Source organism: Acanthochromis polyacanthus, chromosome 9 (assembly GCF_021347895.1).
Source record: "Acanthochromis polyacanthus isolate Apoly-LR-REF ecotype Palm Island chromosome 9, KAUST_Apoly_ChrSc, whole genome shotgun sequence".
In the NCBI taxonomy this organism is placed as follows: domain Eukaryota; kingdom Metazoa; phylum Chordata; class Actinopteri; family Pomacentridae; genus Acanthochromis; species Acanthochromis polyacanthus.
The window spans coordinates 32,428,426-32,572,604 of NC_067121.1; the positions used below are offsets into that span (position 1 = coordinate 32,428,426).

The 144,179-nt window shown below is 39.9% G+C and overlaps 1 protein-coding gene across 1 annotated transcript; it reads left to right on the plus strand.

Moving 5' to 3' along the window:
- Positions 1-28,308: 28,308 nt before the first annotated feature.
- Positions 28,309-90,749, plus strand: tnk2b (tyrosine kinase, non-receptor, 2b). The gene is given in 18 exon segments (XM_051953251.1): positions 28,309-29,738; positions 65,372-65,549; positions 67,320-67,390; positions 71,411-71,683; positions 72,575-72,727; positions 73,125-73,288; positions 74,382-74,501; positions 74,907-75,033; positions 75,191-75,337; positions 75,607-75,701; positions 76,577-76,771; positions 77,018-77,109; positions 77,969-78,396; positions 78,533-79,040; positions 79,043-79,725; positions 80,961-81,056; positions 83,351-83,481; positions 86,063-90,749. Coding segments are annotated over 18 exon segments (3,549 nt in total). The 5' UTR covers positions 28,309-29,657; the 3' UTR covers positions 86,070-90,749.
- Positions 90,750-144,179: the final 53,430 nt, after the last annotated feature.

A 144,179-nucleotide genomic window follows, 5' to 3' on the forward strand; every position in this document is an offset into this window, starting at 1 on the left:
AAAATTTCACAGTGAAACTTCTGATGTCCACATTTTCAACATTTTTGGGAAAGTTTTGAACATTTTTTGGTGGAAAAAAGAAATGTTAAAAATTGTTTCTTAAGAACATTGACCAAAAAAAATCAACCAAAATCCAACGAAATATTAGTAGAATTTTTGTTCAACTGTTGAAAAGCTTTGACTGGTAAAGAACGGGCAACAGTTACTGTATATGCAGCCTCTCCCTTCTCAAACTCTCCTTCAGTGGAGTCATAGGTGTCTTGGTGGCCTCCCTTATTAGTCACTCAGTTTTTGAGGACCGGCTCCAGGCATATTAGTGCCATAATAATGCTGAGCTTTCTTTTCAATTACAGTAAAAATCTAAATATTATTGTCAGAAGTAACAGGATGCCACCACCATGCCTCAGGTTTTGATGGTGCGTTTGTGATGATGTCCAGTGACATAGTGTCAAATCTGATGACCATAAAGCTAAATTGTTGGTCTCATTAGATTAAATATGCTAAATCCTGTAACGACAAAGTTATTACTAACATAAATATTACAAGAATTATTATTATTTTTGTTTCAATAATCTGTAATAAATGTGCTCCCGTCAGTCAGTCTGTGAATTCTCTCTGAGAATGAGCTGACAAACACAACCGAGAAGAAAAAGCTGCTGTGACCGTCTTTGACCAGGTGATGGAGCCAAACTAAAAGATATAGTTCAAATTGTGCAAATATTGTCATTTCAGTCCTTCAAAAAGTGTAATCATTCAATAAGTGAATGATTGAATCGAAATCAGTGTTCACCTGCTATTTGGAGGCTCCCAAATATTTTCCACGCATATACTTCTAAAAAGGTCTATTGAGGGAATCAGAAAAGGTGATTATTTCTGTTAAATTTCCCCCGGGATTGATAAAGTATCTATCTATCTATCTATCTATCTATCTATCTATCTATCTATCTATCTATCTATCTATCTATCTATCTATCTATCTATCTATCTAGCTATCTATCTAGCTATCTATCTAGCTATCTAGCTATCTTCACTAGCTATTTTCTCCTTTTTAATTGCATGACTGTGTAAACATATCTATCCCTCATATGCTATCCCTCTTGATTCCATTGTATTGTAAAATAAATCCAGCTGTTCTATGCAAGAATGTAATATGGGTGTAATGTGTCTGAATACATTTTACAACCTGGAGCACTAAAGTCACTCTGCAGGGCCTGCAGTCAAGTGTGGTCATAATTGCAAAAGACAAAATTGTGGGATGTTCCTTTAAGAGTGGGCAGACAGCATGAATGTGTACCAGAGATAGGAGGAAAACTAAGAGCGCTCACTTCGTTCCTGGAATACAGTGCAGTGGTTGAAACACTAATCACTGTTTTAGATCAGAGGAACTGTACAACAAAACAAAGCAAAACACATATATACTGGATAACTGTTGGCATCATTCTCACTTAGTTTCGGTGGACTTTTCATTAACATAATATGTCAAAAAGCTGCTTTAGTTTTATTTAAAACCAAAGCAAAACTTTAAGGTCACACACTGTAAAAGAGCAAAATTTCTGTCTTTCTACTAGATATTATGTGCCATTTAACAAAATAGGGAAAATTTGTAAAACAAACAAAAAATCTATTAAATAATGTAAAATATCTGCAAAATAATGTCATTTTTAAATACAGTAAAAAAAAAAAGATGTAATTTTACAATCAAATGTAAAAGAAGAAACAATATTATTTGAAGCTTTGGCCTGCTTTTTTCTTCTGTTTCGTCTTTTTTTGTGAAACATTTTTTTCTTTGCTTTTACTAGTTTTCATCTGCTGTACAACAAAACAGGGAATATCTGTTAAGTAAAAGTTTAAAAATTCTGTATTATTTTACAATTTTTAGCATGCATTGCTTCAAATCACAGCAAATAATCACATTTTTGCTGAATTAAATACACAAAAAACAGCATAATTTTATAATTGAGTGCTGTAAAGACACGGATTAGCATTTCTGAAAATATTTTGAATAGGACTTTTACTTTTTATAATTAATGTGTAAATTAATCATGTCTGTGATTTTAATAGTTATTATCTGTTAAATAGCACAACAGAGTAAATATAATTTGTAACATAACTGTACATTTTTCCATTTTTTTTGACTGCTGATTTAGATGTTTATGTTTAAAAATCCTCAGCATGTAAAACAATCATATACAATCATAGATTTTGGAGTAAATAATAATAATTATTGTTGATTTACAGTTTAATAGAACCAAAATTTTAGCACAGTTTGAATCTGAAAATAGAACTTTTTTGGGAACATCTAACTCACTCATTTAATGCAGAATATTATGAATGTGTTTTGTCTGTATAAACCCTAAAGATAAATTAAGCTGCTCTATTTACAGAACAACCTGGATGACTGGGGGTGTTTTTGTTTTTCTAGCGGAGTGATGCATCTCCAACCTCATAGAGGATCTGTGTGTCGTACAGAGACAGCAGAGACGTGACGGCAGCAGCTCCAGGACTCAAACCCCGGCTGTGTTTTCTGCTGGAAAACGCTGAACACGGACTCGGAGCGAACTTTCAAACCATCACTGATGCCCGGACTGGTTGACTTTTAGCCGGTTTGTGTTGTGCTGTGCGCAGGGAACACAACAGCCGAGCAGGAGGTGACAACCGGACACTGGAGCTACACTGACAGGTAAGTAGGTTTTAGTCCTAACTTGTGTTTTAAAGTTGTACTTTTGCAGTTTAATGCTCATACCTGGCATGCTAAGCAGGTGTAGCAGCCACCTGTGTGAGTGGAGCTAGCAGGTAGAGGAGGCTGCATGGCGGGAAGCGGGCAGCAGGTGAAAGCTGCTGCTGTCACTGAGTCTATTGTGAAACTTTGTTACACAACAGGATGGAGTCGGTTTAACTTTCCTCAGATGGAGCAGGGAACAGGTGAGACAGAGCAGGTGTCTCAGAGTCAGGTGACCGGAAGCAGCGAACGCACGGAGAGTCCAATTAATCAATTAGCTCATCATATAGATGGCCTGATGGTGTGTCGCAGTTAGAAATCCTGTTAACTGCTGGAGTCAGAAAGTCTGCTGATAAATTGTAAATTCCAAGTTTAATGTGTAACTCAGGCCACAAAATGTGACTTTCTGTAGAGGTACACTGTAAAGAAAAAAAATAAACAATTTGCAGTTACTTTACTTTTCACAGTTGTGTTATAGGTGTTATAGGTGAAAAGCATACATTTGCACGTTAATGGTAAAAAAAAAAACAATAAAAACAACAGCAATAAAACTATAAATAATGTCCTCATCATAATCTGTATTTTTTTCAAATGATACTTATTTATTTTTTTACAATGTTAACAATGACACAGTTTTTTATTTTTATTTTTTTTACTGTATTTAAATCAGCAATAATAACATTCTTTTACATATATTTACCATTATTCAAAGGAAAAATGGTAAACTACTTTCTTACTGTTTCTTACCAGAAAAATCTATTAATTTACTCATTAAACAGGAAATCCAACGAACAAAAACTGATATATATATAATGTCCACATCAGATTCTGTATATTAATAAAAAAAATTCAATGTTTGCCTGTGAAACATCATTACACTGTTATTATTCATGATGTTTTATTTAGGACAAATATAATTATTGAACAGAAAAATCAAACAAAAAAAGGCCAAAACTGTGAATAATGGCAAGTTTAATATTTTTACAAATAGTAATTTGCTATTTTACAGTAAGTGACATTACAGTTACAGTTATGCTGTATTTAAATCTGTAGCTATTAAATATGTTGCCAGCTACTTTTTGGTTTGAGTTTTTTTTTTTAAGACAAATCGTCAAAATTCTCTGGTTCCAGCTTTTTAAATTTCAAGATTTTGAGGTTGCTCTGTACCTTTATGACAATAAACTGGAAATGTTTGGATTGTGGACAGAATGTATATATATGTGTGTGTGTATATTTTCTTCTATAATTTCAGGCAAACAAGAAAATAATCAAATACAAGGCCTCCAATAAGCAAAGACATAAGGCAGCACTTGCAGCTGATAATAAGGCAGAAAGAGAACAAATATGACTGAAATACACTGTAGATAATTTGCACAATTAGTCCAGAATGATTCTCATCACGAGGAAACTTTGAGTATTTAGTAAATTAAATTAGTCTAATAAGATCAGGAAGCATCTTCTGACCTCTCAGTCAGAGCCTCTCTGTAGTTGTGCGTTTGACGTTGACAAAACACAGTCAGAGTTACAGAAAATAAGAGAGATATGATCAGCCAGGATGAATAAAACACCTGCGAGCGAATCAAATATGCAGCTCATCACAACACAAGCTGTTCCTGTTCCCACTTGCTGTATTTTATCTCCTTCTCGTCGCTTTTCTCCCACACACCTGACAGACTCCGGTGTCAAACAGGAGGCCTGAGGGCAGCAGAGCCGAGCTTCCACCTCCTACTCTGTAAATTTACCCTCAGCTGGCCCAGAATCATCCTCACAGAGAAATATGAGACGTTTTCTATCAGTGTTGTGTCTTGTCGCTGCCAACACTCTTTATCCTTCTCTGCTCCTCACACACACACTGGCAGATCGCTGTAATAGCCGTAATGGATATGTGAGTAATGTTTATAGTTTTACGCTCGATATTATGTAAGCCATTTGAACTGATTTTTCTTTTTAGTGCCACAATTAATTTTACTGCTCGCCAGTGTTTGACAGTAAAATCACATTGACCCAGTGTTTTCCAGCAGACCAAAGTCCAGGTCAGTATCGTACAGTGAAAGGCTGATAATTCATCGCTGAATAAAACACTGCCTGGTTTGTTTAACTATTGATTTTTGATTTTTATGTTTAAGAATCACCTTCTGTCTGACTCAGAGTTATCAGACTGCGTAGTGTTTTGATTGTTTTTGGCTTTCAGTTCACCAGAGTCAATTATTTGGGACAGTTTAAGCTGTAAAAATCCCGGAAATAGAAATTTAATTCACCGTTGTACCTTTTACAACTAACTCGCCCATTTAATGCAGGATGTTTTGAATGTATTTTACCACTCTGTAATTGTATTTTATCGCGACACACTTCTGGATAAGTCGCACAAATTGAACCACCTTCAGCAACGACAGCCTCTGGCAGAAGCAGTTTGAGGTCACAGCAGTTTCCCACCTGTTTCTCTGCTTTTGTGAGCAAAAATCTGTTGCACACTTTGCAGAATAAACAGATCAGTTGCACGACAGTAGATGATGCTAGAGGATTTATTGGATGTTTTTAAGTAAACTGTGTTATCATTATAAATTCTGGTCGAAACTTACTTTGCTCTGTTTTTTTTGTACTTAATTTTATATAATTTCTCTTTTATTTTCTGTTTTACTCAGTCAGTTTTGATTATTCTTTCAATCTGTGTGCATTTTATTCACTTGATCTGTTTAGTTTAGTCCACATTTGCCTGTGATAAACTAACCTCTGCATATGGTAAAATGCTGTATGAATAACTTTCACGATGCAGCTGCAGAGTAACACTTATGATTTCAGTCCCACTGTTTCCTGATCAGTTCAGTGGTTTCATGCTAAGGCTGTTGATGTTTCCTCTGTTCAACCACAGGGCCTGCATGGTTTCACAGCGTAATCTGAGTGAAAAGACCTGCATAATTTGGTTAGAAGTGAAAGCTGATTTGTTTTTCAGAGGAAACTCCCAACTGCTTTGAAGCTGATCTTGTTCTGCGAATCAGTGAAAAGACGAACTTCGCTCAATAGTCGTTCCATTATCACGACATGATTTATGCAACATGATTTTACAGCAACAGTTTGACTGAATACTGGAGTCTTGTCACAAGCAGCACTTTATGCAGCTGTAGAAGACATAAGTGATTACATAAATGCACACACTGTTGCATGTATTTGATCACCAAGTGCTTTTAAACTTGCATTAAATCATTTTTTAGCTTCAAATGGGTTCAAACACTATGTAGGCCCAGTCTTTCCTCAACTGTTTTTGCCGCTGAACTAATCCGGTGGATCTATGATGGTGTGTTTGCTGAATGAATGCATCCTGATTTTTGTTTCAGTACTGGAGAGTCTGATTCTTTGTGGCTCGTGCAGATACCCTGACCTCTCTAGAGCTGTGACAGTCATTAAATTTCAATTATTTATCTGCATTGATAGCCTTTATCTGTTCATTTTATGCCTCTGTCAGTTTGAGATAAGTGATATTAGCTGCTTTGACTTTCATTTTCTTGCTGTAGATCTGATAAATCACGTCCTCTCGGTTATTGGGCTTTTCTTTATCACTTATCTTATAGCCAGATGTGCCCACAAATAAATCCACCATGTTATTGTCAATAGATTCAAATACAGTCACATGGATATTAGAAGTTGAGCACATCTAGATTAACAGCTGTTGCCATTAAATCGTTGAAATAGAGCAAACTGTGCAGGAGGACGTGGAGACAGTGATGGACAGTTTGTTTCCTCGAGCTGTTTTTACGCAGGTTTGACACACGGTTCTTATGGAGCCACAGGAGTGCCACATCAAAATGTAAATAAATAAATAAATAAATGTGGAAATATAAAGAGAAATAAGTAAATAAATAAATGTGGAAATATAAAGAGAAATAAGTAAATAAATAAATAAATAAATAAATGTGGAAATATAAAGAGAAATAAGTAAATAAATAAATAAATAAATGTGTAAATATAAAGAGAAATAAATAAATAAATAAATAAATGTGGAAATATAAAGAGAAATAAATAAAAAGGACAATTTTGTCTTTGCTTTTACCTTTTCTTTTTTCCTTTTATTTATTTATTTCTCTTTATATTTCCACATTTATTTATTTACTTATTTATTTCTCTTTATATTTACACATTTATTTATTTATTTTATTTATTTATTTCGTTATTTATATTTTGATGTGGCACTCCTGTGACTCCATAGGTTCTAACTAATATGCAGCTCAGATAACTGAATATGTTGCAATTGTTAAAGGCGTGGACCCTCACACCACAGACGTGTATTTGGCAACAATTACTTCCACTTTTCACATGCTTCAGCTGGTCAGTGGCCCAGTATTATCAAACTGGGTTTACAGTGGAGGCCATTACATCCTCAAACTCAACCTTAGTGATCCATGTTATTAGTGGGAGTTTTTACATGAATGTACAGCTGAACAGCATCCGTGTTGGACTGCAGAGAGCTCAGAGAAATAAACAAACAGCTCATATTGAAATCTTGTCCTCTAATAATAAAGGTTTTGTAATGTGCTCCTCTGTCTTCTTTAAAAACATCGAACATCCAACTTTAAATGACAAAAGCATACAAACCCTCCGCACAACGATAGCCTACATTTTTTCACAATTAGGTTAATTTTCTCTTATCGTATGTCGCTTATCGTATCGCGCTGTAATCTGTGTTTTTCTATTGCTGTAATAAAGTCAGAATCCAGCTCTAATCTTATTACTTCCAGGATGTTCCATTAGTTACTAAACTAGGAGGAGGAGGCTGACAGTCATAAGACATAAATGCAATTAAACGCATTTGCTGACTCAAAGTCTGTCCCGCTCTCCTCAATAAGGACTGATGTGGAGAGGACATGGCTGTGCGGATGATACTGATTCTAGAGCAGTCAGTTCAAACATTTCATTATTCAGACCTAAATGCCAAACATCTACTGGTTCCAGCCCCTTTAAAAGCGACGATTTTGTAAGTTTTATAGTCTATTTATAGTCACTATTTATGATAGTGAAACGTTTTGAATGGTTGGTTTAATTAAAAGCATTATCTCATTCTCCAGGAGATATTTAGGAACATTTTAAATATTTTCCAACACTTTAGAGATGATTAATTGAGCTGAGAAAATAATTGGCAGTCAAAATAATTTGAATGATAACTATAATAATAATAATAATAATAATAACAATGATAACACCTGATATGATGGAATAAGAATAATAATAATCATAGTAATATTAATATAACAAAAAATAATTAAATGTGTCCCTGAAATTTTTATTTTTTAGTTTTTTTTACCTGCTTGTTTTGTTTTTATCCTTTAATGTCTTTAATGGAGCACTGATGGAAAAAAATGATTTTGTTTAAAGGAAAAGTGCATCACAAACCAAACTTATTATTATTATTATTATTATTATTAGATTTATACGTTGTTTATCTGGGGGCTCACACAGTTCTACAGGTTCAGATGAGACAGAGGTTCATATGTACTGAATTATTTAACATTTTGTCATTTACTATCGATAGTTTTGGTTTACTTTTCTCAGGTTTAAACTGACAGCAGTTTTATTTTATAGCTGCGCTTGACTCAAAAGAGTTTTTATTAAACGATAGGCCTTATTATAGAATAAATTGCACTGTATTTTGTTAACATTTAATCAGCCACCACTCCCATATTTATAACCTTTAATGCCAAGCGGCACCTTCTTAATAACACCAAACAGTGTGATGATCCCTAAAGACGGATCTTCAATAATTTCAGAATCACACTCTCCCTCTCGACTTGTTTAAACACGGACTTGTGATGATGTTCGTGTTAAAACTTACTCCTCTGAGACGGTGTTATTACAGGTGAGCAGACATGTAAGATGGATTAAGGAGGAAACTGTCAATTGTGGCTTAAAGCCCAGCGAGCAGTTAGCAGCACAGGAACAGAGCCAGATTCATTCGACGCCAACAGGATGTCACAGTTAGCAGGGCTGTTGTGCCACCTTCCTGAGTGAGTACAGAAAAAAAAATCCATGAAAACACTTGATGACTCAGAGCAATTCAAGCAGTAGTTTATACTGCAAAGTTTGAGTTGGTAATAAAGACGGACAGATAGCAGAGACGGAGTGTCGGATGTGTCATCTCAGGTCAGCTCCATCGTTCAGCAGATTCACCGACTGACAACACAGACAGGTTAGGATATGAAGCTGTTTGAGTCATTTTGAAGACCATATGGACCTTTATCAGGGATTTTTCCTGCACAGGGGTATTTTATGCACAACCAAAGGCGTTTTTCAACCACTAAAGCCAAATTAGGGGTGCAAAAGTGATAAGAATTAAAGAATAAAAATAGCAGTTCAATTTTTTAACCAGTTTTGTCAATTTTTCCTTTGCCAAGAATAATCCTGTTTGATAGTACTTGTATATTTTTCTTTGTTTATTGTGATTAAATCCTATTAGACATAGAAAATGGGTTACCTGTGTAGCAAAAGTCTGTTATAGCTTAGTCTCATGCACCAGAAGTATATGTGACCCACTGTAATGCAGCAGTGTGTTTGATAATCACAGGCACTGTAGTTGATTTGAAATCTATCTCTCATATGGCATCCTGATGCTGTAAAAACTTATGAAAGTACCAGATGTGTATTTGTCTGCTGCTGAAAACAGTCCTCTACCGATGCACTGCTTTCTCCTCGATGAGTAATGTTTGATTTTTAATTTTTTTAAAATGAAAGTTGTTACATTTGTACTCGCTGATCCTTAAACTGAAGAAGACATTTCTGCTATTAAAGTCAGAAATATAAACTACAAGAGTTATTTATTCTCATGAAAATGTAGGACGTGAATGCTCCATTTCCCTTGGACAGAATAGCTGTTTTTTGTTTTACCGTCATTTTAATAGAACATTATTTATGACACTTTAGGAACTGTAAACTTTGGTTCTTGTCCGCAAGTGTTCCAAATTTATAAAACTATAAAGACTTATCAAAAGGGGAGTTGAAAGTAAGACACGATTATTGTGGCTATAAGAATTCAAGGCAGCAATATTATTACAATGGTTATTGAAGATTTGGAGAAAGAAATCCTATCAGTCAAATTTATCTTTAGCTTTGTTTATTGAGTGTTTTGTCACTTTTTTGGCAAATGAATTGCACTCAAAACACAAGCATATGGAGGTGCACAAAGAGTCTGTACACTATGCATTTGTGACTGCATTTTAAAAAATAAAATTACATGCAGGCAGGCTTGGTTTTGTGATGTGGGAAGAGAGTCATTGTTAGGATGTGCTGCCACTGCTGCCACTGTGGCCGTTTAATATAGTAGTGAATCAGAAATACTTTATTGAGCCCCCAGAAAAATAAAGTAGTGATGGAGTTATATTTGTGTTTTTGCAATTATTAACAGATTTAGTGACCGACCCTCTAATTTATCAAACTCACCATCAAACGTGAAGTGTGTAATGTGTTGAGGACTGAATTCGGCGCAGAAAGATGAGCAACAACCAAAAACATTCAGCTATCGACACTCTGTCTTGTGCACGTACGTTAATGTGAGTCTGTAGATGTTGCATTGTGATTTATTCGCCTCTCACCGGGTTCTAAATACCTACCAAAGGTGTGTGTGTGTTTATTTGTGTGACATAGCAATAGAGAGCGCTGGATTTCCTGTACCGTCTCCTGGAGCAATGAGAGGATAGTGTTTCTCTCTTTCACTCTTCGGAGTCTCCTCTTCCTCGCTGGCTGCCAGAGAAAGTGTTGCTCTCCTGTGTTGTATTGAATGACCCCCCGACTGCAGCTTTGCTTTGTTCGGTGAGGAGTTTATAGCTTCGTCTGGCCTCTTTCCACTCATCTCTTCTTACCATCGTAGCCTCAGGGTGAAAGTCTTATCATCTGACGAGTTCTGGCACTAAACTTACAGTCAGACATATACCACAAAATAATATTTATTTATGTTTATGTTAAGCTGTCGTCACAAGTATGTCGCATGGTGTTGTTGTTTCTTACCACAGGATTTTTACTGGATAAACATTTAATAAGTTGAGGTGCTGGTAAACCAAATGAATGTCACCGAAAACAGTTTTTTTTTGGTGAGCGGTGCCATGTTGACTTCATCAGTGGGGGGAGGCAGCATGAAAGAAAGGCTTTTCTGTTGACGGCACAGTGCATGAATCAGCAGTGACTCTGCAATGGAAAAGACAGGAGAGGCCGCTTTTCTGTTCAGTCTGATGAGTCCTGTTAATTAAAAGCTTATTTACAATGACAAAACGCTGCGAGACACGACAGGGAGCTGTATTCACTAATGATGTTTTAGTAATGCTGTGACATTTACAAATCCTCTGTGTGGTCACTATTATGAGCACGCTTCTGCTTTACTTTTAATTTCCGCCCTTTAATGCAGAGTAGCTCACAGGACCAAATTAAAGAAGACATTTGTGCTATTAAAATCAGAGGAAACTTGATTAAGTTTAAATAGACACCTGTCAAAAGCAAGGCAAGGCAAGGCAAATTTATTTATATAGCACATTTCAACAACGAGGCGATTCAAAGTGCTTTACAAAGACATTAAGAACAGAGGATGATGATTATTAAAAGAAAAACAAAAGAAAACATTTATGAAATCATTTAAAAAAAAGGCAGAACAGTAAAGAGATCAAAAACAAGTCAGAAAACAAGGGCTGTTTAAAATAACTGTCATAAAATAAGAGTTAACTGCTAAAAGTAACTGTCATAAAATAAGGTTTAAAATAATTTAAAACACTTTAATCAAAAGCAGCTGAGAACAGGTACATCTTAAGAATGGATTTAAATGTGCTGAGAGTTTCAGCTGATCTACAGTTTTCTGGGAGTTTGTTCCATATATATGGGGCATAGAAGCTGAATGCAGCTTCTCCGTGCTTGGTTTTTACTCTAGGAACTACTAGAAGATCTGGTGAACAAACAAGTCAGATGCCTGCAAAAAGTTAAATAGACCATTTCCTCGTGATTGTACGAAAACATTATTAAATGTTTGGTTTTCACTCCTCTTGTCCACAAGTATTCACATTTGTAGTCAAGATTGTTAAAGGCTGATGGGTAAAAGGGTAGTTGACAGTAGGGCTGTCATCATATCATGATTGTTAGAATAGAACAGAATATCATTTATTAGTCCTACAAAGGGAAATTTGCAATGTCACAGCAGTAAAGCGACAGTAAGAAAAATCAAGAGTTCACATCTATAAAGTAAAGATGTAAGATATATGCAATATAAATAAGAAAGACTTAAGAACACAAGGATGCTAACAACTTATATTGTGGCCAAAATAATTCTTGAGAATGATACTAATGTGATGTCAGTCAAATTAATCTTTAAATTTGTTCATTCTGTGTTTAATTTATTCATTTTTTGAATGACACCCAAAATACAAATGTACTAAGGTGCACACAATGACTTGTTCCTACGATGGTGTTTTTCAGCTGATAGTTCCTAGATTTTTAAAAATATGATCATATGCATATTTATTTAAATGGTATCTGCATTTTAGTATTATGTTTTTAATGTCATGGTCGTCATTAGTGCTGGAAAAATATATATTACTAACAAAATGGCAGTTGCTTTAAAGTTGCAATATGATTTTTGAAAGCTAGATTTGTATGATATGGACCTTAATTTGGGCATGTAAACAATATGTAGACACCAGCACTACTACAACTACTACTACCACCACTACTTTGGAGCCAAAGCTCCTTTCTGTATTGCACTAACTGATGGTCTTATTGCACATCTATTTATGTTGTAGGGTTTATATTAGTAGTGTCTTTTTATACTTATATTGTCTTTTATGGAAGTGTCTTATATTGTCTTTATGGCTGAAACCGGAACCAGGGTCCAATTTCGTATTGTTGCATGTGCAAATGTGGAATGATATGACAATAAAGAACCTTTGACCTTTGACCTTTGAGCATCCACACAACAGATGGTCCTGCAGTAAGAGGTTAGAGCTTGTTTTAATCTGTAATCCAAAGTTTATCCTAGCAGTACAGCAAAAACTTTACTTTATGTAGAACCAAATTTGCATCATGTAACGCTTGCAAATAACCTCCAGTGGATCTGCTCAGTGCCAACGTTAATGGAGCCTACTTTCTTAAAAACACAACATAAAAACAAAAGCTACTGTAATAAATGTTCACTCAGATTTCCAATCAAGTTTCTTTTAAATTTTGACCTTGGTTGCTACAAGTTAAAAAGTTAAGAGCACGAAAACCTGTCCTCCTGATGGGGCAAACTAATATCTCAAACAAAATTCATGACAATCCGGTAGTAGTCGAACCACGTCACTTAAAACCACAAATGTTAATCTGCTGGTGTTGCAAGTGGAAAAGTCAGAGGATCATAATAGTCATAAGGATTTTTCTTCTGAAGAACATAAACATCTGTTCAAGTTTTAATGCCAGTCTGTTAGTTGTTGCTTCGATTGTTGAGGTGAGTCTGATGACACTAATATCAGTCAGCTTACATTCACACGTGACTGTTTGTTCATCATTAATCTGATCGCTGAAATCTAATTAAACTGTATTTCTTCAGTAAAGAGGAAACCAGAAGCACCGTTTATTTGCTGATGCTCTGGTCGATCCTCTCACCCTCTTGTACATTAGTAGCGTTTTAAGTGGCCTCTGTGCTCGACTGTGTGTGTGTGTGTGTGTGTGTGTGTGTTTGTGTGCGCTCAGTTTATTTTTGGCCTTTCTCACACTGTCTTAGGGACTGGGTGGTGTTTGTGTGTCTTTACGTGCCTCGGTGGGGGCTGCAGCCTTAAACCACCTCCTCCCTGTTGCATAACAGAAAAATGTAAAATCCGCTCGGATCGTGCGATGTTACTCTTTGACACGTTACAGATTTTTCTACATAAAAAAATGTGTCTCATTGTTTCAACCACCAATGGTTGAACGGTGCATGTCGATAAATAATTGACATCCCAGCGGCTATTTGTCACTTAAAAGCTGCCAGGCTGTTGAGTGTGTGTATTTGTTTACAGTTGACGCCTATGAATGTGATTAGTGTGCGTTACTGTCCTGTAGCAGTGTCCACAGTTCCATACGTAGTCTGTTTTCTCACAGACAAAGGAGGCATTTTGCGGCGCGCATGCAGGGGGAAAGAATAGCCTGGTGTTTCTCCTTGTTGTGGGCTTCTCTTCTGACACTGAAGGCTCCAGTCAGCTACTTTACTAGGTGGTGGGTGGAATGTGTCCTCATCTGTCCGTGTGAATCGCATTTTATTCATTCATGCTGCCCTCTCCTGCAAAGGGCCCCTCAGGCATTCCTGCCCCAGCCCCCAGACCTGGCTTGGAATAATGTCAAGTCAATTCACATCTCGCTTTGGAAGTGGTTTCCGGTTGTAGCTCTGCTGTAGGTTATTGATTCAACTACGCAGAAAGTTATGTGCTTGTCATGTGCTTTCTGTTTGATCCTGAGCTGTGCTTCGGCTTGATCGTGTCGTGGATTTATTAAAAAATATGATTCATCCGACCATAGTATTTTCACTTTCACAGTTTTGCAATAGCATTATTATGATGGAGTTACTCATCCCTGCGGTTTATTCAGTTCAGGTGTTGCCAGCGTTCTGTTTGGTCATGTGTGAGTGGGTGGATGGATGTTACTCAGAGCTCATCTCCTGCTTCACCTCAACAGAAAGTTCATTTATCTTGAAATAGGAAGGCAGATAAGGAAAAACTTGCTAACCCTAAGCTATGCTATATGATTTAAATGAAAGTATTTATCTGAATAATAATGCAGCTCAAAAAATTTAATCACAGGAATATTTTTTGAATGCGAAATATTTCAAGTCTTTTTTTGTTTTAATTTTCATGTGTAAGGTGCATAGCTCATGAAAAAGTTCAGAAGTTAAGACTTTTCTGTGCTGTAAATGTTTGTGATTGATGTTAAGGATTATTCTAATAAATTGAAATTCAGGATTGCAGATTTGTATGAGTTGTAAACATCGAAATTTAAACAAAAAAGGCATGAAGCATTTCACTTTACATATAATTAATATGGAATTTCTGAAAGTTTACATTTTTGAATTAAATTACTGAGAAAAAAGAACTATTCTGTGATTTTTTTGAGTTACATCTGTATGTCCCACAGATCTAAAGTGAAGGCCGTTTTCTTAAAAAGCCCTTAAGTTTTTCACTTTCATTTACTGGATCATATATCTGTTTTTTTGGTGCATTTTAAAATCCATACCTAAATGAATTATTCTCTCCCTCAGAAAGCTGCTTTTTGCCAGCTTGAAACACTTTGTTTTAAGTCCAGCTTTTTCTCTGCATCACCATATAACAAATCGCTTGCCTAGCTGCTGGTTTGGCACACTCTCAAACAAAGATTGTGCAGCTTCGTTGCAGTCTTGCATTATTTCCGTTGTATGTAGAACTACTTCTACTGCTCGACCTACATTTCTGTAGGAGTGGATTTGGTCTTTCCCAAGAGCAATTTTAAAAAGACAGGAACTAAAACAGACTGTTTAAGATGGAGGATATGAAGAAGTGCAGTAGCAACATGCAGTATGACAAAAATAATGTTATTTTTGAACGTGAAATCATATAAGTATATACTACAAGACCCTGAAGATACACTTATGAACCTGTAAATGTGCATTATATGGGCTTTAAATAGTGAATAAACACACTGTCACTTTGAAAGAGCTTGTTCTGTGTTTCAAAATGAGCTATCACACTATTCAGGTGGTGGTTAACCTGTGTTTAACCTTGTTTTTTTTCAGTTTTTACACCAATAGGAACTGCTGCCCTGTTTCCGAAGACCAAATTGTGCTTATTATCATGCTGTGTGCTCATCGAGTGCACAGACTAGTGTGAGTCTGCAGGGGACCCTCCAGGGCAGTAAAGGCCTTCTCTGTTGAAATCCTGTGAACCCCTCCAGGGTCCTGGCTCTGATTCATTCTTTCATCACTATATTAGGTTTCTCTGAGGTCTCACAAAGATCCATCCACTCAGATCAGGACAGACAGGGCTAGTAAAAGTGTTTATCTGCCTCGTGTTGTGGAAAATACAGCAGATGTGCAGTTCGTGTTGACGAGGCAAGCTTTCAGTGTTCAGACTCCCTGTAATGCTTCAAAAACCGACCATATTTTGTTTGTTTTATTGATTTTTTTTCAGGCAATATCAGCAACAAACTCCTGGGTTTGTGTTCATCAATGGACGGAGATGAAATCATGTGAGCTAACCTCACAGTGCCATGGACTCGTAGCTCGGCGAAATCTCACCTCAGTGGACTGGGGGCCTCGTCTGTGTGTGGCTGACCGTCTGTCATCGACCTGAGAGGAGCATCTACGGTGTCGGAGCAGACGCTGGGAAGAAAAGCAGGGTTCTGTGGCTCAAATATTGCAGGTAAGATGCTTTCGTGCTCATATATTCAGATGTTTTTCAGAGCTCAGTGCAGCTGGGTGTGAGCGTGTGCTGTTTTCGTCAAAGTGTGCACTAGTTGGTTGTACGACTGAAGGTTTATTTGGCATACTTTCTGAGCGTGTGTGTGTGTGTGTGTGTGTGTGTGTGTGTGTGTGTGTGTGTGTGTGTGTGTGTGAACTATGCAGACATGAGATCATGCCAAGCAGTGACGGTGCTTTGGTCCAGCTCACTGTAGGTCTGAAAGGGAACTATTCACCTTTGAAATGCAACAAATGAAACTCCGGACATGACGTCAGCTCGCCTCACACTGTTGTTTTTTCTTGTGAGTCAAAGACAGAGAAAGCTCATTTCTGAAAGCCTTGTGTGTGTTTTATTTACACACGCTCAGTTAAAACCCGAAGATGAATGTGGTTGACCATTTCCCGTTTTATCCGGCTTGTGTTTGCGTATCCAAAAGGGGATCTGTCGTGTCCCCAGATTTGTTTATCCTCTATTTTTGGGTCACCGAATAACAATTCTTCATAGATGAGGTAGAGCAGGAGAAAGTGAGAGTCACGCTGGTGGTTTTAATAGAAACCCCTCTGTTCCTCAGGCACAAACAGACCCACACACAGGATGCCGGCCAGACACTCCCAAACAGGTGTCTGCAGCCCTCCGAACAAAGAGAAATAATAATCAAGTGCATTATAGAGCTGATATAAAGCGCACGGAAGGAGAAAGGGACTGTAGGAGCTGAGCCAACATGCCTTTGTGTGAGTGGGTGCACTCGCTGACACAAAACCTCGCGAATGACCAAATGCTGCTATCAGGCTGGATGTTTACTTATCAGAGGCAGACCATCAGCGCTGACTTCTGTGAATGGCTCTATAATTGGAGCAGTGTTGACGGCAGGAGGAGCGGCAGCCTTGTTCAAGATGCGTATCTCACTCAACTGTAGAAGTCAGACTTCCTTCTGTTAGCGGGGAAACTCCACTTAACCTGAAAGTCTGATGTCTGACTGTGAGATGAAATTTGAAGCCTTAGAAGTATAATGTAACTTTATAAATCCACTCACCCATATGTAGATGAAGCAATTACTGTAGCTTGTCCGTTTTCAGTTACAACATCAAAACGCTGACAATCAGAAAAATGCAGTGGTGCAATCTAGGAGTCTGTGGGGGAATTCTGTTGCTTCATGAGTACTTTTACTTTTGTTTCCACTTTTTTTTCTTACTTTGTCAGACGGGAACATGTCAAAGCAAAAACTTTAACTTGTAAAAACATTTTCACAAAATAGAAACAATGATTAAAAATGCCTGGAAAGCCTGGATGACCATGACTGCATCATTTGAGGATAGAAACATTTTTTAAATATAAAAACCACATAGATAAGCCAGGGGTGTTTCCTCCTTTTTTCACAATAGTCTGTGACACTGTTTCAGTGCTGGTTTTTGGTCATCTAAAACTCCCTGACAGCCCAACTCCAACACAAAATATCTCCACACACAACTCTCAATTTTACAAATCACTGCAGACCCATTGCTGCACTTACCGCCGTCATTCCACATGCTGCCGTGAACGTCCATGTTTTTATTTCAGTTCAATGTTGACAGCGACTTTGCACCGAAGATCTCATGACATCAATAAATCATAAATGCAGGCTTCAAGTGTTGTATGAGAAAGGAAATGCATTCATCATGTTTGTTAAATCCCATGGAAACACTAGTGAGAAACACTGACTGCATACACACAGTATATTGTGTTGTTTGCAAGACACTGTAAGAAAGACTAATCTATCACTGACATTTAAATTCATCTAACCATGATTTAGATGCAGCAAACTGAGGTGGCTGCAGGTTTTTTTTTTCTCTGGCTCAGGATGGGTTTTTGTGGGGTGACATTTTTCAGTATAAAATCCTCCAAAATAACAAGAAAATATCTGTCAAATAAGGTGAAAGTGACTCAGTCTTGCCTTTACTGTACACAGACTGATCATGATTATTGTCATGTGTAGTCTGCTGTTCTTGAATATATTAAACCCTAAATACTTGAACTTGTTAAATAACTGAATTGCTTTCTTTGTGTGTCAGTGTTGTCAGTTTTATGTTGGCGGTTTTACTGTGGCACTGGCAAAAACCGCTGTGGAGGAGGAAAGATAGTTTGTTCCATTGAAGAATTATCTAATGCTCCCGAGCAAAATGAGAATTTAGAATGATTAATGAAATACAAGTGACAGACAGACAGTAAGGTAGACAGAGTAATTGTGAGGATGGACACATCGGGACTAAACGGGAGTTGGAAAGCAAAGAGGAAGCTCCCAGAATAGCAGCAGTGATCAGAGAGGGAGCTTTTTGTGGCGAGTGTCTCTGAATGCTTGGAGGGCCTTGGGGGCTCAGACTGACAGAGGAGAACTTGGAGGAAAGGGAGCCTCCAAGAGTCAGAGTGTATGTGTGTGGGTGTGAGAGACAGCATAGTGTTATTTTAACCGTGAACTCGCATCCGGCTGTCACACTCGCCTCCCCCTCGCCGTTGCACTCTGATAACTCCCCAGTGGATCTACCTGAAGGCCAGCTGTCACACGCCTCGCTGTCGTTTTCACTCCGTCTCCAGCGCTCCTCTCCTTTCACCTTTAGCTGTTGTTTTCCTTCATAATCCTTTCTTGCCCTCTGATCCTCAGCACAGATACTCAGGTCTTACATTACCAGCCACCCCGAGGAGCGGCATGCTGTCTGTCGCTTCCGGCTGTATCGTGCGTTCGTTGTGTTGTCAATGCATCGGGTTTCCTGATTAAGTGACCCTGGAATAGATCACCTTGTGACACTGTCGACTTGCAGCCGGAGCTTCCCAGAGTTTTGAATTAAATCCCCGCTTTTACATCCGAAAGATAAATCTAGGAACTGACCAGTTTTGGCTTTAGATTACTCTGATAACATCTGACGTGTCCGCACATGTATCATCTGCAGCCCTGTCTTCCATATATTGCATTGCTACACAGCTAAACTGCATTCTCATTTATGTTTGGAAAAAAATAGAACATATTCCCCTCCCTAAAAGGTAAGACTGTGTCATAGTCGGAAACAAATCCAGTTTAAAAGAGTCCTCAAGTCGGTGTAAGGATGTTGGATACTCTCTTCCAGGGTAACAGGATTTGCACCACATGTGGGATGATTATTCCTTGCCTTAAGTTTCATTATTACTTGCTGTTTTGTTAAATTTAGGCATCCAAACTGTCCAGGTTTCGGAAAATATCCCACTTCAGTCGACACTTTCGCAAAAGCAACTGCATGTCAGAAGCTTGGTTTAGGCCCCAAAACCACACGGTTAGGTTTGGATAAATGTCACCGTTTAGGTTAAAATGCAAACCTTTCGCAACATGTTTGAAGCTTCTGCTCCATTTTTCAGCCTTATCAGTGTGATGAGTCTTGCTCTATCTAATATACGATTAGTTGAGGAACCGCAAAATAAAAAACAAAGAAATGGCGTAGATATAACAAACAGTCAAAAATACGTTGCAGTTGTAGTTTAGCTCTGCAGGAGAAATTCTGGGACATTTGGTATTCTGATCAGGATTTTACGCACCACCTTTGGGACAAGGATTCCCAACCTTTAAATAACTTACTAACAAACCTCAGTGTTCCAGAGATGGTCTCAAACAATTGTCCCTCAATTCTAAGTAAACATAGAAAGTAGAGACTTCCAGGAATCCTGCACAGCACAGAATATGGTAAAATTAAGATGGTGATATTGTCCCATTTAAATACACAGGTCAACAGGGTTCAGCGTATATTGTTGTCTCTCTTATCACATGCTGAGTGGAGAGGACCGGAAGAGCAGCTTACATATTGACCAGGCACACACACACCTACACACACACACACACACCTGAATGGCGATGATGCAATTCTTTTGGCAGGTCCTTGACTGAGCCCACGTCACCGCCCACACACACCATGCCCCAGCTTTACAACAACATACAACCACGCTGACCTTTTATTCATTTCCTGCACCTGTAGTAAACAGAAACCCCCTAAAAAGTTCTACCGTCTCCATTAGTTTTTACACGGTCAAAATTTGAAAGTCTAGATTTTTATTTTTTTTTAATGGTGTCAGGTTATTTTTTAGCTGGCAGCCCGGCTACGAGAGTGTGTCAGTAATGAAATCATTAAGCTGGCATTTCACTTTTTGTCGTTGCCAAGCTGAAGGATAAGCGTGCCAGGGAAGGGATGTCTGCTTTTTCTAAAAATAGAAGAGATTATGTATCTGGAAGCTGCGCAGACGTTACAGAGAATTATTAACGTGTAACCTGGCATCAGTTTGAACAGCAGCCTGTGGCCTTTCTCAGCCTTTTCTATCCATTGTCTTTCATATCTTTACTGTGCTATGAAAACACCTATTTATTTAAAATGTGGTCTCAGACACATACTGGACTGGCCAGTGAATTTAGTTTGCTCTGAAGCAACATTTCAGATAACTCTGTGGAGGACCAGATACCAATGAGGCCGTAGTAGAAATAAACATCTGTTTTTTTCTCTTCATCCTGGCTCTAAAGAAACAAACTCCAGGTACATATGACGGAGAAAGAATCTTGTTTGTGCTGTTTACACCTGCCTCAAAAACATGAATATAAATGCTTTACTCACTGCCTCAGACTGCCCCCATGTGGCCACATGGAGTAATGATAATATCAGATAATTCAAACAGGGCAAACTGAATATTATTCTGACTAAAATTTCAATTTTCTGTGGCTGGTATTGTATGCTAAAGGAGCAAATGTCAAGTTGTCAAGATCAACATAGTGCAGTTTAAAGGGCAGCATTACTTTTCCATACAGTTAATTCAGAGTAAATGCGTTTGTAAGGGTGTCTAGGATTTGATGACATGGTTTCCAAGCAGGGGTTTTGTTGAATAATCAATTAGCTGATCTGCAACTAATTTATAATTATTTGTTGTTTTCATTTCATTCAGCAGTTGTTGGTTTCAGCCTCTTATTTTTGACATTTTGTTGTTCATAATTCAGAGTAAACAGGATAACTTTTGCCTTTGCCCTGCTGGTTGATCTAATGCAATTTGGAAAAACTGCACTACAGTATGTTTTAAATATGTATACTGTATTTATCATATTTTTAAAATATTGACTTATCATTCTTAGTCCTTTATGTTTATCACAGAATGGCAAATGAATGCATCCTCTCATAATATTACATAAGATAATGAAATAAACTTTGCTCGCTGCTGCACATTATATGAGACAAAACTTATCGCTGAGTAATCTTTTAACTGCATTAGTTCATAATTAAAAGCTGCACTTTGCACAGTACTTTGTAAAACAATAACACATCATATCAGAACATTGATTCAATGGTTGATAGATGAGAGGATTACTGATTTTACATTATTGCCCAGCTCTACATGACAGCACGCAGTAACCAAAGAGCCATATGTGGGATCTGCTTCGACTCAGGACAGCAGGTCGGCATGTGAGCTGAGGGTGTGAATGAGTTAGTATGTTCGGTGTCACTTCAATGTCACCGCATACACACACATAAAGCCCCGGCATGATGTATGACCAGGCATCCACATGGCAGAGGAACACCGAGAGGCTTTAGCTGCTGATGATTTGCATACCACATCACCTGTGACCTTGTTCCCATTCTCCTCCTCCTCTCCTAATCCTGTCCTCTGCTCCACCGCTCAGCCTGGTGTTGCCCCCCCCACCCCCAGGCTTTAGATCGCCCTCTTAAATCCCACCTGTTTAGCCTGCAGGGACGAGGGAAAGCCAACACCACACACACTCACGTGCCCCTTGAACACTTCCTAGAAAGACAACATGAGAGCGCAGGATTATGTAGCATGGAGGTCCATCTATCTCTCGGTCTCTGTCACATTCACACAAACGCTCACACACACGTATTCGGTCTTTGTCTCCTCGTCTCCCTGACACACACCTTCTGTCCACAGTGGATTTGTTGAGCTGCCCGTTCCCCTTTGATTCTGCTGAAGTGGAAATCTTTCTACGAAAGGCTCGATGAGAGAGGATTTGTTGAGGATAATATTTCTCCTGACAACTCGGTATGAAATATTGTGAGTAAATGGAAGTCATTAGGAGGTTTGACTCGGTGCCCAACCCGGATTGATCCCGACTGAGTTGCTCGGTTCAGACCAGGGGACAGGCCATCTTTCAAGAACACGCTTTTTTCACTAAGCTTGCAGTTTTGGATTCAGTGCCTTGAAGTTTCAAATAATGACTTTATTTGTATAGCATCTTCGGAAAACAAAGCTACAAAATGCTTCGGAATGAAATTAATGTCAATTTACACAAAAAATTAAAATAAATTCAAAATTCAATGTAAAACACTTTTAAGGCATTTTTTTCCCTTTCTTTCTTGCTTTTAAATATAGCACATATAAGACCATTATTATGTCAAAGTGCCCTCCATTAAAAAGGAACTATGATTGGTACCATGAAAGATGCTTAACTGGTGTAAATATTGAGGTTATTGGGTTTTTAATGGTGTGATTGCTAATATCTAAAGTAATTAAGATATTAGCAATCACAACCCTTCACAAATTATATGAATGTTTTACTTTACCTGACTGTACTATATATTAAAGCTGTGACCCTATGGTTTTATAGATTACAGAACTTAACCTAACTAATATAAATAATTAGACTCAGACCCCAGAGCACCATTAATTATGGAGATTAACCTGAAAGTATTAAAACCAAAAAATATCCATGAAAAATATCCCTGGATCCACTTTGAGCTAACTCTGTTTTTATTTTATTCTTTTTATTTCAATTGCTTTATGGTGTTTTTTAAAATAATATTTTATTATTTTTATAATATTTTATTTTAAACGGTGTAGAGGAATGACTTCCTTTGAACAAGAAGATATTTCCGGCAGAACTGGGCTCAGGGAGGGCAGCCGTCTGCCTTGACTTGTTGGGTTGAGGGTAAAAGGGAGAGAGAACAGTATGGCATTGTTAAATGACCTTTATGTTCTTGATAAATATAGAATACAAAGCCACACTGTGACGTTATTTGTCCACAGAAGGGCAATTTATCTTTAAGCTCACTCCCCTGAGCTGGTTTCATGCTGGGACTGGACAGCATGAAGACAGAAGCAAGAAGCCAGAATTTGTGGTGATAATTACGACGCATTACATTTTGTGGAAAGAATGGAGTACATTGTTTGTCTGATATGTTTTATCGCTGTTTTATCGCTAATGTTATTTATAAACCGGACATTTGTCTCTTTTTACACAGGGCTAATAATACTTTCATTCTACTGTTTATCAATTAGTTTTTCTTTTTTTTTAAAAAATCAATCTTTACACTATAAAATATTGACTGATTGATTTAAAGCAAGAAAAGCATAATAAACAGTACAATACAGAGTCAAATATCATGATAGACTGATTAGTTGACTTGCTGTTTCAAACAAAAAAAAACAGATCTTTTTAGCTGCAGCACTAGTTTATATTCTTAAATTCAACATCAGGATTATTTTCCTGAAAGAAAAACAGCTAAGTTGTGTGTTGAAGCCTGATGGATAGTCCCGTGTGTCGTCAGGACAATGGGGTTTTCTACCACATTTTGGTGAAATGAGGTGGCAGCAACATCATCTCATTTGTTCTTTAAAATCTTCTTAAGGTTTTGAGCTGCCGGTTCAGGGTGAGGATGCAGGGAGAGAAAAGAGGTTTCATTTTGATGCGCACGGATCAGCCGGCAGCTTTTAGCAGACTGGTGTTGACGGTAAGACCATAAGCGTGTTGGCATAAGAATGAAGCAGAGCTGAAATGCTGAGGGAGCCTCTGTACCGTTTCTCCAGCGTCCACACCCAGACCACAACTACATCAGCTTCCTCAGCGGCCGATGACGTTTTCCTTGAGTCAACACATTCCCAGGAGCACTGACCTCAGCACAGCAGCACCGTCATTGGTCCATCTCAACGTCGTCTTTTGTACGGCGGAGTAGTGAATCATCTGGTAGCATGTCTGGTGGTTTACACGCTCAGCGAGTTGAAGTCACTGCTTAAGTCAACAAGATTTGATCTCTGACCAGAAGTTGTGGGTGGGTGCCACTACCATGACCTATAAGGAGAAATATTTCTTTTTACATGGGTGCTGATTAGTGTCGGGGGCCCAGGTTGGTTTGTCAGGAGAATTAATGTGGACTCTGAGCAGAAACAGGCCTGTAATGTGTTTTATGTTTAACTGTGGTTCAGGAAACCCACTATGGATGTAGAAAAGGTTGACTATGAAGGATTTTTTTTTTTAAACTATGAGAATATTACCAGAATAGAGCATTTTACTTTAACCTGGAAAAACATTGTTTGGCAAAATTTTTAAGTATACAGTTTTGTGGTGGGATGGCAAGAATTTGTCTGAAAAGGTCACAAGATCTTACAGAGCAGAAAGAAATCTTTCAAATGTGGGTCAGTGTGACGGGGTCTGGCCCAAGTCTGTCTTAATATGTTGTGAATCATCTTCAGGATTAATGGTAAATGTCACTGATTTCACACAGGAATGCCATTTATCAGGTACAGGGAGCACTGGGATGTAAGAAAAGTGAAAAATGTCTGTTACAGTTTTCTAAAATTTACAGTCCTATTTTGTCTGAGAAGCCGTCTTAAACTAAAGGATATTTGATTTAAAAAGAGAAAAGCACACACACACGTCACCCTGAGAAGAGAAGAATCTCAAGAGAATGTTTGGCAAAGATTTACTTAAACTGAACACTTATCAAATCACTCTATTAATGGCTTCAGTGGCTAATTGATCATCTCACTTCTACCTTCTTTTTTGATCTGTCACTTGTTCGTTCGTCAAATTTATGCAGGAACAGTTCTAAATAATTGTGAATAGTGGATGGACCAGTGTGTCTTATTTGATGATTAAAAGTAGGATTTTTAATTGCTTTGGCATAGAGATTATCCTATTTATGTCTTTTTCCTGTCAAGTAAATATCCTTTTAAATATGCCAATATCCAGATAGTAACTGATTAACTATGTTGTCAACGTAATTTAAAAGGGTAATGATAGACTTGTTACAATTATTACATAATAACCTTAATAATTGTTATAATAATAAGTGGCCCGTTTTAATCCCCCTTTGTCTGCTGTGGTTTTATGGCACAAAATGTTTATCTGACTGAACTTAACCTCTAATATTTGACCAGCTGCATTTCAGTGAGCATCTATTGACATAAGTTTCATGGACTGAGTTGTAAAATTTAGTAGTAGCAGTAAGTCAAACACCACAGTACTGCAGTGAGCACATTTTGGTTTTAAATCAAAAAAAGGACAGACAATATGTTTTATAAGATTTGCAGCAGAAAGTTGGCACTCAAAGGTGCTAATCTAAAACTAAAAGAACCATAAAATTAACCAAAAAGACAATTAAATTGCAGTTGTTGGTATGCTAATTAATCTTCAACTAATATTTCATGATTGTGACAGCCCTAAATGATTGTCACAAGGATTTTTTAAAGGATAAATGAATTTATTTATTTTTTTGTTCAGAAAAAATATCAGACTAAAGCCATGAACTGATTAATGAACATTTGTCTTTAAAAAAAAAGACATATTGATTAATCTGAAATCATTCAGCAGATCTGCTGATGATAAAATCAGTTATTGCCCTTCAGTCGTAGTCACTTTAAAACTCGAAAATTTATGACAGTTTCTTGCACAGCTGTTCAATGCTGGAAACATATACGATAAAGATCCAAAGAAAATGTAATACTTTCCACAGAATAACACGCTCATATAGATACAGTACACCATAGGCACCGGCGCTGCACTGTCCAGTTACTACCCTGATTGTATTTCCACCCTACGAGCCCCACATCAGTAGTAGACATCAGGGATTTCATCCAACTCCTGCTGAAAAGCTTAGTGTGGCCCCCAGAGCCTGTGGTCTACCCACCAACAGTCGTAAAGAGACAGGAGGGACCCAGGAGTCAGTCCTCTTAGTCTTTCAGGGCTCTAAGCCGTCTCTTAAAGGTAGATTTTACGCAGCCTGTGATGTTCGGGCTGGGAACACTCTATCATTACACCCACAGCCTGTCTGCTGTGCCTCTCCTTGCTCTCCATCAAGGGGACAAAGAAGGCGTTTACATGTTTTAACAGGCTCCGCTTTAACTTCCCCCTGACACAAGATGGCTGACAAATGAAGCTAAGAGGGTCAAAGGTTGAGGAATTCGGATATTAAAGGGGTTTTCCAGGTTCCTGGAATGGAGTTTGACATGTGGTGCATAATGAAAATCGGGAGATTTTAGATGTTCTGACATGTGCTGATGAAAAAACAGCATACTTGCATACTAAGAGGCATCCTATCTGACCAGCAATACGACACATGCAACTCTCTAGATTTACATACTTCCTGTCACTCCATGCTGTCCACATATTCGAGTTTTTCATTTCCTTTTCTCTATTGTCTACTTTTAAAAGCCTTTAAAAGTTTGTATTGCACTGTAAAAATGTAGTGAGAAAATAACTACCTTCATAGTGTCCAGCCCGAGTGTTCAGTCTGTGATGGAGTGTGTTAACTTCATCAGAGGGAGTCGGTGGACAGCAGTGACCCCACATAACTCCACAACTCAGCCCTGCTCCATTTATCATGGCCTCAATCGACCAGCGAGTGCCTTCTGCCTTCCTGTATCTCCCCTGCTGCTCATCCTCTCTGCTGTCTTTCTCTCCGTAACTATAACAAACTGTCTTGCACATTTTGTATTCGATAGAGTTGACCGTGTGGACTGTCGATATTGCACAAAGGTGGTATCTTGTACAGAGCAATTTTGTGTAAAATGGCCCACATGAATTGAGTGAGTGTGAGCAGCAGTGTTTGTGGATGTATATTGATCAAATGCATTTACAATATGTGACATAAGAGTGTGACCAAGTCCCTGAAGCAGTAAATAAATAATTTACAATGGACATGTAGCTAAAGCACAAGAATGGGGATATTTCTGAATGACTCCGTCCAGTTTGTGACTTGTAATTTAAACAAAATAATGAACTGATAGTACAGATGTTGGTGTTGGAGCTGATTGTGAGGCTGGCAAAATGCGGTTTGAGATTTGCATCCAGAGATTTAGTGCTGGATTCTTCAGTGGCGACGCCATGAGGGTCATTGATTTGGTATTCAACTGTAAGAGAGAGAGTGGAACAATGAAAAATCACATCCCAGAGACAAGAAAAGAAAGCCATATTCAATAACAGAGAGACGGAAGGGGTGTCAACCTGTAAGATTTCACTGGCTTGTAGTAGTGGGAGTTTGATTGCAATGGATAACTCCCTTGAAACCTGCAGAAAATAGGTTCTTATAGTGTTAAACACAGCCCTCTGTGTAGCTGTGTGTTGTGTCTGCATGCAAGTACGTGTTTGTTTGAAGTGTGCAGGCATACTTGTGTTTTCTGCAGTGTGATATTACATGTCACTTGCAATTGTAACAGATTCAGTGGAGGAGCAGAGGAGAGGTGGAGGAATGAAAGCAAAAAAAAAGAAAAAAGAGAATGTTGTTCATTGGGCTGCGAATAACTGGCCTGAGGACATCAACAGGACTGGAATGGACTCGGAGAGCCGGAGAAGAAAGAGGTGGGGAGCAGGAGGCAGAAACGAGACGAGAGGAGGGAAAACAAAAGAGGGCAAGTGGTTGGGAGAGGAGAAAGGATGGAATAAAGAGTGACACGGGCTGAGGGGAGGACAAGAAGATGCTTGAGTAAACAAGAACTGTGCACTTGTGTCATTTATATCTGTGAGAGATTTGCTCAACGGCATCAGTGAACTGCAGCGAGGCGAGTCGCAATACAACTTGGGAAAGACCAGGAGGTTGTGTCATGCGCACACACACACACACACACACACACACACACACACACACACACACACACACACACACACACACACACAAGCGTGTGCACACATTGTTCTTTTATTCTATTTTCCCTCCATCCAGATGTCCACTCAGCAAGGATCCAGATGGCCTGGATACCCTCCCTGTAGTGAAGAGGTGCTTTTGATGCACGCACATACACACAAACACACACAAAGCAGCATGGCCATGTTTTTCTCTCTCTCAGAGGGGAGATTAACTCTCCTCATTAGGGCTCCCCCGCCTCCCGCTCTCATCTCGCCTCCCCCCCTCCCTCCCCCCGCCGGCCTGCCTCGCCGTCATTGGCTGCTTCTATCAGGACCACCGCTGACTGGATCGCTGCGACTACAGGACACGGGAAGCAGGGAGGAGGAGGTGGGATGGGTTGATGTTGCCACGGTAATAGAGGAGGCGACCACTCGCCAAATCATCGAGCTGCTGGGGCTGAACTGGAAAAAAAAATACACACACACACACACACACACGCACAAGTGGAGGGGGGTGAGGAAAGCAGTTTAGAGGGACTGAAAGGAGGAGAGGAGGGGGCGAAAAACAATAACAACAACGGCAAGGGATTAGGCATCGACCGAGCAATCAGGAAGTCCATTTAGGACAAAGCGGTGTCAAAATCCTCCCAGACCTCAGTCGTCATCATCAGAGCCGAGCTGCCAGTCCGATTGGACAGCTGCTCAAGATCTATGGGTGGGAAAGAAAAACGGAAGCACACAAAGGAGGGATGAAATAAAACAGGTGAGAAAGGAGAAGCGACTCTGGGACGATGGCTGTGATGTTGTGAGCTGGCCGGAGTGATGCCTGGGGTGTAAAAACAGAGAGAGAGGAGCGTCGCTGGATATGAAGAGCATGCGTCAGCACTAAGGCTGGGTGAACAGGAGGCAGAGAGAGAGAGAGAGACGGTGACAGCACAGATGAGAGAGGCAGAGCAGCAGAGAGATTGAGACTAGAGGTGGATGGGACGATACAAATAAAGCCTGCCGGATTTGTCACCTTCTGTGCCACACCTTGGCTGCATCATCCTTCTTCACTGCAGCAGCTCTGAGGACCAACAGAAGGTGTTTCCTCTTTATTGAACAATACAATCAGTGAATTTGTGTGGATTGATCAGATTCACACCCCAGACGCTTCTTGAAGACTAAACCCTTCAACACCCTAAAAGGACAAACTGTACTTCTTTTAACAAGTGGATTTTCTTCTGCATTTCCCCCATAGAGGGACACTTCCCGCCTGCACACAACAATGCAAGAATTGAGACTGTTTTCATTCTGCGCTGAGAATTATTGTCTGCGGACTGCCAGAGGAATTCATTGCTAAAAAAGAAACCGTTTCCATTAAGATAAGCGCCTGTGTTTTTGCAGACTGAGTGAAAATGTGGAGCTCTTTGTCCGGCCATTTGCACCGAATGCTGACTCAACCCAAATGACGAAGACAATGAAGGTGGACGCCAAAGAGCAACAGCGGAGTTAGATGAATTCTCAGACATATTGTGCCGAGCTGTGTGAGATAATGCAGCACCGTTCTGTGGAGAATACAGCACTCGTCTTCCGAATGACAGCGTGGACCCTGAAGCGAGCTGACTGACCAACTGACTGACTGACTAAGTGCGTGGGTTGCTTTGGGACTGGAGCGGCGAGGACTCTGAGGACACGTAGCCCCGGGCAGGTACCGGCCGGGTGTTGCAGCCCCGCAATGGGGGAGACAGCGGAATACCAGAGACTGCAGGAGACGTCAGAATGTGACTACCAACGTCTGCCCAGCGATGACGAAGAGGTAGATCTCTCTTTTAATATACAGTTGTAACATTTCCACCTGCTTAGCTTTGGATAAACATTGAGCAGCGATTTCAGCAGGTTTTATGAATCCTGTCAGAGGAAATTAAATGGTGCCAGATGACCTATGGCTTTGTTGCTGTGGTGTTTGAGGTAGTTCTCTCTGTACGCGAATGAAGTGTAAATCTGAATCATAATCCTTGTAAACATGTATTTACCGTGGTAGCATCCTGGGCAGGTTTTCGGTTGATTCTTGGACTTTGATTGTGAATGTATTTGTGTCACTGTTGAGAATATTTAGGTTAATCTGAGCAGCTGTTTTGTCATGATGTGACTTTAGCTCCTTAATCGGTGTCAGGCGTCTTTCCTGACATTTTAACGTGTTGTTTTAGGTCAGTTTGCACAATAATAAGAGTGCAATAGATAAGGGATAGACCGATTATCAGCCTGGATGGCTATTGTGGCTGATATTTGGCATTTTCTTGATTGCCAATATTGATATTTTTATTCTTTTTAATTAAATGCTCTTCCTCAGGTGTGATGCAGCCTCCTCTCTCTGTCTGTCATCACTGTGTGGTCTCAGAAATGTCTCTCAAGCAGAAACTGCAAAAATTGAACAAGAAACAGAAGACGTTGCCACAAACCAGGAAATTAGCTTCTCTCACAGTGGCTAAGGCTAACGGCTAGTGAGTCTGTTAGAAGGTAGGCACAAATTACACTGGACAACAGTAAGAAACAGAGGAGAGCGTCTTAATTTAGTCACTCCTATTTCTATTTTACATATTCAACTATAGTCACCCTAATTAATGAAGAAGCCTTGTTATGAATGATAGGGTGCATGCTATCACATGCTATTAAAACATTACATTTAACGTCTGTCAGTTCCAAATATCACTTATCGGCCTACCTTGATCACTAATAAACGACATCAGTATCAGCCCAAAAAAACACAAAACAAAACAAAAAAAATGAATAAGTTGATCCAAGTTTTTCAATTTAATTTGGCTCAAATCTGTTCGGATAAGTCTCTTGAACATTAGAGACTGTGACATGTCGAAGTGGAAAAGGACAGGTGCGAATATTAATATTAATGATGGCTAAATTTCATTTAGCTGCTTCAGATTGAGTGGTCCTGTGCATGTTGGCTCGCTGTCACGCTGTCATAGCTCACCGGGACACTTGAATGTAACACGGCCATTGTTATTAGCACCACCTGTGCTTTTCCTACGATGACAACTCAGATGTCTGCTGAGAAAAAAGGCCCGTTGGATCGTGTAAACATAATTCCATGTCGTAGATCTCCCTTAGTGCTCGTTCGTCTGTCACACAGCGCTCGCTCTTTTACACTCGTATGTCACCAGCACACTCCTCGACCGCCGCATGCCCATGGACACCACACACTGCACTTCTCGCCCACACACAAGGCCTGTCCCTGTGTGTGTGCTGAGTTATTGAATAGAGAACCATGAGGTCATTGATGAAGTGCTGCAGAATGAGCTTGGTGACAGGCAAAGTATGACATTTTATAGCCTCCCACCTCTTCCGCAAAACCCCCACACCATTTCGCAAATGCTGTGATGTAGTGACAGGCCGAGCTGTTCTTTTGATTTGGACAAGGCCGGCCATTTCGCTGCCACTATCTGTGAACTCGAGTTCCCCGGTTATACCATCAGGTGCTTTTGAAGCCTCTGCATTGAAATAGTAGAAGACTGTTCACAATTTCTGAAAATAGAGACCCCGTTAATGCATATAAAATGATATATGCACTCAGCGGCCACTTTGTTGGGAACGCCTATGAAATGTATTGTGATCGAGCACAAGAACTCTGCAATAAATTCTACTTCCTGTCATCAGTCACTTGATGGTTCTGCTTGTTCATGTTTACCATTGAGGACATAATAATCCACTGACATAAATAAAGGGGCACCACCACCATTTTTAAGGTCAACAATATATATAAATTACAGTCATCATCTTAACAGTAGAATTTATCCCAGACTGTTGTATTGGATTGCATTAGAATTCACAGATGTACCTAATAAAGTGACCAGTGGACAAATATGATAGTAGCCAAGTTGAAATGCAGCATGTGACAGTGTTAGTGTGCATGTTAAACAAGCAGGTCGCAAAACTGCAAGTAGCTTTGGCTGCAAACCCATTTTTACATGCCTGTGAGTAAAGTAAATGCCAAGCTTGGTTTTACTATAGAAACAATGTCCTCATTACATAGTTTCCATGAAGACAGTGTGTTCCTAATATGCTTAAGCAATTAAATATTGGCCAATATATCATTGTTAGATTGTTTAATCTCCAAAATCTTGTTCACTTTTGGACTTAAAAACCCAAAATATGATCCTTTGTGACGTGAAATGTACAATAATGATGTATGATTTTAATGGGTTTTTAATTGTAGCCTACACATGAACCCGCTGCACAATCAAAATCCCCTCTGTTGACTGTATTTTATTGGGCTTTTTTTAACTTAAAATCTTCTGTGGTCTCATGTTATTACATTGAGTTGTGTTAACATTTGACTACTAGCACTGCTACTTTAGACAATACCCCATCCTGCTCCTCCAGCGCGCACTTACACCAGCCCTCCATGACCCCATTGAGGACAAGTGAGTATAAGAAAAAGATGGATGATCCGTGCAACAGTTTAAATGTTGTGAATGTTCTCTGTGTGTTGAGGGTCTGTGTGCGAGTTCAGCAGAGTTACGTCTGTGGATTCTGCAGCTGTCCTGGTCACTGGGGGCTGAATCAGATCAGTCTCCGTCTACAGCTGCAGCTTTGTGCTGAATACAGCAGTTTTCAAGTCTTTATTCACACAAAACTACAACATGCTGCATTCAGGAAGATCATCTCCATCAGACTCTGCAAGAAAGAGAAGATGGCAGCTCAGAGAAGGGAAACAAGAACAGAGGAAATTAGAAAGCGAAGAGGATAGTCAGTGTTCTGATGATAAACTCCTTTACAGTACTTCCATGTTATTGATTTTTTTTTAAATAATACATCTATTTCAGATAATATTTCTGCCTTTCTGCTGCAGTTTGGTAATTAGTCTTATCTGAAAAAGATGAATTGCTGTTATTCAGGAGAATTGCTCCTTATCTTTTGTAGTTTAGATATAGGAATAATAAATATTCTCTGTTAAAATCTGTGTATTCCGTACTGTGTAGCTTGGTGACTGTTAACATGCTAACCAGGATATTTGACATTTAAACCAGCATTAAGGGATCAAAGAAGGGATTGCTGAGGACGGGTGTATTTCCAGGGCAATGTCGGCGAGTGTTTTTGTTTTGTGGGGGTTGTTTTGGTACTTCGGCATTATGCATATTAGGCCAAGCTACCAAAACAGCTTTTGTTGACAAAAGGCGACACATATGCTCCAGTGTTGGCCTGGAAGCAGCCTGTTTGTATCCGGAGCTATTAGGTTCCCACAGTCGGTTCTTCTCCGCGTTGACGCCCACTAACGCCATTATGCCTCTCTTCTCCCGACTCTGTGAATGATGAGGTGCTGTGGACGGTAAAGGAATTTAAGGCGAACGTAAAAGCCAGACTTTGGCAGATGGTTACTATCTGTGAGATCAGGAATGACGCATCTCTGTCTGCCTCCGTCAGAGGCATCATCTGTGTGCAGTTATTTTGTTTGCACAGTTGTAAGATGGCTTATTAATCCTTGCTCTTGTACTCCTTCGCTCCGCTATGTCAGTGTTTGGCAACCGGCTCCAAACCGCAGGCTGATGTTTTGTCACCAAAAGGTTGCAACTTATTTTAGAAATGCACTGGCGGCCTCTAAGCTCGGTTAATTCCCAACACCGTACGTCAGTGTGAATCCAGCCGATGTAAGTGCATGCCTCTGCGTGCTTGTGTCTGTGTACAGTGAGCATCAAATTACAGATTCAGGCTTAATGTGTGTGCGCTGCAGCACTCAGACATAATGCAGACCTCACACAGAGCTTTGTTCTTCATAATCTTATTAGCCAGCAAGCCACTAATTTGATATCAATTCACGATAATACAATCTACACTGTTGGACATTTAACTTGGGCTTTGCAGAATTAGCATCCCTTTGTCAGTTGTGCAGGCAGTGAGTCATAATACTTTGTGTGCGTGCACGAGAGGGAGATGAAAAGAAAGAGAGCAGGAGATGAAGGCCGGATAGCAGCAGCTGGTGCGGCCTGCAGTGGCTGTGAATGGAATGGTGCAAGTAAAGCAGGGATAAGAGAGTTTTAAGTGTGGAAATTTCAATGCAGGTAAGAAACAAACCTCTTTAAAATGAAAATGACTTGAAGTGCAAGCCAGAAAATGAGCTACAGGCAGGGAAACTGACTACATTTACAAATGCATTCTGAATTAGAGTCTTGTCTGGTTTTAACTATATTTGGAGTGTGACTTATACAAATGAACACAGTTTGGTTTCTGGCTATTTGAGATGCATTCTCTGATCAATCAAGAATGACAAAAAATTATAAATCTGACAGTGCTACTTATGAATTGTATCATCAGACTTTTCCCTTTATAGCAGCATGTAATTAAATAATACGCTTTCATGTTGTTTGATCTAATGAATGACTGCTGCTTAACTGTAGTTGATGAAGCAAAATAAAATAAAAACAAATGATGCTATGTGGTTCACTCTTTAAATATTAACAAATGTGATCATAACTTATTTAATAAAGGGTATAAAAAAAGCATAACTTAACTGCTGTACCTGCAGTAAGAGACGTGCTACTAGGCCTTTACAATGAGAGTAAATTTCTTTTTAAACTTTTAAATAATAAATTGGGTTTTGCTCTTATTAGTAATGCATTTCCTACTGTCTAATACCTAAACATATTGCTACCAAATGCATGGTACATTGTTGAACTGACTGGTGAAATCTATGAATGATTATAGAATGAAAAATTATAAACTCCCTCAATGAGATTTGGTTCCACCTGCTGGCACTGTAACGGAGCTGCATGTTGACTTGCTGACCATTAATCGTATTGCTGTAATCTCCTTAGTCAGGAGGCAGCTGACAGCACTGTGACACATTCCTTCCACTGATTTAAAGCTACCAGGCATTAGCTAAACTCCCATATTTCATGTTCTGCACTCACTTTATAGTAAAGAAAGCGCCGTCATACAGTCAGCCTCTTATTTCACTGAAGGTACTCACTGCTGTCACCACGTTTCCTCCTTTTAATCCTGTTTTTGTTTGCTGATCACGTTGTGCTTGAGGAGATTTAAAAGTGTTGGCTTGTCCAGCTTCATTACTGTCAGCTGCAGATGAGCCTTGACTCAGCAGACGTGCACACGCTCACGTGCACAGCTAAGAGTTTCCCTCGTGGATGTTCTTTTTTATGCCATTGTTGGGGTTTTTTCAAAGAATTTAGGTGTACATTCACATTTTTTAATTCAACTGTGTGTTTAAGAAATTAGCTACAAACTCCTTGTTTAGCTAATGATCTTTAGGATTTTTTTTCATTACTTTGTCATCTGTTTTGTAATCATTTCAGTTACATAACTGTCCCTAAGCAAACATTATTTTCCTGTTTGTCATATCAGTAAAGCTGACTTTACCATGACTGATTCGGTCTTAAAGTACACTAGCCAACAAGAGTTTTCAGCAGAGACTTCTGGGAAATTACAGCGTCTCATGAACTTTACCACCTCTTTATTCACATGTGGATAACTTGGAAGCTTGGTTCACACAGTCCTACTAGAATTGTGAAACAAAATAGAGTTAAAAAGCATGACATCAATAAAATATGTAAAACATTCACCCTCTTTGCATCAAAAAAGTAGGTGTCAAAAACACAAATTTGGTTTTATTGCCTTCAAACATTCAGTGTTTTAGTGGACTTGGGGTATAGGTGATGACCCTGAATTGCAACTTTGTGACATTCAGAGGACATTTTGTTTTTTCTCCACATCACTTTACCCCTCATCTCCAGCAGGATGCAGCAGTCCATCCCTTTTAGAAGTGGTGATTCTGAGGTCATGATTTCTCATATGGGCAGGGAGCAGTCTACAGAAACTTAATATGGAAGTCAGCAGCATCATACTATAGCTATTTTCTGCTTTGATTTTCCCCATAGTTTTTCTGGAAGTTACTTATCTAGGTTGACTTTCAGGAATCTTTATCTGGCTTCACTAACATAATGTGAATTTGTTTGCTTACAAATTATGCTAACTATTTCTCACTGTTCATTGGAAATCCCTTCCAAGCCTCTTTGGCACAGATCTAGTGTCTGTGCATTTTTCTAGTCAATGTAGTAATATGTTATTGTTTTTTTTTTTTTAAATCTATGGTTGTACTTATACATCAGCTGGACAAATTTCTGGACTAATATTTAACTTTCATAGATATACTAGTACGCGCCATAGACTGTATGATGGTCGTAGATGGATGGTGGAAATGGAAATAAACTGTAGGCTTTTTAAAAACGGTGGTTTTGAAGTTCATTGTGGTGACTCCAGCCTTTGCCATCTTGCCAGTAATTTATTTTACGTAACTCCCAGCACTTTCAGCACTGTCTGCAGCACATGTAGCAGAGTACACGTCACACCTGAACAGATGATGCCACATGGTCTGGCTATTATAGCAATATCGCATTTTTTAAAATCAGCCTCCAAAAGCAGTATCAGTTACACTCCAATATTTACCTTTTTTCCAGTGAGAAGTGGAACAAAGAGATAGTTGATCTAAAACTACATTTGAGTAAAAATGTGTCTTTTAGACAAATAGACAACGCATATGGAATGTGTGCCCATAAATACTCTTTCTGAAAGATGCCACCCCAAGATCGTAATGCACATCCAAACTCCTGCTGGGTCACTTTACTTCAAAATCACTTAAATATCTAGATAAACAGGCTGTCTTGTTGTGAATGGAGGCATGCAGAAAATATCTCATGAACACAGCTGTAGTACTAAGAACCGCCTGATCTTCAGAAATGTCTGCTGTCCTGGGTTTGATTAAAGTCAGACACTTTATGACAGGTCCTCCCATTTTGTTGTTCTCTTTCTTCCTCTTCATGACTCCGCCGTCTGCTCACCTCCCTTCCTTCCTCTAGTAAACACCAAACTTCCTAATTAAAAGCAGAGGAAAGCAGCAGTGAATGAAGGAGAGTGAGAGACATGGAGGAGGGAGTGAAAAACATCCAGTGAAAAAAGCAACAGTCGAAACAAATTGTGGATAGATTGATGGATTACCTAACAAAGAACAGCAAAATGAAATGGGAGATCAAAAACCTGCGAAATTGGAAAGGCCAAAAGCCTAATAGTGTCTGCCAACAGAGTGAGAGTGACGGGGGTTTGCTGCTACTGCTGGTCTGAAAAGCAGCTGGTAAGAGTTTGTTTATAGTCAGCAGAGTGGAGCAGAGATAACATTTTTGGAGGATTAGGGGCAGGAAATAAAAGGCAGCACCAAATAAAGAAGAAAATGCAAGTTTGGCTGACTCTCAGGAGAGAAAAGATGGAGGGAAGCGAGTGAAAGAAAAGGGATTAATGAAGGAGTGAAGGGAGGAGAGGGCTGGAGTTTTATGTTGTAAAAGTCAGAATAGACGTCACTGAAAAGGAGTCGGGGAGTTCACTGCAGTTTGGGCAGGTCTTAAGATAATCATTTTTATTTTTAGCTGTATGTTTCAGCATTAGTCACCCACTGACAGAAAAATGCTATCTTTATTTGTACAAGCTGCATTTCACATCTAAATGACTGATACACTTTAACATTATACATGAACAGAAAAAACCTGGAGTGTTGTTTGTAATCAATTAATTAACCAGTTGTAATTTGTGTTTTGTGCTCAACTTTTGCTCTTGGAATTGTTTAGCTAATACTCTGTCATCATGTACTGTTTGTAAGTGGTAAGAGCACATCAGTTCCTATTGGTACAGTTGTACCAAATATCACTGTTTTATTCCCATGGAAAGTTTGAACAGAGTCACTACTTCATGAGGACTCCTGCACCCGTTTTGGACATTATCAACCCCTTAAATGTCCATTATCACTGCAGATCATTCCCATACATAAAGGCTCAATGGGACCTCCTCCACCTTCAGTGGGCCATTATCACTCTATGTAATGGTGATGGATCCACAGTTTTACACTTAGAAATTTAGCAGACTTTCACCCAGTTTTCTCAAAACATTACTGCAGTCTCATTGTGACTTTTACTTTCACTCACTGTGTTTGCTTACATTTTCAGTAGGTGATCGATTTAGGCACCAAAACTACTACGAAAGGGGTCATGATTTTGTTTAAAACACGTCACTTATCAAATGTACATGGCTACATTTTGTACGTTTTCTTTCAAGATGATGCCACAACCAGAGGGTTTACTGCAAGCGGTCACATACATTATCTGAATTATTTTCGGTTTTTCACTGATCAGGTAGCGTAGTCATACATCTTCTGGGCTACTAGAAGGTGGAGCAGGTCCCTACAGGCCCATTTGTATGGGGATTATATTTGTTAATAATGGTCTTTTAATATGAACTGATAAGATCTGAGCTGCGTGATTTGTGGGTTGCATTAAGCTAAGGCATAAGGTAGAAGCCAATGAAAGTGGACTAACCTGAGATTGAGAAGACGAAACTCACAGGGGCGAAAATAGCAGATGACACTGAGAGCAAGGGAAAACAAAACAAGGAGCTAAATAACTGAACTGACACATCATTGAAATCGGATAAAAATTATAATACACACACACTGACACTACATTATGTCCTGCATTATGCCTTTTTAGGGGCATTTTTTTCTCCGTCTTTAGTTGTGCAGTCGTAAATGATTGCCTCGAAATCAAAATATGGACTTGTGATATAGTATTGTGACATGTTTCTCACCTCTAGTTGCCAGTGGGTTTAGCTCATGACACATATGTATGGAAAGAACTGATTTTTTTTTCTTCTTCACTGTTTTGCTTGACAGAATTTGATGGTCAGTTGATGACCTGATGATTAACAGCTTCATTTCAAACAAAGCAACCCCATGAGAAAATCTTCTCCACGATAGTGCATGTTACAGTAAACAGGTTGGGAAATTAGGTTCGTGTGTGTGCGTGTTTGTATGTGTATGTGTTTGGGGGGTTGCATCACAGGAAACAAGCTCCCCATCCTGCAGTTGAATGTGACCCCTTGGCCCTGGATCAAATGCTCCTCCGGGGCTGAATACCATGAAGCCTCTGTCCTCTGCACCACGCACTGCTCTGCACTGCACGGACCAGCTTTCTGCTTACTGCAGGCGGGGAAACAAGGGGAAGGCAGACAGATTATAGATAGGGTGAGGAGAAGAGCTGCACAAGGAGGTATGAAAAGGAGTTACATGGAGAAGAAATACTTTAGAAGAATGGAGGAAATCCAAAGAGGAAACGGTAAGGATCATGTCTGAGGAAACGTATGACATAAACCAACATGTGGTACCTGTAAACAAACATGTTATTGTTCTGAACCTAAACGACCCAAACGCATGTTGTTGCACCCTAAAAATGTAAAACCAGAGACGCACATTCTGGCTCTAATGGTGCCCGACTGCCAAGCGATTGAATCGGAGAGAAGTCGCTCCTATTTTTAGTCCCATGCTCGATAGAGGGATGGAAAAGCAAACAGACAGTAGCTGCACGCGCAAAGCTGAGACAGAGAACGAAAGAGGGAGAGAGGAAGTCGATGTGTGTGTGAGAGAGAGAGGGGCAGTGAAAGGAAGGGAGGAAGGAGGAGTGACTTATTTGTGAAGTTCTGCAAGTTTGGATCGCTGGCTCATAGCTGTCTGAGGAGGACACATGGCTGGACTGGGCAGAGGGCAGAGTCAGGAGCTTTTCTCTGCTACAAACAGCAGCTAATAATCACTCCAGTCTTTTTTTCCTCATATTACAAAACAGTTTAAGTTCTCTTTTGCACACTTGTGTGCCAGATGAATGCCTCTTTGACTTTTTGAGGGGGTTGAAGCTATACAAGGGGCTTACAGGAGGATTGCCCCGCCATGGAATGTAGTAGATTTGCGTGCAGGGTTGCAGGAAGTTTTTCTTCCCCATCTCGGGTTCGGAGCTGTGGGTCTGGATCCAGAAAGTGTGTGCGCTTCTTAGAATTTCTTCAGAGACTTGGAACGTCAAACTGGGAGTACTGCAGTGATGGTTTAAAGGACACGCAGCCGCCGCCGCCGCCGCCATCACCAGCCATTTAAAGGCACTTTATTTGCACCTACACTCATCCAGAAGAAGGTATTCAGGATGCGACGCTTTGACAAGCTGAAAAAGACATTCCCCTTCCTGGCGCACTTTCACGTATATCGAGTAAGTCTGGTCTGCTGAATTGTCTAGTCTCCATAGTCATCTGAGGGATTTAATTCTTTGGTATTATGACACGAAACTTTGCAGCTACAGTCAAAATCATGTGGTTTAATCAGATGTTCGAACACATGAATCATGAATATGGTATGGTGGAGGTCAGTGGACTCTCCAGCTGGACTGAGGCTCTCCTCTGGGAGGGTTGTTGTTATTGCAGCAGGATGTTAAAGCAGAACAGATCTGATACAGGACATGGTTTGGCCAGGACATGTGTGTGTGAGAGTGTGTGCGTGCGAGTCTCCACCACCATGAGGAATGAGTTCAGGCCTGAAGTATTTCTCAGCAGGGACATCGTGTTGTTTCTCTGCATCTGAATTCCTGCATCCCCCCCTCCTCTGTGCGTCACACTTGTTCTTGTTGCTGCCTTTTAGTACTTTGTTTACCATATGTTTAAGCAGTAAAGCTAGAAAACTTTGGAAATTATGCTTCTTAGATTCCTTTTAATGTTGCTAATGTGGAGAGATAAAGAATCAACATTATTTAGAAGTTTTGAACTTCTGGACATAGCTGGATTCCTCAAAGCGCTGTCACAAGAAACGCCTAATAGCTGGAACATAACATACCTCTCGTCAATGTCACATCTCCATAATGTGCATCTTCCCCTGTGTGCTGTTCTAGTGAACCCAGTCCTAAATATCAAGATGTATTCCACAAGTTATATATATGACAACATCTACTAAAAAGATGACTTTTTCTATCCAAAGCATGGTTTGACTGGGACATTTGGTGACAATATATGATCTGTTTTTCCTTTTAACCACCTCTATTAGTGAATGTATGATAGATTATTGCTATGCAGCAATGTCTTTAACACTAAAACATTTAATACACACTCACATACATACATACATACATATATATATATATATATATATATATACATATTTGCTCAATTGATTTGTGAAATGGTTATCAAGTTTACAGATAAATATAATTGCTTCAGAACCTTGATTTTGACCCCTCATGCCTCAGATATGACACTGTCATGGAAAGAGGCCCAGGAGGAAGCTGAATTGCGTCTTTGGCACCATCCAGAGAAATAACACTTATGTGTTGACTGCCAGGGAAGACCAGACTTGGAGTTGTGTTGCTGAGGATAAGGAGATTAATAGTTGGCGTGTGTTTTCCTTATAGGGAGGAAAACTTTCTTTCATAGATGCAGATGAAAATCAGTTTCTTTCGATGTTGTTAGGGACAAAGTTTTGCTTTAAACTCTTAGTAGTGTGAACTGCAGCTCAACCTAAGCATGCCCCATGGGACAGTAGGAGAGCCTTTGGCACATTTCACCAGTAGTGGAGCAGCCAAACAGACCTCTGGATCATCTTTCTCTGGGTAAGAGTCAGGCATGATGCAGCAAAATGCAAAATATGGAGATGGATTCAAATGACTGCAGCTGTAGTTAATCCTAAAGCCACAGGCACTATTGGCTCTCGGTTTTTCCTGAATCTCTGCACGATGCATCCCAACTTAGAAATTGTATTACCTTTGTTTTTTTTATTGACTATTACCACCTTGTACCTTTGATTCCAAAAAATAAGCCTACATCAAAGAATGTTCTCAGTGTGAATTTGAGCAAAAACAAGTGGACAAAAGCGGATTCGGACTCAGAGAGCCAAAGCTGCTCATTTGTCAGCTGACCCACTTTTATGGTTATTGGATTGAATCTGTATCAGGATACCAACATCTGGCATAACCATTGGGGACAGAGGCCTCCCAGCAGACTGACCTCAGTCAGACCTCGCATCTAAAACTCATGGAAAATACAGGACCAATCAAACTGAAAAGATACAGTTAGAGATTCATTGTTTAGGGATTGGATGCATACAAACCTCATTTCTACATCTCAACATGAGGTATGTATTTGTGAGAGTGAGAGAATGATCTTTAGATCCTCAGGCCACCTTCATCAAGCGATAGGAAGTGGCCTTTAACCAAACTCATTAGGAAACTTAAATGGCAAAGAGGAAGCTGTGACCTCTGTGACACTTCTCCCTTAACCTTGTATACTTGCCACAGCCAACACAGGAAGTTCCTCATTCACACAGACTAATTACCACTCAATGGAGTGACCTCTGCAGCCCAGAGCTCCGACCCTGAAATCTGCCTGTCAGTCTCTGCAGATTAGGAATGTTTGTCTTGTTTTCGCCCAATTAGGTTGTTTTACAGCTTCATTTCCTGTAAGACATGAAATAGTGGTGCTTGGAGGTGTGGTTCTTTAAATTGCTTTACTCTGAATTGAATTTATCAGTTTGACTAATGGCTCAATGAAGAAACCCATCAGCTACATGTTGTTTCTTAGCTTCAGCTGGTTCCATTAAGTGGACAGTGATGGATGGTGTTTTAAGCTTGAGTTTGCATGTTGATGTTGAAGATTGATGGTCTTATGCAGTATTCTATAGGAGGGTGTAGTATATATAGACATCTATATTGTGGTCAGGCTGTTTTGGAGCCTCTTCTTCATCTTCACTGACACTTATGAATACCAGATGTGCATAATTACTCTGCCAAGGAACGGTGGAGTTATGTGATGATCAGCGTACGTTTGTCTGTGAATCTGGGAATCCGTCTGTCTGTCAGTGTGAAACATTACTCAAAAACGGATTTGAAGGAAATTTTCAGGGGAAGTCAAAAATGACACAAGGACCACCTTGGTAAATTTTCATAGTGATGCAGCTTATAGTCTGGATCCATGGCTTTGTTAAGGATTTCCCATTGCGAGATATAGCTGCCAGCACGACGATACTGTAACAATGACAACAAAGGAACACTGAGTCAGTTACCTGCTGACAATCACGATTGCAATCCTACTCGACCAGCCCTTGTACATGGGTCGCCCACTTAACCTGTTGAGCTATACGGGTGCCCCAGAGCAGTTTTCTTTGAAAAAAAATCATCATGAATTTTGTCCCAAAAAAATGCCATATATACTATGCCGATAAAAAATACGATTTTTTCAACATGTCGTAAAAACATGCCATATGATGAAATAATATAAAGTAGGCCATGAAAAACACTACAGAGTAGTTTTCTTTGAAAAAATATCATCATGAATTTTGTCTAAAAAAACCACCATAGTATAATATGTCGAAAAAAATGTGATTTTTTCAACATGTCGTAAAAACGTACAATATATACCTTGTATATGGGTCGCCTGTTCAGCTATACGGGCGCCCCAGAAAGTGGACAAAAAACGTCATAGTTTATAAAGTATGTTGTCCGAAAATGGACAAAAACGTCATAGTGAGGTATGTCGTCCGAAAATGTACAAAAAACGCCATTTTTTGTCCAACAATGAAAATAAATGTCAAAGTTTAGTATGTCGTCCGAAAATGGACAAAAAAACACCATTTTTTGTCCGACAATGAAAACAAACGTCGAAGTTTAGTATGTCATCCGAAAATGGACATAAACGTCATAGTTTAGTATGTAGTCCGAAAATGAACAAAAAACGTCATAGTTTAGTATGTCGTCCAAACGGTCAGTTTAGTATGTCGTCCAAACCATCATAGTTTAGTATGTCGTCCAAACCGTCATAGTTTAGTATGTTGTCCAAATTCTTTGATTTGGATAGTTGTAGAGAAGGCAGACGGCAATGGGACGCAAGCAAGAATCAAACCCAGGTCGCTGCGTCGGAGACCAGAGCTTGTACGTTGGTCTCCTGCTTAATCTGTTGAGCTATATGGGCGCCCCAGAAAATGAACAAAAAACGTCATAGTTTAGTATGTCGTTCAAGAATGGACAAAAAAATTCTTAGTTTAGTATGTCGTCCGAAATAGGGCAAAAAACATCAAAGTTTAATATGTCGTCCAAAAATGGACAAAAAAAGTCATAGTTTAGTATGTCATCCGAAAATGGACAAAAACGTCATAGTTTAGTATGTCATCCGAAAATGGACAAAAACGTCATAGTTTAGTATGTCGTTCAAAAATGGACAAAAAAACATCATAGTTTAGTATGTCGTCCGAAAATGGAAAAAAAAAGTCATTTTTGGACCGAAAATGGACAACAAACGTCATAGTTTAGTATGTCGTCCGAAAATGGAAAAAAAAGTCATTTGACCGAAAATGGACATAAATGTCATAGTTTAGTATGTCATCCAAAAATGGACAAAAATGTCATAGTTTAGTATGTTGTCCGAAAATGGACAAAAAAGTCATATTTTAGTATGTCGACCGAAAATGGACAAAAATGTCTTAGTTTAGTATATCGTACAAAAATGGAAAAAACGTCATTGTTTAGTATGTCATCCGAAAATGGGAAAAAAGTAATTTTTTGACCGAAAATGGACAAAAAACGTCATAATTTAGTATGTCATCCAAAAATGGACAAAAACGTCATAGTTTAGTATGTTGTTCAAAAATGGACAAAAAACGTCATAGTTTAGTATGTCGTCCGAAAATGGACAAAAACGTCATAGTTTAGTATGACGTCCGAAAATGGACAAAAAAGTCATATTTTAATATGTCGACCGAAAATGGACAAAAAACGTCATAGTTTAGTATGTCGTCCGAAAATGGACAAAAAAACATCATCTTTTACTATGTTGTCCGAAAATGGACAAAAAACGTCAAAGTTCAATATGTCATCCGAAAATGGACAAAAAACGTCATAATTTAGTATGTCATCCAAAAATGGACAAAAACGTCATAGTTTAGTATGTTGTTCAAAAATGGACAAAAAACGTCATAGTTTAGTATGTCGTCCGAAAATGGACAAAACCGTCATAGTTTAGTATGACGTCCGAAAATGGACAAAAAAGTCATATTTTAGTATGTCGACCGAAAATGGACAAAAAACGTCATAGTTTAGTATGTCGTCCGAAAATGGACAAAAAAACGTCATCTTTTACTATGTCGTCCCAAAATGGACAAAAAACGTAAAAGTTCAATATGTCATCCGAAAATGGACAAAAAGACGTCATAGTTTAGTATGTCGTCCGAAAATGGAAATAAAAAACGTCATAGTTTAGTATTTCATCCGAAAATGGACATAAATGTCATAGTTTAGTATGTTGCCTGAAAATGGAAAAACACGTCATAGTTTAGTATGTCGTCCGAAAATCATCATTGTTTAGTATGTCGCCCAGACAACTTGGTTTGGATAGCTGCGGTGAAAACAGACATGTAGCAATGGGACGCAGGCAGGATTCGAACCCAGGTCGCTGCATCGGAGACCAGCCCCTGCACATTGGTCATCTGCTTAAGCTGTTGAGCTATATGGGTGCTCCAGCAAACGTACAACAAAACGTCATAGTTTAGTATGTCGTTCAAAAATGGACAATAAAATGCTTAATTTAGTATGTCGTCCGAAAATGGACAAAAATGTCATAGTTTAGTATGTCGTACAAAAAGTGGAAAAAAAGTCATAGTTTAGTATGTCGTCCAAAAATGGACAAAAAAATGTCATAGTTTAGTATGTCATCCGAAAATGGACAAAAAACGTCATAATTTAGTATGTCATCCAAAAATGGACAAAAACGTCATAGTTTAGTATGTCGTCCGAAAATGGACAAAAACGTCATAGTTTAGTATGACGTCCGAAAATGGACAAAAAAGTCATATTTTAGTATGTCGACCGAAAATGGACAAAAACGTCATAGTTTAGTATGTCGTTCAAAAATGGACAAAAAAACATCATAGTTTAGTATGTCGTCCGAAAATGGAAAAAAAAAGTCATTTTTGGACCGAAAATGGACAACAAACGTCATAGTTTAGTATGTCGTCCAAAAATGGAAAAAAAAGTCATTTGACCGAAAATGGACATAAATGTCATAGTTTAGTATGTCATCCAAAAATGGACAAAAATGTCATAGTTTAGTATGTTGTCCGAAAATGGACAAAAAAGTCATATTTTAGTATGTCGACCGAAAATGGACAAAAATGTCTTAGTTTAGTATATCGTACAAAAATGGAAAAAACGTCATTGTTTAGTATGTCATCCGAAAATGGGAAAAAAGTAATTTTTTGACCGAAAATGGACAAAAAACGTCATAATTTAGTATGTCATCCAAAAATGGACAAAAACGTCATAGTTTAGTATGTTGTTCAAAAATGGACAAAAAACGTCATAGTTTAGTATGTCGTCCGAAAATGGACAAAAACGTCATAGTTTAGTATGACGTCCGAAAATGGACAAAAAAGTCATATTTTAGTATGTCGACCGAAAATGGACAAAAAACGTCATAGTTTAGTATGTCGTCCGAAAATGGACAAAAAAACATCATCTTTTACTATGTTGTCCGAAAATGGACAAAAAACGTCAAAGTTCAATATGTCATCCGAAAATGGACAAAAAACGTCATAATTTAGTATGTCATCCAAAAATGGACAAAAACGTCATAGTTTAGTATGTTGTTCAAAAATGGACAAAAAACGTCATAGTTTAGTATGTCGTCCGAAAATGGACAAAAACGTCATAGTTTAGTATGACGTCCGAAAATGGACAAAAAAGTCATATTTTAGTATGTCGACCGAAAATGGACAAAAAACGTCATAGTTTAGTATGTCGTCCGAAAATGGACAAAAAAACGTCATCTTTTACTATGTCGTCCCAAAATGGACAAAAAACGTAAAAGTTCAATATGTCATCCGAAAATGGACAAAAAGACGTCATAGTTTAGTATGTCGTCCGAAAATGGAAATAAAAAACGTCATAGTTTAGTATTTCATCCGAAAATGGACATAAATGTCATAGTTTAGTATGTTGCTCAAAAATGGACAAAAAAAGTCATAGTTTAGTATGTCGTCCGAAAATCATCATTGTTTAGTATGTCGCCCAGACAACTTGGTTTGGATAGCTGCGGTGAAAACAGACATGTAGCAATGGGACGCAGGCAGGATTCAAACCCAGGTCGCTGCATCGGAGACCAGCCCCTGCACATTGGTCATCTGCTTAAGCTGTTGAGCTATATGGGTGCTCCAGCAAACGTACAACAAAACGTCATAGTTTAGTATGTCGTTCAAAAATGGACAATAAAATGCTTAATTTAGTATGTCGTCCGAAAATGGACAAAAATGTCATAGTTTAGTATGTCGTACAAAAAGTGGAAAAAAAGTCATAGTTTAGTATGTCGTCCGAAAATGGACAAAAACGTCATAGTTTAGTATGACGTCCGAAAATGGACAAAAAAGTCATATTTTAGTATGTCGACCGAAAATGGACAAAAAACGTCATAGTTTAGTATGTCGTCCGAAAATGGACAAAAAAACATCATCTTTTACTATGTTGTCCGAAAATGGACAAAAAACGTCAAAGTTCAATATGTCATCCGAAAATGGACAAAAAACGTCATAATTTAGTATGTCGTCCGAAAATGGACAAAAACGTCATAGTTTAGTATGACGTCCGAAAATGGACAAAAAAGTCATATTTTAGTATGTCGACCGAAAATGGACAAAAAACGTCATAGTTTAGTATGACGTCCGAAAATGGACAAAAAAACGTCATCTTTTACTATGTCGTCCCAAAATGGACAAAAAACGTAAAAGTTCAATGTCATCCGAAAATGGACAAAAAGACGTCATAGTTTAGTATGTCGTCCGAAAATGGAAATAAAAACGTCATAGTTTAGTATTTCATCCGAAAATGGACATAAATGTCATAGTTTAGTATGTTGCTCAAAAATGGACAAAAAAAGTCATAGTTTAGTATGTCGTCTGAAAATGGATGGTATGTCGTCCGAAAATCATCATTGTTTAGTATGTCGCCCAGACAACTTGGTTTGGATAGCTGCGGTGAAAACAGACATGTAGCAATGGGACGCAGGCAGGATTCGAACCCAGGTCGCTGCATCGGAGACCAGCCCCTGCACATTGGTCATCTGCTTAAGCTGTTGAGCTATATGGGTGCTCCAGCAAACGTACAACAAAACGTCATAGTTTAGTATGTCGTTCAAAAATGGACAATAAAATGCTTAATTTAGTATGTCGTCCGAAAATGGACAAAAATGTCATAGTTTAGTATGTCGTACAAAAAGTGGAAAAAAAGTCATAGTTTAGTATGTCATCCGAAAATGGACAAAAATGTCATAGTTTAGTATGTCGTCCGAAAATGGACAAAAACGTCATAGTTTAGTATGTTGTTCAAAAATGGACAAAAACGTCATAGTTTAGTATGTTGTTCAAAAATGGACAAAAAACGTCATAGTTTAGTATGTCGTCCGAAAATGGACAAAAACGTCATAGTTTAGTATGACGTCCGAAAATGGACATAAAAGTCATATTTTAGTATGTCGACCGAAAATGGACAAAAAACGTCATAGTTTAGTATGTCGTCCGAAAATGGACAAAAAAACGTCATCTTTTACTATGTTGTCCGAAAATGGACAAAAAACGTCAAAGTTCAATATGTCATCCGAAAATGGACAAAAAACGTCATAATTTAGTATGTCATCCAAAAATGGACATAAATGTCTTAGTTTAGTATATCGTACAAAAATGGAAAAAACGTCATTGTTTAGTATGTCATCCGAAAATGGGAAAAAAGTAATTTTTTGACCGAAAATGGACAAAAAACGTCATAATTTAGTATGTCATCCAAAAATGGACAAAAACGTCATAGTTTAGTATGTTGTTCAAAAATGGACAAAAAACGTCATAGTTTAGTATGTCGTCCGAAAATGGACAAAAACGTCATAGTTTAGTATGACGTCCGAAAATGGACAAAAAAGTCATATTTTAGTATGTCGACCGAAAATGGACAAAAAACGTCATAGTTTAGTATGTCGTCCGAAAATGGACAAAAAAACATCATCTTTTACTATGTTGTCCGAAAATGGACAAAAAACGTCAAAGTTCAATATGTCATCCGAAAATGGACAAAAAACGTCATAATTTAGTATGTCATCCAAAAATGGACAAAAACGTCATAGTTTAGTATGTTGTTCAAAAATGGACAAAAAACGTCATAGTTTAGTATGTCGTCCGAAAATGGACAAAAACGTCATAGTTTAGTATGACGTCCGAAAATGGACAAAAAAGTCATATTTTAGTATGTCGACCGAAAATGGACAAAAAACGTCATAGTTTAGTATGTCGTCCGAAAATGGACAAAAAAACGTCATCTTTTACTATGTCGTCCCAAAATGGACAAAAAACGTAAAAGTTCAATATGTCATCCGAAAATGGACAAAAAGACGTCATAGTTTAGTATGTCGTCCGAAAATGGAAATAAAAAACGTCATAGTTTAGTATTTCATCCGAAAATGGACATAAATGTCATAGTTTAGTATGTTGCTCAAAAATGGACAAAAAAAGTCATAGTTTAGTATGTCGTCCGAAAATCATCATTGTTTAGTATGTCGCCCAGACAACTTGGTTTGGATAGCTGCGGTGAAAACAGACATGTAGCAATGGGACGCAGGCAGGATTCAAACCCAGGTCGCTGCATCGGAGACCAGCCCCTGCACATTGGTCATCTGCTTAAGCTGTTGAGCTATATGGGTGCTCCAGCAAACGTACAACAAAACGTCATAGTTTAGTATGTCGTTCAAAAATGGACAATAAAATGCTTAATTTAGTATGTCGTCCGAAAATGGACAAAAATGTCATAGTTTAGTATGTCGTACAAAAAGTGGAAAAAAAGTCATAGTTTAGTATGTCGTCCGAAAATGGACAAAAACGTCATAGTTTAGTATGACGTCCGAAAATGGACAAAAAAGTCATATTTTAGTATGTCGACCGAAAATGGACAAAAATGTCATAGTTTAGTATGTCGTACAAAAAGTGGAAAAAAAGTCATAGTTTAGTATGTCGTCCGAAAATGGACAAAAACGTCATAGTTTAGTATGACGTCCGAAAATGGACAAAAAAGTCATATTTTAGTATGTCGACCGAAAATGGACAAAAAACGTCATAGTTTAGTATGTCGTCCGAAAATGGACAAAAAAACATCATCTTTTACTATGTTGTCCGAAAATGGACAAAAAACGTCATAATTTAGTATGTCGTCCGAAAATGGACAAAAACGTCATAGTTTAGTATGACGTCCGAAAATGGACAAAAAAGTCATATTTTAGTATGTCGACCGAAAATGGACAAAAAACGTCATAGTTTAGTATGACGTCCGAAAATGGACAAAAAAACGTCATCTTTTACTATGTCGTCCCAAAATGGACAAAAAACGTAAAAGTTCAATATGTCATCCGAAAATGGACAAAAAGACGTCATAGTTTAGTATGTCGTCCGAAAATGGAAATAAAAAACGTCATAGTTTAGTATTTCATCCGAAAATGGACATAAATGTCATAGTTTAGTATGTTGCTCAAAAATGGACAAAAAAAGTCATAGTTTAGTATGTCGTCTGAAAATGGATGGTATGTCGTCCGAAAATCATCATTGTTTAGTATGTCGCCCAGACAACTTGGTTTGGATAGCTGCGGTGAAAACAGACATGTAGCAATGGGACGCAGGCAGGATTCGAACCCAGGTCGCTGCATCGGAGACCAGCCCCTGCACATTGGTCATCTGCTTAAGCTGTTGAGCTATATGGGTGCTCCAGCAAACGTACAACAAAACGTCATAGTTTAGTATGTCGTTCAAAAATGGACAATAAAATGCTTAATTTAGTATGTCGTCCGAAAATGGACAAAAATGTCATAGTTTAGTATGTCGTACAAAAAGTGGAAAAAAAGTCATAGTTTAGTATGTCATCCGAAAATGGACAAAAATGTCATAGTTTAGTATGTCGTCCGAAAATGGACAAAAACGTCATAGTTTAGTATGTTGTTCAAAAATGGACAAAAACGTCATAGTTTAGTATGTTGTTCAAAAATGGACAAAAAACGTCATAGTTTAGTATGTCGTCCGAAAATGGACAAAAACGTCATAGTTTAGTATGACGTCCGAAAATGGACATAAAAGTCATATTTTAGTATGTCGACCGAAAATGGACAAAAAACGTCATAGTTTAGTATGTCGTCCGAAAATGGACAAAAAAACGTCATCTTTTACTATGTTGTCCGAAAATGGACAAAAAACGTCAAAGTTCAATATGTCATCCGAAAATGGACAAAAAACGTCATAATTTAGTATGTCATCCAAAAATGGACATAAATGTCTTAGTTTAGTATATCGTACAAAAATGGAAAAAACGTCATTGTTTAGTATGTCATCCGAAAATGGGAAAAAAGTAATTTTTTGACCGAAAATGGACAAAAAACGTCATAATTTAGTATGTCATCCAAAAATGGACAAAAACGTCATAGTTTAGTATGTTGTTCAAAAATGGACAAAAAACGTCATAGTTTAGTATGACGTCCGAAAATGGACAAAAAAGTCATATTTTAGTATGTCGACCGAAAATGGACAAAAAACGTCATAGTTTAGTATGACGTCCGAAAATGGACAAAAAAACGTCATCTTTTACTATGTCGTCCCAAAATGGACAAAAAACGTAAAAGTTCAATATGTCATCCGAAAATGGACAAAAAGACGTCATAGTTTAGTATGTCGTCCGAAAATGGAAATAAAAAACGTCATAGTTTAGTATTTCATCCGAAAATGGACATAAATGTCATAGTTTAGTATGTTGCTCAAAAATGGACAAAAAAAGTCATAGTTTAGTATGTCGTCTGAAAATGGAAAAACACGTCATAGTTTAGTATGTCGTCCGAAAATCATCATTGTTTAGTATGTCGCCCAGACAACTTGGTTTGGATAGCTGCGGTGAAAACAGACATGTAGCAATGGGACGCAGGCAGGATTCGAACCCAGGTCGCTGCATCGGAGACCAGCCCCTGCACATTGGTCATCTGCTTAAGCTGTTGAGCTATATGGGTGCTCCAGCAAACGTACAACAAAACGTCATAGTTTAGTATGTCGTTCAAAAATGGACAATAAAATGCTTAATTTAGTATGTCGTCCGAAAATGGACAAAAATGTCATAGTTTAGTATGTCGTACAAAAAGTGGAAAAAAAGTCATAGTTTAGTATGTCATCCGAAAATGGACAAAAATGTCATAGTTTAATATGTCGTCCGAAAATGGACAAAAACGTCATAGTTTAGTATGTTGTTCAAAAATGGACAAAAACGTCATAGTTTAGTATGTTGTTCAAAAATGGACAAAAAACGTCATAGTTTAGTATGTCGTCCGAAAATGGACAAAAACGTCATAGTTTAGTATGACGTCCGAAAATGGACATAAAAGGCATATTTTAGTATGTCGTCCGAAAATGGACAAAAAAACGTCATCTTTTACTATGTTGTCCGAAAATGGACAAAAAACGTCAAAGTTCAATATGTCATCCGAAAATGGACAAAAAACGTCATAATTTAGTATGTCATCCAAAAATGGACATAAATGTCATAGTTTAGTATATCGTACAAAAAGTGGATAAAACGTCATAGTTTAGTATGTCATCCAAAAATGGACTAAAATGTCATAGTTTAGTATGTCATCTGAAAATGGAAAAATATGTCATAGTTTAGTATGTCGCCCAGACAACTTGGTTTGGATAGCTGCGGTGAAAGCAGACATGCAGCAATGGGACGCGGGCAGGATTTGAACCCAGGTCGCTGCATCGGAGACCAGCCCCTGCACATTGGTCATCTGCTTAAGCTGTTGAGCTATATGGGTGCTCCAGCAAACGTACAACAAAACGTCATAGTTTTAGTATGTCGTTCAAAAATGGACAATAAAATGCTTAATTTAGTATGTCGTCCGAAAATGGACAAAAATGTCATAGTTTAGTATGTCGTACAAAAAGTGGGAAAAAAAGTCATAGTTTAGTATGTTGTTCAAAAATGGACAAAAAACGTCATAGTTTTTAGTATGTCGTCCGAAAATGGACAAAAACGTCATAGTTTAGTATGTTGTTCAAAAATGGACAAAAAACGTCATAGTTTAGTATGTCCTCCGAAAATGGACAAAAACGTTATAGTTTAGTATGACGTCCGAAAATCATCATTGTTTAGTATGTCGCCCAGACAACTTGGTTTGGATAGCTGCAGTGAAAGCAGACATGCAGCAATGGGACACGGGCAGGATTTGAACCCAGGTTGCTGCATCGGAGACCAGCCCCTGCACGTTGGTCATCTGCTTAAGCTGTTGAGCTATATGGGTGCTCCAGCAAACGTACAACAAAACGTCATAGTTTAGTATGTCGTTCAAAAATGGACAATAAAATGCTTAATTTAGTATGTCGTCCGAAAATGGACAAAAATGTCATAGTTTAGTATGTCGTACAAAAAGTGGAAAAAAAAGTCATAGTTTAGTATGTTGTTCAAAAATGGACAAAAAACGTCATAGTTTAGTATGTCGTCCGAAAATGGACAAAAACGTCATGGTTTAGTATGACGTCCGAAAATGGACAAAAAAGTCATATTTTAGTATGTCGACCGAAAATGGACAAAAAACGTCATAGTTTAGTATGACGTCCGAAAATGGACAAAAAAGTCATATTTTAGTATGTCGACCGAAAATGGACAAAAAACGTCATAGTTTAGTATGACGTCCGAAAATGGACAAAAAAGTCATATTTTAGTATGTCGACCGAAAATGGACAAAAAACGTCATAGTTTAGTATGACGTCCGAAAATGGACAAAAAAACGTCAACTTTTAGTATGTCATCCGAAAATGGACAAAAAAACGTCATCTTTTACTATGTTGTCCGAAAATGGACAAAAAACGTCAAAGTTCAATATGTCATCCGAAAATGGACAAAAAAACGTCATAATTTAGTATGTCATCCAAAAATGGACATAAATGTCATAGTTTAGTATATCGTACAAAAAGTGGATTAAACGTCATAGTTTAGTATGTCATCCAAAAATGGACAAAAATGTCATAGTTTAGTATGTCGTCCGAAAATGGACAAAAAAGTCATTTTTTTGTCCAACAATAACATCATAGTTTAGTATGTCGTCCAAATTTTTTTTGGATGGTTGCAGTGAAGGCAAACACCAAAGTTGAGTGGGAGGAAGACATGCAATGATGGGATGCAAGCAGGATTCGAACCTGGGTCACTGCATCAGGGACCAGTCCCAGCACATTCGTCTCCTGCTTAAGCTGTTGAGCTATAAGGGCGCCCCAGAAAATGTACAACAAAACGTTATAGTTTAGTATGTCGTCCGAAAATGGACAAAACACTTCATAGTTTAGTATGTCATCCGAAAATGGACAAAAAATGTCATAGTTTAGTATGTTGCTCAAAAATGGAAAAAAAAGTCATAGTTTAGTATGTCGTCTGAAAATGGAAAAAACGTCATCTTTTAGTATGTCGTCCGAAAATGGACAAAAAACGTAAAATTTTAATATGTCATCCGAAAATGGACAAAAAAACGTCATAGTTTAGTATGTCGTCCGAAAATGGACAAAGAACGTCATAGTTTAGTATGTCGTCCGAAAATCATCGTTGTTTTGTATGTCACCCAGACAACTTGGTTTTTGATAGCTACAGTGAAAGCAGACAGGAGAGAAGACATGCGGCAATGGGACGCAAGCAGGATTTGAACCCGGATCGTTGCATCGGAGACCACTCCTTATACGTCGGTCTTCTGCTTTAGCTGTTGAGCTATATGGGTGCCCCAGAAAAAATATAACAAAACGTCATAGTTTAGTATGACGACTGAAATTGGACAAAAAATGTCATGTTTTAGTATGTCTTCCGAAAATGGACAAAAATGTCATAGTTTAGTATGTCGTCCAAAAATGGAAAAAAATTCATTTTTTGACCGAAAATGGACAACAAACGTCATAGTTCAGTATGTCGTCCCAAAATGGAAAAAGAAGTCATAGTTTAGTATGTCTTCCGAAAATGGACAAAAAACGTCATAGTTTTGTATGTCGTTCAAAAATGGACAAAAAGTCATTTTTTGACCGAAAATGGAAAAAAAAGCCATTTTTTGACCGAAAATGGACAACAAAATCATAGTTAAGTACATTGTCTGAAAATGGACAAAAAACGTCATCTTTTAGTATGTCGTCTGAAAATGGACAAAACACGTCACAGTTTAGTATGTCATCCGAAAATGGACATAAATGTCATAGTTTAGTATGTCATCCGAAAATGGACATAAATGTCATGGTTTAGCATGTCGTCCGAAAATGGACATAAATATCATAGTTTAGTATGTCGTCTGAAAATGGACATAAATGTCATGGTTTAGCATGTCGTCCGAAAATGGACAAAAACGTCATAGTTTAGTATGTCGTCCGAAAAATGTCATAGCTTACTATGTCTTCCGAAAATCGTCATTGCTTAGTATGTCACCCAGACAACTTGGTTTTTGACAACTGCAGTGAAAGCAGACATGCAGCAATGGGACGCAAGCAGGATTCGAACCCGGACCGTTGCATCGGAGACCAGTCCTTATACATTGGTCTTTCGCTTAAGCTGTTGAGCTATATGGGTGCTCCAGAAAACGTACAACAAAACGTCATAGTTTAGTATGTCGTTCAAAAATGGACAATAAAATGCTTAATTTAGTATGTCGTCCGAAAATGGACAACAAACGTCATAGTTTAGTATGTCGTCCGAAAATGGAAAAAAAAGTCATAGTTTAGTATGTCGTCCGAAAATGGACATAAATGTCATAGTTTAGTATGTTGTCCGAAAATGGACAAAAAACGTCATAGTTTAGTATGACGTCTGAAAATGGACAAAAAAGTCATATTTTAGTATGTCGACCGAAAATGGACAAAAATGTCTTAGTTTAGTATATCGTACAAAAATGGAAAAAACGTCATTGTTTAGTATGTCATCCGAAAATGGGAAAAAAGTAATTTTTTGACCGAAAATGGACAAAAAACGTCATAATTTAATATGTCATCCAAAAATGGACAAAAACGTCATAGTTTAGTATGTTGTTCAAAAACGGAAAAAAAAACGTCATAGTTTAGTATGACGTCCGAAAATGGACAAAAAAGTCATAGTTTAGTATGACGTCCGAAAATGGACAAAAAAGTCATATTTTAGTATGTCGACCGAAAATGGACAAAAAACGTCATAGTTTAGTATGTCGTCCGAAAATGGACAAAAACGTCATAGTTTAGTATGTCGTCCGAAAATGGACAAAAATGTCATAGTTTAGTATATCGTACAAAAAGTGGAAAAAACGTCATAGTTTAGTATGTCATCCAAAAATGGACAAAAACGTCATAGTTTAGTATGACGTCCGAAAATGGACAAAAAAGTCATATTTTTTGTATGTCGACCGAAAATGGACAACAAACGTCATAGTTTAGTATGTCATCCAAAAATGGACAAAAATGTCATAGTTTAGCATGTCGTCCGAAAATGGACAAAAATCGTCATAATTTAGTATTTCATCCGAAAATGGACATAAATGTCATAGTTTATGTCCTGCCCTCGCACTTGGTTGGCTAGGCAGGTAGTTAACCACCAGTCGAATCACAACACCATTGTTTCATTAGACTGATTTATTTGACATGGTGTGTGTGATGTGTGTCGTATGGCGGTAAAACTGCAATTAAACAGAGAGAGAGGGAATGTATGAGTGACATTGCAAATGTACAAAATAATATAAAATGACCTTACCCCAGAAAACAGACCAAAACCTCCATTGCAGTTAAAGTTACTAACAAACTGGCTAAAGCTAACGCTAGTTAGCGCCATATGCTAACGCCTGAAAACATGCATATTTCCGCCTAGAATTAGCTGATAACAGGATGAACCACAAGACATCTAGTACTAAATATACAGATGCACAATATCATTTTTTTCCTTTTGAAGCACTTACAGGCTGTGCTGGCTGAGGACACAGCGTATGCAGGCACAGGAAACTCAACTGATTTCTTTCACTGCTCTCACTCACTGGGATTCCACTAGACAAGTGGCGCCCTCTAGCGGCTTAACTGAGAATGTCATGAAACTTACACTAGGAGCTACTGAACACTAAATTCGACCACATAAAATAGAAAAACATATTAAGGTGGCTCATAGGAGCCAGAACACTCCCCGCCTGACATTAATGCATGTCACACCCAAAAACAAACTTATTGCAAGGAATCTGATACAAGGAGAACAACGTCTGTAACAGGTCTAAAATAAACCTTAGCATTGCCATCTTTCATTACTTTAACTTCAACTTTCCTAACAAGTCCATCACCACTGGGGTGGACCTTTTCGATGACTCCCATAGGCCATTGGTTTCTCTTCACAAGAGGATCCTTCAAGAGGACCACGTCTCCTTGCTGCAGGTTAGGTCTGGTGATATGCCACTTGCGACGGCATTGCAGTGTGGACAGGTATTCCTTCCGCCAACGATGCCAGAAGGAGTTGGCGAGGCTCTGGACTCTTCTCCATTGCTGGCTGTAGAGGTCCTTATCTGCGAAGTCGCCCTGAGGTGCAGGAGGTGCTCCAGTCTTTTGTGTAAGGAGCGTGGCTGGAGTGAGGATGAAGGGAGAGTCCGGATCACTTGACACTGGAACCAGCGGCCGTGCGTTGATGATGGCGGCCACTTCTGCCAAGAAGGTGGTCAGGACTTCGTGGGTAAGGTGCTTGGAACCAAGTTGACCTAGCTGGGAGTCAAGAATGTTACGTGCCACCCCTATCATCCGTTCCCAACAACCCCCCATGTGTGACGAGTGAGGAGGATTAAAGACCCAAGTGCATCCACTATCGTTAAGGAATGACTTAACCCTTGGGTCATTAGGAAGCTTGTCAAAGCTTAGTTCTCTACAGGCTCCTGTGAAATTAGTCCCACAGTCTGACCTCAGCTGTTTAGCAGGTCCTCTGACTGCAAGGAACCTGCGGAGCGCATTGATAAAACTAGAGGTGTCCATGCTCTCTATAACTTCTAAGTGAACTGCCCTCGTGCTCATGCAGGTGAACATCACTGCCCATCGTTTGCTGCTAGCCAGCCCACCCCGGGTACGACGAGAGGTAACCGACCATGGCCCAAACACATCAATGCCTACATAGGTGAATGGTGGCTCTGCACTAAGGCGTTCTGAAGGAAGGTCTGCCATTTTCTGAGTCTGTGTCACTCCTCTTTGTTTACGACAAACTACACATGTGTAAATGAGGCTACTGATCTGGCGTTTGCCTCCTAAGACCCAGTAACCCGCTGACCTTAAAGCGCCTTCTGTAAAATGACGCCCCTGATGTATGACCCTTTCGTGGTAATGGCGGATTAACAGGTAAGTAACATGGTGCTTGCGTGGCATTATCAGAGGGTTTTTCTCTGCAGTTTCTAGTTCGGAGTGGAGGAGGCGACCCCCGACCCTGAGGAGGCCTGACTTGTCAAGGTAAGGAGAAAGTTTTATGAGAGGGCTTGATTTTGAAATGTCCTTCCTTGATGCCATCTGCTCGAGCTCTTCGGAGAAGCTTTCTTGTTGGACGGCCTTTATGATAGTCCCTGTTGCTTGGTCGAAGTCTGGAGGTGTGAGTTTGTCACAGATATGCCACCCCTTACATTGTCCGTCTGATTGCCTTTGCTTGAAAGTGCGTGCAATGTGTGTCAAATGGGCAACGGCTCTGGTAAGAGACTTCCAGCTGGAGAAAGACTCAAAGTTTACAGCTTTTAAACCAGGTTGTGTGGTTTGGACAGCGGCAGTAAGCAAGGGACGCACCTCAATGTCTGTGTCGGGGCTTTCAAGTTGAAACTTATCACTTGAGTCGCTCTCTGTGGGCTTTAAGAGAAACTCTGGCCCCTGTAACCATGTGCTGGATGACAGTTTGTCAGCAGGTAGAGATCTGGACCCATGGTCTGCTGGGTTGCGCTCTGAGGGTACGTAGCTCCACTGAGTTGGCTCTGTTGCTCGTCGGATGCGTTGTACTCGGTTGTTCACAAAAACATGAAATCTCCTTGACTCATTGTAAATATAGCCAAGAACGACTCTGCTGTCTGAGAAGAATCTCATGTCAGTGATTGGAGTGTCCATTTCATCTCTGATTAGCTCTGCAACCTCCACCGCTAACACAGCCGCACACAATTCAAGCCTGGGAACGGTAAGGTCTGGCTTTGGGGCAAGTTTTGCCTTCCCGAATATGAAGGCAAGCTCTGGCTCACCCTTTTTGCTTGTTGCTTTTAAGTAAGCCGCAGCTGCTATCGCTTGGGTGGAAGCGTCGCAGAAAACACAGACTTGTTTGTGTACTGCATGGGCAAAGGAAAAGGAACAGTATGGTCTTGGAATGTGTGTTTCCTCGAGTTGCTTGAGAGCATTTCTCCATTCTGTCCATTCCTTGTACATGCCTTCGGGTAGAGTCTCATCCCACCCACATGTCTCCTTGGTAAGTTCTCGCAGCAGTGCCCTCCCCTGGATACTTACTGGCACGGCAAACCCAAGCGGGTCAAAAAGACTGTTGATCGTTGACAGGACCCCTCTTTTTGTGTAGGGCTTTTCCGTTTGGGAAACTCTGAATGTGAAAGTGTCTTTCTCAATGTCCCAACATACTCCTAAACTTCGCTGTATAGGAGGGAACTCAGTGTTGAAGTCTATATCCTTAAGCCCGCTTGCCAAGTCTTCAATGGGAAATGATCTCATCACGTTCGGGCTGTTTGAGGCTATTTTATGGAGCCTCAAATTGGATGAAGCAAGCAGTTCTTGAGTGTCTTTGAGGAGCTTGACTGCTTTGGACTCGGTGGGAACAGACTTTAATCCATCGTCGACATAGAAATGTCCTTGGACAAACTGTTTGGCCTCAGGGGAGTGCTGTGTATCTAACTGGTTGACAGCGTTTCTCAGTCCGAAAATAGCCACTGCTGGGGATGGGCTGTTACCGAATACGTGTACTTTCATTCTGTACTCGACAACTGGCTCTGCAGGGTCGTTGTTGTGGTACCAAAGGAACCGGAGGAAGTTTCTGTGGTCCTCTCGCACCTGAAAACAGTGAAACATTTGTTGTATGTCCGCCGTAACAGCCACAGCTTCTTCTCTGAAACGGACCAGCACTCCGACAAGACTGTTGTTCATATTTGGCCCTGTGAGCAACACATCATTTAAAGACACCCCCTGAAACTTAGCACTGGAGTCAAACACCACCCTTATGTTCCCCGGTTTCTGCGGGTGATAGACACCAAAGAAGGGCAGATACCAGCATTCTTCTTCTTCCCCAAGAGCTGGTGCGAGTTCTGCGTGATCTTTGTCAAACAACCCCTGCATAAAGTCCATAAAATGTCTCTCCATCTCCGGACGCTTCTTTAATGTGCGACACAGTGACTCCAAACGGCTGAGTGCTAGACCCCTGTTGTTTGGGAGTCGGGTTCTTGGTGTGCGGAAAGGAAGTGGAGCGATCCAGTTGTTTGCATTGTCTTGATAAAAGTCTCTTTCCATGATGTGTAGAAAGGCTCGGTCTTCGTGGGAATGTGCAAGCCTTTCATCACTTTCGGTTTGCTGAAATATTTGCTCCCCTATTTGAGATGAGCTGTGAGCTTCCCAAGGCTTGCTGTGTGTCTGGGGATGCTCTTTGACATGAAAGGTGTTCTGGCAGGGTGGTAGGAGACTTGGGCGCCCATTCTCCAGAACAGTAGTTCTGTATGAGCCCACAACAGCTGGCTTATGAGCTCCCTTTAGGCATACATCCCCGACAATAACCCAGCCGAGTGCAAGTCTCTGGGCAAACGGAGCATTAACTGGGCCATTCACTCGTTCAAATACCTTGTGCACTTGTATAATGTCTCTGCCTAACAGCAGCAAAATCTCAGCCTTAGGATCGAGAGGCTGGATTTGGTGTGCGAGATGTTTAAGGTGAGAATGGGCTAGAGCGACTTCTGGTGTGGGGATATCGGACTTGTTGTCTGGGAGCGAATCACACTCTAGTAGAGAGGGCAGAGGAGAGCTGAATTGGCCATCAACAGACTGTATAACGAGATTCTCAGCTATGCGTCCATTTGTCATAGAAACCCCATTGCATGTCTTGATTGTGTATGGAGCTACATTGCTCAGTGAAATGTCAAAGGTATCAAAAAGACTCGACTTGGCCAATGACCTATTGCTCTGGTCGTCAATGATAGTGTAAACCTTGACCTTCCTGTTTGGGTGCCCCTGGGAATAGATGTAGGCCTGGCATATTTTAGAGCAGGAGCGCCCCCCACTTAAGTCCCCACAAACTCGAGTGCATGCTGAGCTGGTCTGTAAACTGTCTGCAGCATTCTCCCCGCCATACTCTTCTCTGAGCTCCCCGCTCTGGTCTACAGTAGTGTTTTGAGCTTTTATCTTGTGCGACCAGGGAGCAGGACCTGCGTGCAGTGCAGCAATATGTTTGTTACTGTTGCACTCTGAGCATGTGATTGCCTCCTTACAATCCTTTGCTTGGTGAGTAGAAGAATCGCAGCACCTAAAGCAAATGTTGTGCTCTTTAAGATATGCTTTGCGCTCATCTAGTGTCTTTCCTCTAAAACCCCTGCATGTTTTCAGTGAGTGCGGTTTCTTATGGATTGGACACTGTTTGTTTGTGAACTCACTTGTTTTGTTTACCTCTGTTTTGTGGACAGCAACAGATGGTCTGGGTTTTGCAAATCTTGTGTAGTGGTTGTCACGAGGTGGGGTGCATGTGGGAGTAGAAGACACTAACTTAAAACTGGGGTCATTTCTCATTCTTGCTTCGTCTTGTACGAAGTGACAGAAGAATGAAAAAGGAGGGAAACAAACCTTGTATTTTTGCTTGTATCTTGTCCCCTCTGACATCCACTTGTCCTGAAGATTTATTGGCAACTTATCAACAACTGGAGCAATGCCACGAGAGGTGTCTAAATACACAAGTCCAGGTAAAGAACCATCAGATTTGGCTGCATCAATTTCAGAGAGCAGGTCACTAAGTTCTCTGAGTTTTTGGGGCTCTTTGTTTAAAACTCTGGGAAAGTGTTCGAGTCTGTCAAGGAGAGACTTCTCGATAGCCTCTGAAGTGCCATAACATTCTTCTAACCTCGTCCAGACTTGATATAGACCTTCCGCAGGATTGTTGAGATGGACACAACGTATGCGTTTAGCATGTTTGGATGACTCATCTCCAAGCCACCGGGTGAGCAAATCTAACTCTTCGCCTGGTTTTAAGCTTATGCCCTCTATGGCATTATGAAAGGAGGCTCTCCATGCCCAATAATCCTCTGCTCTGTCAGTAAACCTTGTTAACCCATCTGTGACTAGATTTCGTTTAGCCAGAAATTTAGCGAGACTGGCAAATTCACTGTCCCTATTGTCATGTTGCTTTGGCTGGAATGGCGAACTATAGGGGGAGAAGGAGTTCATTGGCTGGGCTGTGGTACTCACATACTCGAAGCCATGTCGCTCATGGGTGGTGGAGGCTGGTAGGGAGAGACCAAATTCATCTCTATCATTCTTTTTGTTTGTGTGAGGTTCATACTCAAACGAGGCTGCTGGATCAGGAAGCGGGCTTATGGCACGTTGTTTCATAGGAGTGAATTGCTTGGTGTCTGGTGCGTCTTCACCGAGGTCATCTGGTGTTTTTCTGAGGAACCTTTGTACTTTGTCTAAATGTGTTGTAGCTTGAAGATGGCTTAGCGCGTGAGAGGTCAATTTGGTTTGTGCCTTGTCTCCATCTTGTTTTGATTCCCCATGTTGTTTTTCAAATGAACGTTTTGACATCATTTCCCCATTTACCTCCTCTGCTATTGCGGCTTCAAACACATTGGCTTCAGCAAAGGCGGCCTCTGCTTCTTTTTCTTCTTTAAGCACTTCTAAGGTGGCACTTAACTCTGCTTGTTTCATTTTTATCTCGATCTCTCGTTGTGCGAACTCCGCTCTGGCACGTGCTGCTTCAGCCTTGGCACGTGCTTCGACTGCTGCCTTGGTGAGTGAGCTGCGGGATCTGGAGGATGAACTGGAGCAAACGGACCGGACCTCGAGGTGCTCCTCTTTAGGCGACTGCATTGTTGCATCTGGGTCTGATGGCTGCGTGCTGAACCTCCTGCGATAGTCGTTCACAAGCCTTTTTACTGTCCTGCCCTCGCACTTGGTTGGCTAGGCAGGTAGTTAACCACCAGTCGAATCACAACACCATTGTTTCATTAGACTGATTTATTTGACATGGTGTGTGTGATGTGTGTCGTATGGCGGTAAAACTGCAATTAAACAGAGAGAGAGGGAATGTATGAGTGACATTGCAAATGTACAAAATAATATAAAATGACCTTACCCCAGAAAACAGACCAAAACCTCCATTGCACAGTTAAAGTTACTAACAAACTGGCTAAAGCTAACGCTAGTTAGCGCCATATGCTAACGCCTGAAAACATGCATATTTCCGCCTAGAATTAGCTGATAACAGGATGAACCACAAGACATCTAGTACTAAATATACAGATGCACAATATCATTTTTTTCCTTTTGAAGCACTTACAGGCTGTGCTGGCTGAGGACACAGCGTATGCAGGCACAGGAAACTCAACTGATTTCTTTCACTGCTCTCACTCACTGGGATTCCACTAGACAAGTGGCGCCCTCTAGCGGCTTAACTGAGAATGTCATGAAACTTACACTAGGAGCTACTGAACACTAAATTCGACCACATAAAATAGAAAAACATATTAAGGTGGCTCATAGGAGCCAGAACAGTTTAGTATATCGTACAAAAAGTGGAAAAAACGTCATAGTTTAGTATGTCATCCAAAAATGGACAAAAATGTCATAGTTTAGTATATCGTACAAAAAGTGGAAAAAACGTCATAGTTTAGTATGTCATCCAAAAATGGACAAAAACGTCATAGTTTAGTATGTCGTCCGAAAATGGACAAAAAAGTCATTTTTTGACCGAAAATGGACAACAAACGTCATAGTTCAGTATGTCGTCCCAAAATGGAAAAAGAAGTCATCGTTTAGTATGTCGTCCGAAAATGGACAAAACACTTCATAGTTTAGTATGTCGTCCGAAAATGGACAAAAAACGTCATAATTTAGTATGTCGTCCGAAAATGGACAAAAACGTCATAGTTTAGTATGTCATCCGAAAATGGAAAAAAAAGTCATTTTTTGACCGAAAATGGACAACAAACGTCATAGTTTAGTATGTCATCTGAAAATGTACAAAAATTGTCATTTTTTATCCGACAGTGGACTGTAAAATCTTAGTTCATTATGTCATTCACTTTGGATAACTGCAGTTAAGGCATAGACATGCGGCAATGGGACACAAGCAGGAATTGAACCCAGGTCGCTGTGTCAGAGACCAGCCCTTGTACATTGGTCACCTGCTTAAGCTGTTGAGCTATACGGGCACCCCAGAAGCTGGACAAAAAACGTCATAGTTTAGTATGTCCTCCGAAAATGGACAAAAACGTCATAGTTTAGTATGTCGTCCCAAAATGGACATAAACGTCATAAATGGGGAAAAAAAGCCATTTTTTGACTGAAAATGGACAACAACATCATAGTTTAGTATGTCATCCGAAACGTACACAAAATGTCATTTTTTTTCCGACAATGGACAAAAACGTCATAGCTTAGTGTGCCGTCCAAAATGTGTCCAAACTGTCATAGTTTAGTATGTTTTCCAAATTAAAAAAAAAATACATGTCATAGTGTAGTATGTCATACAAAATGTCACTGAAGCGTCATAGTTGAGTGTGTCAGTCGAAATATAACTAAAATGTCATTGTTTAGTATGTGGTCCTACAAGTAGTTAGAAGGTGTCTAGGTAGCTCACCTGGTTGTGAGGGTGACTCATAATCAGAACTGCATTAGAGACACAGGTTTGATTCCAGCTCGTGGCCATTTAGAATCTACGACATTTTTCACATTTTTGTTAAAAATGACATTTTTGATTATCGATAACTAACAAAAATTGCTGCATTTCTACAAAAAATATGCTGCATTTCTGACAGTGATATATGGGGGAATGAATGGCCTTGGCGGATTACTGCGCTCTCTGAGTGCTTTTCTAGTTCATCTCGTGTATCACTTTTTCGCAGTAGCACCATGATATTTGAGGAGTGTCTACATCGAAGCTGCCAAAATCAGAGAGTATCTAGTCGATTTTGGTGTCATTTTATGAATTGCAGGTTTAACACCACAATCACATGCAATCAATGCCTACCTGCTATATTAAAAGTGAAATCAATGTGCTTTTTTGGTCCACTGACAAGCAGCTCAGGCAACGTTTGGCCCTGTTGCCCTTCATGCTTTTGTAATCAGCTTGCACTGTGTTCCTCCGTTTCAATGTACAGGCATGGTTATTTCAGGGCTGTAAACAATTTCAGGACTGGAAATAATGGCACTCAGCTCAGTTTCCTATTTTTCTTACACAAAAGAATGGCCTGTTTGTTGCTCAGCGATTTTCTCTTTGGATGTTTTTTGCAGATTTTGGTGCAAGAAGAAAGCTGTTGAATGGATATTGAATGATTTAAACTCAGTTTCCTTTACTCTTTGTGTGTGTGTTTTTCCAGAAACTGGGCAGTAGCATGCAGTGTGAGGAAGGAACAGAATGGCTGCTGGAGCTGCTGATGGAGGTGCAGCTGCAGCAGTACTTCCTGCGGATCCGAGATGACCTTAACGTCACGCGGCTGTCACACTTCGACTACGTCAAGAATGAAGACCTGGAGAAAATCGGCATGGGTCGACCTGGTGAGGCAGATTGTCTGTGGGAATGAGAGTCTGAGTTTATTTGTTGTTGCACAAAGGGTTTTGGAGTTTTCTATCCCCAATAGCAAAATTGTAGTTCAGTTATGCTTGGATCCTGAAACGAATCTTGGCTAAGACATTAGACTTATCATAATAAATGTTACCAAGTGACCTGACCTGACCCAGCAGGAAACCTCACTTGTACACTTGGAAAATCTAATTGTACTATTATATCTGGCTGTATTCTGGAGAGAAAACAAAAACTAAACCCAAACAAAAAAGCCACTTGACGCAGTTCAAGACCTTAAACACACACACTCTCACACATGCAAACACAGAAACAAGTAAGTCAGGAAACCAGTCGGCTTGTTAGTTGGTCAGTGAGGTGGAGGTGGCCTCAACAGACTGCTGTTTTTCTTCTTTCATTTACTCATATATTCGTTTTACTTTATATTGGTGCTTGCAACCTCTGAGATGACTAAGTCAATTTGTCAGTTTGGTAGAGACATTAGTCGGTCCCAGAAGGTGAAGCCGTCTCACTAAAATGATCTTCTAAATATTTCTGTAGTGCGACCAGCGCTTTGGTTTTTGACCAAATACCTAATCAACTAATTGCATTCCTTTTAGGGGTTGACAGATGGCCAAAACCAGTTATTAGTAATCAAGTAGATCAGTAACCGATATTTGGAAGCAATATACATATTTCTAATTAAATGGAAGTCTTGGTTGAAACATTCAGAATAACTTTGTTTATTCATGTTTTATGTATGTTTTAGAACTTTTGATCATCCTTGAGTGTTAAATGGCCATCAGATTTTGCTAGAATCCACAAAGTGGTGACAAGAGTCAAAGTCTCTTGTTTTAAAATTATGTATTATAATTTGAATTACTTAATTAAAATAACGCAATTCTGAGCATCAGATCCGATAATGGACCAGGCTGATAATCACCGACACCTAATTCCAATCTACTTCAGTGGCTCTTCGTCTTTAGTGCTAAATTTCAAATGTTAATCTGCACATGTGCTAAATTAAGGTTGTGAACTTCTAGAATATGTATGTTAGTGCTGCTATTATGAGGATATTAGAATGATGACCATAGACTGTAGACATCATTAGCTTTTAGCGCTATACATTGCCTCAAGTATTACTTTTGTGTTCATGACAGTGTGTCACTTGGCTCACCCTCAACATAGCTGGAGCAAATCCTCCATCACTAATACCCATAATATCATTTTAAAGGCACAACTGGTAATTAGTTACAATAGGAGGGGACACTGAAGTGCCAGATCTTTTGTCTGTGGTGAGTGTGTGTGAAGGGGATCACAGCAGTAATGTTCTAAATCCATTTACTGAAGCCCTCAGGGCCTCGGCTACAGAGCCGCTTAAGACTAATTACACCCACTTCTCCTGCTCATATATTCACTCACATCTCAGCTCACTGCTCTCCAGCCTTTTAATATTGCTTCCTCTTCTGTCTAGTCTTTGCTTTTCTCTTTTCATACTTTATCTCCCATTAGCTCTTTCTGTTTGCTCCTCTTTCAAATCAAAGTCTGGTGTTTTGTTCAGTGCTTATATAGCGCTCAGTTTCCAGTTACAGGAAATTAATTAAAATTCAGCATAGTGCATCTTCTGCCACTCCAAATTTTAACCGATCTTTTGGGACCTTTTGATGGTCCCATATGAACAGAATTAGCTAAAGTCTTCTTTCTTTTGAGTGTTTGTACCATTAACCATAACTTTATTTTTCTGTTTGTTGTTTCCTCGGATACAGGGCAGCGACGGCTGTGGGAGGCTGTGAAAAGGAGGAAAGCCATGTGCAAGCGCAAGTCCTGGATGAGCAAGGTGACAGACTTAGGCACACAGGGCTCATTTATAGCGGTACATGGTATGCTTGGCAGTGTGTCGCCACCATGGCGTCTGTCTGTATGTAGCAATGTGGATGCATTCATGTGAACACAATAAGTCGTGAACAAACATGGGAGGAACCTGAGACATTGAACAAAGTTTACTTGTGTGAATACGGCATGATTTTCTTACAAATTCATGTATTTATTCAATCTTTATTTATACTTGAGATATCACTGAGAGAAGATCACCCAACTTTGCCATATAAAACACAATGATGAGTGCCATAGACATCACTGGCAATAAACCTCATGGCAAAACGATATACAGGTTTAGGAGTAGAAAGCGATGCCACACATACATGGGCAATCTTTTTGAAAAACACAACTGAAGCACTGTCAAGAGCATGTCACACCCATAGGCAGTATATAATTCAAACTCAAGTCTGAAAAAATCTATTTCTAGCTCTGGTAGGCTATAAACAGTGGATCAAGTGAGGGGAGAATCACATGTGGGAACTGATTTTGATGCCTCTGTTTCTTAATATAGCAGAAGAGTAACAATACATTTATGTGCAAACATGTAAAAAAAATCCTGTTAGCGAGGTTAGCAGCAGCACTATTTTTGGCCACATCTGCCGTTGCACACAATCAACACTTACAATCCAAGGATAACTACACACACTCTAATATGACAAACGTTAAACGGTGTTTTTCGTTTTTACACATGAACACTGCAAACTGAGTTTCTAAAAATTTCCATCTCAGTTTGCAATTGCATTAAACTCCATTGGCATGTTTGGAGAAACAGTCAAAATACATTGCAAAAGCTGAATTTTAACTGCACACGTACAAGTGAACAAGGCCTAAATCCCAGACTGACATAAAATAGATTTAGATATAGATTTGTGCTAGTTATGACCTCTCCAGGTTGGGCAGTTGGGCCAGAAGATAATATGATGTTTTCAGGTAGACTCTCAATTCACGATCTGAGTCACAATTCTCTCCGCTGATTTAGTAGAAGTCATGCGATAAAATCTTGAGCTTTGCAAATTGTCTTATTTTTGCATATGATCTGCTTTTCACTTTTCACCTGTTGGTGAATGAAATTTGAATGCTAGGTTCTCATCAATCCAGATACGGAGATACTGTATTTATATTCTGTAACTTTTTCAATAATAAATCTGTTCATGTTAGAACTGTCAACAACATTATAGTCAATATCACTGGCTCTGGAAAATAGCATAAACTTAGTTTTATCCCCATTTATTTGTAATGTGAAGGCAGGGATGTTATCATAGAGGTATCTGCAGAAATGCAGCCTTTGCCAATACTGTAATATGTAACCTGTAATTTTGAAGCCAGTTTTTAACTAAAGACTAGTAATGCTTATGTATAAATGGTCACATAGTGTTAAGTTAGAACTTCCTGGATTTCCTGAATCAGTCTGTGGTGATAATGGAGGATGTCTCTCTTTTCTTGATAGTTTTTGTGTGTTCTTTATGAAAGAAAAACTCTGCAGATACATACACATCTGTAGGAAACATTTCTCCAGGCGACAAGCAGATGAGCACGTCCACACATACACGAGTCAAGTCACAAGAGCTGGTGACACACAGACTCAGAGCATGCTGCATTCACAGAAATGTTGTCTCATGAAGCATTGAGTCTCTCCCTTAAAAAGAAAGACCTTTGTGTGATGGTCACACAGTCTGTGTCTTTAAATGAAGGCTGAAATTATTACTGATTAATGCTACGTTACACAGAAGGCTTACAAAACTACTCAAAGGAATTAACTGAGGCGAAGGAGAAGCTGTCAGTGCCCTGGCAGTGTGTGCTGGCTGTGTGTCGTCGTGGTGCTCACAGGACGCTGCCTGCCATCTATAATTACACCTGTCTGTTTCCGCCTCTGGCACCATCCTCAGATAGAGTAATCTGCTTCCTCAGCCTGCTAAGTGTGTGTGTGCGCGCGTTGCTGGGCCATAGTCCGAATCTTTTGAATGTCGAGGCTCCTATTTGAAACCGACAAACCGCACCGCGACCACAGAGAGGTGGTGTTTTTAAAAGGTCTGCAGCATTATGTCATGTCTGGTCCAGTGTGAATGTGAAACCACATACCGCTCGCTACTGTTTATATCTAGCCAGTCAAATATGTTTGGCACCGAGGATTCATTGACACCTCTTTTTCACCGATGACACCATTTCTGAGAACTGATCTTTATTCTTCGGCCAATAGGAGCAGTTATTTTATGATTTTGTCAGATATGTTTCTGGCTCTCAGTAGCTGATGTCACCACCGGTTTCTGTGCATTCCTATTTTGGTAAACAGTTTAACAAAGGTTTTTCTTAATGGCTCCACAGCAGTCGCATTGTACTGGTTCATATTTAGGAGAATGGAAGGGAATCACAAGCACACACACGACAAGCATGCAAACAAAAGCACAACTGAAACATTCAGGTCACTTAATCTAATAGTGCTTCCTAATGACTACTTCCTAACAGCTAAGTCATTCCTGCTGTGTTGTCAGTACTTAAGCCAAGAGGCAGGAAATGTCTCTCTTACCAATAATGATAAGTGTTTCTGTGTGTGTGCACTTGTGTGCTGGTACATTGCATAGTTTTTTCCTGACTAGTTCAGTTCTGCATTCGTTAATCGACACATTTAGAGATATTACCCAGAACTTGTGGCTGTAGTTGTGGTTTGGAGCGTGTGTACATGTTAACTGTAGAGAGGCTGCGTCAGTGAATCACTGCTTAGTAGTTTTTCCATAGAAGTAGCACTAGTCATAACTTCTGTCTGCCTCGCAACCAAGCGCACACACCCCTTACACTATCTATACCACATAACGTGTACACAAAGTGCTAAGATGCACATTTACCACAGGAAAAGAGGAAGCAGCATAAAGAGCCTCTCTGTTTAAGCTGAAGGATAAATTGAGCTTGTACTCTGAGGTTTCAGCACCTACAGTAGAGTTACAGTTGTGGCTCTGTAGGTATGCAGAGGGCCCCACCAACGCTGACACTTCCATAAAAGTTATAACTACACTGAGACGGCCGAGTTCTTGTGCTGCTTTTAACTTTCTCCTACCTGTGTCTGGTGTCAGTGGTGCTGGTTGGTAGTGAAGATGTCAAGCAGCAGGCTGAAAATGCAAAGAAGCTGCGAAGAAGAAGCCTGGTAATGACCAGCACTTGCTGACAGATGGAAAAGTGAAAAATAAAGTTGAACGCGCCGTGAAAAACGACCAGACCAAAACCAAAAATCATCAGATGAGATGCAAACATCTCTCCACTCATTAGTCTTTTCAGTCCCCTACATCCTCCAGTTGTAAGACTTAAAGCATAGAAAGGAGGGGTTTCCAGAGCTGAAAAATTAACATGTTGGCATCTGAATATGACTGGACACCTATAAACACAAGTGAACAATTTTAGAGATGCTTTGGTGGTGTAAGGTATCAAAAACATAGAAAAGAAAGCTGTAGGGTACAAACCAGATCAATTACGACTATGGTGTATATTGTGACTCATTTTATGAAGACAAAAAACATGGAAAACAGTAATAGTTTCTGAAAGTGAGTCCTCGTTTTAACTTGAAAGGTCAAAATGGTGAAAATATGCATTATCTGCTCACCTTTTCCTGAATCAGAAACCATAGTCTTTTATTTGCATCCAAGTCCAAACACAGCTTTCAAAGCCTTAAAGAAAGTCCAACACATCTGTCTGTGACTCTTCGTTACTCCACTGGTACCTTAATAGTGGCACAACTGATTATCAAATTGGTGCAAAAGTTGGCTATGCTGACATGAAAGAAAATGAATCTCAGTGCTTTAAAAAAAAAATGAGTAGTTAGCATATGTAAATAATTTAATTGCAAGGTTCTTTGTGGCTGTATAAATACATACACAGTGATATTATATCTATACTGCAGTGGAAAATATATGCAAGAATATTTTTCTGACATATCATTAGCTATTTTTGAGTTAATGCCAGCTTCATTCATTTTTTTCTTGTCCGTCTCTAGGTGTTTAGTGGCAAACGTCCAGATGGAGGAGATTTCCCCCAGCAGGGCCAACCAGCGTCTTCGTTTCGTAAACTCTGTCCCACGCCTCCCCTGGGTCTGGAGGAGGGAGTCCTGACCACTCAGCCCAGTGGTGGTGCTCCTCTTGATGGGCAGCAGCAGCAGGCTCTGACCTGCCTCATCCCAGAGAAGGACCTGACGCTGTTTGAGAAGCTTGGAGATGGATCCTTTGGTGTCGTGAAGAGAGGAGAGTGGCTCACACCTGCTGGGAAGGTGGTGAGAACACATATGCTTTTCAGATTTAGTCCAAGTTTAAAAACAACATCATTTTGGAATTATTTTTTAAAGAAACTGGGGCGTGGTCACACTCCTGAGGGCTGAACTACGAAGCAAGCCTGACATATCCAGACTTTCTTTGCATTAGCTGGCTTGACAAAACCTAAAACCTCAATCGGAGATGATAGCTATCATGACAGTGGTTATCAACTTTCTTTAACACAGGTTTTTTTCTCCAGACTGTGTACACACTACTAAAAAAGAGCATACAAAATGGACTGATCATGTGCCGCCTACTTCAGTCACGAGGGAAAGTTGTTATAATGAGGAGTTAAGGGGAATATGAAAATGTATTCTGGTAAAAAGTGCTGCTACAGCAAATGATGAAAAAGAGGAATGCTGGTAGTGAACTGTTAATCATGCAAGCTAATATCTGTATTTCACCACTCAGTGCACTCTTACTGCACTGGTTCAACGCTTTTTGAGATACAGCCTCGTTCCTCAGCTGAGAATCTGCATCGCTCATACAGAATCATCAGGAAACAAATGACTGAAAGGCAGATGCATTTTACAGCTGATTTAGCGGGTTCAGGGCTATGTTACCATAGTGATGTAGCAGGTTAAGAGACCCACTTTTGTGATATTGAAAACTGTTACTTAAGGCTCAACATGCCTCACTAACCCACTAATCTTGCTTTATAGTACACCCCTCAGCAGTTCCTTTGCATAAAACATGTGCCTTATTTTCCTCTTATGCTGATACAGGAATAAATAAAAGTATGACTGTGTTTCACGGAATTTTATTAGAACTGCTTTGACACTTCCTGTGCGATAAAAAAGCAGAGCGCCGTGAATACATTTAAATAATGGTTTTTAAATCTTGTTTTCCAGCTGAACGTAGCTGTGAAGTGTCTGAAGACAGATGTCCTCAGTCAGCCCGACGCTCTGGAGGACTTCATCTGTGAGGTCAACGCCATGCACTCCCTGGACCACCAGAACCTCATTCGCCTCTACGGTGTGGTGCTCACACACCCAATGAAGATGGTAGTGGACACACAGAAATTTCACACACGCAGGGAGGAAAATACAGTTAGATAAATGCAAGAGCACATACAGAACACTCAGGCAGTTAGTTGTACACTTGCTTTCGCTCTGTGCGAATACACACTGCACACTTCACACAAATACAAATGTGGAAAGGCAAAATACAGAAAGACATCTGAGGGTAGTTGTTTTCGACCGAATGCTACCTTGTGCTTATTTCCTCTGCTGTATTTTTACTTCAGACTGACAAATAGCTTGTAGACCACATTGCATTCTCCTTTTTCTTCCACATATTTCTTCCTCCTATTCTTTATCCGTCTCAAACCATCTATTTGCTTTTTACTCCTGTGTTCCTCCTTCCTGTTTTCACCCACTGTCTCTTTATCTGTCTCTGCAGGTGACTGAATTGGCTCCTCTGGGTTCTCTGCTGGAGCGCTTGCGATGTGTTCGTCCACAGGGTCCAGTGTTGATCCACACTCTGTGTCAGTACGCTGTGCAGGTGGCCTGTGGGATGGCTTATCTGGAGCAGAGGAGGTTCATCCACAGGGATCTGGCAGCCAGGTAGGAGACAAAGAGCCGTGGCAGCTACAAAGAAACGTTTTTTAAGGAGTTTATATTCTTCACATTCGAGGATTGTTTTACTGGTATGGGGAATTATTTATATTGCTTCTCCTTCTCCTCCACCCAGAAATTTACAGACCATTACTGGCAGACTTGGCCCATAAGCACAATGAGTCAGTGGTTGGCTGGCTGCACTGGGTGGTCTACGCTCATGGTCTTGCCCAAATTAGTCACTTTCATTTAAGTGTTGACACTGTGCGGATGCTTGAGAAAAACCTTAATGGTTGGTAAAAATGAGTCACTTTCCCTGTTAAAGCTGTGATAAAATAGTCATGGCACACGACTGTTCCAAACATTAGGAAGATTTCTCAAGATGTGCCGGTTTTGTAACCCATCAGAAAATGTATTTGATTGTTCATAAATACCAGGTTTTCTTGATGCCAGTGGGAATTTGCAACCTGTGATGTAGGGGATGTATTCAGAATGTGACACTACTCTTTTATACACCGTCTGTGGAGTCTGTCAGTGGACGTTGGAACCAGCATAGCACTGTGAAATGTCATATTCTTCACTGACTTTGTGTAATTTAACTAAGTAAACGTCTACAGGCTACAGTAGACTATGAAAGGGATAAAGCTGCAAAGCAACAGCCAGCTGCTTCTGGCAAATTCAATGCCAACAGGGTGAACAAGACCTTAAAGTTGTCATTGCCTGTAAAACCCCAGAAACTTTATGACCTGTTTCTGTGTAAAAGAATGATGCGTAGCTTGTGTGAAAATAAATATATGGATGGCTGGGCTATTTTACATTTGCAGAGAAGATTTGCACACCGCATGTGCACGACTTTCATGCTGTTCACATTTATAGTTTCACAGATTGTAATGGCCACTCCTACAGCAGTCCACATGTGGGTTCAGTGTAGCTGCTGCATATCTGTATGAAGCAGTAACACAGTTGGATGCCACTTAAGGCTGATCATCACCTTAAATATCATTTTTTCTAGTAGTATAAATTCACTAAAAACATAATGCTATTTCACTTTAATTTAACACTTGCAGGTCATCATTAAATTTATATCACCTTCTCTCTTCAGGAACATCCTGCTGGCTTCAGCTCACAGAGTGAAAATCGGTGACTTTGGCCTGATGAGGGCGCTACCTAACAACCACGAGCACTATGTCATGCAGGAGCATCGCAAGGTCCCGTTTGCATGGTGGGTGCACTGATTGAGCAAAACAGTAACTGAAGATGTCCTTGGATATGATCCACAGATAGATTTCAGTAGTTTTGGGGGTTGAATGTGAACCTCATTTATTTTATTGCAGTTACTTTATGTAGAGAAATCTGATTGATTCTTATAAAACCAGACTTGCTCTGCTTGCTTGATTTCCAAAACGTATGTCTGCCAAGCAGCCAATTATTAATCTGTCTTACTACTATTGTTTTTATTCGTACGCATTAAAATTTTGGTTTAGATTCCAAATCATACAGGTTTTAAAAATCCCTTTCCTGTCAGAGTAGCCGTTTAAACACTGAGTTCATTCCCCACTCAGACCTCAGACCAGACATACAGTATACTGCAGATAGCTGGTTTATACAGTGTGGTGTCCTGTTGCAGGTGCGCCCCAGAGAGTCTGAAGACGAGAACATTCTCCCATGCTACAGACACATGGATGTTTGGAGTCAGTCTCTGGGAGATGTTTACACATGGCCAGGAGCCTTGGCTGGGACTTAATGGCAGTCAGGTGAGTACGCAAAGAAAAATAACCTTTACAGTACTGTGCACAGAAACATAAATGCCTTGAAGATAAGGTCAGCACGTTTACACATACTGACACAGACACAATCTTCATTTGTCCTTTTTGTCTTACCCCTATTTTCTCTTTTATGTTTAATAAATAGATTCTCCATAAGATTGATAAAGAAGGTGAACGCCTCCCTAAGCCAGAGGATTGTCCGCAGGATATCTATAACGTCATGCTGCAGTGTTGGGCTCAGAAACCAGACGACAGGCCAACTTTTGTCGCCCTGCGGGAGTTCCTGCTCGAGGTGCGGTAGCAGATATTTGGATTGTGAAAGTGAAAGGTGTCTGTTCAGACTGTTTATTTGAGGGCTTTTTAAGGTTTATTTTTGACTGGTTAGTGAATCTTGACATCTGTTATGCATGGATTCCCAGTGTTCCCACAGCAATCAGTCATTGTATAAATGGACTTTTAGCTCCATCTAGTGGAGCTGCTCTGAAACAGAGACTGGGAGGGGTGGAACCTGGAGCAACCAAGTTATAATTTGGGTCTCACAAATATCTTCATCTTTTTCAGACAATGCCCACAGACATGTGCGCTCTACAGGACTTTGATGAGCCTGACAAGCTGCTGATCCAGATGAATGATGTCATCACCATCATAGAGGGGAGGTGGGTGATAAGTTTTAAACTGAAGTTCTTCTGCATAATAAACTACTTCCCAAACTTACCGCTGTTAAATACAGGGTGGAGCATTGGTTAACACTGTTGACTCACAGTTCCAGTGTACTACCACAGTCCACAACAAATGCATGTTAATTGGTGACTCGAAGTTGCTCATCAGTGTGAATGTGAGTGTGACTGTCCATCTGTCTTTTTGTGTCACCTCTACACACGGAACCTGTTGAGATCATATCCCCCCTCTCACCTACTATCCGTTAGAACTGCAACAATTACTCACTTTTTCACTGAATTGCCAGCTATTCTCATGATCGATTAATCAGTCTGAGTAACTGTAAGACGGAAAAGGGAACATTTTTGATCCTTTTTCTGCTTCTTGAACTTGTATATTTTTTTGGGCTTATTTACTCCTCTGTCACAGTTATTATCTTCTGGTTGTGGACAAAACTACATGTTTGAGGATATTATTTTGGGCTTTGGGAAACACCGATCGACACTTTTTCTTTCACAGTGTTCTGTGTTTTTATTCTACAAACAACGAATCAGTTTGTCGAGAAAATGATTGAAAAATTAATCAAAAGGGAAAATAACTTTAGTTGCAGCCCTAATGTCAGCCGGGACTGGCTGCATGCCCCTTGCAAACCTCTAAAAGAAAAGCACAGTGCAAATAAAAACTTGAGCACAGACATTTGACTACTGTAGCTCTGTTAGGCTCACAAGTAAAATGTTTATCATTTCTGTTAAACTAAATACCCTTTCATGTATTTACTAAATAGCCAAAAGCACATTATGGTTACTTAATAAGTTTGGCCATTGACCCTCAGTGTTGGCCGTGCTGTTTCTCACACTATCATATTGTGTTTCAGGGCAGAGAATTACTGGTGGCGAGGTCAAAACAAGCGAACCCTTAAGGTCGGACAGTTCCCCAGGAACGTGGTGACATCAGTAGCGGGTCTGTCAGCACACGACATCAGCCGGCCGCTGAAGAACAGCTTCATCCACACAGGACACGGAGACAGCAACCCTCATCGCTGCTGGGGCTTCCCTGACAGGATTGACGAGTGAGCGACACATTCTGTTTGTTGACGTTTAGTATAATATGAATTTAGAATATAAAACACCAGAAAACACCTAAAGATGATTTTTATGGCTTTCTATTGTAGTACTAATAAACAATCACCAATAGATGGCACCAGAACACTATTTTAAGAGGCCACCAGCTTATTAAAACATGACAACACCTAAGTCAGTTACATTCAATATACTGACATTTACTCTGCTCAAGTTTATCCCTCTCTGCCCTCCAGTTTGTACCTCGGGAATCCCATGGATCCTCCTGATGTTCTGGGTGTAGACCTCGGTACTGCTCGGCCCACGCAGCTACCAGGACGAGCAAAAAGTGAGTGAAAGAGCTGAAAAACTTGAATTTCAACCACACTACAGACATGACCATTGAAACCGACAAACACACCATATGTTTTCACTGACTTCTTCCTCTTCTCTTTCAACCAACCTGTTTAATGCAGCATAAATATTTCAGTATTTTTGCTTTATTGTAACTTTAAATACAAGAATGTGAAGAAACACTCGCTCTACAATTACAGAGTGATCAGATTCCGTATCTAAATGATGCTGCTATCTTTTTTTCATTTACATTCTGGATTGTGAGTTAGAGTGCAGATTTTGCAGTGAGATAACACCCACCAGCTTTCTTTGCTTTCATCCTAACAAAGCTTTCATATGCAATCTGACATTTGCTTGCTTGTTTTTTCTTCAAACTTGCTATCTTTACTGCTCTTATTTTTCCCTTCTTTGTTTCCTTTGATTCTCCTTTGCGGCGGCGACATCCGTTTTTAATTTTTCCAGAGGAACCTCCTCCTCGTCCTCCTCAACCAGCAGTTTTAATCAAGAGTAAGTTTGGTTTCTCTCAGCAGCTCCTCACCTATTGCTCCTGCCCTCTCTGTTCCCTCCTAGCTCCACTTCTCCAAGGTACATCCCACATTTTTCGTCTTTTCTTTACTTGTATTTGCAGTGATTTTCTAAGCTACTTTTTTCCTTTCTTAACATCAGTGTTTCTCCATCATTCCATCCCTCTGTCCTGCTAACAGGTGTGCACTGTATGACTAATCTCACACCTGGAGAGTTGTTGTGGAGCAGTGTTTTGTATTTTGTGGCGTCTAGTGATCCTAAAAAGCTTTGGTGTCATTACTGTCTAAACTTAATTCAGCGAAGTAACAAATGCATTGTTTTATCTCCAGAACCTTGCTATGATCCAGTAAACGAGGAAGAGGATCTGACCTCTACAGGACTAAAGAGATTATCGCTGCGGAAAACAGGTTCTGTCAAAGGCCTCAAGCTTAAACCGGCTGCGTGGGTCTCTGCGTCCAAACAGGGGAGCAGCAGGACTTCAGGCCACAATCCCAACAGTGAAGTTTCCCTCATTGACTTTGGGGAGGAGTTCCCTCCATCCACACCTACCCCTTCTCCTGTGGTTGAAATTCAAATTCCTTCATTGGCCAGACTAGCTTTGGAAGCAGAGAACATCCTGGACAGAACTCCACCTCAAAGCCCATCTAGATCACTGCCCCGCCCCCTTCACCCAACACCTGTAGTGGACTGGGATGCACGGCCGTTACCTCCACCTCCAGCCTACGATGACGTAGCCCAAGATGAAGATGACATGGAGGTATGGTAATACAATGCCCTTCACTTTTTGCCAAAATTTACTGAAAGTGTGATCATTTTTTGTCCTGCTATTATCCTGGTCTACAGCATACTGTGCTAATGTTGTACATTGTTTTCAATCTTCCTTCTCCACACAGGTGAGCTCCATCAACAGCTCGGAGCAGCAGCATGAGGAGGAGCCTAATGATGTCCAATGTTCAGAAGAAGCTCCGTCCTCTGGGCAAAAGATGGACGGTCCAGACAGACCAGGTCTAGAGGACAACCTCTTTCTCCCCAGTAAGCAGAGCCAGGCTCTGTCCTCCTCTTTCTCCCAGTCTGCAGAGATTTTTCAAGAACTCCAGCAGGAGTGCATGCGGAGGCTCAATGTACCAACCGGAAGCGCTCATCGGTCATGTTCACCCTCCCATAGCTCAATTTCGTGTCACCAGAATCCTCAGAACAACCAGACCTTTGAGGGACAACAGCAGAGTGTCCTCTCCTCCCATGAGGACAAACCTCAGATCCCCCCTCGTGTCCCCATCCCCCCTCGCCCCATAAAAAGAGGCGACTACACATCTGCTCGCTGGTCAAGGGACCTCTCTCTTTCTCCAATGCCAGCTGACACCACAGAGGACGTTTCAGGCTCAAGCCAGGACCAACCACCTCAGATCCCCCCAGAGACCCTTTGTCTCAGCCAGGCTCCAGAACTCCGAGCCCCATGGGTCTGGTCGTGGGCTCCCCCCAGCAGAGGCTCTACTCTGTCAGCCCCGCTGCCCTCACATCCTGCCCCCCCACACACACCTACAGCTCCTACCTCTCCACCTCTCCAGGTAAACTCATGCCTACTACACACAGCTTTGCCTCAGATCCTAAATATGCTGCACCCAAAGTGATCCAAGCACAGGGGAAGGACACTGCCAACAAGGGCCCCTGTATCCTGCCGATCGTCCGTGATGGGCGTAAGGTCAGTAACACCCACTATTACCTCTTGCCAGAGAGGCCGCCGTACCTTGATCGATTCGACCGCTTTTTCAGGGAGGCAGAGAGCCTTCCTGCTGGCGACGTGGAGGACAGACATGTACGGCAAGCTAACACCGCCACCGTCCGACCCATGGTAGTCAACAGCCAGACAGTTCAGGGTCACGTCCAGGGGCAGGGGCTGGTCCAGGCGGGCGAGCTAAAGGCTAATTTCTCCTCCAATAACAACAGCACTCTGAGTGGGCAGCGGTCAGGGATGAAGACATCAGTTAGTCTCCCTCGTGTTTGTTCAGATGGATTGGCAGCACCAGTGGGCACTGCTTCCTGTACCAGGACAGACGGAGGAGGGAATTCAGCTGACAGGGTCAAAATGGTAAGGCCACACATATTTGGATCGTCTTTTGCAACATCATACTTGAAATACACTGTACTTGAACCATTAAGAACTTGCTGAAAAGTACTTCAAGATATAAACTTCACTACAGTTAATGTTGTCAGGAAAAGTGTGAGTGTGTGTCTCCATTTCAAGAGAAAACATTAGCATTTAGCGAATTGTGGCCCATGTAGTAGCAACTTTTAAGTGCTCAAATCTACGACAATAGACCAGATTATTTCTCTCTTCAACTTCAGATCATTATTCATTAAGCAAGTTATGACTGATGACTGACAGCATCATTTTCAAACTGGAGCTGAACTTTGGAAAGTCAGTGAATTAGACTAAATAATTGCAAAAAAATCAGTACTTGATGCTTCAGCACACCCTTTCTTCCATTTTCAAAATTTCCTTCATAACTTATTTAAAATATGCCAACGTTCTTTGGGAGACAAAGGCCATATTAATTTTTGCTGAGAATTGAATTTGAAAGACGACGTAGCAAAGTTTGATTGGATTTCTTTATGCCGGCCGATTGATTCTGACACTGACCGAGCCTGGCTGGACCGGAGTCAGAATCACTGCGAGGCAGTAAAGGTGCTGCACTGATGAGGCACTTGGCATTTTGTAGAGGATACTGAGATCTTTGGCTGCACTCAAGGAGTAGCGATGTGAGAATATGGGGCCATATATAAACTGCACTGCAGGCGAGTTCACTATAAGACGGAGACATTTTCTAGCTGTACTATCTGAAATGTTAGCGTGGATGCAGCAGGGGGTGGCGATGTATGATGTGGTTAATAAAGTTATCAATCAAGTTTGTGACAATTGAAAAGAAATACTGACACTCAAAAAATTAAAATCAATGATTGTTGCTGCTCCAGAGTTCTGCCACACTAGGAACACAAACTCTGTGTCAGAATTAGTCAGCTTAAGATGGATAAAGTAATTAGTCTGTTTTAGGTTAATATAATTAAGTTTGTGAAGAGATATGAGACTGTTCCAGACCTGATCAATGCAGAGATGCTTTAATCTCAGACTGGGGTTCTTATCATCACCTTGCAGGTGAAACTAAAAGTCTGTTGTTTGTTTTCACTATTAATGTTAAGTTAGAAGAAAGAAAAAGAGGAGCTTCAGATGTTTGCAGTGAAATTAGTACTGAGGTGCATAAGCAGGAGTGAAGAGTCAGAGCCAGGAATTCAAAGTGTTCTTTACAGTGCTGTTGTGTGTTTCAGGTGCAGGAGGCAGTTCACGGTGTGACAATAGAGGAGTGCCAAGCCGCCCTCCAGAACCACAACTGGAATGTCCAGAAAGCTGTGCATTATCTAAAGGTGAGAGCATTTGTAACTATGCTACGGAAAATCTTCTGCACTCACCAAGCACCATATTTTCTACATCTATCATTACCACTGTGATTCTTCACTGAACATAATAATGAACTGTTTTCATGAAGGTGTTGTATGGAAGCCTAAAACTGACAAAAGTCAGTAAAAGGCTATAGGATAGGCTTGTGCACTTTTTTCTTTACCTTAGTTAAAGAAATCAAATCCATTTCTATTGCTGCTATTTGTCTGTTACTAGCTGTTTTATTTATCAGTTCCTTCCTTTTTGTTGCACATGTAATCCTGTATCTGTTTCCTATTTTCCAACTTTCGTTATGCTTTTAATAAAGTGGCCATGTGCTTATATATTCAGGGTAACAACTGATTAAGGACGTATGTGTATATGTTTAAGTTTTAGATCTGTATGTGTGTAAATCTGTCATTATCAAACTGCACCGCCGCACATGGCTCTGTTTTGTAATGGTAGCTAAACAACTGTAATTTGCAAGTTAACACTAACAAAGTTAGCTAATATTACTTAAAAGTTCACAGACTGTGCATTTATCTTTATAACATCATTTTCATGTGCAGGTCTATTCCACTTCCACCATCTGTGTGCTACCATTATCAAAAACATCTCTACTTTGCTGATAATGGCAAGACTTGATCAAGATTTGGATAGTCCAGTAATGCAGGCGTGTTTGGTTCTTTTAGTGAATTTAGTTCACCTCCCTGCATTCTAATTAGTGTCAGTGACACCTTGTAGCATTCTAAATTGCAGCCTTTGTGATTTGTTGATTGTGTTCTTTAAGACCAAAATCTCTATTTAAAATATTTTAAAATTGTTCATCCTTGCTCCAAAACAAGTTCCCCCATTTCAATTTTGCAGGGGCACCTTCACTGCATCCTGGGCTTAGACGATTGTGCCACATTTATAGAAAGACAAACAAGCCAGACTGTTCATCCCCCGTATGGCAGAATGATAATGTGATGCAGTCAAACTATTCTCTAGTGCTAAAATAGTAAATGGTAAAAGGTCTAGACTTATATAGTGCCTTTCTACCTTAGGAAGGAAGCTCTTTACAATGTGTTTCTCATTCACCCAATCACACATTCACGCACATTGGTAGCACTGGGAACAACTTCGAGTTCAGTGTCTTGTGCCATTACACGTGCAGGGCGGCGGATCAAAATACCAACCTTGTAATTAGTGGACAATCCACTTTAGTTTCATGCTGTGGATGCACTTCTGACTTGTGCCATCTTTCACATTTTGCAGATGTCTGTATTTTCATGTTTCCTTTTTAATAATGTCAGAAAAATCTGGAAAGTTCCAATATATAAAGGTAGATTATTTAGTTGATTGGAATTTCAAAGAAAGGTGAAAAGCTTCACTTCTTCATACACTTTATGTAAAACAATATTATTCAGTAATGTATACCATTTTATTCTGAAACCTAGGATCACCTTTTACTGCCTTTTTTCAGTTGTTGGGTTTCATAGTCTCGAAGTACATTATACCTAAAACCTGCACAGTACAGAACAAAACAAAGGGCAACAAACACTTCATGGTTCTAGTCAATCACACAAAGGATGGTTATGTTCCAGTTTCACAATTGTTCAAAGAGAAAGGAGTGCTCAGTGGTCCACACTGCTGTGTTGCAGAAGGACTCTCAGAGATCCAGCTGACTGCATCTCGGGTCACAGCTTGAGTTGTTTTCTGTAATAACCTTCTTTAGAACTGCAAACAGGTAGTCAGGGAAACTCGCAGGGTGTAATTTTCACTTTATAGGTTCATACCAGGACATGATAAGATAACTTAGTTGGTCCTTAAGGGAAAATCAGGACATTGCTTCTGCAGCAGGGTGACTATAAATACAAAAGCATATGGACACTCATACGTCTGCAGCATCCTCAACACCCTCTTAACTGGCTGTGGTCGGCCTCACTGTGGCAGCAAGCGAGAGGTGTTTGGACGACAGTGTTCACAAGGGAACACTTGAGTCTTCCTTGATAGTGCTGGCAAAAGTCTATATGATAAAGAAAAATGCAATCCAGAGGTCTCAGCTTCAGTGTAAGCGGCAGAATTGTGTTTGAACAACACGCTGAGCTTGTATAAAGATTGAAATAATTCTATACTCTGACACTCCAATCTTATCCACAGTAAGGCGTAAACAAAGACGAATTCTGCAGTTGTTCCCTATAAAGTGGTGCGAAGTGACTCTCCTAAATTGTGCCATCTCATTGCCTACTCCCGACTTCTTTGTATGGTGGTTTGACCTCTGTTATCTGCCTTTCTGCAGGTGGAGCAGTTGTTCTGCTTGGGTCTGAGGAGCAAGTCGGAGTGTCTAAAGCTGCTGGAGATGTGTGACTGGAACCTGGAGGTGGCCAGCACTCAGATGTTAGATAACTATGGATCCACAACAAGACAGAGGTACTGAGCTCTACAGCTTTGTTTGCTCAACTTTGGGTCATGACCTGTGACAAAAAAAATCTGTTACTTTTTATCGACTGCTCTCTTCTTCATCTGTCTTGACTTTTTAACAAAGCCAGAGCCTTTGTTCTTTCTTTAAGACATCTGGCGTCTGTGACATTAATGCCTGTTGAATACCTATTTGGACATTTTCCAGAAATTTAATTTACTAATATTTGACTTTTTCCCCCACACTGAAATAAGACCAGTTTTGTTGTAGCTGTCTTTGGAAAACATACCATTAAAATCTGATTCCTAGTTGAGCTACTGGAGATTCTCCCTTCTAACTATATTGTTACTGCACCTTTACTTACTAAGGTAGAGAGGTAGCAGAATGATGCAACGAGAGCACCGCTGTCTTCTGTTAATGAGGCTGAGACTCATTTTTAACTGCTACTCTGACAAAGTTTTCCATTTTGTGTAACTGTTCATAAAGAAAAATATAGTGTGTGGAAGAATATTTTATTATTCGAACAAATAAAGCCCCATTTTAGCTGTACAAGTGCAACAAGAAGTACTAAGTTTTGTGTTGGCCAAATCGTATTAAAGTTTTTAAGCATATCAGTGATTTTGGTTCATGTCCAAAGGCTGGATGGAGTTGAATATAAACCAGTTTCATCTCTAGAGTTACATTCATTAATGAAAACTGTGACAAAAAATATTCTTTGATTACCTATTTTTGATTTGGAAAATGGAACTAAAGAAAAAGTAATATTCCAAGATGGTGACAAATGTTTTATCGTTTTCGTCAACGAATATAAAGCTAAATAATATTGTTCAAAATGGACAAATGAGCCGTTTGTTCACTGAAGCATCTGTGGAAAAACGCTGCAGCTCCTGATCAGTTTCCTCTGCCACCAAAAATTGCTTTTGTTCACCAGATTCATCGGTTTGACCTGTCGAGCTGCTGCTAAATAAGAAACTCCTTCAATTCAGTAACATAATGTGTCAGGCTGTAATATTTTCTGGCTGTTCTCGAAAGTAAACAGACTAGACACTTTCTACAACTTACAATATATAACAGCAACAAGACATCAAAGACAAACATGCCGGCAGGAGCCAAGATGCACAAAAAAGTAAGCTAACATTAATCTAACACTGATAATTTAACACAGGTGATGTTGATTTAACGTTAAAATTACCTTCAGTCACATATTGTTCATGTGGCTGTCAGAAGGAACGAGTCAGATCTGAGATTTATGATGGTGACCAGTCTAAAGCTTAGGTGTTTGGTGAACAAATATTGTTGGATAACTGTATTACTATTGCTAATCGTCTCTCCTCAAGCTCAAACATGACAGTAAATAGGATTTTAGTAAAAAAAAACTGCCTGAATCGTCTTCTGAAAGAGCTGCTGCTGTTCAGTCTAAAGAGCATTCAGTTGTGCTAGTGCTAATGCTAATGCTAGGTGGCCAGAGACGGAAGTTCAGAGTTTTTCTGCCTTTGCTGAAAAGAAAGATACAGGGGAACAATAAGCCACAGTAATATGAAGTCTCCCACATAAAAAAGCCAATTCTGTGTTATAACGTACTGGTCTGCTGTATGTAGAATTGAATGGAGCTATTTTGTAGCGAAGCTTGATTCAATGAAGGTGAACAAAGCGGATGTTTGTTGCACTCTGGCACTTCTGAAGTCAAAGGCAGCGCATTTATCAACATATGTGACCTGCTTCCTTCAGATGGCTGCAGGGATTTAATGAACTGAAGCAGAAACTGTTCATGTTGAGCATAAAGCAGTTGTGGACAACAGGTACTGTCACTTTTATAGATCGGTGCAGACTGATTTACTGACACAATAAACCAATAAACATCTTTTTATATGCTAATTCAAACATCTTCTGGCTGGAGAGATGAATTAAAGTGGTTTATTTAGATTGTAGATTCTGTCATCGTTGTGCATTTGCTGTGAGTGTAAAGTCTGCTCTTGTTGATAAAAGCAGCAGCAGACTGGCATTGTCCCAGACATGGTTCTGAGAATACAAACAGCTCACTTTGTGCTGTCTTTCATGAGTAAGTCTCGCCATTTTTGGGCCTCTGCCCAGTCCCATACTCTACTTAGTGCAAGAGCTACAACAGTTAATTGATTAGTTTTTGAGAAATACGTTGATCTCCAATTATTTAAAAAGTCAATTGTTTAGTTTGAGTATTTTTTAAAAGAAAAAAGTCTAAATTCTGTTATTCCAGCTCCTTTAACTAAATATCTTTGGGTTGTGAACAAAACAAGACAGAGATCAAAACGCTGGTTGACAATTTTTATCATTTTCTGACATATTATAGATTTAAAAAAACTCAGCAATTTGACAAGAAAATAATCTACAGATTCATTACCAGTGGAAATAATTGTTAGCTGCAGCCCCATGTGGCACCAAAATACCACACAGAGTGAATTTTAAGGAAATTAATAGTCTATTGAAGCACTACTGGTCTCAAAAGTGGAAGTCTCTTGCAAGACAGTAGGAATATCGTTCAAGTTAAGTCAGGAGGTTTTACCATTTCATCTCATCATTTTGTCGATCTAATCTAAAGCGTCTTTATATTTCCAGACGGTGACAGAAATCTGAAGCTGCTAAGCTCTGGTTGGAACTTCGTCTTCAGTGAAACATCATCAGAGGAGGTGAATCTTCTCCTGACTCTTTCTGTTCGATGCTTCAGTCACGTCTCTAATTAGAAGACTGTAATTCAAGAATCAAGCACAAAATATTCAAGATGGCTCCATTTGTACTGATTGTACCATGGGTGAAAAAAAGACTTCTGACTTGTGTCTGAAAGTTATGTGATTGTTGCACTTGCTGAGAAACTGTCTACCACCATCCACCATCAATCAAAGTTTTTTTTTAAAGGGCAAAAATGACTGCACTTATGTGTTCAGGACCAGTGGGTGAGCCTGAAACGCATCACCCTGACGGACCCCACAGCGTCACAGACCCAAACTCGACACAAACTCGGATGTCAGATCCTCTCACTGCCACAATTACACTGTTGACCAACTGCAGTGAGCTTTTCTTTAGTAAAGCCAGTTTGAAAGTGAATCTGAAGAGGCCAAAATGAGATGATGAGCACAATATAAACAGTAGCACTTTCTGAAAAGATCAACACTCCGCCAAGAAGTCATTATATTGACAGAAACACACACGTTTTACTGAACTCTCAGCACTGAACCTATATAATGTACGTACAGTTCATTAAAGGTCAACCTCCTGTGTTAGCGTCACTTCCAAGTACATTTTGTGAAGACCAATTTTAAAAATCAAAGTACCTCTGACATGTCTGAGCACAATAAAGTGCAACATTTAATTGGCTGTCAAGGCTAATATTGCACAGGGGTAATTTTGCCTGTTAACTGTTATTAAGAAGGGTGGAGAGATGATTGTGAAGCTTGTCTGCTGCTGAAAGCCTGTGGAGGAAAGTGCAGAGAGAATACCGCTGCAAAAGAGACTGATTGAGATTTCTCTATAATTATTATTATTATTTTTTTAAAATCAGCCCTCAGTAAAATTATGGTCTGAAGAGGGAAGTTGGTCACAATGCAGTCGGTGCTCAGTATTTAGGACAATTAATAGAAACACAGACAAGAGAAGCAGTTCTTCTCTTAAAGACCTACGAAACAGTCTAATTTATATTCTAAGGATATGAACAAAATACTCCCTATAAAGAGGCATGTATGTTTTGGTGGCAACTGTTTCAAGTTTTAGTATATTGTTTAAACATATTCTGAAGATTTTCCTCAGAGACAGAGAAGACTGTTATGTCCATTTTGAGTCACAACATTTTTTTTTAATTCAATTTTCGCTGTCTGTCCCTTTAAAGGTGGAGTAAGCGATTCTAAGTCAATGCACTTCTTTAATAATAATAATGGATTAGATTTATATAGCGCTTTTCTGGGCACTCAAAGCGCTTCACAATGGATCCATTATTCATTCACTCACACATTCTCACTCTGGTGGTGGTAAGCTACATTTGTAGCCACAGCTGTCCTGGGGCAGACTGACGGAAGCGTGGCTGCCAAGCCGTGCCTACGGCCCCTCCGACCACCACCAACATTCACACGCATTCCTACACCGGTGTGAGGTGTTCTTTAGCTGTTTTAATCTGTAATTCACTTCTTCCAAATTAAAAAGAACATTTTCGATATCAACGTCATCATTCTTGTAAAAAAATGTCACCTTTACGATTTGTGTTTATGGGGATTCCCATTGCATATCTCCACAGTTCAGATGCAGATATCCACAGTGCTAATTGCGTATATTTGTACCTGAATTATGATCAGTTGTACAGGGTGGGGAAGCAAAAATGTCCTGTCAGGGAAAAACAACTATAAATGGGTATAACTTTTTTATTCTTTGGAATTTTGAACTGATTTCTTGAAGAACACAAATTTAAAGCTTTCCAAACATGTTTATTCAGTATGTCCTCCATCAGCCATGATGGAGGCCTCGATACAGCCTCTGAAAGAGGCACAGGCCCTCCTGATATCCTCCTTGGGGTAGGCCTCCCATTCCCTGGAGAATGCAGCCTTAAGTAAATCCATATTGGCATGAGGGGTGGCATTAGTCCTCAACTCACTGGCGCCCCATCAGAAAAAAATCCAGGGGGTTTAGATCAGGTGAGCTCGGGGGCCAAATGCCTTTGGGCCAGAAGTTCGCCATATTCTACTCACAGAACTTTTGGACCTTGATTGATGTGTGAGCAGGAGCCCCATCTTGCTGCCACACATAGTTGTTGTCAGGGTAGGTGGCCTTCAGCCAGGGCAAAACGGTGTATCTCAGAACTTTGTAGTACACATCAGCCCCAATTTTCTGATCTGGCTTGAAGAAGTAGGGGGGCATCTTATTGCCATCTGAGCCCAAGACTCCCAGGACCATCTGGAGATCTCTTGGTGCCCAAACTGGATTGTCTGGCATGCTGGATGCAGCAAATGGTCCTCTCACTGATGCCAACAATCTTGGCAATGACCTTCTGAGGGATTTGGGCATCCAGGAGATCACAAACCCTGTTGCGTTTTGCTTGTTGCTTGCTCACTTCACAATGCACCAAGGTCTGACAAATACTAAAAAGATTGGTTAAAGGTAAGGAACTTTGATTTTAATTGTTGTTTTGATTATCCTCACCGTTTGGGCAGGACATTGAAATTTGTCAATAGGACATTTTTGCTTCTCAACCCTGTACTTCCAGTCTAATTTACTTCTAGATATCTGTAATTTTCCTCAATTCTAATTCATTGTAGATACATTAGGTTTTACTGATGAATGATGTCGATATCTCAAACTGGAATTATGCCTTATAATTACAGATACCTTGAACTGGAATTTTGACTTGGGCAATTGATGTTGGAGATGTTGGTAGTTACATCAAAAGCTAGTTAGTAGCCTGAGACCAAGATTGGAAATTTTTACCACAAATTTCTTCTCAACAAATCGCCCATTCTCCAAAAGCTCCTCGCTTATGAGCTTTTTCTATTTCACACCATTTCCGAATGATCTTAACAACCACAGCAGCCAACATCACTTCCTGTAACACTGTTAAAGAGCTTTGGTGGACCAATATCCAAAGGAAAGCTGTGTTTTAGACATGTTGAGTTAAAATTCTGACTCATTGTGTGACTAAAACTAGTCAAAATGATGTTGATATCTGTCATTTTAATTCTAGACAGTCAGACTTAGCTATTAAATGCTAAATGTTAAGGCTGCTCAACATAGGCAGCACTTGCTAACCAACTTAAACATGCAAACTAGCTAAATATCAACAGAATTGCCGACTCCACCTTTAAATACTAATTCACAACTATTGCCATATGTGGTCAAAGAAAAAAAAGAGCCACCCAGTCAGTGAAAACTTCTTCCACTCCAGATGTAGTCTTTTCGTATTTCCTCCTTCTAAGCACTTTGCCTACGCAGAAACTCCTTTGCATCAGCTGAAAACTGCTGCCAGTGTGGTGTTTTCTGCAAACGGACTACGTTGGCAGCTAATAACAGCGGCATAGTGAAATTCACCCCAAGGCGCAGATCCTGTCCCATAATCATCACTGGAAAGCACCACTGTGATATTTTGGTCAGCAGCTTTGGGGGCAATAATTTAAAAGTGGGAGGACACGTCGGCTCTGGATGAACTCACCGCTGGACGTGACAATACATTTTCTGACTATACTGTCGCAGTAGAGCCAGTCAGCACAGAGAACATTTTGGGCCTGTCCTGGTTTTTTCTTCCACAAAGTGAAGGACTGAAAGGATGGGGAATAAAAGGCGCTTCACATACTTTGAATTTGAAAATTCTCTTTTATGTGAGCAAACAAATGTCGAAAACAATCCTTTACAGATACCCATGATCTCAGTAGGGCTTCTTTGTGTTGAAAAAAAGAAACCCTATTTGCCAACTAAGAAAGGTACCCATATTCATGTGTCTGACCACATGTATGCCCTCTGACTTTTCCTACATATGCCCATGAAACGCCTTAGTATGTGACATGTCCGAGTACAAAATTTTCGGGCTGAAACCTCAAACGGCCTCTTTTTTTTTTTTAAAAAAAAGCTACTACAAAGCCACAACAAACTTAGGCAAATTAAGAGGCTAAATACAATGTTTGGTTTATTCATAAAGGATGTACAGGACTGATTTTGAGAGACTCCTGTGTGCAATAGGGCTGCTGTAAAATCTGTAACCTACCGGCCAGATTCCACCTCTAAGGATCCCTCCCAGTACGTAAGAAGACACTGTTTTCAGTCTAAAATGTTTGGTGACTCAGTTTTCCTCCCTGGAGTGCGATAAAGCCTTCCTTCAGCACTGATTTGGGTGAAGCAGATTGTGAATCCGGTGCATGAGGATACCATGATGTGAGATCTGCCTCCACAGTGTTGTTCGTCTTCGTACCAAGCTGCTGTAGTTGTTATTAGAAGGACTGAAGTGAAACTCGTGGTGTTTTGATTGACCCAAAGCGACGTCGTCCTGTTGTGGTGTTGAAACTCTGATGTTAGAAAAATTTTTGGTTCTGTTCTCGATTTCGTTTGTCCCATCTGTTTCTTTCAGCTATTTTAAAGTCACTTAAATGGTATTTGCTGTTCCTCCTGCCATTTCTTCCTCATTTTTTACGTGTTTGCTTCCCAGAAAGTGTTTGGTTATAAACGCCTACTGTACAGTTGGTTTTCATTGTTTCTCTCCTCCTGGGCTGATGGAAATGAAGTTCATGCTGCCGAATTTATAAATGTATTTTTTATTAAAGAATTAATTATTTTTTAACTTCTTTTCGTCTTTTCTTTTTTTTTTTTTTTTTACTAAACTCCACACTACACTCAGATGCGTAATAGCTAATTAGTGAGATGAGACAAACACTGCATTAAATAGTTGTAAGTCTTTTAATGGGCAATTAAGTGCTTAGGCTCCTTTCGATATTAAGGAGAACTATTCATGTAGGGAAAACTGTGCGTTTATAGGACACTAAAAGGTCTTAGATTTTTAATATTTAGACAGGGGGCTGCAAAGTGGCTTGGTGGTTAGTACTTCCACCTTGCAGAAGAAGATCAATAGTTCGTGTTTTGGCCTTCCTGGGATCTTTCTGCATGGAGTTTGCATGTTCTCCCTGTGCATGAATGGGTTTTCTTATGGTACTCTGACTTCCTCCAACAATCCACAACATGCTGAGGTTTATTGGTGATTCTAAATTATCTGTAAGGGTGATTGTCTGTATATGTAGCCTTGTGACAGACTGGTGACCTGTTCTATAGTCTCCAGCCCCTCATGACCCTATGAGGATGAAGCGATGTATAGATAATGGATGGATGGATAATTAAACAGCTTAGATTCATTTTTCCTCTTTGGTGATAGATACAATGTTAAAAGAAATGCAGGGGAGATGAAGCTTATCTCTTTGAATAGTAGTTTGAATACAAATTATTGACATACTTGGTTGCTAAACACAGAAGCCTGCTTTTTTTTTTTTAAAAGGATTTTGCCAATAAACAGTAGTTTGTAGACCAGTCTAGTTACATTAGAGAGCAGGATAAATGCCAGTCTGTTTCATAAGAGGATGGACACAGACAGTGGGAAGGAAAGTTGCAACCTCCACCCAAACTTCGATGAAACATGTCAAGGTAAAGGCATCAGCTGGACTAGAGGAGGGTTTTAAATGCAGCACGACATCTGCCATCAGAGATGGGGGTGAAATTGCAGAAAATTGTACGATGGCAGCAGGAGATATCTGTGAAAGAGAAGTGGAAGTTTTGACCTGGTACCTTCAGATTTGTCAGTGAAGCAGGCTGAAAACTCGATCCCTGGGTGACTTATGTCCAGAGAAACTCACATGATGATGTTTCCTCATTTAGCTGAACAATGATTCTAAATATGCAGCCAAAAAGCTTTTCAGAGTGAACAGGGGGAATGTCCTCGATTGACCCAGTCAGTCAACTGGTCTCAGCCTGATTGAGTTAGAGTCCTTCTGACTACACAACAAACAGAAGTTGAAGGTGTCTGCAGAGATTCACATACAGACACAAAGCGTCCACTGATGTCTCCAACACTTCAGACAGTGACTGACTGACTGCAACATATTAAATATTATGACTTTATCTGAATTCATGTCTATCTGTCCAGCTACTTTTGAACCTCTAAACTTGCTGCTCCATGTGTCAGTAAGGCTAGTCTCCCACACTATTCCTTCAATGTTAAAGCTGCTATTGATTAATTGTAAAGTATTTTTAAAAGAAAGAAGTAAAGGTAAATTAACTGATGCTTCTTAAATGTTGATGTTTCCTGGTTTCTATCCTCCTCTGTGACAAAAACTGAAAATCTTTGCGTTGTGGACAACACAAGACATTTGACAACACTTCTTAGGCCCTTTAAATGCATTTTCTGACATTTCTAGAACAAACAAGTAATTGATTAATAAAGAAATAAAATCAAGTTTAGACTAATCAACGATCCAAATAATCATTGCAGCCTTTTTCTGTGTTGATGTAAACCCGTAGAGCTGGCACTATAATGAACTGTTATTCTCTTCCAAATTGAAAGACCCAGAGCTTGAACAACAACAAAAAAAAACCCAAGTTACTATTCAACTATTAAGAATTACAGTATGGGCTGTATATGTTTAAAATGTTGAAAAAATGATGCTCTACAGCCATGCTTGTGGGACTGTTTAACTGTTCTTAGACTTGGGTTAACCCCAACCCTCCAAATCTCATACTTTATATTTTTACTTTCAGCACGTACTGCAGCTCCCCTACAAAGTACTGCTTCATTCAGTATGCATACAATGGGGACATAATACTCTGTCAAAATATTGTGCCTCAAGGTTTGACCATTGCAGTCTGTAGTGTGACGTATGTGATATAACTACACAGAGGACTGTGGGTCAGAATGGCCAGGAAAGTATGCTGCCTGACATAGTGAGATATTTGTAAGTACCAGTATCTAGTAGGACATCCAGGTATTTTTGACATAATATGTTGTGGAACGTAACTATGGTAGTACTGATACTGGAACACACTGTTTGTGTTCTCACAGTTATTATGTTTGCCTCTTGATGTCTACTGGGTACATAATATACCTTAGCTGCTTAACAGCTAATACAAAGTACAGATGAGACCTGAGAAGTCCATTGATTTTGTCTCATATTTTGTAAAGTGTTGAAACGTTAAGGGAACCATTGTGATTACAATTAATCCAATTAAGCCAGAACAAAACATAGATAGATAGATAGATAGATAGATAGATAGATAGATAGATAGATAGATAGATAGATAGATAGATAGATAGATAGATAGATAGATAACTCCCGTGGCGCAGTTTTGTGACGATCGGTGTACGTTTTCAGTCTGTTAATCTGTCTTTTCTATTGTGCACAACATTACTCAAAAACAGGCTAATGGATTTGGATGAAATTGGCATTTTGGCAGTGATGCGGCTTATAGTCTGGATGTACGGATTTGTTAAAGATTTCTGCATCATTGCAAGATAGCACAGCACCACTGTAACCATGACAACAAGTGAACACTACATCAGCTGCCTGCTGATGATCACATGATTACGATCCTACTACAGATCAACCACTGCAGACTTATCCATCACAAATAAAACAATGACTGAGCAACCTTGTTGGAGTACCGTGCTCTCTCAGTGCTTTTCTTGTTCTTATTGTTTTGCTCTGGAACAGGTTCTCAATACATTTCACTGCGCTATACTATCTATAATTGTGTTTGTGACAAATAAATGTCTAAGGAATCAGTGAAGTACTCTGTCAGTCTAAATACATTGCATATTCTAGCTTTAATGGCAAACCTGGGAAATCTTATTTAAAAATACCAAACTGCTTCAGGAAAAGTCAAAGGATTTGGAAACTTTGTTATCTGGGAACCAAGTCTTGAGTCAGTCCGACTTGTAGAAGTTTCTGCCATCCCTAGAGCTATTCCAACAATGAAAAAGCCAAACAGCTGTTGAAGCTTCTCTTTGCTAATGTTTGTAATTGTTAATTGAATATTTTGAGAATTTAATCTGCTATTCAGACACTGTAATTTGGAGACGTTTCCTAAGGCTCTGGGAACGTCTTGATTAGTATTTTTCAGTTTTTGGACGAAACAATGAATCATTTCAACAGAAATCAAATGAATTAAACATTATTGAGAATTACTGTTAATTGGGTACATATGCCAATCAGTGCAGGGTTGTGCAGTGGATTGAGTAATGTGCTCAAACTTTCCCTTTACGGACCTTCATGGCTTTAGTGTGTGTGTGAGGTGGCAGATCGATCTGAATCAATGAGGCCGTGTTTATGTTTGTGGTCATCGACGTGCCGACAATGCGACGCCTTGAGAAAATAAACCCCAGACGCTGCACGTGCCGACCGCATCGATCCTCACCACAAAGCTACCAATTGACCTTCGTATTGTAAATTCAGGTACGTCTGCGGCGACAGCAACAACAAGCGCTTCATAATTCACAGTTCGTAAATTGCTTCCGATGTGTTGGGACCTAAAAGTGCATATCACGGCCTCATTTGTTTATTGATGATACGGCTGTAATCCTGATGATGAAAAATGCCTCACGGTCAATAAAACAGAAAAATGACAAAATAAAACTGAACAAAGTGGCCGAGCGGAGAAACCTTCAGATGCAGAAATGCTACTCATCTTTGATCTTCTCTCCACCCTCATCCTTCACGATCCTTCTTTTCTCCGCGTACACATCACGGATGTACTGTTTGGACATGAGGAACTCCTGCTTACTAATGAGAGCCCCAGTAGACCCACTCTTCATTCTTTGTGTGTGTGTGTGCACAGTATCATTACTCAGTCCCTGGACAAATTATTAATGTCTAGTGTTGCAGTTGTTTTGGGCACCAGAGCAGAGGACTCACAGGACTCCCCAGAGAAATTATCGCAAACAGAAGAGGGTAAATAAAGAGGGAAGAGACAAAGAAAAAGCAGAAGGGAAGCGGCCAAAAAAGTGCCAAGGAGCAGATAAGAGTGGAGAGAAAAAAAATCCTCCAGCATATGTATTTATAAATATATGTATCTATGTGTGTGTGTGTATGTGTGCTTTATGGAATATGGTTTCAGTATCTCTCTTTGCTTGTTTTCCTTCCTTTTTTTTATGTCTTAAGAAAGGTATAGTTTTTTCTCCAAGGCTGTCATTTTTCTCCCTCGCCATCTGCTTTGTTGTTCCGAGCTGAAACTTTAGCTCGGAGCTGAGTGCAGACTGCAGCTCAGGCACAAACCTTCAGTGTGCGACGGATTGGCTGGCTGTGGATCGAAGGAAGACAGAGCGGTGACAGGATGACAGCGAAAAGGAAGATGCACAGGAGAGATGTTTGAGAGGAAAATCAGAAAAGAGAGGAAGGGACGGGTGAGTGGACTAAGAGGAGGGTTGGGGGTTGTACTACAGTACATGGATTCTCCCTAATGTTTCCCTCACTTCCTGTTTGGGGCTCAGTTCATACCTTCATTTGTTTCCCCTCTGCCTCTGTCAGTAAAGAACAAGCATTAGGTCTACAGTATTTCTCTGCAGGCAGCTGGTGCAGGTTTTTCAATACACAGCCATGGAAAAAATGATTAGACTACCCTAGTTTTCTTCAATTTCTTGCACATTTTAATTCCTGGTACAACTAAAGGACAAATATAATGATAAGAACAAAAATACCTCATAAGAGTTTCATTTCAGAGCTGACATCCAGACATTTTCCACGGTTTACTTGAGAATAACCAAAATCACTTCAGTTCTTACATCAATAGTTATGGAATTGTGCTGCCGAAGACAGCATTTTGGATTCCATGTTTTCTTTTCTTGTCTGTTTTAGTGACATGATACTAGGATAAGTTATCCAAAGTAGTTTAAATCAATCCACTGGACTTTAACCCGTTACGCTTCAGTGTCCCGCCTGCGGTACACTTTGAGATCTGCACAAGCAATTTGCTAAATGTCTGAAACTGCAAACGCGATCATACAAACACTATACACCGATTGAAAGCTTAGATTCTCATGAATCCGCCGGTATAAACCACTTTCAGATGTGATTACCACAGCGGGTAATATAAACACATTTGTCCGACAAACAATGAATATTCATCCATCCGTTCTCTGTACACGGCTTCAACGTACACAGCGCGACTCACATTTCCGGGTTCATTATTACACACAGACGAAAATATTCCACAAAAAACGGCCATAATCCAACCTTGGACATCCAGACAAAACAAGCCAGTAAACTATTTTGTCCAAAACATGTCTTGAAGTCGGTATATAATCCACGAATAGGTCATTTTCAAGGAAATGCACCTCGCGATGTGCGTCCAATATTCCCTGTATTTCTCGTCATATTTTTATTTACAAATAGAATATTAGCGATTTTTTATACTGAAAATGGCTGGAATTGACTGCAGCTTAAAGGGCTACGAAAGTTCCTTGAAGACGTTTCACCTCTCATCAAAGAGGCTTCTTCTGTTCTGGTGGTGGTTGGTGTTGCCTCAGCTTTTAAACCTCTGTGAGGTGTGTCCAGGGCTATTATTCCAACGACCAAAACCAAAACTCATCTGACTACTCAACGATGGTCATTGTGAGTATCAGTGGGGGTGATTGCATCACCATTGTTTTTGATGACTGCAGCCATGCGTCTTGGCATGCTCTCTACCAGCTCCTAACATTGTTCTGCTGTCACAGCAGCCCATTCCTGTTGCACAAATTCAAACAAATCTGCTTAGTTTTTCGGCTTGTGGTTCTCCATTTTGCAGTTGAAGATTTTCCTCAGGTTTTCAGTTGGATTTAGATCTGGTGATTGAGCGGACCAAGGCATGGTTTTCCATCCAGGCTTTAACTGACCTTGATGCATTGCAAGCTGCATTGTCTTGTTGGAAAATTCAGTCATTCGATGCAGGAAAGAGTTTTCCAGCTGATGGAAGAAGACTGTTTTCAAGAATTCTGATAAAATTCCCCTGTTAAAACTAATTATACCAAATCATCAACATCCTCAACAACTGAATCCGTTGCTTTTTGCAGTGGACCTACATGGTGCTACACAACACCACTGTCTCCATCACTCTGTTAAAGTAAGTGTTGTGAATGAAAACATTAAGGCAGCAGGCAATATGACCAAAACCGTGAGCTGAAGGAGACTAAAAGGGTCCGTAGAGCCAACATAGAAACTAAACTGTGAATGACACCTTTCACGTTGCACATATTGATTTCATCTATTGCAAATATAAAACTAGTGATTAGTGCAGCTTTAAGATATCAACACAAACCATGTTTCAGAAAATACATTCTCTCAATGCTTGCTAAAAACTCTTTTTCCAGTTTTCCTCCTCTGACTTTGGCCACTTGTTCACTGCTTTGGTTCTTGAACAATGCCGTAAGTACAGTACATTGTGTGCAGTCCTTAGATGGACTGATCGATGAGCTGTAGCGAGGGGATATACTGTCGCTTTCTTATGTAAGTCCACTTGGGTGGCTGAGTGAGGACAGGGAGAGGTGGAGCGTGTTTTGTCATTGAGAGTGCGGACACAATAATGAACCTCCCCACCGAAAACATCAATTAATCATTGTGTTAATGGCTAGAGGTAGCCTTTTGTTCAATGTCTCCATGTGCTTGTAGGTTATTATAGAATTATCTAACCTTTAGAGACTAATGAACTCCCATTTGATCTCTAAACTCCATCACTTTAACTATATATTGTTTTTACCTCGGCTCAATATGCTTTGTTCGAACCCCCTACTTGTAAGGCGTATTAGTAACTTATGCTGAAATTCATCTCCCATGTGGCCCTAAACATCACATGATGTAATCAACTATGCTGAGCGGCCGTGGAGCATGTCCTACCGTTTGACATAATGAGACATGAACGTGTGAACGTCAGCTGTGAAATGTTTGGAGAGCCCTGCTGTTACTGGGCTTATTGCTACATTATGTGCATGTTCCCTCCACTGACCTCCACTCATGGATGTAATTGGATTTCTGGGAAGTGCCGATACACGTGCATATCTGGCCATATTGTATAGAACGAGTGCACGTGTGAAATGTGCAGGAGTGGTAGCTCGGAGGTAAGATGAAGGAGAGTGAGGTTGTTACTTTACGACAGGTGCAGGATGAAAAAAAAACCCACATTGTCCAACTTTTCTGCTGCAGTAACTGCTGGCTGTTAATGCAAATTAAACAGGCCGGCTACATGTTCTTGAAAAGTAATTGTGCATTAATATGAGAAGGCTGTGACGTTCCCATCTTCCTGCGTAATTGCCTTAATCACGTTTCTGTGGCAATAAAACCTCCCACAAGGCTCCTTTTATATATGATTACACATTCTATCAGGCATTTTGACAGACAAATAGGCAGACGAGGACACTCTGTGTTATCATGACAGTAATGCTGAGGTGTCAGTCATTTTTTGGGATATCAAAAATCCATTTCTAGGTATTTAAGACCTCATAGAAAAATCAGGAAAACAATTTCCCCTAATTGTAAATCCTAGGCGGTAATTAGCTATAAGACATGTATCAATAAAAGTGTGAAAGAGGGGAAAAAACAGCAGAAAGAGCTCTGCTATTTTAGTCAGGGCAGGAGAAAAGCTGCTCACCACTTAAAGTACACCGTATTCAAGAAAATGATGTGGAGTAGAAGGGGGAGGAGGTGCAAGAGAGATAAGGAGAGTGAAGATATGTTATTTGGGAGAGAAGATGGTGAAGGATGGCAGGAGTTCTTTTCTGTCGAAAACCAAGGAGTTGGGGAGGTAAAGGTGAGGTGGAAGAAGGAATAGCAGGATGGGAATTGGAATGATGTTTCAGTATAAGCGGGAAAAGAAGCAGTGGAGGTCAACTGGCTGAGCAACTGTTGCTAAGAGGACCTTTGGTGTTGTGCAAATGTGGTACAATTGAAGCCACAATAGCTCAAGGAAAAACCTCGAAGAATAAGCCACGAGGCTGCAAGTGCACGAAGCAACGTGCAAAGAAGCACATGGTGTTTTGCTGCCAGACATATAAGGTGCTCTCAAAGGATGAAGGTCTTTAAGACAATCATTCTGCAGGCTGAAGAGACTGCAGGAATATGTTTCACCAGTGGGGAGAATATGAGGTGTTCTGCCTCATGGGGACAGTAGGTAGGGCTGGTCGGTATTAATGTGCAGACTGTAGTAAACCAGCAGGCTCATGAATTCAGGTAGATGGATGCCAGTCAGTTACAAAATGATTGCTGCGATCAGCCCCAGTCCTGAACTGTGAGATGGTCTTGGGACAGCCAGCAGACTGAACTCGAATATCAAGTTTACGTCATACACCAATATCTCAACATAGGTTATATTGTCTCTTCCATTGGTGTGGCTTTGTAAGTTTGAAGAACTTTTACATGCACAATAAAGATATAAGACACTGAATAAAACCAGAAAACTCAAAGTAGAATACGGTCTCCTTAAAAAGCCAATATAACACCTGGTCCTGCTTGAGGAAGTTGGTTGCCACAATTTGGATCCTTGCAGAGTTTGCTAGGTAGCCCTGCCAGAAAGGTGTTCCAGTAGTCAGAGTAAGACTTGACCGGTGTCTGCACATGGAGTTCAGCAGCAGGCTCAGTCACATAGGAATCCTTCATGAAACGACATGAAGCAATGACAGGTATGACATGTTGGTTGAAAGTTAGTGGGCCATCAATCACAATGCCTGGATTTCTTGCAGAATTTGTTGGAGAGAGGGACCTGGAGTGGAGCTGGATACCAATGTACTGAACAGAAAGACTGGCAGGAATCACCACAAATTCAGACTGAGTTGAAGGTGGTGCTCCATCATCCATTCTGCTATGGACTGAAATATATGCTGTGACAGTAGGAAGGCAGGAAGGACAGATAGAGATGGATATCATCAGCTTAGCTATAGTAGAAGAAACCCCAGTAGGAAGCAGCCAGACTGGTAGATTGAGAAAAGGAATGGAGCGAGCACTGATCCCTCTGCAAAGGCTGTGATGCTTGGACTCTGCCCTGACTCAAACTAGAGTCTTGAGATGAGTTGTATGTGAAAGTTTGGTATTATTTTTGGTAATATTGCTTACTGACTTCAAATCTACAGAGAAAAAAGGTGTGACAAAAACTTCTGAGATCCAGGCCCACAGCAGCAGCTCTTGGTATATGAAAAAAAGAAGCAATAAAGAAGTAATATAAGAAGTTACTGCTCCTATAGGGTAATAAGAAAAAGAAACTTCACTCTTGAAATAACCGTTAAATAATGACTAGATGTCAGACATTCTAAACCCTGAGGTGAGTTGTGAAATAAACACAGGCATAGGGATCCAAAGTAAGTCATGACTGCAGCACAAAGAGAGAACCTAATCATTTGGAGGTTTGAGGAAAGCAGTGGGAGACTAAATTAAAGAGTCTGTGTGAGAGCTTCTCTGGAGGGAGGAGAACCTTCTCTCATCTCTGCCTCTGGCTATTTCCCTCGTGGGCTGCAGCAGACGGTGGATGGCTTCTGCTCTCTTGTTGTTCATCCACTGGGAGGATACTCAGGTAGACTCCATCCAGGCCTTATTCCCCTAGAGCTGGCTTGTGGTCCTCTGGACTAAATAACACCAGTTTCAACTAAAGGGGCTTTCAGTTATATTTTCACTGCCAGTAAAAACAAATATTTAAAGTTACTATCATCACTAGCATTTAGGGTGCTCATAGTGATGAATCCACATGAAATTTTTATTCAGTTTTCTAAGCTGTATGGACATTTTTAGTGTTGTTTTGTTTGTATCGCACAAAGACAAGACAACGCCAGCAAGACAAGAAAAGTTATCAATCGGTGGATGGTTCATTCAGCTGTTTCAGAGAGACTTATATACATTTTTATTATTATATTTACTGTATATTGCTACACGGGAAATTTGCCCTGACATGGGGAGTAATAAAGGCTTATCTTATCTTGTACAGCCATGGCCTTAAGTTCGGACACAGCCTGACTTACTATGTCTGTTTTGATGTCTATTACAGAACATAACTAATATTTTTTGAAAGCACCAGTTTAATTAGTCAACAAATCAACAAGGGATATAATATTATCAATAAATTCCAACAATTGGAACAACTTTGTTCCCAAAACATAATATTAGAAGAAAATAACAGTACAGCAGTACTTTCACAACCGAATTTGGTAAGAATAACAAAATGACACCAAACTCTTTTGATGTTTTTTTAAATATGAAACTTAATATAGTTCTCAGGAGTTGTGTACTGTATTGTAAGTGACAATTTTGTGGTATTTTCTAAGATTTACAAGCGTCATGGTACTTGTGTCCAAACGTATGGCCATGGCTGTACATTTCCCTCAAGATTAGTGGAGACTGGAGCTGCATGTCCACTAGATGCGTTTTTCCTGCATTTAAACGTGCCACATCTGAAAATCGTACACATGGTGGGCGGTCACTAGCGAGCCACAACATTGTCATATGACAGCGCTCGAGCTTCAGCGGGCCACGACGTAGTCACATGACCACGTTTTCAGCTTGACAGTCCGGCAGATGTATCGGATAAACAGAGCGGTTCGGCTGCCAACTCTCTCTTTTATTTTGAAAAAACTTCAGCGAAAAGTATTTCTGAAGTCAACTGTTTGCTGACATTAGCAAGTCTGTGTTGTGTTTACAGCTGGTCAGCAATACTGTTTGCAGTATACAACTGCATCACCTCTCAATAATTCCATGATTTCGAAGTTGACCAATGGGGTATTTCCTCTTATAAATAATGAAAAACAAATAAGCCTGCATTTGAAATACAAGCCCCAAAGTAGAAAGCCAGTGCTACAAAAGTGAATACACCTGTGATCCCTAACATAGAAAAACCTCTCATCATTGAAACAAAATTGTGTACATTTGTGACCTTTTATTATTTGGTCAGATGAGACCGTTACAAATTGGTTAGGCTCAACCAGGGTGCAGCACGTTTGATGTAAACCTAGCCAGAACTACTTCAGTGAATGCATATTCCCGACAGTGATGCATGGAGATGGGACAGCAGAAGGTTTTAGGGAGATGACATTTATAGATGGCACCATGAATATCTGTGGATGAATCAAAATACTGGCTGACAAGATGGCTCCCAGTCTGCTGAAGCTTGGCAGAAGAGAAATATTCCAGCATGATAATGATTGCAAGCACACTGCCAAAATCGCACAAAAAGTTTCCAAAGAAGTGAGAAGTAAAAACTGTGATCCAGACAAGTAAGTCGCCTGACTGGAATGCAGCAGAAAACATCTCTGGTATTTTAAAGAGAAAGTCAGAGCAACACGACCCCTGAAGCAGAAAAAATGAAGAATGGCAGAACAACTTTGATATCCACCACGCTGAGGAAGACTGAATCTATCAACCAAATAATGCTGGACGTACAAAGTATTCAAAAAATAGATTAATTTATTAACTCATTGATAGGTGGACTGAATTTTGTTGGACTGAGTTGTAGTATGTGGAAAAAGTTTGTTTTTAATTTCACATGAGAGAAAATAGCCCACTTAGAAGTAATGCAATTACTGTAAAGTCCTGCAATTTGAAATCATTTATCAGTTATGTCATATTACCCATATACAGTACTCTCGTTTTATTATAAGATCAGTCACTTCCTATATATTTGAAGTTATTGGTAGTAATGTTGTTAATAATCATAATTACACCAACAGTAATTACTCTGCACCAGTACGAGCTGACAGTGACAAACTGCACTTATGCACATGAAAAATAGGATACAAACAGGGGCTTTAAATATGTATGATTTTTATCGCACTGAATAATGAGATAATCAAACGGTGATGTTTTTAATAAACTTCAGGGACACTGACTGTCTACTCACGTATCTTGTATATTGTAGAAGAAATTTCGACGCCTCTTCTAACATTGCATCTGCCGCTCTGTTAATAAAATAAAATTTGAAAGCAAAAGACTAATGCCCAGACACCTGAGTTATAAATCAAGCTGAATCACGGATGTTAAAACATTTACACATTATTTGTATTCTGGTGTTTGCTGGCTGCATTCAGCACTGTCTGCCAGCAGAGGCAGGTGAGCAAACTGATTTGTTTGGAGACTCAGTGTGTGTGTGTGTGTGTGTGTGTGTGTGTGTGTGTGTGTGTAGATAAAGTAACAAATGCTGTGAAAGACTCCCCTATCCCTTGTTCCCCGGGCCTCTTTCATCTTTAAACTTTCATAAGTTTACTTCTTTCTCTCTCTCATCACTCCTGACTACCACACACAAAATGCATCCCCTGCATCTCTTTGCTAACCATCTGTCTTCCTCACTCCTCAGTGTACTTTGACCGTTGTAGCATTTTGCACTCGTGCAGTAGCACTGACACTGAGGTCACTATTCTAAAGAAAGCGGATATTTAAAGGTACAGTTTGGGGAACATTTCCATGAGCTTTCTTAACACGAGTTAGAAGAAAAGATTGCCACGCATCACACAACTGCAACCATCACATCTGGACACTGCAAGTTTACCCTGTTCTCTTCTAAAAAACTGTGAGGTCACACTGGAATTGTGAGTCAGCAGCTCTTTTCAAGTCACCTTGTTGTCTTTAAACCGTTTCTGTGTAGCTCTGGCTTAATGCTTCAGGCCATTGTCTTGCCAGAAAACAAATCTTCTCCCAAGTCACAGTTCTTATGCAGACGACATCAGGTTGTCCTCCAGGATTTCCTTACACTTTGCTGCATTTCTTTCACCCTCTAGAACCTGTTGACAAGCAACAGCCAACTACCATGATGCTGCCACCACCATGCTTATTTGGTCTACCCCAAACAGTTTGATGATGGCCACGAAGCTAAATTCTGGTGTCATCAAACCCAAGAGCCTTCCTCTTGTTGACTTCAGAGTCTCTCACATGCCTTCTGGTGAAGTCTAGTTGAGATTTATTGAGCTTTTATAAACAGTAACTCTCTCTCATGAAGTTTTGACTACAGAAGAGCAGGCAACAGTTGGTTCCACTGTCGCTTCAAATCTCAGCTGTTGAATCTTTCGACTTCTTCAGAGGAGCCATAGATGTCTTGGTGGCCTCCCTTACTAGTCTCTTTCTCACACTGTACCTTAGTTTCTGAGGACGGCTTGCTCTAGTCATATTTATGCATATGCCAAATTCCTTCCATTTATTAATAATGACTTTAACTGTGCCCTGAGGGATATTCAGTCACTGGTACACTTTCTTGTGTCCTGACTTATGCTTTTTAATAAACTTTTCACAGAGTTGCTTAGAGTGTTCTTTTGTCCTTATGGTGTCATCATGGTCAGGAGTTCTGATTTACCAGCAACTTGGCCTTCCAGACACAGATGTATTTATACTGCAGTTATGTTGGGCTCATTCACTGCACTCTGACGGTCTTCATTTCATAAATTGTGTGACTTCCAGCACCAATTGACTGCATCTGTGTTGAATCAGTCACTTTTAAGGAGGGTGAATATGTATGCAATCACCTATTTTACATTTTAGATGTTTAAATAACTGACATTACTAGGTAGAAATATTTTCACTTGGGCATGAAAAATAACTTTTACAGTCACCATGATTCAAGGTTGAAAAGCAACAAAAGGAGAAAAAACTTTCAAATGGGAGTGAATACTTTTTATTTTCACTATACTGGCATCCATTTTGTGTCTCTTTGTGGTTGCTTTAAGTCTTTTTGTAGTAATTCTGAATCATTTTATGGTCATTCTGAGTATCTGATTGTTCATAGTCATTTGAATGACTTTTGAGCAAGATCAAAAATGTTAATGTCAATAAAGACAGGCTCTGGAGTAGTTGTCCTTTGAGCTCTTTTTTTTAATCTAGTAGGATGATTCATTAGTTCTTCTAGATCTTTAATCCATACAGAAACAAAGTTGTAGAAATGAGAGGTTTTAGAGGGATATTTTTTGTTGGACAATTTCCTAGCCAGTCGCTGTAACTCCCTGGAGTCTTGGACAAGTGCCTGCATCATTTTGTTACCTTCTGACAGAACAAGGCGAGCTGATTCTCCCTTAAGCTACTTGTGTAGCTCCATACTTTGTGAGCACATCTGAGAAAAGAATCGAGCTTCCCATTTACAGACAGGTGACTAATTAAAGGAAAACCCTGAGTGAATAAATGGAGAAACATAATGAACGCAGATGCTTCCTTACAGGTGCACTGCATGGTGCATATAAGCAGTTAACACACAATCATGTTCTGTGCATGCACAAAAATATCTGAGCCAAGCCGATTTTGATTTTGTATCGAGGTACCAAGAGAAGAAGATCTAAATGACTTCAAAAGAGGGATATTATATTTCCGGTGCATATACCCCTGATTGCAAAGATGATGCACATTTTCGAGTTGGCACTGCTCAGCAGAGACGTCGAAAAGAGATATGGGTAGATGAGTCATCCTTCACTCATTCACCACATTCTCGACAAGTGAGCGAGTGCATGTGTGATGTGACGTTTACATTAAAGGGATCTGGTGGCTCTGTTATGTTGTGGGGGACATTTTGTTGCCATGGTTTAAGTCCACGTGTCCCTTTAGAGGGAAGGGTCACTGCAAATCAAAACAAAGTTGTTCAGAGAGACACCTTCATCCTGTAAGAAAACATTTTTCGTGATGGGAGTGGTCCCTTCCAGGATGACAATTCCTGCCTCCACAGGGCATGAAAGGTCACAGAGTGGTTTGATGAGCATGAAAGTGAAGTGAATTCACCAGATCTCAGCCAAACTGAATAGCTATGGGAGATTCTGGATTAACATGTTAGACAGCACAAGCAGATGTCTGTAAATTAAATCCTCACTTTATTCTGTGTTATTATATGTGATATGAGTGTTTTTTAAAATAAACTATACTAGTTTATAATTTGTTTTAGAGACCACTCGTCATTAGCTTGCGAACTGGTCTTCTCACTCAGACAATTTCACTCCTTAATTTCAGCTGGCATCTACATCTCAGCCCCTGACAAGAAATGATGAAATGGGATGCTTATCAGAGGGACACATTGCAGAACTGGACACCAGACATCCCAAGTCTGCAATCTTCATTCTCGCTGATTTGAGCTGGAACTGGTTACCTTTCCAACCCGTGAGGACAAAATATTCAATCTTTTTTTTTCTATATTTCGCTATATTAAGGGTACATCTTGCCTGAAGCAGGTCTGACCAGGCAGTTATTCAGATTGTGCCGTCGGAATTTCTATCATGCCAAACTGATGCGAACCCCAGAGGAAACTGAAAAGCTCGGAGACTGCAAAGTAGGTAGGCTTCACAGTTCTGCACAGACACTCTCTGGGCACCCTGTCCTCCAAAGAAAAACCCATCTTAATGTGCACTGAGCATCTTATGCAATAGTCTACCATCGACAGCTGCCATCGCTTCATCCTTATTATCACCCGGGAAGAAGAAATCAAGACACGAACTCCTTCAGCAGCACAGCAACAAGACGGCTGACGGTCTCAGACATAACAACAGCCAGAATCTCTAGTCATTCCTTTCCACAAGCTTCTGTTCAGCTTAATTCAAATGGCTTGAGGCCAGTTAAGTTGACCTCAGTTAAAAGAAAGACCTTGTAAGTGTCCAGCTCTCTCGTCTCTGAACGGTGACACAGACCTGCCGCTCAACTCCCACAGTTTCGCCTGCATTGCAGAAATGTCAGAAAATATACCAGTCAAGTGGGCAACACACTGTCCTTAAGTACCGTGACACTCCTGACTCCTACTCTGTGTCTGCATCTTGTACATGATATTGGTGACACCACCATAATCTGCCAGCTGATATACTGTTCTCTAGTAGACAGAAGGCAGTTTGTTCAGCAGAACCTCTTCCAGCATTGTCATCCTTTCTTTCACACATAATACACAGACACTGCTGCCCTGTTTCCAGCTCATCCTTTACTCTCTACAGACTCGAAAATGATTTGACCATGAATGGTCTTCCACAGGTGAAAGTGAGGGTGTGAGCTATGAGGACACATCATCTATGACACTGTCTAATTCATAGTACACATGCAAGGACAATAGGTCCAATCATTTAATTACTCGGAGTGGACACACAATATGCATGTGAATGTCACATTAGTATGAGACATTAGTGAGGGTAATTTTTCATCCTTTGTGAAGATAATAGACTCCTCACTCAGCCCTGATTCTCTTAGTTACGGTTGCTATATCTGTTGGGCTTGCTATTCTAGCTTGGCAGATTTAGTAGTCAAAATTTGTAGTCATTTTTAGAAACAATGAGTCTTCATTTCACGGAGAATTAAACAAAAGCATTCACTGTTGACATAATGTAATACGTTACCCACGCTTATTTCAGCTTATAAATTCCACATCAACCAGAGATCCATCCATCCTCTTCTGCTTATCTGGGGTTGCCTCATGATGACAGCAGGCGAAGCAGGACACGCCGGATATTCCTTTCCACTGTAACTTTTTCTTGGTCCTCCTGGGGGATTCTGAGGCATCCCCAGGCCAGATGTGATACAGAATCCCTTCAGTGAGTTCTGGGTCTAATCAGATCCTACCACCTCAACCGGTTTCTTTCAATGTACCGTAATGGAGCAGTGCCTCTACTTTGGGCTTACTCCAGATGTCCAAGGTCCTCACCCCATCTTCAAGACTGAGCCAAGCCAGCCTTCCAAGGAAGCAAATTTTAGCTGATTGCATCCTCAGTCTCACTCTTCCAATATCTACCCAGAGCTCATGGCTCTAGGTAACTGTTGGAATGTAGATCAAGAAATCAAGAGCTTTGCCCTCTGGCTCAGCTCCCTCTTCACCACAAGAGACATTCCTGCTGATGCTGCCCCAATGAGTCTGTCCATCTCACAAGGTCCTGAGATATTTAAACTTGTTTGCTCGGGGCAACAACTCACCCCCAAGTCAGCAATTCACCTGGCAGAGAAACATGGCCTCAAAGTTGGAGGTGCCGACTCTCATCAAAGCTGCTCCACACTGCCCCAGTGCACCTTATGAGGCTGAAAAAAAAACAACCTGTACTGGCACAAAGCAGAGATGTGACTCTGAAGTTCCCAATACCAAATGGCTTGTAGCAACAACCTCAGTACTCTGTACTTCTGCAGTAAACCCTACAAGGTTCCCCCGGGGAACACAGTCGTAGGCTTTCTCCAAGTACACAAACTCATATTGACTGGATGGTCAAACTCCAGTGACCCCCTCTATACCTTCACAAGGCCAAAAAGGTGAGTTAGAATTGGTTATAATCAGCTTTCTAGTTAACAGTGTCTTTTCAAAGTAGTGCCATCTATAACCAACTGTCTAATGTTTCCACCTGACCTGAGAATTCAGAAGGACTCCTGAATATTCAGAATATAAACATTCTAGATCATGCTATTAAAAAACACGGTAGTGAAATACCTTAAAGCTCGTGTCCAGAGTTTGAATCGCAGCGTCTCCCAAAACACTGTTGGTCCCTCCCTCCCTCTGATTTCGCCCCTTTATTTGTGCATGCGTGCAGTACATGAGAGAAGTGCCCGGAGTGCTGCAGCATCTTGCCCGTTTTGCTGTTTTCCACTCTTCTACATTTAGTATATTTAGTAAATAATAAAGGAATTACGTTAGAATTCTGTATTGAGTCTAACTTGTCCTAATACCAAAATAACATGAATCTGCTAGGACGAACGAGTAAAGTTTCAATATGTGATTACACTCGTGTATCCCTCTCGATGACGTTGTTTATCAAACTTAGCGCATTTACGCGTGTATATGTGTTAGATTGTTTATTTATTTCTATCTAGAATTCAGAATTGCATGACTCCTCTGACGAAGAGTATGTCCCAGACGCCCCAACATCTTCCTCCAGAGGTCGGGCATCTAAACGAAGCCGTCAGGCGGGCTATGGAGGCCGTGGTCGGGGAGCGACGCGAGCACCCCGAGCCAAAAAACGTCCTGCAGTCTCTTGGCCTGACAAGCCGTGGGATTGGTAACTTTTCTGGAAGTTGCTGATCCCTGATGCTCTCTCCTCCACAAGCAAAACAAATGTGCGCGCAGTTGCGTAGTGCGTAGCTCGCCCACCTCTGCATGGGCTTGCTTGCTGAGCGCGTAACCGTTGATTGACAGCATGACAAAGCTGAAGCTCGAACTTGATTGGTCGGCAGCAACCGGCGCTTTTTGGAATAACATGGGGGTCTATGAGAGGAAGGCGGAGCTCATGAATAAATTTTCATATCGCGTCATACTAACATTATATTATAGTATCAAACTAGACTAACACATTTAAGCTTTGTTAAACAATGATACATAAATTGAAAACAAACGGAAACTCCGGACACGAGCTTTAAGCACAGGGTCTAGATGTCCTCCCCCAGGAGCTCATGAATGTCAAAAACATAATTTCCTGCACTGTGGTGAATTTTTCTGCACCAATTTGTGGCTTTTCTGCATCAATTTATGGTGGAAATGTCTTTATTCATTTAAGGGAAAACAATCAATGCAGGCACCAGGTGACATTTCAAAATATAATAGAATATAATGCAGAGAGGCTCTCAGGCATTCTGTAGTGATTTTCAAATATTTATTCGCTGATAGATTAACTTTTCTCATTTAATATTATCCCTGCTGATTCAACACACAGCTGAGCTCCTTTGTCCTCTTCTATTTCTTTTGATTAGGAAAGTAACATCTTTAAATGCACATGTGGCACTTCTTAATGTCAATGATAATGTATATGATTTGAATAGATTTGCAAACCCTGGACAGATTGGAGCTCATGTTTGAAACCTTCTGCACAATTCAAACATGATAAGCTATGATATGCTGAAGAAAAAAGCCCATCCCCTGTCAGACAAATTGTTGGGTAAATGTTATGTTTTTTTTTTCCAAAATAAAAGTCTTTCAAAAAGTTCTTCTCTCATGTTTGCATAAAACAAGCAAATGATTTCTAACACTTCACCTTAAATATATAGCTTTGGATATGGAGTGTCCAGAGTTTAGGTTTAGCATTTGTATAAATCCACACCTACCAAAACTCCTGTTCAGTCACTATCTCTTAGAAATAATGACAATAGCTGTTTGATGAAGGGGTTTCGCCAAATAATAAATACAATCCAAAACTGCACATGAAGTCCACATCAAATATCAGCATTTTTACAAAAATTAACCCACTTCTACAGTGTGTAAAGGCAAAATTAAACTGATTTAACTGTATTGAAACAAACTAAAATGTCATTATTTTAGAGAGATTTGGTGTCACTGTTATGACCATGTCTGAATGTTACAATAGTTCACAGCTTAATATATGCTTTCTTTTCAGTTGTTCAGTGTTTTGCAGTGCGGTTTAAAGACGAGATTCAGCTCAGTGGGCTTTGTGAAAACAGTATTTGAACACGTGTTGTTAACTGACAGTATGATTTCTTTACTCAGAATGAAGAAACACTGAGATCAATAATCACAAACTGGACTTTAAGGAAGCACACAGAGTATAAGGCTGCGGCACAAGAAGCAACAGCAGCACTGACATTTACCAAATTAAAACAGCACTGCAGCCACTGTGTCTGTTTTTATGTGTGTGTGCATTTATATTGGTCCTTCCAGTTTTTAAGCTGCAAAACAGACATATTTTAATGTACTTCTAATGCAGTTGTGGACAAGCAGGCGATAACTATGTAAATGTAAACTTTTTTTTTCTTTGCAGTTGCACCACAGAGCTGTTTGTCTAACTTTAGGCCAACTCCAGAAGCATTATTAAGATGCACCGTGCTGCTGATCTCTGCTCTTATCTCGGGGTAAAAGCCGAGCCGCTGAATTGTGAAATAGCTGCAGATGGGAAAGAAGCTTGCGATTGTATTTGAAGCATAAAAAGTTGCCTTATTACAAAAAGATTTAGAGGAGAAGATGGTGAAAGTGACGGAAGTCTGGCTTGTAATGCTTTTCAAATATGGGAAGCCAGAGTCAAGATCTCTTTAGAATTACCACACATTTCCCTCTCACACGGAGTTAGTTGCCATGATGACAAGTTCTGAATTAGCTTTGAAAGTTGCATTTGTAGCTAAATGCAATTTAGATGATTCTCAGAGTGTAAGTTCTGATGCATGACGCGTTTTATGGTGATTTGAAAAGCACATTTTGCAAAACAAGGACACCCACATCCAACTAATACATGAATCATACACAGTTTGTATCTGTTCTCAGGTGTGTGACACTTTGGATTAAAGCGCCTGCTAAATGAAATTGTAGAAGTGTAGAATTGTATTTGGTGCTTGTAATAAAGGAAAAAACACATTTGAAAGAGAATGAACCTTTTGTTCTTGACACTCTGTTACCCAGTAATGGCCCATATTGCCATTACAAAACTGTCTTCCACTAGCATAAAGCGATATGTAAAATCTTAATAACTCCAAATGACTCTTTTGGATGTTCTATCACAGGGAATAAAACCCCTAAATGAGAACAAAGCTAATAAACCATCTTGACTCACCGCTCTGGCCTGCTTCTGCTCCACCATCTGTCCATTTGTTCCTGTCATGAACAAAGGAGCAGAACAAAGCTGAACTGTGCAGTCAGACCCGGCCTGACCTGGGCCTAGTTTCTGATGTTTAAGCACTAAGATCATCAAAGCTCCTATAAAAACACCGGATAAAGCAGATTTTAGCTCTCCAAATGACAAAGAGGGTAACAGAACAGTGGGTGGTCAACACGTGGCCTGCGGTATACTTTTAGGTCAAAAAGGGATGATGCTGAAGAGGAGGGATCCACATATAAATGGATGTCTGAGCACCTCAGCGTTTGAAATAAATGAGATTCAGGGATATGTGAGGTAACAGTAAATGGAGGGTCACTTTAGTTCAGCATATAAACAAAGAAGACAACAGGACAACAGAAATGAGGGGCAGTAAAAAACAGCACATTTTTTATTGTAGCAGCCATCTTCTGCTTGTATCTACAAGGCAGCAGCCACAATAACAGAAAAAAATGATTTATATGATATTCTACCAGGACTATAGAATTTGACTGAGGATGAAAGAAGAGATTTGCTTCTCAAACACTGAATTTAAAAGCTGATTGCTTCTTTTTCTCTTCATAGAACAGAGATTCAGGATCAGTTCAAAGCACTTAAATAATGACAAAAAACAACTACAGCACAATCGATTTCCTCTAAAATTCAATTCTCTTTGTGGTCCTCACACATAAACCCCTAGTCAGTCCATCCCACAGACATTAATGTTTTTATGAAACACAGACAGGCAGCATACGTGATAATAAGATTATCTTATACGATTATCAGTCTTAAAATGAAAACAAAACAGTCCAAAATTACATTTCTGTACAAGTAAACCGAATTAGATTTTCAAGGGAATGTATATTCTGATTATGTTTGTTTGTGAGATATCCCAAATGCACTTCAGATCAACATACTTCTACCATGTTCCTCACTAGTTTACTGTTGCCCCTTTTCAACCAATTGATCATACATTAAATGGGGCTGGACAGGAAATGATAAAACAAACAATGATATCTTCCTGCACCTAACCTTGTAGTGTTGGTGTCTGAACTTAACCAAGCTTAAAGTATGCAGATATCTTATTACTGTGAAAAGAAACTAAAACACGATATATTCCTAACTGTGTACTTTTGTTCCTCAACCAACTGAAACAGCGAGTGAAAACCAAATAAGTGAAAATGAAACTTAAAAAAATTTGCCCTTGATGCCCCGATCCTCTAGCCTAGCCGCGCTAGACAACCCACGGCAACAAATTTAATTCTCTGCCAGGGTGGGTCTAGTTACCCTCCATAAGGCTCGAGGCTGGATTCTCCTAAAACTGGCCGGACGAATCACCATGAAGTGTAGAGTCAGAAGGCGGGCGTAACTAAGTGATGACAGAGGCGCAACGATTCTGACAGAAACAACCGGAAACAACTAGCCTAGCCGTGCTCGACAACCCACGGCAACGAATTTAATTCTCTGCCAGGGTCGACAACAAAAACGACAACAGTCGTTGAGCTCCATTAGCACCGACTCTGAATAATCTTTCTGTTAACATGTCTGTAATATACTTGAGCTTCACCCATTGACTTCACCGAACTACCTCCTCTTCATATAAGAGGATACCTCCTGCATCCTCTTATTTCTGGCGCTCTAGGAGCCTATTCGTTGCACTGATTGGTTGTATACCTACCCAATTGCTGCAAAGTGATTTAATAGACAACCTTTTAGCCCGCCTCCCTCCCTGTCGAGCGTGCCTAGACCCTTGTGCCTTCAGAAACATGGGTCTAGCAGGGCTAGGCTACCCATTCTCCCCTCCTGTCGTCATCGGGACTTTATGGCCTTTTCAAAGTGGAAGCTGTGTCATTGGTGCAAAAACATACTTATGATTCAGAAAAAAACAAGAATTCTTTTTAAAAACTTCAATGAAAATGCAGAGTACGTGTGAAGGAGGTTAAGGTTGTGGAGACCAGAATGCTTGGAAACACGTATTACGCCACCGTTCATGTACACTGGGATTGCAGGTGTCAATGTAAACATGAAACAGGGGATTGGTTGCTTACTTGGGACTGCTTGATTGCTTTTTTTTTTTTTTTTGTAGATCTCATCGGGACTGGCAGGTCTACCTCCCAACAATTCATCAGCCAGTCTACCTTGCTGAACACCATGGTTCAATAGGCGTGTACATTATCTCCCCTTCTGCTCTCTATATACACATATGATGTAAAAATAAACATCAAAGACCTCTCACTCATTAATTATGCTGATGACATGACCCTGATTGCCTGACTGAAGGATGTCACCAATCTTTCCTCCTCTCGGCACATCAGCCACCTTGTCACCGAGTTTAATGGCAGTTTTCTTGACCTCAATGGTGTGATTAACACCAAGATGGTGTGTCTGGGAGGAATGATGGAGGATTGGAGCTGGCAGCATAGGGCTTGTCTTCAAGCCATTTATTCTGAAAGGGCAGGAAAGTGAACAGGTCACTCACTTTAAATGTCTAACAATCAACTCACCTCTCAGACAACACAGACTGCAGTTCAGAAAAAGCAAGACAACATTTCTCTCCTCATGAAACTAGGGAGCTTCAACACAAGTAACCACACCCTGACCATAGTCTACAGCCACTAAAAGTATTCTTCCCTTTAATATTGTATCCTGATCTGGGAAGCTCTATGGAACAAGTCAATCCAGGTGGTCAAAAAGCCCTGGAGACAAACAACTACAAATCTAGGATGGACCCACAATCGAAAAGGCAACCAAGATCTATAATGAAATCTGCAAGAAGACTCAAGGTCCAACTAGCTAGAAATAAAGTGTGCAATAAACCATTTGTACCCTCTGCTGTTATTATTCTGAACAGGGACATATCACCCAAAGACAGCTGCTGAAGACAAAGGTACATTTAATGTGGATTTAATGAACAATAAAGTCGTGGTTCTGCAGGAAAATTACAGATTGTTTTCTCCAGTTTGGGATCAAATCCTATGAGAATGAATTTTATGAAAACTGGGGGTCTAGATCGCAAGACGAATTGGTGCAGCGATGGCACAAATGTGACTCTGGGCTTTGGTTAACTTGTTCGCACGTGCACATAATCAAAATCCAATTCAAAACCCTCCTGAACAATGAGGCAGATCAGAATATGTGGGGAGGATTACGTATTAGAATCCACCAGGAAGAGTTGCAGCACCTGGCTAGGGAGACAGATACAGGGGTACACTGCTTAACTTCCTGTCATCACGACCCTGTTTTGAATAACTGGCAGGAAATGAATGGATGAGGGTAACAACCAAGTATACCACAGTGGTACCACGTTCTCCTGTACTGATCCAAACACCTCCGTCTTCCGTCTGGCTGCACTGATCCTGACTTTGGTGTGTTATGAATATTACAACCACTCAGCCTGTTATCTGGCTCAAACAGGCAATCCTGTTCAATAATACAACACATCCCCTGCTACTTTAATTGCAGTGAAATTCAATAATCAATCACAAATTTCAATAAACCAACCAATTCTCAACATGCAAACTGAAAGAATTTGGGTCCGTGGATTGTTTGGCTCCACACTTGCTGATGACCACTTTCGGTCTCAGAAAATGAAAAAAACGGACCTTTTATCGTTTCCGTCTCTTACTGATTTTAATTTTTTGTTGCTGTAAATATAAAATGAAAATCAAAGCATTTTTAAAATTTCGTATATCCCTTTTTGAAATGAAAAGGAAAAATGCTTTGTATTTCAATTTTATTTTTTTTGTATTTTAAAACGAAAATCAAATAACCACTCGTTTTTTGTTTTTCAATACCCGTCTCAGAACGAAAAATCCAATTAACAAAATATACACGGACCAATTTGGATAACTTGTGCACATTTTCCACCTGAACACCAGACAGAATGAAGCAGATGGTAATTGTTAAGTGTCTTGCTTCGTCAGATACAATGCATTGCACTGTAGATTTTTAGCGAGAACAAATGAAATCTGCTGAACCAATCAACCAACTCCCCATCTAGCGCCGTTAGAGAGAGAGATGAGCAGACAGAATCTGACACACTGTAAAACTCATATCTGCAATTATAGCCTTGCACCACCCCGCTCTCATCTTACAGGAAAACATAATTCAACTCTCTCAAACAATTACACTCCAGGAAACTTGTACAATGGCTAAGAGTGAAGAATAGAGCTCGGGGACTGATGCAGCAGTTTCATGTTTGTTTATCCATGCCGCGCCTTATCACAGTTTACATCACATTGTTGCAGCGGTATTTCACTGTGGTTTGCCTGCAGCGTACATACAGTCAGCCACAAATACTGGCCCTCTGCAGCGATGTCATCACTTCTAATTTGAAATCACTCAGTAAAAGTCACATTATACGTCTCGCAGGCACATAAAGTACGTAGGTGTGGACTCCAAGTTTGATTCTTTTCAGTATTTATGGTTGCTATTTTGTTGGTTTTCTATAACTGAACACAACCCCCCACACACACGCTGTAAAAAAGCGGCGACAATAGATCACAGTGAGGCTGTGTGTGTGTGTGTGTGTGTGTGTGTTACTCCTTGTGTTATGAACATGAGAAAACACGTGGGACACTAAAATCAAAGCTGGGAATCGATGCGGGGAATCAATAATTGTTTAAATTCACAGCAGATGAACACTGCCTGGATGATTGGGTCAAGCAGGTAGTTGACACACTCCCAGGAAAAACTGGAGCTGAAAGGCATCACCTGCTGTGTGCCCAGCGTGCTGCCTTGCCCATGGGGCTCTGGTATCGATCAGTCTCTCTTTCTTACAGCGCCGCTCGTACCTCAATCGTTTGTCTCTTCCTCTACGTGTCCCTCTCTCTCTCTCTCTCTCTCTCTCAGTGCCCCATTAGTGCTGTGAACAGCCGCCAGGGACGCCTGGGGCTGCTGGGTAAAACACTGAGCGGTGCTGACAGCAGACGAGGAGGAGGAGAGGGCAGGAGAAAAAATGTACCGGAGTGATGAGAAGCAGAGAGAGGATGGAAGCATCTTCTTGCCACGATGATGTCGGAAGTGGTGAAGAAATGCATCGGCCCAACACGCCACACAGTATGTACCGAATCTATAGGCAGAGAGAGAGCTGGAGTTCTCTGGGAAATTTTCAGGCACTACAATGTACTTTCTCTGTAACTTTTTCACCTCGGATCACTTTACTTTTTCTGTTTTCGTAAATCTCACTCAGACAACTCATTTAGGCTTCTTTAAATTGATACAGTAGATTAGATAAGTCAGGGCTTTATCAATGTGTGTCTACTTTGTCAAAGACAAATTTAACCATCACTCCTTTGACTACTTTAATACTCCCCCTGAATTGTTCTTTTGTGCCTCTTTCTGAACACTGGTATTGATTCTAACATCCTCCTTCCCCCTCGACAGCTTCATAAACACTATAAACAAGGCAACTCTGCAGCTCTTTTCTCTTAGAAATGATGCTTGCATAAAACTAAACAGCAACTTAAGCAAATTAATGATTTTTTTTTAATGTTTAGGCAATTCATAGCTGAACTTTAAAAAAGATTGCAGTTTTGAATGACTGAAACCTCTTATTTGTTACTGTTCCTTTGGGTCCAAAGTAAATTACTCCCTGACTGAAAAAAGGCGTTTTATGGATTTCGAGGGATTTTAAAGTATTTTCTTAAACAACAGTTGGTTAACAATTAACGATAAATTATTCAGAATGGATGGAATACAGTGCTCCTTCTTCCAAACACTGATAAAACCGCTTTTAACCCGACACCACATGTTGATAAAAATATCATCATTTAAATTCCCAACAAAATCAAAAGTATTAAACACAGCAGACTACGGTAAACACATTTATTACATTAAATATTATTTTTAAAAATGTATAAAAACTACATGTGACACTAAATCATTACTAACTTTCCTTCAGATGGGAGCTTGGTGTGTTTTTCTGCATGTGCATGTTGTCTGCATATACTGTATGTGCAGCTGCAGTAGAGAGAGCAAATTAATAGGGCTGGCTGGGAACTAATGGGGCCTGGCAGTCTCATACTCCCGGCTCTTAAGGGAATACCTCCACTGTACTCTCTTCTCCTCTGCCATCCTCCCCTCCTCTTATCGCCCCTTCTTTCCTCAGTCCAACTTAACCGGAGCAGTTCACATATAACAATAGAAATAACAAAAAGACAAGATATGCAGGTTAGCACAGGCTAGAACATGTCAACAAGGTAGAAAACTTGATTTTCACCTGAGGGGGTCTTTAAGACATGACATATTGACTTTCCGAAAATACGTTTTTCAGGTTCAAGCCTCTACCACATTGGCTCAGGCTCTAGCGATGGGTTTGTTGTTGTTTGAATGAATCCGAGCCCACAGAAGCTATTTTATTGTCATTCTACCACCTTTCTTGCAGTGCTTGCATTCCACATTGGTTTTCATGCGGATGCATTTTTTTCTTACCCAAGTCAACAAATCTGTCATATGATGACACTTTTCTCCGCTGGTTCAGGCGCTTGCTGGTGCATACTGACTGACCCTCAACGTGTACCTCAATTAAAAACAATTTATACCTTCTCACTTTTGCCAGTGCTGCATTTATTTTAGCAGAACAATGCTAGCTATCCAGGAGGCGGCAGAAATACCTCCCTTGAACAGGGCATATCACTTTTAGATGTCAACTCTGTCGCTAGCTCACAGCTTACTTTTAACTCACCTGGACTCTACTCTTTATTGTACCGTCTGAGATAATTGCTACAGCACATAATCATCCTTTTAAAACCTCAGTAGCACCTCTGTAAAGTAGGAAGTGAGCAGGGAAAGGCTCACGTTTGCTTTTAGGATTTAAAGGAGTGTTAGCATCTAGAAACAGTTATTATGCCACAAGGGACCGACTTAACAAGCAGATAGAAAATACAGACCAGCGCAGAAGTGCCATAAACCATGAATGTTCATGCAACCCATAGTGACTTATAAGAGGTAATGACACCATTTCTTCCCCTAAATGGACCACACAGTCAAGATAGCTTGATATAGGTCAACAATACCACCTGGTGTGTCCAAGGTCAGCAAAGACAATCTTGCATTGATTGCATTGGACTTAAATGATTTTGACAGTAGTTTTTTCTTAAATCTTGATATTGTTCCTTTAATGCACTGGTTCAGAAGACTTAACCTACAGGCAAATATTGTTTTGTAAACTTCTGAGCCTCTACATCCTTTCTGACAGAGAAGGAAAAGAGAAATTGACACCTCAGCACTGACGAAAGACTGTGCATTACCAATATCAGAATGTGTTTCTATGTGCATGTATTTGCATGCTAATAAGCAATGCCTATGTGCATATTTGATGTGTAATCACCCTGTCTAACTTTTTTCACCTTTGAACGTTAATCTTTTTTTTACTGATATCGCTTCAAATGCAAATGTCACTTTTGCTGCTCACTGACTTTAAACTTTGGAATAAAAAAAGATAGAAAAAGAAAATAATTAAATAAGCGTGACTGGATTTTTTTTCCTGACAGGTTTCTTCTCCCTCGTTGGCCTTTTGCGTCCTCCCAACATGAAAGACTTCCATTTCACCCATGAAAGACCAACAGTTTGAAAGAGATAGCTTACTCATTTTCCATTACGTAGTTCAACATTCAGTGCAGACAGCTCACCTTTCCCATCAAAGGGAAAGAGGAGGGGTCAAAGCACACAGTCACCTTTGACAAAAAATCTGGCCAGTAATGAGTTCCCACAGAAGGCCACTGAACTCTCTAAGATGCTGCAGAAGTAAGAATGTTGCGGGTTCTGTCTTCAGCACAAGTGTCAGGAAGAGAATGATAATGCATCTATAGCGTCCACCACAACTAGTGAAGTGTCCTATGGATGTAAGAAGAGTTGTCCAAGATGCACTCTCATTCAAAATTGTGCTAGCAGAGTAAAAAACAAGTTTTGCTTGCCAAGTTGGCAAATAGAAAGCAATGCATCAGCAACATAATGGGCCTTTCTGCAGCTACCTTAGTTTACCTTTACTGGCATATGCTCACTAGTGTCAGAGTCTTTTGTGTGAATCTGGTGTTGAATAAAAAAAAGAAAAATGGTGTGATAAAAATTCTGATATTAGTCTTTCAGCATAAGCAGGGAAGCTATTGCCTTATGTTCAGTGAATACATGCATGTGTGACTGTGATTGTGGAGTCTTTGAGCAGGAGATTATGAACCTGCTTCTTGTGCTGCAGAGCTAAACAGAGTGGTAGATCTGTAAATGCCCTGCTGCAGTGCATTTGTCTTTTCTGTGACAGAGAGGATACAGGTGGCGGGATTATAAAAAGAAAGTACAAAAAGAAATAAAGAATGTAAGTCAATCAATTTCTCAAGAAAGCGAAAGTTTTACCAATTTAGATTTTCTTCTTTGCTTTTTTCTTTAATTGTATATCAATATGGCTAGCAGTTTAAAAAAAAAATCACTATTTTCTGTATATTTCATTCTTAGCAGTCCTTGAGAAAGAAAAGCTCTGAATTCCTTTGCTGATGCAAGTATGGATTTAAATAAAAAGACCAAATGTCAGCCCTAAACCTTTATACCATCTTCCCATTACTTTGAGCTATCTATTTTAGTCGCTTTGCTCAGGTGGCTTTTTGTGCACTCTCAACCCCAGCATCTGATGGTAATGTGTGAGAACTGCCTCAGGTTCAGGAGAGGACTGTCCTGTGCCATCAGCAGTGTTAGTACTTTATTACTGACTGTGACAACAAGGCTAGCACTCCACAGCTTGGCTAACAGATCTTACTGGTTGGGAATCACTTTTTCACAACAGAAGCTCTAAAGGTTCAAGCTCCATATAAACTCCAAAAGATTCTTAGAAACGTTCAAAATATCATCCAACATCACATGGCAATGCCTCTCGGTAAGCAACATCCCTGATCTTATTCTTTAAAAGGATAATTCCAACCTATTTCAATCTTGCATATTTAGTTTCACACAACAGTTTATACTGGAGAAACAACTGCAAGTTCCCCAAAGATTTCCAAAAGATTTGATTCTACATGAATAATTTTGAATGTTTTGGAGAGTCTGACCAAAAGTGAACACAAAAAATAGCTACCAAGAATAGTCGTTATGCGGCTGGTATTAAAGATCTACATTGAAGCTAGTTGCAGTGTAACTGCCATGTATATTCATTCAGGCGTGCTTGTTCGTTAACATGCATGAAGGGACTTTCTAGAAACTCAGCAGTTCAATAAAATAGCGAACCATTATGACGACAATTGCAAGTCATTTCAGTTTGATGGTTGATTTGTATCAGAGTCCAAAAATTGGGTCTTTTTGATGTCAGAAGACTTCCATGTATTAATGTATGAGAGTACTGTCAACATAGGACATGGGCAAGACAGAAACAGGCTGTGGACTGCAAGGATACATGGTCAGTGTTGTGGTAGGCAGAACTCTTCAACATTAAATTCCTCATCTATAACCACATCTGTACACTGAGACTAACTACCTGTAGCAGTCCTCCCACATGTGAGCCAGACGTGTTCGTGTGTGATGTTTTGCCGAGCCCATCTAACCTGTTCTGTTTGGGGAATGTTGAAGTACGAACTTGTGCATTATTCCAAGGAAGAGGATCATTGCAGCACATTTTCAGCGTTTGTCTTAAAGCACTAGGGATAAGTTGCTTTCTCTGGCCACAAGACCAAGTGCCAAAGCTAATTGTTGAGTCCATCTGCAGTGCCATCAACCAGAGTCAGTGTCTCCAACCACTGTGACATGAAATCCTGTTTGTGAAATGGTAAATTGTATTTATATAGCGCTTTTATCCAAAGCGCTTTACATGATACATCACATTCACACACTGATGGTGGAAGCTGCCATGCAAGGCACTAACCACGACCCACCAGGAGCAATTAGGAGTTCGGTGTCTTGCTCAGGGACACCTCGACATGAGCTCGACGGGCCGAGGATCGAACCGGCAACCTTCCAGTTACAAGACAGCCACTCTACCCACTGAGCCATGCCGCCTGGTGGGACAGTGAAAGTGGGAAAGTGGGACAAAATCCAAATCTGTGATCATCTGTGCCTTTCTACCTTAGTGATACTCAAAACACTTTACAGTGTTTCTCATTCACCCATTCACACACACATTCACATACCAACGGTGACAGAGCTTCTATGCAAGGTGTGTACTATCAGGAACAACTTAGGATTCAGTGTCTTGCCCAAGGACACTTCGACATGTAGAGGGGCCGGGGATCAAACTGCCAACCTTGCAATCAGTGGACAACCAAGTCAGTGTAAGTGAAAAGTCATCAGTAGAGCTCCAGAGGCAGCAGATAAAGCTTCAAATTGGATGTAAATCATAAGAGACAAGCCATGGACGAATTCTTCTTGGACAAAGACGGGGAACTGATCACTCTTGGTTGGGTCACCCGGGTCAAAGTGTCTGAAATTGAAAGAACTGAAACACCTGATGAACAAAGGTATTACCACTGAGGATGTGTCCTACATGTAGTTAACTACCAGCTGTGGAACGACAGCTAATGAATCCATGACTTTGACAATCACTGCCATCCTGGAGATGGTGTTCTACCTCTCCAAAATTAACCAGAAGAAAAGACCCAACAGACCCCTGACCAAATCTAATGGTCAAATATCCAGTCTGACATCCCATTTTCAGCTTGCTCTCCAGCGCGAACATGTGGAAAGCTGCCCACAGCATCACACATGTAAGCAAACCAGCATGTGTGGGTGAATGTGGCAGCTCAAGCTAATGGAGGGTGCTTGGTTCAGTTGGGCAGGTTGCCCCAGATGCAGATCCTTAATGCAGTTTGCAAAATGGAAATTCCATTTGGATAATTTCTATGATTACTTGCAGTCAGACTAAAAAGCTAAATGTTAAAATATTTCAAGCAAACGTCCTGTTTTTTTTTTTTTTCGGAAAGCTGTAGGGAGCTTGTGCCCTGATGAATGTTGTTTTGTCCAGACTCTCCAAAATTGAATTTCATGTTTAGTAAATGTAAGCTCTAGCTTGACATGGCTTTCATGTCCCTCTGTTGTTAAATCATAATGATAAAGGTCTTTTTATCTGCTATAACTTTTCAGAAACATTATCAAAGGATAATGTACTTAACGGCATACTTCTACCAGAAGTTATTTCTTCGTATCAAGAAATAGAAACTTGCAATGTTTTTCTTTGAATGCAGCAAGGGCAAATTTCCATGCAAGACTATTTGTGCTGTTTGGACTATAAACAGGACATGGGATAATAAAACTGGTAAGGCCACTGCAGTTAAGCAGCTCTTGTGAAAATAGTTTTCCTCTGTGGAAAATCAGCTTTATATTTTCAACAATAACAAGTCCCTGAAATAAAGAGAGGACTTCATTGTGACTCATTCTGGCTGTGTGGGTAAATCTGGCATTCATAAAATGTTTCATAAATGTTTATAGTTTCTTAATGGAGTTAATGCTGCCATGACATTTTAGGGCAAAAGAAAAAAAAAAGCAGAACTCAAACCTGGAGCACATCTCTTTGGCTAATGTTTTTATAGTTGATGTATAATCCAATACATTGAGATCATATGAAATTTAATTTAAAGTAAGGAGTCATTGTTGAGGGTTTGGCCTCTCAATGGAGAAATGTACACCGCTAATGGTCCCTTACGCACTTTGCAATGCAGATATGATTCTGAAAAAAAGATCACAGTGATAACAAAGCTCGCAGTTCATCATGGAAGCAGCGAATACACACACCACGGTGTTAAAGCTGTATCCTCATCATATCGGCTTGCCTCCCGCAGCATGAAGGGCCTCTTCAACTCTCTCTCTCTTTCACACACACGTAACCTAACAGGGCCAGACCTTATAGACAAGCGCAAGGTGAGTAAACACGTAAAATAGAATTCTAATTCGAAAGGATTTTACCCCGGAGTCCTCCCCACAGGCCTCCTACTGACACCATGATGAATGGCTCTGAATTTGCGAGATCTGGCTGTCTATGTGTATGCATGTGTGATTGTGTATCTGTAGGAAGGTTCAAGGCGCAGAGGTTGTCACCCTTCGGAACGCCTCCCTCCCTCACCCCCCATTAAGCTGCCTGTGGATAATTAAACCTAGTTTTGAAGAGCAGCCGCATTATTATTTATTTACTTGTTTGTCTCAGAAGCTCGGGGTGGATTTTGCAAAGCGCGGGATATTCAGGGACAGGCTCCCAGTTAATGGAATAACAGAATACGGAGGACTCAAGCTCTTTCATATATGTTGCTGTGGTGTGTGTGTGTGTGTGTGTGTGTGTGTGTGTGTGTGTGTGTGTGTGTGTGTGTGTGTGTGTGTGTGTGTGCACTTCTGGTTGTATCCAAACAATACCTACTGATGTGTTGGCAAAGGATTTTTTGACATGATTAATTCTTGCCTGTAAGTGATAAGAAAATCTGTGACTCATCGTTGCCCCGTCAAATAATAAGAACGACCTCGACTTATGACTGAATCACAAATAAATTTGGCTACCAGGCCCGAGTGTGGCAAAGAGACTGCTAGTTTAGCGTTGTGAACCTCCACTTTCTCGAGGTATCTGCCGGGAGTCTGTCTCTGAAATTGTCTCTCTGCGGATGTCTGTAACAAGCATGAATCATAAAAAGATTGACTCCTGGCAAACAAATCTGAGTTAGTAAGATAGGGGTGAAAAACAACAAACCTCAGCTCAGATGATTAATGTACTCCATTTTAATGTCAGCCATTCCTCCCGACTAAAAGGACTTTTGTGTAATTACATGTGCAAGTCTGTGGCTTTGCTATCTTTAAAAAAGCAAATCTGCAATGCAAACTTATGAGCATACAGACAGGTGCAAATTACAGGACAAAGCTGAACCTCCTACAGTGAGGACACCTGGTGGCTCTGTTATGCTGTTGGAGGCATTTTATTGCCATAGTTTGGGTCCACTTATTCTCTTGAGGAAAGGGTCACTGCAAATCAATAAAAAGTTGCTCCCAGTGACCACCTTTGTCCTGTTATGAAACATTTCTAACCTGATGTGAGGGGTCTCTTCACAGATGACCGTTCTCCCATCTGTAGGGTATGAGGGCTCACTGCATGGAAAATGATGTGTGTCTTATTCTTCAGCCCTCACAGTCACAAGATCTCAACCCAGTTAAACACCTATGGGAGATTTTGGACAGTTAAGTTAGATAGTGTCCTCCACCACCACCATCAGAACACTAAATGAGGGAAAATCAAAAAGAATAGTGTTCGTCACTCCAGAGAGTTGGAAAATCAATATTACAGCATATTGGAGCTGTTCCAGCAGCATGTGGTAGACAAACACTATATGAAGAAACTTTAGCTTGGGTTTTCCTTTAATTTGTCACTTGTCTGTTGATGAACATGATTTTGTGTGTCAGCTTCTTAATATGCATAGGTCTCTCTTGTGCCACCTAAACAGCTGTGAACTGTTGGCGCATGGACCAGGGACCTCTGAGGGTGTCAGAGTTCTGGCACCAGGATGTCAGCAGCGGATCCTTTGGGTCTTGTGGGTTGCAGGGTGGGGCCTCCATGGATCAGGCTTGTGACGGTGCATCCCGCAGTTTTTGTTCCGATTGGGATCTTGGAAGTTTGGCAGCTTGGGCTCTTCCATTAAACTGCTGGTGAGCAGTTTTTGTGTTATAACAGGATGCATCATTCTGCTGGGAAAGCTGTTAGCCTGTTCGGTTGGCGGTACGTGATGCAGCATCACTGACACGAATGACCGGACTGGACGAAGGTTTCCCAGCAGAACATTACATTGTAATGAGGTGATCAATGAAAAACACTTCATCTATCAGTGGTTTAAATGTTGTGCCCGATTGGTGGATATTGATTCTGTTTCTCATTAATATTTATCATCACAAAAGCAATCTTTCGCCTCTTTAAATGGTAATTTTGACAATAGAGAAGGCACACAATGTGTCTCAAATATTCTTTTGGTTATATAAGTCTGAGCTTCCACTGTCCACAGACTGCAGAGTGACAGGAGCACATCAGCAGCAGCAGTTCTCTCTGTACTGAAACCACAAAGCCATGACAATGCTGTGTCTCCAGCAATGTTGAAGGTAAAAACGGTCACTAAAAGCCTCTGTGGTGTTCACTGGATGCTGCTACTCTGAGATCCAGCTGTGCCATGGCTTTTTTTAAAAGGTCTGCGTACTTTTTTCACAAATCTTCAAGTAACCAATATGTCATCTTTGGTTATTTTGTTCATTTGTGTTTGGGCATCCAATGTACCTGTTTCTCTGTCTTGCTTTCACATGACAAGCAATTATCTACTCCTACAGCATGTTCACAATATTAGTTTATATTCCTAATACTTCCAATAGGCCTTTGAATGTGGCATTGTGCATGTAGTTTCCATGTGTAGGTAATGCCATCAAAATGATTCTTTTTCTTGGAAAAAAGTACACTGAAGTGTGTAAAATACATAGAAATTATACAAAAGTGGCATTTAACATACATATTTGTTGACTCAAATGCCTCAGGGAATAAACATGATCACAAAAACATTTCAACAGACCACATCGCCAGATGATTGGATGAGCGCAACCTCATTGTCCAATCAGAATCCTTCTCAGCAGCGAGCCTACGGACCAAAGGTCACCGTCACCGTCATCAACACTTTCTTTTTCTTACTGACTTTCCTATCGACTCTTCAAAGATTACATAACAGTGAAGAGTACAGCTCATTACGAAACCTACAACTGCAGGCTCTTCAAAAACTATTACCAAAACCAACTTTGATCCCTAAAGGCCAATATTGGATCAATTTTCTTGTCTTGCTTCCACTGAGCAGCTCTGACAGAAGCTCAAAGAACGATAAAAGCACGAGTCTACTGTAGATTCATTACTGTGACCCCAGACTGGTAATAAGGTGTGGTTTCTTTATGATACATGACCAATGGGCATCCATAAATGATTGCTGCGCAAGGTACTGTGTGTGCTGAAGTATTCCCAGGGCGGCTTGGCTGAACTATATGTTTAATGCACAGCTCCCCTGGTAAACCATTACTGTGACTTCTGTTAGACACAGCTTCCACTCAGGGGAGGGCTGCAACCAATTAAAATAAACCTTGAATGGGAGTTGCTCTAAGGGAGGATTACATGCCAGTCTGTGACAGGCGAAAAAGAGCGCCATGTTGGCTTTGAGCACATGTGTGTGTGTGTGTGTGTGAGCATTTTCTGATGGAAGATGGCTATAAAGAGAAGGGTTATTGTGCCGGAATGTTTGCACATGGGATCTTCGGCGGCAAGTGTGCCAACTGTTGAGAGAAAAGAAGTGTAATCAGAGCGGTGGGAGGAGTTTGACATGAAGTGGGACATCAAGTTGGAGCCCTTGTCACTGATATTTATAAATAGCTCACTGTATACATTTTCAGTGCTGATGTACCAGTCACTCACTCTGTGACAGTGAATAATGAGCTACACTCACCTCTGCATTTCATTTACTGGACAGACCCCCTTTCACCACCATTTGAAGTCTCACAGTTACTTTTGGTTTTATGACGAGTTAGAACAAATGGTTCTGCGCCTCAGTAACACCGATCATGTTTCCTTTTGTCAGAATAAAGGCTGCTTGCATGTCTTTGGGTTCTAAGTAGGCCATAAAAGTCTGAAATCTATCTTCCTTACTTTAAATCAATGGTTCTCAAATTTTTTCTATCAGGCCCCTCTTCGGAGGACACAAAACATCTGTACCCCCCCCCAACAATTTTGCATGTGTTCATATATATATATATATATATATATATATATATATATATATATATGTATGTATATATATGTATGTATATGTATATACAGTGGCGGCTGGTAGTGAAATTTGTTGGGTGGGCTAACAAATGCATAATACCAATTAAATGGTTAACACAGCTGCAAAAGCAACATCACCTATGATACACACAGTTACATCAATTACAGGTACACTATACTTTTTTTTAGTGCTCTACATCAACACTCTCTCTCACTCACTCACTCACTCACTCTCACTCACACACACACACACACCACTACAAAACGTGTTCCAACTGCAACGACTGCCCACAGATAGCCTGCTGCAACTGTCTTATTACAACTGTTTGGCGACATGTTGTGCAAAACACGCCTTCAGTACAACAGAACCTCAGCAAAAACAAAGCGTCACAGTCCTTTAACAGGTCAACATGGGCCTACCTTATTTGAAAAGAAGCTCACATCGACGGCCGATGTGATTCCAGTCTCTTAACTTCCAGCTTTTCCTCCAAAGACATTGAGGAACATGGACATGAAAGCAAATAATCCACCTCGTTCATGCTAACGGCCGCCATAGCTTAACCTTTTCTCGCAGCCTGTGGGCTCACTGAAGCTAGCCCAAACGATCAGTAAATCACGGGGGCGGGACATGACGCCTGTCAATCACTTACAAGAACGAAATGAATGAAAGTGGACTGTATCTGCTGGGGCTGTAAAAAAAAAAAAAAAAGAGCCCATTTAGAGATATTCTATGTTTTTCTTTTGACTGATTGGTGCTGTTGTTACCTTTGTTTTCACCTAAACTTAAACAATCTGTTGTAAGTTATTTAAAAAATAATTTTCTCATCTTTTTTGTGTTGGCCTGGGAGGGCTTAGCCCTGTTAGCCCATTTATACCAGCCGTCCCTGTATATATATATATATATATATATATATATATATATATATATATATATATATATATATATATGCACACAATAAATATTGGACAGTTTTTTCTACTGCAAATACTGGACTGCAGATAAACTGAAGATGCTGGAACTGACTATTTACACAAATAGATAAAGCTATGAAAACAAGAAAACCACACATGACTACAAAGGCCCAAAGGCCTTTGTGTTTGCATAATGAGCAACCAGATAAATTCATCCATCAGCTGTACCCATTTTATCCTGTAGAGGGCTTTGGGGGGCTGGAGGCTATCCCAGCGGACACTGAGTGGGAGGCGAGGCTCCTTCAGATCAGGTTACCAATCCATCACAAGACTAACACAAACACTAACCACCATGGATGCATGTCTTTGGACAGTGGTAAGAACCCATAGCACCCAGAGAAACCCAAAGAGCCAATTTCCTATTGTGACCACCACCGTGTCACCCAATCGAGATGTAGTTACAGCTTGTTGTACATTTTGTTGGACTCTGCTTTTGCTGGACTTCATAACAGTGCTCTAACATAAAATGCAACTGTTAGCATGCCTGTTTAACTAGCTGGCTACCTGCAACAATAAACACAAGGGTGACAGAAAATCTTAAGTAACACATCCAAGGTTAAGGCTATAATTAAGGGGCGGCACATGCAACTATTTATCGTCGTCACATATTAGATGGCATTCCATGTACTTAGAAACATTTTAACAGACATGTGGACTGTACAAAGGATGTCAGTAAGCTCTATGTTTCAGTCTATCACAGAGACATTTGATCGGTTTGGTTCATTCTGCAGCATGTATACAACCTCAAACATGTTCTCAGAATCATATAATACTATCTTAGAGTATTCACTGATTATTTTAAACAGACTAAGTGTTGCAAACTGGGCACTGGCCCTGGGTCACAAAGGTTCAGGGGCTCCTGGTTAGAGCATCTGTATAAAATGAGATTTAATGCTTCTTGTTGGAAGGTAAGTGACCACAACCAGATGCAAAATGCCTACAGAGAGATGCAAAACAACTACAATGACACACAAAACTACTTCAAAGTGATGAAATACTATAAAGAGATGCAAAATGCCCATAGGGATGCGCAACAAATACAAATGCAGAATGACTACAAAGTGAGGAAAATGGCTACAGGGGAACACAGAGCTTCTATAAAGGACACAAAATAGCAACAAAGAGAAGCCAAATGAGCAGACAGTAATGCTCCTCTTTCACTCTAGACTTCTGTCATCTGTGTGGGCTGGTGGCTCTTTACATGTCTGCTCCCACTGTTTTATAATCCGTCCTGGTGTTTGCATGTGGGACATGCTGCATTAGTTGCTGCTCTTCTTTTTTGGAAATGAAACTCTGCAACTGCAACGCCAGCTAAGATCAGGGGTTACATTGGGCCAAAGCCCACCAGAGCTCCATGTATAAGTTAAGTTAAGTTACAAAAGACTTTGTATGAAAAAGACTGATTATTGATGTGGATATAATTTACAATATTTAGCTTCTATTCATTACAGTCAATATATAAAATATTGCTTTTTTCTGTGACTTTACTAGATATTGTCTTTAATGAAACTAAACAGGGAAAATCTACAAAATGTATTTAGTAAAAAAACAGTAAATTGTTATTAAAGTGTACAATTAATTACAGTAAAAGGGGCTTTTTTTTAACAGTGTATAATGAAATCATCAGTTGCTGCCTTGAAACAAATAAAAGAAGAAAAAGTTCTTTCTTTACTGCAATCAGTTCAGTTTTTATAGTAAACTACATTTGCTTTACACTGTAAGGTGGTTAATCCTAAACTTATCCAAACGGAGATCTGAGTTTGTGGAGTTTTTAAAATGATGAAGCTTAACATACTGAAAAATGTCAGCAGGCACACTAAACATAACCGAACTTTGAGTCTGCTGTTTACAGACAATGTGTGTCTCAAAAAGCCACACAAAGGAATTAGATGAGATACAAACAGATTTTTTATAAAGAAAAAGTACCACTCTTTTCTTTTCAACAAAATGATAAAAAGGACACTGTGAAGATTAGTACATACTTTGTAGTATTGGAGGGAAAATAGGACACAGCTACTCTGTGCACAGTACAAAGTGCTGCAGAGTCCCAGCATGCACATGGTCACCATTTCAGAATAAAGGGAGGGGGACGAAGTCAGCTGGCCCCCCCGGAGGCTGCTCTCAGCACAAACACACATCTAAAGTGCATTATTTGACTTCTCATTCCCCGCAGCACACATGCATCATGTCTGAAATCCCCTCATGACCGACTGGAAGTGCTCCATTTAACTGGAGGGTTTGATTTCTCTCGCCCAGATGGCTTGTATTGGTGGATGGCTGGGAGGTGATCAATATCAGTGGATATCAATACGCTTTAGACGGAGCCTCGATCACATGAAACACGCACACACGCACACGGTTTGATGATTCATTGGCTCGTGCTGCCTGGTAAAGGCACACTGATTTGTGGGGTCAGGTGCTTCTGTTCGTAACGGTTAGCAGAATCCTTCAAAACATTCGTATCGACTTACACTTCAGGTCAATTTTGTTCTCGGTGACTAATGTCTCGCTGGCTTTCCAATGCGCATTGTGCAAAAATAATAATCGATTTCGTGATGTTATTGTTCAGTATCAGATAAAATACCAGTAATCACCAGAGAGGTTGGTATTTAGTGGGACAAACTTTATGGTGCCTCTTTGAGTGCCACTAGATTTAAGAAAAGTGGGATATGCACAGAAATACACTGTAAGAGATGAACAATTTTTAATTCATGTATTTTTTTATTTTTTATTTATTTACGGATTTAACCTCTTTTGGTAAATGACTAACAATAACTGGCAAAATCACAGAAAGCACTGAGATACATGTTAACCATTTAGAAAACAAGTTAAAACTGTAATTAATGTCCATATCAAAATGCAGCATTCTTCTTTTAGTGGTCAATGCCTGGGTGACCCCAAACTTTTGAACGCTAGTGTAACTTGACAGTGGTAGATTTTGCAAGTGTAGATGTCTAAGTTATCATTCATCAAAGCAACATTTGTGTACATTACTGCTGTTTGCATTACAATCTGTAAACAGTTTGTTGCTGTAAAACATACTGAAGTTAATCTAGGAGGCAATATGATGTTTGTTTATTACATTAGCAGGAGACAAATGAGCTTCCTGCTGTCTGTCTGCCTGCATTAAAGAGCCAACAATTTAAATATGTTGTGTTTAATCTAGGATGCCTTTGGAGAATGTAACAATGACAGTTGTCAATGGTGACAGTGGTCTGTTAATCTAAACTTACATCCTGTGCAGTGTGGGATCTCCATGCTTTATTAGCCCGTATAAAAATACGGCTGCAGTGTCAGTTCATATGCTGATTTATGAGACTTTGAAAGTCAGCAGTAATGCATTCCCAAACAGCAGGGCACAGTATGAAGCACTGATGTGGAGATGAAGTGCGACAGGTCTGATGAGACAAAGAGCAGCACCTGATCCCTGCCAGGCCTCCGACTCACTGCAGCGTTCCTGCACAACAACAGACTTGAGAGACCAGAATCATGAAAAAAAAAAACAACAAACTGTGGGTGTATTGTTTGGCATAAGTTGACTGTGACCCAAAAAGAGGAAAATACTTTGAAGATGATCTCCTTGTACTCTCCTCTTTGTCTGTGTCCCAGTGTCACACTCCTGCTAGAGCTGATACACTGCGCTTTCAAGTGTTTTTGTTGCAGGACATCTGTTTCCCAAAAACAGTAGAAACTGGGCCAATAATTAGCACGCACAGCAGGCGGTATTAACACTAGACAAGGCCTGTAGAAAGATCAGATCAGTTTGATACTGACCTTAGATTCTTTTTAAAAATATGCAGAATAACATCCCCCACACTGCGACAACAGACAGAGCATGAACATAAGAGTTCACGTGTTTATCAAAATATGTCAAACCACAACATAAATTCTTTAATACGGTGTAAAGTATTAGCAGTCCATGTAATATTTATAGTATCTACAGCAGTCTGGTATGTTTAACAACCATGATCTGGGCTGGAGAAAATACTAGATTCTGATTGGTCCGAGGGCATGTGTTAGATGTAATGGATATAAAAAAAATCCCCTTGGAGGTTTTCCCTTTTTATTGCTTTTCAACATTGAATGAAGTCAATTAAATTTTGCTTTTTGACAAAAATTTACAAAAAAGACTCTTTCATGTCAAAGTGAAATCAGATTTTGACAAAGAAACGTCACTTATTAAAGCATGATGAATTTAACAGTACTTCATGGGAGGTTCCATGACTGCATCCATAACCTGACTTATGTTTTTTAGCTACTTCATCCCAGAGTTGTTCAGAGTGCTCTTTTGTCCTCATGGTGTAGTTACAGTCACTGGACCTTCCAGAAACAGGCGTCTTTATTCTACTCAGATGATCTGCATCTCACTTATGTTGTGACTTCTAGCAGCAAAGGGATGCACCTGTGCTGAATAAGGTGAGTCCATTTAAAAGGGATTGCATTACTTTGTAGGAATTGGTTTTCACTTTGACATTAAAGAGTCTTGTTTTATAATTGAATTTGTGTCACACATACACAAAAAGACTTGAGGATGAACTGATGTTGAAACACAACGCAAAAGTGAAAACTTCCAAGGGAGGTGAACAGTTTTTATGGGCACACCAACAAAACAGTTCTGAGATTCTGAGGTCACCTCATCAATGCTGCTCTAATCCATTAACTGGTCAACATTCCTCCAATATATTAATGGTTGTTGGAGATATTGTTGTTTTTATTTGTTGGAGTGTGGATTACGAGGAGGTGTGCAGTAAGCAAAAACTAATAAATGTGGAAATACAAACCAATGATAGTGACACAGAATTAAGATCCACTGTTTGTGTATTCTGCTACTCCTCTCTCTTCAAATAAGTTTGTTCTTATACAACTAAAATGGATTCTCATTTGTATTTTGAAAGAAAAGGTTGCTAGTTGCAAAGAGCCTCGAAGTCCAGGTGTGGAAGTCAGCCAGGAGAAGTGGGTTTCTATCCCATGTGATGATGGTATCCTTATATTTAATTTCTGTTTTTACTTGTCATTTACTTAATGTTTTAGGCACCAAACTGTGTGGTTAAGTTTAAGAAATGTCACACTTTAGATGAAGATTTCACAACGACAACTTTTCAGAACTCCGTTAAAGACTTTTCTTTCAAAAACCAGTAACAGTAACGCATGTTGGAGAAACTGTGGCTTAGTGGGCGACCAGGCTCATATTTTCTGGGACTGTCCTGCTATTCGAAATTATTGGAAGAACATTAAGGACATACTGGAAAAACATCTGAAAGTGAACCTCTCTTGGGACCCTTTAATATTTTTATTGGACATCTTTCTGGACAGTCTCTCTCATGACCAAGAATATCTGCTGCATCTAATGTTAATGACTGCAAGAAAAATGATAACAATATGTTGGCTGAAACCTGAGCCACCGACAATTACACAATGGACACAAAAAACTAGACAAGTTTTCTTGATGGAACAGCTGACAGCACAACTGCAACTAAAAACCCCTGTTTTTGAGAGGAAGTGGGGGCCAATGATAGAATTCCTGTCGTAGGACTCAACCTATGCCTGTATTTTCTTTTTCTTCATTTTGTATCTGATTTTGTATTTGGTATGATGCCCAGTCTCAGGACAATGTTAATGTTTTTGTTTATGTCATTGCCCTGTTATATGGCAATAAAGTTCTAAAAAAAAAAAAAGATTTCACAAGGACAACTACATACAGTTGTGCTCATAAGTTTACATAACCTGGCAGAATTTGTAAAATGTGCTCCATTCTTTAATGAAAACATGAATGATCAGAGCAAATGCAATTGCATGACAATAAATAGCTTTGTCTGAACACCAGCCCTAAAAAAAGAAAAATGTTTCCATTGACAAACATATTTGCTAAAAAAATAAAGGACAATATTTCACAAATTTGTCCAGGGTCTGTAAACTTATGAGCACAACTGTATTAGACTCTTGGTTAAGAATAGGTACTAAAACTACTTGGTTCAGTTTCGGAAAATATTATGGTTTGGGTTAAATATGACACTTTCACAACATTCTTCAATCTTTTCCTTCATTTTCTAGTTTACCAGAGTGGCAAATCACTCCACATGCGATAATGTATATTTAATAGGTTCTAAACATAACTGACAATGCAGTTAAGTTGTGTCTGAAGAACACTTTCAGAGTAAGGGTTGCTCTTTGGAGCCTAAATTTAGGTTTTTTAATTTGTATGTGATTGTGCTTTATATTATTATCTGGAGTCTCCTTTAGGTTTAAAGAATGAGCCTGTTGACGCACCTGTGTCTGTTTCACAACTGAAATCTATTTGTTTCAAAAATAACACAAATAGGCTCTATTATCTAATTTGCACACAGGATTCCTCCATCAGTACTACAGCGAGTTTGTGATCAGTACTATTGTTTGTTCTCAGGTCTCTAACATACTGTAAGAGATGTTCATCTCATTAGGATCTACATTACAAACTAACTTATCAGTGCCTTTGGGATTTCAGCTTTCTTCTGCGATTACTGTGGATATAAGCGGCTGAATTGAAGGCGGCAGCTTCTATTAAAAGTTGGGACCAAAATGTTTTAATACCATAATTATCTAATTAATTCCACAGGGAGTGAGAGAAAGAGCTTGGTTTGTCGATGCTAATCTCTCAGGCATTGTTGCTTCTTATTTATTTTTTTGGCCTGAGCTGAGTTTATCAGAAAGTGCTGCCACCAAATTCCACGAACCAAATGGTTGTCTTTTCTTGACTTAATAGAAGGTAGTTCTTTATTAATTTCTTAGCTTGACACACAAGTTGAAGATCTGAAGTGAAGTTTGATTTCATATGACTTTGCCTCATAAAAGCAGTTCTGAATTCGATTCTTTTTGCTGTGAATGGTTTCACTGTTGCATTCATGAGTGCCCTCGAACAAATGAATGAGTGGACGGTTTCCAATTTGCTAAACCCTTCTGTCGGTTTGCCCTTTTTTCTTTTGCGGACTCTAAGCTCTCAAAAATATCACACTTGTTGGTTCTTGTGATGGAAAGTTTGCGGATTCCTTGTGGAACAACTTCACATAAACTGATTGAGATTTTCATGAAGAAACTCATTTTAATCCGAGCAGTTTAGAAAGCAAAGCTCCAACATAGAAACATAAGAAGCCCCCAAGACATTCCTGAGTATTTTTGCCCAAATGATGAATCGTGATGATTATTCTGCTGCTCTCCGACATAAAAACTTTTTCTCACACCTCGAGTAATTATGAAAAACAACAATAAACTCAAAAGAATGTAATGTGCACACAGTTCCCGTATAAACACTGTCTGAACCACCGAGGAGGAGAGAGCTGCACGCTCCGATGCAAATTTTTAATTTTAAAATCTATGAATAAATCCATCAAATCTATGCATCATCAGTGTACTAATTTGCTTAACAGTGTTTGTTCAAGTCGCTCCATCTCTCTCTGTTTGCCTTCTTCACACACACAATCCACACAAGTCCATTTACATTATTACCTTTAAGAGGTGATGGTAGCTGGGTTTTAATTTCCATGAAAATGTGTGGAAATGTGCGGAGCCGAATGCAGCTGTCCTCTCAGCCCGACTCTCATTCAAACTGTCACCGAATGTGCACGAGAAGTGTGTTTTCGCACTGAATGTCATCATCAGCCAATCTCTACAATATGTCACCTCTTCACACACAATAATGCCACTGTGAATCTGGCTGAGGAGTGTCAAGCATTAATATTTCAGAAATGTGTGCGGGGTGTTTTTTCCAAGCTATCCTATCTCCCCTCTGCTTCCCAAATGTGGGGAAGCATTTTTCTCTCCCTTTTCTCAGAAGAATGGAAGAAAAATAGAGAAAAAAAGCGATTATCTCTCCTTGTCTTCTCGCTGTTCTTTTCCCATCAGCCTTCCCTTCCCTCCCCATGATGCTGTCCGTTGTGTTTGTCACCGCAAATGGTTTTCCATGATTAATGATGCATTTGATTTGAGCAACCTGTCCTTGCCTGGCACGGACGGGCTCCGGTGTCTGAAGGAAAAAAAAGAAGATATGATCTCATAATTTATATCTGAGTGCAAATACTAATCAAAAAAGCCAATTTCTTTGTCCCTGCTGAGGTATTTATATCTGGATGCTTACTCAGACTTGGAGGTAAAGGGTTTCCAAAGCATCCCCAAAGTTAGAAGCCTCCAAGCTAAATTACTGCACAAATACCTGCTTTTCTTTTGCATGACAAATGGGAGGAAACACGTTACGAATTTTCTTTCTAAGCATGCTGCAGTTGCCATTATCCGTCTGGTTTATGTAATAGAACAAATATGCTTAAATTAAATGAGATCCATGTGGAGTGTGTTTGTATGGAATTGTGGAACACTTTTGTTCCTTTCACTCCTTTTCTTTCTCTCAGAGGAGGATCCGTCTGTACCCCAGGGTTTTATATATACACAGTAAACATACATATTATATGGGTCATTCCATCTCAAATCATCAGGGGCCTCCTGCTCAACCATCTCTGAACTGCTTGAAACTTTTTTTTATCATAAGCAATGGACATTTATCTGTTTGGTTATATAATGCCGTTATCATTCTAGTGACCCAATGAGGTAGTAATCCATTCATCCATCCATTATCTATTCACCGCTTAATCCCCATTAGGGTCCCAGGGGGGCTGGAGTCTATCCCAGCTGATTTATGGTGAAGGCACTGGACACCCCGGACAGGTCACCAGTCTACCACAGGGCTACACAGAGAGACAAACAATCACACTGAGGTGATAATTCACAAGGAAATTATACAAAACATCATGACAAGTTTCGTCGAAAACCAAAAGTTAAGGCTGCTGTCCGGAGTTTGAATCGCAGCGTCTCCCAAAACGCTGTTGGTCCCACCCTCCCTCTGATTTCGCACCTTTATTTGTGCACGCGCGCAGTACATGAGAGAAGTGCCCGGAGTGCTGCAGCATCTTGCCTGCTTTGCTGTTTTCCCCTCTTCTACATTTAGTACATTTAGTAAATAATAAAGGAATTACGTTAGAATGCTGTATTGAGTCTAACTTGTCCTAATACCAAAATAACATGAATCTGCTAGGACTAACGAGTAAAGTTTCAATATGTGATTACACTCGTGTATCCCTCTCGATGACGTTGTTTATCAAACTTAGTGCATTTACGCGTGTATATGTGTTACATTGTTTATTTATTTCTATCTTGAGTTCAGAATTGCATGACTCCTCTGACGAAGAGTATGTCCCAGACGCCCCAACATCTTCCTCCAGAGGTCGGGCATCTAAACGAAGCCGTCAGGCGGGCTATGGAGGCCGTGGGCGGGGAGCGACGCGAGCACCCCGAGCCAAAAAACGTCCTGCAGTCTCTTGGCCTGACAAGCCGTGGGATTGGTAACTTTTCTGGAAGTTGCTGAGCCCTGATGATCTCTCCTCCACAAGCAAAACAAATGTGCGCGCGGTTGCGTAGTGCGTAGCTTGCCCACCTCTGCATGGGCTTGCTTGCTGTGCGCGTAACCGTTGATTGACAGCATGACAAAGCTGAAGCTCGAACTTGATTGGTCGGCAGCAACCGGCGCTTTTTGGAATAACATGGGGGTCTATGAGAGGAAGGCGGAGCTCAGGAATAAATTTTCATATCGCGTTATTCTAACTTTATATTATAGTATCGAACTAGACTAACACATTTAAGCTTTGTTAAAAAATGATACATAAATTGAAAACAAACGGAAACTCCGGACAGCAGCTTTAAGGCTAAAAAGTGGGGTCTGAAAAAGGAAAAATATGCTCATAGCTTATTATGCTCAAACAGTTATCAAAGTTCAATGAAAACAACTTTACAAAAAAGTACCAAACATTTCATATTAAAAAGTATTTCATGTTAGTTTTGTATTATTGTGACACGCAGCTACATGGTTCTGAAAATATCAATAGTTCACATCTGCATTTTCTTAGTTTTAATTAATGTGGGCACAAAGATGAGGCTTTTTATGGTACTTTCATTTGTTTTTCATATTTCAACTCACCCATAATCAAACATTGTTTGATCTACTTGTTCTATACTGCTAACTGTCAATCAATGACATGATGATAAATAACTGAACATTTCCAGCGTTTGTCTTTAACAGTTTCTGTGTTATTGTGCTTGTCTCAGATTTCAAAGCCCAAAGAAACATGCTGAAAGTGGGTCAATGGGCATTTTTTCAAGTTTATCTTGGAAAGTATTTGACCTGTCAAGCTGAGGTTTCACAGATATCCATACTTTATTGTTAAAAATGGGATGGAATGGCTCATTCACTGAAGTATTCAGACACCCTCATTTTTAGCACACTGTATAGTTTTGGAAACTCAATTTTAACTGTATTAAATTTATAATTGCATTTATTTATTTTCCTCAACGATCACAATCTACACTCATTACTTATTTCCAAAAGCACTCACACGCTTCATTTGTTACTTTGTAGAACCCCTTTGGCAACCATCATAATAATTCTAATAATAACTTTTAATTTCTATTGAAATTTTTCAAACAAAGTTGCAAAGTGCTTCACAAGAGGATGAAAATAAACAAAAACAACACAAATTAGAGAAGTTCAAACAACATAAGAGCTTTTATAAATTGTGTTTTCTTATAGCTCCAAGTCTTTTTGGGAAAGTGTTTCTATGCTTTGATGATTTGGACAGTTTATCTCTTTCTTCTTGGCAGATCCTCTCGAGTTCCATCAGATTGGACGGCAGCTGCCATGTTCAGGTCTCTCAGCAGATGTTCTGTCGGGTTTAAGTCTGAGCTGCTGCTGGACCAAACAAGGACAGTTGTCTACAAGGACCTCTCTATATTTGGATGCATTTAATCTCCCTTCAAATCTAACCAAATCTGTCCGTCCCTGCTGCTGAGAGGTGAAGCGCCTCCATGGCGTAATGCTGCCACCACTGTGTTTCACTGTAGAGATGGTATTAGCCAGATGATGAGCACCTGATGTTCGCCAGACACGCTGACTGGAGTTCAGCCAAATTGTTCATTTTTGGACTCATCAGACCGGAGGATCTGTTCCCTCTGTTTTCCAGAGTCCTTTAAATGACGTCTGACGAACTCCAACCAGGCTGCCATGTGTCTTTTACTCAGGGTGGAGTCACTTAAGATGCTTTGCCCAATTATGATCCTCTACAATTAAACTGCATCATTGATTATGTTCGGAGGGAAACTTTCTGCTGCTTGAGGGAAACTTTTTGCTGGATTATGTTTCTTTGCAACATAGCACAAATACATTTCTAATAAACGTGTCATTGCCATGTATTCTACTCCCTCACTGCTTCATTCAACCAACTAAACATTACACGGGCAGGGACTTGTCACTCTGGAAATCCAAAAAATGGAGTAGAAGCTTCAAACATGTTGTGTCAGAGTTGTATTTTTCCCCAAACCATGACATTCTTGTAACCTTTACTGAATAATGGTGATGCCTAGCAAATCCTGATATGTACACAACCTAATAATGTGTTTTTTGCGCCTAAACCTGAATGAAAATCTGAAGTAAATATCAACAAAAATGCAAAACTTAATTCTCAGACTAATGATCTAGCTTCCATTATGGAGTGAAAACCTTTGTCTTTTGGATGAAAGTTTGATTTTTTCAACCATCCACACCTCCTGTATCCTAACTTTTCTTTTCAAAGCAAAATTATGTTCCCTGTAAAACACAATTGAGAATGCAGTTTAGTTGTGTGGAGACTTTGTTAGCTTTCCCATAACAGCAGAAGACATCTGAAGGTTTGTTGGAGTTACTGTTGGGTTTTCAATCTTCTCCCTCAATATGTCACTCCCTGCTTGGTCATGCAGTTTGGCCAGACGATGAATAAAATCAGTGAAAATTCCTACTGATTTGAGACTTCTTCCATGGTAATATTATTGATGCCTATGTGTTCCTGGGAACACCCAAAGCTACTCTTACCCTGATCTATGCCTCTCAGCATGTGGAAGTCTTCAGAGGGTCGCTCATGTTTTTCTTTTTCATTGTTTTCCTGTAAGCACTGTGAATTGTGGCAGCTGATATACATATATGTGTACCTTCTATACACGGTCTAATCCATTCAGTTGCCACTGAGGAGAATTCGCAGAACATCTCATGTATTATAAAAGCAATTCTTTCTGAAGTGACATAAAGTGTCTCAGGAAGGGGTTGGGCCTCCAGACCAGCTTCAGTGCACCTTGGCACTGATTCTTCAAGTGTTTGAAACTCTCACAGAGGGATGAACATCTTTTTAGCAAAAATATTCACTCATTTGGTGTTTTGATGACAGTAGGGGATCATCAGTCCAAAACTACTTATAGGTGTTCAGCTGGGTTGAGATCTGGTGACTGTAAAGTCCACCATTCCATCAAACCATTCAGTGTTCCCTCAGGCCCATTAGATGGAGGCACTATCATCCTGGAAGTGACAACTCCCACAATGACAGAAATATTTCATCATACGATAAAGGTGATCAATCAGAATAACTTTGTACCCATGCCAGCAAAATGGCCTTATAGCAAAAACAGAGCCACAAGATCCTCTCACTATGGAGGTCACGGGTTTCAGTTTTCCTTTAATTTGTCACCTGTCTATCTTGCAACAGTGTTTTTATGCTGCTTTCTAGGCCAGGTTGTCTTTGCAAAAGAAAAAGAAAAAGTGAGATTTTAATCTCACTGAGAATTTTACCTGCTTAAATAAACGAGAATAAAATATATAGTAGTGCCAGGAAATGCATTTTAAAAACACACACATCCCAGACATGAACTTGGACCTTTAAGACAGAGAGAAGAAAGAGGAGAAAGTCTGCTGTGTGTTGGGGCTAAACACGGCCAGTTTTCTCTGAATTTCTGTTCTTTGACTTTGGGACTTTGTCATCGAGTCATTTGAAGTCTTGTCCCAGGATGGGATAGGGTAAACAGAGCTAAGCATACCAATTATCTGCTGAGGACATATCTTCCCCAAAGTACATCTAAAATCTCATCTCGATCCATGTATATGCATTGATGCCAAATAGCTCCAGCACCTTTGCCCCAACTAATTCCCATTCTCGATAATATGCAAAATCTCTGTGCAGGTCGACATTCGTCTTGTCTCTCTGGGATTCTTGCCACCACTGTGCATTAACTCTTAGAATACAAACAGCCTGCATCTATAACCAAACTGTGACAGAATGTAATTTACATCCTGACATATACTTTTATCAGCCTATAGTTTATAGAACATTCCACAACGCCGTCACTCCTCTGTTTGCTTTTACACCAGCAGCATCTGCTCATTTGCTACCTTTATCTACATTTCATTGGAAAACGCATGCAGCGCTGCACAATGAAAGCCCAGAACAACAAAGGAACATTGATGTGACACAAAGTCTGACAAAGGACAGAAACAGAAAAGTGTTTTGTGGAAAGGCCTGAACCAAGTATGTCATATTCAGAACCCTCATAATAATGCACAGAAAAACAGATCAACAAATGGAGCAGAGCAAAATATAAAGCTGACAGTCTCATCCAGCTTAAAAAATAACACTGTGATATCACACAAATTATACTCCTCACATAAACGCAATATTCATTTAAAGGTCACTCTGCAAAGTTTTCTTCTCACCTCCATGAGGTTGTATTGCATGTAAAAGACAAATTGATAATAAAAATTATTTTTCAGCTCCTGCTGCTGGAAGAATTGTAGATGTTTACAGCAATTATTCATCATCATTTAATAAGTCATAAACCAAAAAGAAAATAAATGGTTCAGCTTGCTGGTAATTGATTAACATTTTAAGGGCATGTTGATAAACAATACAAAAAACAGTTTGTCTGTATTCTGTTGTAGCAGTACTACGTTATGACTTATAGCTCTCGTTATCAATAATTGGGGCACCACCCTAGATTCCTAGGGAAAAAAATTATTTTAATAAAATAAAATAATATTCATAAAAATTTTGATCAATCTCATATCAAAAAGTCTTGAATCCTCGTTTAAATTGACCACATTCTTACACAAAGAAACACTTAAGACTGTAGTTTGATCTAAAATGAGGTATTTATTAACTATTCTATGAAAATAATGACAAGTGAACTATATACAATGTAGATGTGGTGTGCGTGTGTGTGTGCGCATGCGTGGAATATGGGAGTGTGTGTGTGGTGTGTGCGTGTGTGTGTGAGAGATGTGGAAGTGTGTGTGAGAGAGAAGGAAATATGGTGAGGATTAGCCAGAGCTAACCTGACGAGGTAACCGGTAATTTGGATTAAGAATTCTAATGATTTGTAAAAGAATAAATTGATGAAATGAATTAATTGACCAAGCGGTTAGTACATCACCCATAGAATGGAATCAGAGCAAACTCAGCTGGAGTTATTGAAGTGAACCGTCATGGGGCCGGGACTTGCGGGCCTTCAGAGAAGCAGCACACGGTCTGGACTTGCAGGTTCGGAGCCGTGTGTCGTCGTTATGGCCACGCTTGGAGGTCCTGCCGCGTGTTGATCGATTCTATGCAAGTGACCTGATCCAGCAGGTCTCCGGAGTTCTCAGCTGAATGTTGCTTGGCTTAAAAATGATGGTTCTCAGGCTTTAGCCAAGAAAAACGGGTGTTGATGAAAAACGGTCAAAATTAAGAAAATTAAATGCTGGTTCTGAATCTGTTCTTCAGATTAAAACGAATAACGAGCAAAATGTCTCCTTAAGTTACAAAAATATTAAGAGATAAATAGTTAACAAACTTAGATGGTGAGGGATTTTCAAAGATAGGAAAAACGCGCTTTAGATAGAAAAAATGAGAGAGACTTTGGTTGGCCTCTCAGGGCCAGATGAGGAAAAAAAAGAGCGGGGTAAGAGGCGGTAAGAGAGAGGGTTGGTAAGAGAGATGATGTGGGCTACGGCTGAATTTATCTGTGGGTCCAGCTAAGGGGAGGACCTGGGCGGAGAGAGAGAACTTTTCGGTGTGACTCTGGTGGAATTTGGAATCTCTTTCTTCTCACAGAGTAGAGAAGAAAGAGGAATCCAGAATGGATTAAAATATGATATTACACGCGCAAAACACGATCTGTCTATCCCACCATATTCAGTTGTGTGAAAGTGAAACACGTGTAGATTAATACATATGTTCATATGATGTGAATCATTTCATTCATAACTATATGTTTATGTTTATGACATTGAAAATATGTATCACAGTGAAAATATAACAACAAGTCAGAGATTTGGTAACAGGTAAATACGATGGTCATCATTCAACCTAAATGGAGTAATAAAGAAGGAATCAGATTAAACATCACAAATTAATAAATCAGCTTCTGTGAAAGATAGAATCGTGATTTTCGGATATGTTAACGATGAATGATTTCCATTGACGTTGGTAATTCTGTAAACACAAAACACATTCCAGAAATATTAATTTGGCAAGGTTTGTTAAGTTCAGTTCCAGTCTCTTTGTTTCAGTCAAAGAGAGTGAGAGGGTCACTCCAGCCTTCAGCCATAAAGTTTTACGACTTGTTATCTGATCTGTGGAATGCAGAGACGTCTCCGGCTGAGGGTCTCCTAAAGCTGAAAAGGGATTTTAGCATGAAAGTTCATTAAATAAGACATCCACAGCATATAATTGAAAGTCATTGTCTTTTAAAAAGAAGAAGTTATTCCAGGGGTTTAAATGTTCACAGGAGGTCCAACCTTATGTGAATGAAAACCTACAGAAATACAAATGTCTCAATCTTCCGATAGAGATGGGTGTTGGTCAGTGCTGGAGAGGGACAGCTTATCTGAGTTTTGATCAGCTCAGGAATTCCAGGGCCTTTGCAGTCTTGCTACACTGTCCACAATTAATAACTGAACAAAAAAATAGGTGGCAAATTAATTTACCAATGCTCTCAAAGGTGACCTTTTGTTGCTTGGATTTTCTTTTTACTTTGCCCGTTATATTCCAACGACCTTACAGTTTACATTTTGTGGTTAACATTGAAATAAAATATTTGATTTTAATTACATCAGGAGGTGACGCCTGAATTATTACAATTACATGAATAACATTTTTGTTGTGTGTTTTTGCTTTCCACCTGATGCTAAAAATAAGTTGAGATTGTTAGTTTATCTATTACACATAGAACATAGAATACAAAGATAGAAAATAATAATA